The sequence below is a fragment of the Ranitomeya imitator genome, chromosome 1, assembly GCF_032444005.1.
Source record: "Ranitomeya imitator isolate aRanImi1 chromosome 1, aRanImi1.pri, whole genome shotgun sequence".
Taxonomy (NCBI): Eukaryota; Metazoa; Chordata; class Amphibia; order Anura; family Dendrobatidae; genus Ranitomeya; species Ranitomeya imitator.
Window position 1 is genome coordinate 360,123,654 of NC_091282.1, and position 144,179 is coordinate 360,267,832.

The 144,179-nt window shown below is 43.8% G+C and overlaps 1 protein-coding gene across 6 annotated transcripts; it reads right to left on the reverse strand.

Annotated features, from left to right (window-relative positions):
- Positions 1 to 3,878: 3,878 nt before the first annotated feature.
- Positions 3,879 to 121,329, reverse strand: RIPK3 (receptor interacting serine/threonine kinase 3). Of its 6 annotated transcripts, none has more exons than XM_069761012.1 (15): positions 121,270 to 121,329; positions 118,074 to 118,245; positions 114,802 to 115,120; positions 111,417 to 111,565; positions 87,001 to 87,050; positions 82,634 to 82,792; positions 45,615 to 45,700; positions 36,738 to 36,756; positions 36,168 to 36,250; positions 36,025 to 36,070; positions 26,289 to 26,377; positions 20,602 to 20,647; positions 19,920 to 19,972; positions 15,659 to 15,692; positions 3,879 to 9,968 (listed from the first exon to the last, which is right to left on the reverse strand). In XM_069761012.1, the coding sequence occupies exons 2-15, from the start codon at positions 118,205 to 118,207 to the stop codon at positions 9,589 to 9,591; spliced, it is 1,647 nt and encodes a 548-aa protein (XP_069617113.1). In that variant the 5' UTR covers positions 118,208 to 118,245; positions 121,270 to 121,329; the 3' UTR covers positions 3,879 to 9,588. The 6 variants fall into 6 exon arrangements, with proteins under 6 accessions (XP_069617113.1, XP_069617102.1, XP_069617084.1 ...); XM_069761001.1 differs by having other exon boundaries at positions 36,034 to 36,070; positions 36,618 to 36,756; XM_069760983.1 differs by having other exon boundaries at positions 36,618 to 36,756.
- Between the last annotated feature and the right edge of the window lie 22,850 nt (positions 121,330 to 144,179).

Sequence of the window (144,179 nt, forward strand, 5' to 3'; positions counted from 1 at the left end):
CAGAATCCAAATGTAAATCCATGGGCACGCAGCCGCTATGCCCATATAAATTATCTCAGGAGTCCCTGACAAAGGAGCCCTTAGCTCCGAAACGCGCGTCGGGCTATCAGCGGACCGGACCCAGGTACACCAGAGTGTCCCCACCTTAAGAGGTAATTTATATGGGCATAGCGGCTGCGTGCCCATGGATTTACATTTGGATTCTGATGATATTCGGTCAAACTTTGACCATGGGGGGATTTGTATATGTGAGGATTGTTAGCTGATGGTGCATCTTTGATTTCTTTCCCCATTCGGACTTCCTGGGGACTTGTATGCTTTGCCTGGCTGTAATTGTAATTTTTGGTGCACTTTAGCACCTACATCCCAGGATTAGCTTCAGCATTACTAAATGCACCATATCCCTATTGTTGATACTTATACTCTGGTGTTCTTTCCCCTTTATGTACATCTTTTATAATTGGGAGTCTGTGGTTTCCGATCCGCTTGCACAGTTACATCTTTTTGCGGTGTCTCGCACCATTTCTACACCCTGTGTCATCCATGTCTGATTTCTGTCATGATTTTTATGTACAACATTTTGTATGTTTAATAAAGACTATTTATATATTTGAGCTATCCAGTTTTGGTCGTTTTCTGTGGTTTCCACACCTTTTTTGTATATGTTGTCTTACGGCTTGGTTTGGACATAATCCCTTATAAGAGCAACAGATTTATATATATTCCATTACAGTGATGTTGCTATTAAATACCCTCATTCTTGTATTGTATGACACTAGAAACAGAACAATTTTTTGTTTTTTGTAGGTCCTTACCGCACTCCGTACTCACTTCTGGGTTCTGCTAGCGGTTACGTGATCCATCACGTCACAACGGTCCTGCGCACCGTCCAAACTCACCGCTTACACCACATGTGGCGTCGGCCCTGCAGGATCCCGCTTCTACCCAAAGGTTAGTTAGTGGTGGCTGCCACCGGCCGGGGCAGCCACTCGCTTGGATTTGCACCCTTTTGCTTGAATAAAGGCAGCACCATTACAGTCTTCAAATCCTCAAGAGGCTCATCATTGGAGGTAGGAAGACTTGCATGTATTCTGAGGAACTCCTTTTGCTGTTTGTGCTTTTAGTTGTGTTTATCAGGGGTCCGTACCCACGACAGTTCATGTTTTAGGTTCAATCATATTGGGACATTGTATATATCCTGATGTTGGTGTTTATTGTACAGGACATTCTTATCAGCTATTATCCAGCGAGTACCCGTATATACTTAGGTATATACTATTTTATATTTATTCACTGGACAAATTCTTTGTGGAAGTTTGTTGGTATCGCTGTAAGGACTTATAGCCTCAGTGACACTTTGCGCCACCATATACAGGACTATATACAGAACAATTTTTGGTCGCCTCTGGATCAGGCCCCTATAACACACTAGATGCTACAAACTATTTGAATGTAAGATGTCTCCTATTGTATGACATTAGGAACAGAACAGTATTTGGTGGCCTCTGGATTAGGCCTCTATAGCACACATGATGCTACACACTATTTGAAAGTCAGGCCCCCTACTGTATGACCCTAGGAACAGAACAATTTTTTGGTGACCTCTGGATCAGACCTCTATAGCACACTAGATGCTACAAAGTATTGGAAAGTCAGGTTCCCTACTGTATGATGTTTAGCAACAGAAAAAATGTTTTGGTTATGTGCGCGAGATCTGCAGACAGCTTAATTTCAACCCAACAAAATAACAAAGAATGGGCTGTCTAACGTTTTGCAACTGAAAAATTATAAATTTTTTTAAATGTGTCTTAGGTCTGCAGACAGTTTCATGTCACCTCAGCACTAAATGACAAGGTTGGACACAGGAGGCTGTGAAAAAATATACTTTAGAATGCTATACTCATGCATGGAGCCCTGGTGGCTTTGTCTGTGCCCCCCCCAAAAAAAAAAACAAAAAAAACAAACAACAAATGCTGGAAGGTAAATTTAACAGCCACACTGGACACTAGCTAGCTGCACTATCTGACTGATAAACAACCGCTTAGCTAACTAGGTAAAATCTTCCTGCTAATAGTGCCAACGTCAGGAGCAGCCTCTCGGCGCTGTTGCAGTGTCAAAATGGCGCTAAAACAAGATGTCCACTCTTTATATGGAGAGGGACATGTGATTTCAGCAGCCAATGACACAGGCCATGGTGTCAGGACATTGTGGACGTTTCCTGCATCCTGATTGGCTAGCCACAATGTGCACATATAAAGTTATGGGAAAAACAAATTACTGTTTTCAAAAATGCCACACCTCTGAGCTCTGTAAACCCCCTCCTCTCATCAAACACGTGCCAAATGCTCATGATGAGCCACCATTATCGTTGCTAAAGTGCTGAAAATACTTTTGTGGCAAAGCAAAAAATTTTCCGAACTTTTACCGAATGTTACCGATTTTTTTCAAAATTCTGCTCGTGTTTCCGATCACGAACCCAAATGTGCCATATTCATGCCGAATTTATGTTTGTCGATCGTTTTCCAAACAAATTCGTTCATCACTAGTTCTTACAGACCATGACCAACACCCATTTAATGTCTTCCATCAGGGGGATTGTTCATAATTTATACATTTTCTTATTACCATGTTCTTTCTTTCTATGTGTGGCACTTTATTATAGGTCATCTTTATGTATCTTTCTTTACGTACATATTCATTGGCATAGCTCATATGTAGACATTCTTCTAGGCAAATACATTCTATGTGATGCCCTATATAACATGCTGCTCGCCTGATGGACGGATGTAGAGGAGCACAATTAGGGACCCTTTGTTGTGGAGGCTCCACCGCTCTTCAGATAGAGGGAGTGCATATTACACAATAGCATCTTTCCTTATCATTCGGGCCTCATTCGTTGTGCATACCTCCTCTGGACTTAGGAATGATTACTTACCAAAACCCTGCTGGGGCGCATATTGCGTTCTGGCAGACATCATTTCCGGTCACCTGTTTTGCTGGAGCGCATACTTCCGATCGCGGAAGTTGTCACTAGACATGTGTCTCCTGGAGCTCATTTGTCCTCCAGCGTGCTGAATAAAGAAGGACCCGTGCCTATGGAACGCATGCAGCATTACACTGATAGAGGATGCCCGTGGCTCACCATAACCATTTTCCCTGATGAACCCCGTTTGGATTGGCAATAGGGGGGGAAACGTGTCGGGATGGGGTACCAGCCCCTGTGAGATATGTGTCAACCTTTATTATGGGCATGGTTTTTTGATTACACCTGTGCTTTATAAGAATCCATTGTGCTACTGGGGATATGCAAGTATACAGTACACATTAAATATGTTGTTTGCTTCATAACCATTTTTTGTCTTCTGCCTTTTTGTTGTTAAAAACCTTTCTCCCATTTGAGAAATAGTTTCTTATATGATACAATCTTTTTGTCCTTGATTCGGGACATCACTTTGGCTATCTCCTCTTTGCACCATTTTGAGATACTAGCCTATATAAAGACATACGAAATATATGCTTATTCGGGTATCATATTTTTTCTGTAATATTGAGGCACAGTCTTGCACGGCTCAGTACAGACTAGGCAAAAAAGGAGCAGACATTTTAATATGCACTTAAAGCACTTTATGTAGGTGTTTGGTGGCATTGTTAATGAGTCCTGTTGAGGGTCAGGGAGTGTCAGTTGACGTGGTGTAACAATGGCGATCGGGGTGGTAGTCATGGGCGAGTCCATCAAAGCAACAGTCAATAAGCACCCCGGCACCTTGCACATAAAAAGGCAGGTGAAGTCCCAGTCCTGCATCGCAGTCATTTACCTTCATCACAGGCTCACTTCCGTCGCTGGGGATAAGTAATCAGGAAAACATTACAGGCCACAGTTCTGTTCCAATGGGAAAACTTTACTGTAAAAGCAATGCTTCCTGCTCTGTCCCTGCGACTTCTGGACGCCGGTCAGCATTAGTGGCTCCTATCCAAACTTGAGAGCCACAACAGTCTTTCTGAAGACGGTCCCACGGTACCTGGGTCTGTCCACACTGCCTGGCAGACTGTGGCTGCAGTCTGTGGCAGCTTTATCCCCTCGACCAGGGCACCTTCTGCTGCTTGCTGTGGAGATTGTCCTGCCCTGGGCAAGCCTGCCCCGGCACTGCTGCAAGAACAGGAAATCCTTCCCCTGTAAGCCTGGTGGACCGGCCCCCTTTTTAACTCCTTCTGTCCCTGAACTATCTTTATACACATGTAGTCACATAACATTCAAAGTACATTACACATAAAACATTATACATGAAACATTACACATAAAACTTGAGGGAACCATTGGGGTGCCGAATGGGCTCAGTGTGTTGGAGAGAGGAGGCAACTGAGGTTCCCCACCACCTCCTTACAGTGGAATGGGGGGTGCCACTTTGCTTCCCAGGGTGCCACCCTTCGCTGTAAGGAAGGGATATATATAGGGTGACACACAATCTATTTTTCCTAGACTCGTCCTATGTGTTATTTATTTATTAATACCAAATCAATGCGCTATTTTTATGTTTTGTATAACAGTGGATAGTCTCTGGGATTGCCATTACCAGACCCTCTAATACTTTTTTAAGAAAAAGAGAATTTTTGATTTATTTATATTTATGGAAATACCAAATATAAGTTATTTTTTAAAGTTTTTTTGCTTCATATTTGGTTTTCCTTTCACTAAGACTAGGGTACACTGATTTGTTTTTTTTTTAAATCAAATATTTTTTTTCATTATTAAATTATTTTTATAACAATACAATTTAAAACAGCAACACAACCAAAGACGGGACCCAATCCCTCTTCTATCCCTCCCACATGAAACCCTTTTAAACATAACATCATAAGATAAATCTTTCACAGTTCTGTCCACAACAGATTATAAGTAGTGATGAGCGAGTGTACTCGTTGCTCGGAGATTACGTATACATAACCTCAGCAGCATGATTTACAGCTATTAGCCAGCTTGATTACATGTGGGGATTCCTTAGTAACCAGGCAACCCCCACATGTACTCAGCCTGGCTAATAGCTGTAAATCATTCCGCTGCCTGGATGAAAACTAAATCTCCAAACACTAACAAATACTCAGAGGTCACCCGAGCATGCTCGGGAAAACCCAAGCAACGAGTACACTCGCTCATCACTAATTATAAGTCTTGCACTATGAATAACTACTATCATAACAATAGTAGTGGGGAATCCAGAATTTGGTTTGGCAAATTTGTATACACGAATAAAGCTCTCCAATATAGAATATAGCATCTATCAAGTATTTAAATTGAATCTATACATAAATCAAAACAGACCTAGTTTAAATCTTTGCAGTTCTCTAGATGCTAGGCCGGAGCCGTCAATCCATGGAGCCCATATTTTTTTCAAATTTGGAGATGGCCTTCCTATTCAAATATATATTTTGCTCCAGATTTAATAGCCAAATAATTTTATTTATAAATTCTGTTACTGTGGGCACCTGCTCTGGTAACCAATGCTGGGCTATCAATTTCCTGACCATAAATTATATTATCACGTGTCAAACAATTTACCAGTTGGTGCAGTAGATTCTAAGAAAACCAACAGACTCAGCATTCATGATCTGCATGTTTTTGAGTCTGTGTATTACAATAATTAATTGAAATGCGGTGTGTTCAAAATAATAGCAGTGTGGAGTTCAATTAGTGAGGTCAATCATTCTTTGAGGAAACAGGTGTGAATCAGGTGGCTCATATTTAACGGTGAGGCCACGACATGTTGTACATGCATTTCTACTTGAAATTTATTTTGATTAAAAAGTTGATTGGACAGGATAAAACGTATCAAGAAGTGCAGACAATGATAGGCTGTTCAGCTAAAAATGATCTCCAATGCTTTAAAATGCAAAGATAAATCAGAGAGACTGTAGCGCTCTCATTTCTGCCTGCAGTCCCTCTCTCCCTGCAGAGACATCAGCGTACTCACTGCCAAAGCTCCCGTCCTGCACCTTCCGGGTCTGATGCTGCCTGGGGTGCATGCACTCCTAGCATGTTTCCAGGCACTGTCCTTAGGGTGCGAGCGCGCACACTTCCTCTTTCTTAAAGAGGCTGCGCTAAAGTGTCCCCAGCCAATAGCTGGAGGTCACTTACTATTTAACCCCTTAGTGACAGAGCCAATTTTGTACTTAATGACCACGCCAATTTTTTCAATTCTGACCACTGTCACTTTATCAGGTTATAGCTCTGGAACTCTTCAACGGATCTCAACGATTCTGAGATTGTTTTGACATATTGTACTTCATGATAGTGGTAAAAGTTATTCGATATGACTGGCGCTTATTTATGAAACAAATGGGAATTTGGCAAAAATTTTGAAAATTTTTGCAATTTTCAAACTTTTAATTTTTGTGCCCTTAAATCAGAGAGTCATATCGCACAAAATAGTTAATAAGCAACATTTCCCACATGTCTACTTTACATCAGCACAATTTTCGAAACATAATTTTTTTTTGTTAGGATGTTATAAGGGTTAAAAACTGACCATCGATTTCTAATTTTTCCAACAAAATTTACAAAACAATTTTTTCTAGGGACCACCTCACATTTGAAGTGAGTTTGGAGGGTCAATATGACAGAAAATACCCACAAGTGACATCATTCTAAAAACTGCACCCCTCAAGGTACTGAAAACTGCATTCAAGACGTTTATTAACCCTTCAGGTGCTTCACGAGAACTAAAGCAACGTGGAAGGAAAAAATTATCATTTTTCTTTTTTCACAAAAAATTACTTTAGACCCAAACTTTTTTATTTTCACAAGGGTAACAAGAAAAAACAGACCAGAAAATTTGTTGTGCATTTTCTCCTGAGTACACTGATACCCCGTATGTGGGGTAAAGCCACTGTTTGGGCACGTGGCAGGGCTCAGAAGGGAGAGAGCACCATTTGACTTTTTGAACCCAAAATGGTCTGGAATCAATCGCAGGCACCATTCCACATTTGGAGGCCCCCTGTTGTACCTAAACAGTGGAAAACCCCCAATTCTAACTCCAGCACTAACACACCCCTAACCTTAATCCCAACCCTAACCATAACCCTAAACACAACCCTAACCCCAACACCACCATAACCCCAACACAAACCTAACCCCCACTCTAGCTCATTCCTAACACTAGCTCTAACCCTAGCCCCAACCCTAACCCTACCCTAGCTCTAACCCCAACCCTAACCCTAGCTGAGACCTCAGAGATTTTCCGATGCTGGGGGCTCTATACCCTTATTTCTCAGTGCCTTTAAAAAGCGGCGCTGAGGAATAAGTACCCTCAACTGCCGCCGTTAAAAAGCGTATCGTTAAGGGGTTAAAGCACCTCCTCCAACATGGAGGTGCCTGTGCAATGTTGTGAGTTTGTTCCTAACACTCTTGTCAGTTCTCAGGTCCCAGTGTTTGCATTTAGTCTGCTGCACCCGCCAGTGCTCACCTTAATGGCAGCCGAACCGGTTGCACCCGCCAGTTTTCACCTCAAAGGTAGCTGAACCAGTTGCACCGGCCAATGCTCACCTCAACGACAGCCACGTTTGCTGCACCCGCCTGAGTTCGTCTCTCTGTCAGCCTGTCCTGTCTTCACCTGCGGTTCCTATCATTTTCTCTGCCAGTCTGCATCTGTTGGACATTCCCCCGGGTCATCCCAGCTACCTGTTTCTAGGGGTCAGCTGCCAACCACCCAAGGTCAGTTCTGGGGTAGCACCTGGACCACCTTCCTTGTCTCTCCTCGCTCGGTGTCATTAGCTGCTGAGTATCCAAGGTCAGATTGGGTGAGGCTCCTAGTCACGCCACTTCAGGTCTTCCTTGGGCTCAGGCACAGTGGTTCCACCACCCAGCGCGTTACAGAAACGTGGAAGAAACTAGAAGACTACCATTCGAATGGATGGAAGAATAGCCAGAATGGCAAAGGTTCAACCAATGACCAGCTCCAGGATGATCAAAGACAGTCTCAAGTTACCTGTGAGTACTGTGACAGTTAGAAGACATCTGTGTGAATCTAATCTCTTAGCAAGAATTCTCCGCAAAGTCCCATTGTTAAAAAAAGACGTACTGAAGTGGATACAATTTAACAAATAACGCATCAACTGGCCTTAAGAGAAATGGAGAAACATTTTGTAGACTGTTGAAAGTAAAATTGTTCTTTTTGGCTCTAAGGGTCTTAGACAGTTCATCAGAACAACTCTGCATTTAAGCCACAGTACGCTCTGAAGACAGTGAAGCATGGTGGTGCAAACATCATGATATCAGCATGTTTCTCTTACTATCGCGTCGGACCTATTTACCGCATACCAGTGATCATGGACTAGTTTGCATATATTAAAATACTTGAAGAGGTCATGTTGCCTTACACTGAATGCCTTGAAATGGGTGTTTCAACAAGACAACAATAATCCGATAGGACACTTCTGGGGTGACATTAAAAATTCAGTTTCTGAGGTAAAGCCAACAAATGTCAAAAATTGTGGGATGTAGTCCAAGCATCCTGAGCTGGAATCATAGTTGACAGGTACCAGAAGTTGGTCGACTCTATGCAACATAGGTATGAAGCAGTTCTAAAAAACTGTGGGTATGCAACTAAATATTAGGTGATTCACAGGAATGCTAAATCGTCATAAAAAATAGTACATATGGTGAGTTTGTAAAGACAAATGCAGACACTGCTATTTTTTAGTACAGCCCAATGTTCATGTTTTGCTATTTTCTGTAAAGTAGTTAAAAATTATATACATTTCTTGTCAAGTTTTGAATTAGAAAACAGTGTGCAATGTTCCCAATGCATGGAAATAAAAACTAGTATAAAGATTTTGTGATTAAAGGGACTCTGTCAGCTCAAATTGGCGGGATATTAAAATGACTTCTTACCGATCAGATGGGTGGCATATCTTCTTTATTTCTCCACCCCGTCCGCCCCTGTTTTCCGCATTATTTTCGGGAATAAGAGTCTTCGGTGGCGCACGCTCTGTATGCTTTGCCCTACTGCGGGCAAAGCCTAAAAGCATTACTGCTCAAGCGCCCGTGAACTATGTCCCGAAACACAGCAAAATACTTCCGGGACATAGTGCGCGGGCGCATGCGCAGTAATGCTTTTCATCTTTGCCCACAGTAGGGCAAAGCATTCTGCGCGTGCGCCACCGAAGACTGCATGGCGCATGCGCCATCTATGGCGCACACATACTCTTACTCCCGAAAATAATGCGGAAAACAGGTACGGACGGGGTGGAGAAAAGAAGAGGATATGCCACCCATTTGACCGGCAAAAAAATCATTTTAATATCCCGCAAATTTGAGCTGACAGAGTCCCTTTAATTCATGTTTTTGAACACACTGCTATTATTTTTATCACTACTGTAGATAATAAAATAAAGAATTACGCATTTCTTTTCTTTTGTATCCACTCTTGTGTTTAGATAATTTAAAAACTATTAGAAACTACACCATTCCTGCTCATGATTGCAGACTATGAGTACATTCAGATGTAGTGGCTGTGCTGCACATTGAGAGATACCAAAACAAAAACAAAAACTTAAAAAACACAGACCCCCTAGAGTAATTAAAAAAACAACAAATCATGGTCCTGGATGTGGTCTCGTTGTGGGTTCTTCTGCGGGGCACCCACTGCCTTCAGTTACTTGTACGTTGCATGCACTAGTGGAATGTCCTACTGAGGTAGTTTGTCCTGGAGGGATGTGTGATTTCGGATTATTCTTAACAGTCTCCTCTTGGCTAGGCTGATGAAAAGAATCTTTTCTTTCTGGCATGTTGTGATATCCTGGAGTGGTCTGATTTGGTTGTGTTCTGATTGGCACAGAATACCGACTTCCCTCGCGATAGAGTGGTTGTCTGGGGATGTTTCGGTATGAACCAGGATGTGAAATGTCTGTCACATTCATGATGCTGTTATCTCCAATTTGAAAATTTGAAGATCCGGATATAGTTATGGTAGTTGCTGAAATGAGATGAATTTATATTATTTTTTTTTCAAAATAATACTACATAGGATGTGTATGATGGCAGGAAATTTCTTTATTCAATCAGGCTAGCACATTCACACAGTGATTAAAATGCACTCCCCACTCCATTACATTTGACACCCAGAGTAGAATGGCTTTACCTCTTTGCACGATCCTTGGGTCAGTTTCCCTTTCCCATTTATTGCTAACGATAAAATTTCTTTAAATTGGATCTGTCGCCAGATTCCATAATGTGAACTGCTTACATTATTAAAAAGATCTTAGTCCTGATGACACTGGTATGTTTAAAATGAAAACCTACAATGGATATAAAAAGTCTACAGACCATTGTTAAAATGCCAGTTTTTTGTAATGTAAAAAATAATCTTAGTAAGAAGAGTCATTTCAGAACTTCTTCCATCTATAATGTCACCTATAATCTCTACACTTTAATAGAAAATAAAGTATAAAGAACTAAAATAATGTGGTTGCATAAATATGCACAACTTTAACCCCTGTACCAACTTTTTTATTTTTCTGTCAATATGGCCATGTTAGGGAAAGATGAGGGTGGCACTCACCGTCCTGTAAAATCCATACTTTATTTAGACAATTCAAACATCTCCAGCAGGGGAGAAATGTGTGGGATACATGGACAATGGCCGTTTCACACAATTGCACGGGTTTGAGGACCCGTAGAAGCGCAATTGCACAAAACGGCCATTGTCCATGTATCCCACACATTTCTCCCCTGCTGAGGATGTTTTGTCTGAATAAAGTATGGATTTTACAGGACTGTGAGTGCCACCCTCATCTTCCTCTATGGTGTGGACTTTTGGCGATTTGTTTTTTCTTGGTTGAGCACCCGTAAGTCCAGGGTTATGTGCCTATAGTGTTTAAAAACCCCGGAGCCGGGTAGACTAACTTGTGTGGTGCAGCAGTGCGGATCGCTTGTTTCTATACATGGACATGGCCATGTTAGGGCTTGTTTTCAGCAGAACAAGCTGTACTTTTGAAAACGACACCATTGATTTTACCACAAAGTATCCTGTAAAAAAAATTCCAAGTACAAAAAAGTGCAATTCCACAGTTTTATTTTTTTTACCATGTTCACTAAGAGCTAAAACAGACCTGCAATTATGATTCTCCAAGTCATTACGAGTTTGCAGATACCAAACTTGTATAGGCTCTTTTTTTAAAATGGTGAAAAAAATCCCAAATTTGTAAAAAACAACAAACAAACAAACAAAAAAAGTGCAATTTTCCAAGACACGTACATCTCCATTTTTCGGGATCAAGGGTTGCGGCAATCCAAAAAATTATTAATTATTAGTTCTGGCATTTTGATTCATTTTCTCGTTACGCCGTTTACTGATTGGATTAATTATTTTTATATTTTGGTAGATCGGGCATTTCTAAACTCGGAGATACCAGATATGTGTATTTTTTTATAGTTTTATTTTGAAAGGGGCAAAAGGAGGTGATTTGAACTTTTATATTTTTAAAAACATCTTTATTTTACTCGCTTCAATAGTCTCCATAGGAGACTTGAAGTTGCGATCTTCTGATCGCTTGTGCTACACATAGCAGGGCTTAAGCCCTGCTATGCGTAGCAGTAATGCTCATCTGCTATGAACGCCGACCACTGACATTAAAAATGGAAAACGTTCTGAAATAATTCTTTTTGGTATGATTTTTTTTTTTATTACATGACTTAACCTTGGCATTTTAACAGTGGTGTTTAGACTTTTTATAGTCACTGTATGTCACAGCTTATAATACTGTATAATCCACAAATTAAAATTAGCATTTTATGAGTCCACATAAAATTCTTATTTTACTATTATACAGGAAATAGTCTCTTCAGGGAAGAAGAGGCCTAGATCTCTAGTGTCACCTACAGGAAGTCGCAATCCTAGAAGTGAAGGAGGAGAAGCCATATCCATTGGATCACTATTACATAGGGTAACGTTCACAGAGGATTTTACAGACATTATGACATGGATATATAAGGCACACCAGCCTCATCAGGTCTAGAAGATTTATTTAAAAAATGTGATTCTTGTCGCTTTGTGAACACAAGTATGCATATAGCGCACATGTAGTCATATGACCGCTGACTAGCATGGAGATTACTGGGTAATAACAGCATATGCACTGCTCTCTATCACAATTCAGCAGTCTACAGCAGATAGCATCACTGCAGACTTTTCTATGAAGCTTGGACAACCCCTTTAACTTTGAATAGGTGGGATTCTAAAATGTTTGATGTACCACCAATAAAAAAGTAACGGCATATCTCAGGGATATGCTTTCACATTATAAGATGAGAATAACCCTTTAAGTATAATACTCATATTTATTTATAAGCATAATTTTAATTTTACACAATGGGGCAGATTTATTAATGCTGTCTAATATTCATACGAGGTAAACATATACCAGGCAGTTAGACGATGCACCACATTTATCACATGGCTGCCCACCGTGTGATAGATTTGGGGCATGTTACTAGAGCACCAGCAGCCTTTCCTTCATGCATTTATCAACACGACAAATCCACTCGCCTTTTTCTAGACTCTTTAAAAAAAAGTCTAGTAAAACACAAAGGCCCCAATTAATCATTCGTGTTTTTCTTAAAGTCACTATCCATTTTTCTCTTGTATTAGCATCCCCTTTTAGCGTCAAATTATTAAAAATGGCGCATGTGATTCTTGAATTTAGCGCAAAGTCATAAGTGGTCTTTTTTTCTGTCTTAAAGTGGTTTGTAAGTGTGCCAAACTTTGCAACTTTTTAGAAAGTCGCAATTGCTGAAAATATCTGGAATCGCTAACTTCCAAACAGGCGAGCAGTAGCAAATATAAAACAAATAGAATAATAAATTTGATGCAAACAGGCAAAAAAAAGCCACAAAAAACACAAAACTGGACAAAAAACAAATGCAAAGGTAATGATGAATTGGCGCCAACATTTTTTTTTAAAGTGTTTCATAAACATAAGCTTTGTGCATTATAAACCCTATGCCATGATATTAAAGGGAACTTGTCATGTCCTTCTTAGCATGTCAACTGTCCCCAGTGCGTTGTTAGTGATCCAATGTGCATCACTGACACATATTTTTTAATTAAAAAACAGTGCTGTAATCATGTGCAAAAGGCACTTTATATAGATATACCTGCTCATTTAGTCATAGGGGTGTGCTTCATTTCCTTCTGTCACGGTTGTGGCCCCCTACGCAATTTGAATGATGTTGCTGGGGTTGCGCCTCAAATCCTCTTTGAAAAATCCCAAGATTGCACAGTGTCGATTGAGGAGCCACGCATGTGCCATGAGGAGCCATTATTCATACTGCGGCGGCGGCGACATCTGTGACTGAACAAAATGAAGCACCCCCCTATGAGCAGGTATGATCTAACTATATACCGTAAATTGCTTTTTGCACATGAATAGACCGCCGTTGTTAATGAAAAAACTGTGTTAGTGATGCACATTGTTTCCCTAACAAAGCACTGGGATCAGTTTACATACTAAAAAGGACATGACAGGTTCCCTGTAACCCTAATGCACGTTGTATCACACATTGTTGGTAGTAAGGTCTGGAATTACACATTGCTTATAATGTTTTAGTTCACAGAACGGATATTCATTCAAATAAAATGATTCATTTCCAAATCGGTCATCTTTACCTAAAACACATCTCTTCTCCCTGTGTCTACCCGACACCGCTAAAACAATAATTCAGGCCCCAATCGTTTCTCGTCTAGACTATTGTAACCTAATGCCACTTCCATCTACGGGTTATACTAACACCTGTGCTCTTTGTTACTGTTATCTGTAGAAATAGATTAATCATCTACAACGCTGCACCATCCAATTCTAAGCTCCTATGTATGCATCTAATGACACTATGATGGGTAGCTCGCTACAATAAAAGGGATTGTCCAGGTTTGGCATGAAAGTTTTCAGCCATTCTATGTGACTGCAGACTTGTGAATCCTCACAGTGCACCTGGCGCGAGCAGTCAGGATTCTCCGGGGCTGAGACCGATGGTCATTTGACCGCATGTATGCATATGTCCAGCCACAGTTTGACTAGATGTGCGCAGCCTCACTCAATCCACTTGTATTGAGCGAGTCACCTGAGAATCTTGATAACATGTACTTGGTGTGCTGTGATGATTCACAGGTCTGCAGTCACGTAGAATGGCTACATGTTCTCATATTACATCTACACACTCCTGACTGCATGACTTCCCGTGCAGCACCCATTGTGTGGATCTCACTACAGTGGACTATTGAATTTCTACCTCACATTGGAGTGGTTTAAAACCCAAGGCACTGATTTATCAAGACCGGTGATTTTCATGAGGGGGCGTGTTGCAGTCAGTCTCCTGATTCATCAAGAATAGCGCACCTCTTAATGAATTAGGAGCGTCAGACAAATGGGGTGTGCCTCCAAGCATTACACCAAAAGTCTTACTCCACTTCCTGAAGAACATCACAACTTGTCATGAAATAGACCCCGTTAATAATGCTCCTGTCATGCCCATATCCCGCCCCAGTTCCTCCAATTTTGGCCAAGCTGGGATGAGAGAAACGGACGTCAAAACAGCAAAAGTTGTAAAATTTTGGAGCAACACAGCCACATCAGAATTCTGGCAAAATTGCTTTGATGAATCGGGGCCTAAATGTTTTCTAAACGTAACCTGTCATCAGTTTTTATATGCCATCTATGTACAGGCACTGTATTGTTAAGTGTTTTGGTTGAATTGTTATGCAAATGAACCACAAGGGCAGTTGAAGAGTGCTCTCATTGACCATGCCCGCCTGTCTCCGAGTGTCATTTATTGACAGGTCACTTTTCTCTTAGTGGTTTGCTTCTCTCGCTCTGAGATGTAGTACAAGTGCTGTCATTCCTCGGGGGGTGCATGCGCAGTAAGGTCCTGATGAAGAAGACTGTCAGTGTCTGGCATGAGATGTGTTAACCACATACTGGTTTATATTGTATTCATCTCATGATATATTTTATTCTGGATTAATTATATATATATATATATGTATATTTTAATAAAAATGTTATTAATTGTGTTATGTCCTTTTTAAATAATAAAAATTATTAATGAAAAAATTCTTTTGAATTTATTGTTGGTAAATATTCTCTTTGGGGTATATACAGTGTCTGGCATGATCTACATGCTTTGCCGATCTCATCAGCTACTGACTATCTTCTTCACTAGGACAACCGGTATGGATACAGGAAGCAAGAGTGAAGAAGACGGTCAGCGTCTGGAGTGATCTACAAACACCAGACATTCACTGTCCTCTTCATGAGGATCATACTGTGCTCGCACCGCCGTAGGGAATGACGGCACTTGCATTAGATCTTAGGAGGGAGTGGCAGGTCAATGAAAGGAGAATGTACATAGATGGCATTATTTTGGGGTAGAAAACCCTGATGACAGTTTCCCGCTAAGAAGGCCAATGTCATAAAACCTTAGTCCATGGGCCATACACAACCAGACTTCCTAGATGTTTGCACTCTTCCACTGATAACGTGTCACTCTACTGGTTTGATACCTCTGTATAATATACTGTCTCTATATACATAGAGATTATTTCTTGATTAGTCTAAGGTCTGCCTCTGGACATTGTTTTAGGTCTGAGTATTGTTAGTGAAATATACTTACGATTAGATCTTGAAGGTTGCTGAATATTTGAGAACTGAAAAGAGAAATAAAAAACATTTCTAAAACTATGCTTATAAATAAATATGAGTATTAAACTTAAAGGGTTATTCTCATCTTATAATGTGAAAGCATATCCCTGAGATATGCCATTACTTTTTGATTGGTGGTGGATCAAACATTTTAGAATCCCAGAATCCGTACAGCTGCAGCATCCAACCCGCAGCGGCCAGATGTTACAGCATAGTGGAGGGGATTTTATGAAATCCCATCTCCACTATGCATGCAGTGACGCCTCCGGCTTCCCTACGTAACCGGACATGCGGCTCATCTTCCCAGACCACAGAGTGTCAATTTATCCTGCGGAGATGCTCAGTCTCCGCTAGATAAATATCACCGTCCTATGTATAGGGTGCGGTGGTTTTGCATGGTTCAATGAACACATGCGGAATCACCGCGTGTACAAAAGCTGGCAGCGCTTTGCACCGGGCGGGTGTCCGCTGCGTCCAAAGCGCTGCCAATCCGGAACGTGGAAACACCTTATTTTTTATATTGGAGTTCAGTTTTTATAGAAAGCTGAACCATTGTATAAAGCCATGTGCCTACTGGTTTTTTCTTTTGCATTTGTTTCTGCAGGTCTGCAACACAACACGCAATAGCAATCTGCTCTTCTTATTGTGTTTTCTTATGCCTTTTTTATGCCTCTTTTTATTCTTAAAGTGTTTTTGCTGCAGATTTTACATAGCGTTTTTTTAAATGCATTTTTTTAGTACAGACTTTTGCACATAATAACACAATTGTGTTTTTACACGCCCTTTTACAGCTTAGAAATATAAGTCCACAGAAAAATAAAACAACAGTTCAAAAACACACAAAAAAGAAGCAACTAAAAAACACCAGTTTTTACGCTACGTGTGAACATGGCCTGAAGGCTCTTTCAGACGTCCGTGATCATCGGTCCGATCTCGGATCGCAATGTGGGGACTGACCGTGTGTCTCCTTAACTGAATGTGACAGCCTCGTACAGATATATGAAGCTGTCAGGAGACGCACGGCCAGTCTATGTGTTGTGATCTGTGATCGGACTGATGTTCATGGACGTCTGAAAGAGCCCTAAAAGTCATTTCACCAATCCTATCATTATATTGTGAGGAAAGAAGCAAACAAGAATAGTTGTGAACCATGGTGAACCCAATAGTTGTGAGGCCATGGTTTAGACTTCTGAATGTGCTTCCCGTGCGACAACCATCTTGGAAACAGGAGGAATGTAAGGCCAAACTGAGTGGAGGAGGCAATGGAAGACAAATGGGCATGAGAAATTCAGAGTCACTTTTCACTCTTAGGGTGGGGGACCTTTCAGTAGAGTGTTTATTGTAAACTGAGCACCTCCTCCAAATCCCACTGCTCCTAGAATAGTTTTTTTCTTCTTCTGTGCCCCTCCGCTCCACAGTTATACCCCCAAAGGAAATGAAAATGCAGTGTGTCATATATTGGTAAGGGGTTGCGCGCTGATTTCTAATGTTTGATGAAACATCTCTGCCTCCATTCTGCTTAACTCAGTGCATGTCTGGTTCTCATCTGTTTTTGTAGATTAGACTCGGCCATTCTAGTCTAGGAGACATCCATTTTCCCTCTGTTTTTCATCCATTCACTCAGAGAACCTTCTTCTCATTTTATGAGAAAGCAAAGGAGAAAACCACAAAGGAACCATGGATGACACATGAGAAAAAAAAATACAGTCAGTTTTTGACCTATGAAAAAAGAAATGGTTTTGAGAATGCCGCTAAGGCCGGGGTCACACTTGCGAGTGCAACACGAGAAACTCGCCCATCAATGCCCGGCTCTGCCACTGGCACTCGGAACTAGAGCATGCGGCTGCATAGAAATACATGCAGCCGCTCGCCCCGGTGCCGAGTGCCGGTGGCAGTGCCGGGCATTGATGCACGAGTTTCTCGTGTTGCACTCGCAATTGTTAGGCACATTTTGGATGACACCTTTGGCCACACTGTTATTTCTCTGCATTGCAATGTTTTACAATATTGGGGCACATTTAGATGAATTGGCTGCAACACAGCAATCATGAAGGGTTGCAGCTGACTGGCAAAGTACCATCACACTCCAGTCACACACCGAAAGAAATTAAATGGCTTTTCCCACAATGAACATTACTGGAATATTAGATAGGTCATCAATGTCTTAAAGGGAACCTGCCACGTGAAAAACACTATTAACCTGCAGATATCTGGTTAATCAACAGATTAATAGCATTCTGAAGTACCCCCTGTAGCTCTGCTGCCAGGAGGAAATTAGCTTTATTCCCCACGGCAGTGTTCATAGTAGTCATAGAGGTGGCGCCAGCGCAGGCTTAGACACCACTCTGTGTGTAGAGAGAGGGATGGCTCTAACCATGCCCCTGCCACTGACTGACAGCCAGCTCTAATGCTGATCCTGCTCAGTCAGTGTCGGAGGCACGGTTATAGCCACTGCCCTCTATGCAGAGAGTGGTGTATAAGCCCACACCATTGCCACCCGGTGACAGAAGCCCAAACGCTGCCGGGGGTTAATTTCCTCTAGGCAGCAGAACTCTGTGGCGCCGGTCAGGTTCAGAACACTATTATTCTGGAGATTCACCCCATATCTGCAGGTTAATAGTGTTTTTTCCCGTGACAGGTTCACTTTAAAGGGAATCTTTCACCTGGTTTTTGCTATGTAATCCAAGACCAACATGATGTAGTGGCTGAGATCCTGATTGTAGTGATGTGCCACTTACTGGGCTGCTTGCTATCATTTTGATACAATCACTGATTTCTCTGCTGCAGATCTAGCAGTGCTCAAAATGCCAAAACAGTTGACTAGGAGGCATGAAGCAGCTGGTCCCGTAGTGATAATCTCCTGCTGATGAAACACTGATTTTATTGAAATAGCAACACAAAGCCTAGTAAGTGATACATTGCCAGAATCAGGTTCTCAGTCCCTACATTATGACACACTCAATAACATAACAAAAGCCTGCTGACAGATTCCCTTTAACAAAGAGGTCCTAACCTTTAGGGTTTCCAGTGATGTCTAACATGAAAGCACCTTTCATTTTGCAGAATGCCAACCCTGACAAAACATTGAGAAGGAACTGCCCCTTTAACTAAAAAAGATCTGTTTTACAATGCCATATTCAACTCCAGAAGTGGTGATGTCAGGGGAAAACTAGAGGGTCTGTCGCTTTTCTTCAAGACATTGGTAAAGGTTTAATTTCTCTAATAGTGATGAGCGAGTGTACTTGTTGCTCGTGTTTTCCCGAGCACGCTCGGGTGACCTCCGAGTATTTATGACTCCTCGGATATTAAGTTTTCATCGCGGCAGCTGCATGATTTACAGCTACTAGCCAGGCTGAGTACATGTGGGGGTTGCCTGGTTGCTAGGGAATCCCCACATGTATTCAAGCAGGCTAGTAGCTGTAAATCATTCAGCTGCCGCAATGAAAACTAAATCTCCGAGCAGTCATAAATACTCGGAGGTCACCTGAGCGTGCTCGGCAAAACATGAGCAACGAGTACATTCCCTCATCACTATTAACTTTACTTTAACTCTAACTTTAAAGAAGTTGTCCGACAATTACAACTTATCGCCCATCTGATTTCAATAGGGCGGTGGTCATGTGCACTTATTTCAGCACTGGAGTGGTGCTTCTAATGGAAGGTCCCTGAGCTTAGCCTGATACTTACCTGCCGCTGTCTTCATTGTTTATCATCGCTGCTCTCGTCAGTTTCCGCCAGTTTGTGACCTGCTGGATCGCTCCGTTGTTCCATGGAGTGAGCTTGAGGTCACAACTCAATAGAAGTCTATGAGAGCTTTGTTCTGGGACTCATTGACTTACATTGAGAGCTTGTAATGTCCTGTATCTTCTGACATCCAGACAGTCAGAAGCTGTGGTCACAAGATGGCACAGCAAATCCGGAGTGGCTCCGAAAAAAATTGAAGATACCGGAGTGTGAGTATAAGACTGGGTGCAGGGACGTTAGTTTAGTAGAACCACTCCAGAATTGAAAAATCCCCAAAACACTGGAGGGGTGCTTTAAAAAATGTATTTTTCTGATGACACTTTCCCTTTAAGTGTTGTATAATTAATATAGAATTGAAGCAAATTGAACATAGTCAAATTATTAAAAGGACTTGAATTAGGGTTAACACATTGCTTAGCAGTACTGTTATTGGAGAGCTCTGTCATCTTAAAGGCACTCTATTATTATTTCTTGCTTAGGTAACTTACTGGTCGAGGTGTTGGATACCCATGAAACGCTTGATACCAAAGTTGAGGATCACCTGAAAAAAACACGTAATTTATATGACTATTTCATCAAGTATTCTCATTTTCAGACCACAGTCACACGTTCAGTATTTGGTCAGTATTTTACCTCAGTATTTGTAGCCAAAACCAGCAGCGGAACAAACAGAGTAAAAGTATAATAGAAACATATGCACCACTTCTGTATTTACCACCCACTCCTGGTTTTGGCTTACAGATACTGAGGTAAAATACTGACCATATACTGAATGCGTGAACAAGGCCTTAAAGGGGTGATTCCATCCATTAGCTACTGGATCACACCCCAGGTCTCTATGTTGTCCAAATAGTTCTAATGGACATAGTGTCATTATGAAACAACCTTTTTAATAATCCCTATGCTCCCATTGATGTATTTGTATGTTGTGATGAGCTTTTTCCCAGCTAATTGTTGTGCTGTTAAATAATGTGTTGATGGCACAGACAAAAAATCCTGGCATCACATGAAATTTAAAGAGTCATTTAACCTCTCTACTTTGATCCCAAGCGACACAAATATGTCAGTCAAAAAAGTGAGAGTAAATGTGCTAAAAGAAATATAGAAGCAAAAATTATTCATTCTTAATGAGTTACCGTAATGCATATTTTAACAGATATTAAAATTTACCTTGGTAAAATTGAGGTGCAGGAGGAAGATATCTATAGTTAGGTCCCTGGATGACAAAAAAGAATATGCAAGCGTTAACGCATTATATACAGGCACATCCTCCCAGGCACCAGGTCAGTGGAAGAAGGGGTTTTGCCAGGACAGGGCAGAAGTCATGTAATCTAGAGCCCTGTGACTCATGATCGAGAACAGGGACTTGGGGATGCCACGCTCTGACTTTGCAATGGGTAGATACTGCTTATATAGGGCGTATGTTTGGTGTCAACAGCTAGTTGCCCATGGCCATGTAGCTTAGGCTAGAGTCCCGTGCTTTTACTTAGAGAAGGGGAAAGTGACAGTCATAATGGAGAGATTGCAGGAGTATGCATAGAGGGAACTCAAATTAACCCCCAGACAGAGAGAGAGTCGAAGCTTGGCTTCTAAATTAATTATGTGTTTTAAGTGGTTTTCCCAGGAACAAAGTTAATTTTAAAGGGAATCTGTCACCCTTTTGAGCTAATAATATTGGCATACAGCTGAAACTAGTCATACCTGTATGACTCCTGGATGATGCCTTGTTCAGTAAATATCATCTTTTATAGCATTGATCTTCCAGGCTATGAGGTGTAGGCTGCCTGGAAGATAAGACTGCCTTCTGATTTCTGCTCCCCTCACTTCAGCTTCACTTTGACGTCATGCAGGCGTCCGGAAATCCTGCGCCTGCTCACTCTCCCTGCCATCTCTCCTCTGCACCTTTCCACCCTTCTGGGGTCACTGTTTTCAATTTTGATGTGCCCAGGCGGCGTAGAGTAACTGTAACCTCCAGTCCCAGTAATCTGTGGTGCACACTGAAGGTGAATTCCCCACAGTACAGTGGACAGGCAGAATGCGCAGGCACGGGATTTCTGGACACGCACATGACGTCAAAGGGAAACTGAAGAGAAGGGGGGGAGAAATCTTGTATAATGAAGACTGGAGCCAGTCTTATCTTCTGGGCAGTGTACACCCGATAGCCTGGAAGATCAAAGCTATAAAAGATGATTTTTACTGAACAAGCCATCATCCAGGAGGCATACAGGTATGACTAATGTCAGCTGTATGCCTTTATTATTAATTCAAAAAAGCTCAAAAGGGTGACATATTCCCTTTAATCAACATTTAATCAATAGATCTTTGAATATTAATAAGTTCCACAATTGGATGTGCTAAAATAATGTTCCTTTTGCAGAAATAATCTTAAAAATGTGCCCCTGCTGTGTACTGCGTAATGGCTGTGTCTGACTGTACACTCCCTGACAGAAGTTATGTCGCTTATCCATGTTATGTAAATAAAAGCTTATAACCTGCCGTTAAATTCATTCATTGGTTGTATAAATTATTCTTTTGAAAGATGACACCCTCCGAAATGTCGTTTAGGTTAAGAAAATAAATTGGCATCAATGCAGACATATTGATCAGTTAATGGACACAGAATGGTCAGATTTTGCCAAGACAAAAGTTTTGTCGCCCACAGAAAGCAGTGTGATATTCAAACAAATAATTAACTTAAAATACAAATATATGTTGCATAACATTGGTGAATTAAGTTATGGTGCTATTAGAGTCATATTTAATATTTTGTGTGACTTCCATGAGCTTGAAGGACTGCATCCATGCGGTTCAACAATGATTCCTACAATTTATTAATGCAGTCATCTTTGGTTTTGTCTTCCAAGCTTCCTCTTTCATCCTACCCCAAACATGCTCAATGATGTTCATGTCTGGTGACTGGGCTGGCCAGTCCTTGAGCACCTTGATCTTTTTTGCCTGGAGGATCTTTGTTGTAGAGATGGATGTATGAGATGGAGCACCATCCTGCTGCAGAATTTGACCCCTTTTATGATTTGGAATATAAGAGGTAGCTAATACTTCTTGATATTTTAGGCTATTGATATTGCCTTCCAGCTTGCAAATATTTCGCACACCCTCATACTGAATGTAACCCCAGACCATGATCTTTCCACCACTAAATTTAACTGTTTTCTGGGTGTATTTTGGATCCATTAGGGCTCCAGTAGGTCTCCTGCCGTATTTGCAGCACCTGTGGTGTAATTCTACGGAAGATTTATCAGGAACACCACACTGCATTTGCTCACTGAGTCAGTGCGCGTGTCCTGAGTAAGGCAGACTGTACTCAGAGATACCTGTGGACCGGGGCAAAGGCGGTAGAGATGCGTGCTTCAGACCAACAGGACGTGAAGCACGTGACTGCCAAGGGCCCTCCAGCCACAGGTCTCTCAGAGAAAGCAGGAGCAGAGAGAGACTGCTTCAGGTCAGATAGGACTTGAAGCACCTGACTGCTGGGGGCGTGGCCTAAGCTCCGACAGCTAGGAGCAGAAGGAAAACTCCTAGAAGGGTAACTACAGGATAAAGTTACCAAGAGATTAGACAGAACGGATAGTCAGGACGCAGCCAAGGGGTCATACACAGAGAGAGCAGCGCAGTACAAGAGAAGCAGGCAGAGGGTAGTCAGGACATAGCCAAGGGGTCAGAAAACCGGAACGGGCAAATACACAGTATCAAGACAGTAGACAAACTCACAATGAAGAGACGGACCGGGTCAAAACCAAAAAAGCAACAGGATATCAGGCACAAGGCACAGGTACGCAATAGAGCAACCAACACAGCCGAGGGCAGGAGTATAACTGACAGCAGACCTAGATCAATGGGCAACTAAATGGCCACCCTCTACCAGAGAGAAGCCGAAACAATTAACCCCTATCTGACCAGGATGGGACAAAGAAAAAACCCCGTCCTGGATCATGACAAGATTCATCAGAGAAATCCACCTTCTGCCACTTTTCCAGCGTCCATCTGTTTAGCAGGCTGTGGGACTTTGCAAATGCCACACAGTTTTTTATTTGCCTTTTGTTTAGTGCTGGCTTCTGGGCACTGATTCGACCATGGAGCCTAATTCGAGGTAGAATCCTACAAACTGTTCTAGACCAGGCCTGTTGGAGCTCTGCTGCAGTGGAAGAGGGGCTTGCTTTGAATTTTCTAGCCAACAAACGTTCCTCCTGAGCAGTTGTCTTGCGGGGTCTGCCAGACCTGGGCTTGTCAAACACATCTCCAGTCTCTTCAAATCTTTTTTTAATTCTTTGTACTTGACACTGAGACACATTAAAGGTGCCAGCCACTTCTGCAAAGGATCTGGTCTTCAGCCTCTTAATAATCCAGGCTTTGGTCTCAGGGTGGATATTTGGCATGTTGTCAGAGCTCAAGTTGAGGTTCAAGTGAAGGTCTGGGGTGCTGGGTTTCTTTTTATACACACTAATTAACTGATCTGTCATGACCGCACATACTTACCTGCCTTCTCCCATCCCTCGGCGCACCCCTGACTCTGTCCCTCGCCGCTCCTCCTCTGTCTTTGCTGGTTCCCGGCACGTCATTCCTTTGCGCATGCGCAATCGCGCCTCCTGCACCACAGGGCTCCCTGCGAGGTCACGAACCGATGGCTCCGCCCCAACATGGCAGCGCCCATCGGGTATTTCTTCCCGGCGTCTTCCCAGGTAAGACGCCTGAGCTTCTGAGGTTTTTGCTGTACCTTGCTGTCAGCGTTCCTTTTTCCTTTCAGGCTCCTCTGTGTCTCCGCCATACCTGCCCTGTGTCTGTGCTCCGTGTCTCCGCCATACCTGCCCTGTGCCTGTACTCCGTGTCTCCGCCTTACCTGCACGTGCCTGTGCTCCTTGTCTCCGCCATACCTGCCCTATGCCTGTACCTCATGTCTCCACCGTATCGGCCCTGTGTCTTCGCCATACCTGCCCTGCGTCTGTGCCCTGTGTCTCCGCCATATCGGCCCTATGTCTCTCCTCTGTCTCTGCCATACCTGCGCCGTATTTCCGTCATACCTGCCCTGTGCCAGTGCCCCGTTTCTCCACCGTACCAGGCCTGTGTCCCAATCATACCTGCCTTGTGTCTCCGCCATATCTGTCTCTGAGTCTCTGTCTTTCTTGCCCTTTGTCATAACATATACTAGTCCTGCATCTAGTCTTGTCTTCCTGGCTTTAATACTTTTTGTCTTCATTTTTGCAGCATTGTTTTTGTCCATGTCCGGCTCCTGAAGTTCCATCATATACCCTGCTTTCCCAGTTCCAGTCCTTTCCGTTCTGTCTTCAGTCTCCTTTTCTGACTTGTAGTCGCCCCTTTGGCTCTAGCAGTTGTGTCTCCATCCCCCTTGGGCCTGCTCCTAACGCTCCCTGTATAGGGGGTGGTTCCATCTGGTCCGCTTGTCCTCGGGGGCTCTAGAGCCATGACCCAGAGGGTCCACTCTCAGGTTCTATTCAGAATCCTCACACAATCATTTACTGAGCACAGGTGAGGATCTAAACTAGGATTGGGTGCATTATATGACCAGGCGACAAAACTTTTGCCTTGCCAAAATCTGTCCATTCTGTGTCCATTAACTGATCAATATTTCTGCATTGATGCCAATATTTTCTTAACCTAAAACACATTTCGGAGGGTCTCAGCTTTCAAAAGAATAATTTATACAAACAATGGATGAATTTAACGTCTAGTTATAAGCTTTTATTTACATAACATGGATAAGCGACATGACTTCTGTCAGGGAGTGTACAGGAACATGGTCTGATCATAACCACATCTCCTGGGCAGGAGGGAAAGCAAAAGAGTATTCAGACATTACAGCAGAGTATCACAGTGATTCTTTCTATGAAGTAAAATATTGATTAAAAACAGGAAGGGAAATGTTTTGCCTAACAAAAAGAATAAGCTGCGATTCCTTGCTGCCCTGTCTGTATACTCTCTGTTGCTTCCTCCCCTAGCCAGGAGATGTGGTATAATCAGACCATGTTCGTGCTCGGTCACAGTAAATATCAGTGGCACATTTGTAAGATTATCTCAACACAGTAACATTTTTTTAACACATTCAATTGCGGAACTTAGTTTTATTCCAAGATCTATTAACTAAAATGTACTTTGTTTATGGGTAAACCCAATATAGTGAAGAAAAGTCTGAGAGTCTCACAGTGTATGTCCTCGCTCAGGAATCAAGTTATCAGGCACTTAGTGTGGAACAGATACCAGAGCTTTAATCAGCATTTGTCAGTTTTCCCGTAGGAAGCTCCAGAACTTTAACATTAGATCAACAGTTTCACCTCAAACTTCAAAGAGCGGACGTGACACTCATAATTTTGAGGTCTCTTCTCTCCCTCCTGCTTGTCTGGGCCTCACTACTTTTCTTCCTACCCACCTCTGTTACCTTGGACTGCTTGTCTGGGCCTCACTACTTTTCTTCCTACCCACCTCTGTAACCTTGGACCTATTTGCCCCTGATTACATGAGTTCAGGTCCACATCTTCATAACAACACCTGATACAACCAAAGCTACTTAGCTCCTGAACAATCAACTTATAAGGGTTTACCCATAAATAAAGTAGAAGAGACCTCAAAATTATGAGTGTCACGTCCGCTCTTTGAAGTTTTAGGTGAAACTGTTGATCTAATGTTAAAGTTCTGGAGCTTCCTACGGGAAAACTGACAAATGCTGAGTAAAGCTCTGGTATCTGTTCCACACTAAGTGCCTGATGACTTGATTCCTGAGCGAGGATATACACTGTGAGACTCTCAGACTTTTCTTCATTATATAGGGCTGTTTCACTATATAGGGCTGTTACAGGTTTACAATGACAAGGATTTTGTTGACATACCATAGTTCCTGGTGGGTAATGCAGTGTTCCTGGATGAACACTTGGATGCTGACTTGGAGTTCTTGGAGAGCTCATTACCTGCACAGGCCCTAAATGACAAACACGAAACTATAAGAAATCATTTAATGATATGTATACATGTTAAGGATAATGGTATGTCAAGAATATTTAAAGGAAACTGATAGTATTAATGGTGCTTTTCTATTAGTCATTATACTGATGAAATCTCCAGGATTGTTAAGAAGCCCCTCCATTCCTTCTCCAAAGGTCAGCCGCAGTGATGCGGAGTAGCATGCTCGGCTACCTCTCCTTACACAGGGCTTGACTTTCCTATGTTCTAGCAACCATGAGAAAATCTCAGGTGTGTTGTGAACAGAGCCATAGTCAATAGCATAAGAGGTCCTCCAGAAAAGTTTACAGTTTGAAATATGTAAAGCTTATATACAGCTGTGGCAAAAATTAAGAGACCACCACATCAAAACCCTGTCATGGGCAGCCCAATCTCCAGACCTGAACCCCATTAAAAACCTCTGGAATGTAACCACGGGCAGCACGGTGGTTCAGTGGTTAACACTGCATCCTTGCAGCGCTGGAGTCCTGGGTTAAAACCCCACCAAGGACAACATCTACAAGGAGTTCGTATGTTCTCCCCGTGTTCGCGCTGGTTTCCTCTGGGTTCTCCGGTTTCCTCCCACATTCCAAAGACATACTGATAGGGAATTTAGATTGTGAGCCCCAACGGGGACAGCGATGATAATGTGTGCAAACTGTAAAGCGCTGCGGAATATGTTAGCGCTATATAAAAATAAAGATTATAATTATTATTATTATTATGATGGATAGTTACAAGCCATCGAACAAAGAAGGACGGTTTACATTTTTGCACTAGGAGCAGTGTGAAAGACTGGTGGAAAGCATGCCAAGACGCATGAAAGCTGTGATTAAAAATCATGGTTATTCCACAAAATATTGATTTCTGAACTCTTCCTGAGTTAAAACATTAGTATTGTTGTTGCTAAATGAATATGAACTTGCTTTCTTTGCATTATTTGAGGTCTGCAAGGACTGGTTATTTTTTTATTTTTTTTTATTTTGACCATTTCTTCTTTTCGGAAAAAAAATACAAAATTTATTGCTTGGAAATTCAGAGACATGTTGTCAGAAGTTTATAGACTAAAAGAACAATTTACATTTTACTCAAAATATATCTATAAAGAGAAAAATCAGACATTTTGCAGTGGTCTCTTAATTTTTGCCAGAGCTGTATGTTTATTAATTAAAAATAACAAAATCACTTGTAATATCCACTCTAGTAGGGCAAATAGACAATGGTTCTCATAGGCTAAGTTCACAATTATATAGCGCATTGCCTGTATACCAGTATCCACCTCAGTGGAGCAGCCCTGATGAGAAGCCAATAGGGGTAAGTTTCCATCGCTCGTGGTTTAAAAGCTAGATTTTCAACCACTGTTTAAGGGCAGTCTCACGCGTCCAGATAATTCCGGTACCGGAAAAATCGGTACCGGAATTATCCGTGTCCGTGTGCCCATGCGTTTCTGTGGCACATCAGTGTGGCACACGTGTGCCGCCCGTGTGCCCACTGGGTACCACACGCACCGTGCTGGGTACCACACGCACCAGCATCTGGTGCTGAAGCCGCCATTCATATCTTCCCTGCAGCAGCGTTTGCTGTAGAGAAGATATGAATATTCCTTTTTTTTTTAAGTTTCTCGTGTTTAAAATAAAGGTCCATGTCCCCACCCCATGTGCGCTGTTATGTTTGCTAATGACAGGTGTTATGAAGGCAATCCAGAAACACAGTGTGCTTAGCGATCAGAGCGCACACAGTGATCTGACAAATACCCAAAAATACAAGAACGAGCTCTGAGACGTGGAAACTCTGTAGACTGCACACCTGATCCTATCCTAAACACAACTAAAAGCGGCTGTGGATTGCGCCTAACAACTACCTAGGCAACTCGGCACAGCCTAAGAAACTAGCTAGCCTGAAGATAGAAAAATAGGCCTGACTTGCCCCAGAGAAATTCCCCAAAGGAAAAGGCAGCCCCCCACATATAATGACTGTGAGTAAGATGAAAAGACAAAACGTAGGGATGAAATAGATTCAGCAAAGTGGGGCCCGATATTCTAGGACAGAGCGAGGACAGTAAAGCGCACTTTGCAGTCTACAAAAAACCCTAAAGCAAAACCACGCAAAGGGGGCAAAAAAAACCCACCGTGCCGAACTAACGGCACGGCGGTACACCCTTTGCGTCTCAGAGCTTCCAGCAAAACAAAAGACAAGCTGGACAGAAAAAAAAACAAAAAGCACTTAGCTATACAGAGCAGCAGGTCACAGGAACAATCAGGAGAAGCTCAGATCCAACACTGAAACATTGACAAGGAGCAAGGATAGCAGCATCAGGCGGAGTTAAGTAATGAAGCAGTTAACGAGCTCACCAGAACACCTGAGGGAGGAAGCTCAGAAGCTGCAGTACCACTTGTGACCACAGGAGTGAATTCAGCCACAGAATTCACAACAGTGCGCCCCCCCCGCTGTTCTTAAAATACTCACCCGGCTCCCTCGCTGGCTGGCGCTGCTTCCTGTCCTGGCCGCACCTTCTACTGTATGCGGTCACGTGGGGCCGCTCATTTACAGTAATGAATATGCGGCTCCACCCCTATGGGATTTCGGGAATTTAATTCACAGTACTAGTACAGAATTTGCCGGAAAAACGCAGCAAAAAACAAAACGTGTGATCATACCCTGAGTTTTATTTTCAAGCCTTGGTTAAGTGATTGTTTATATTATTTTGTTTTACTTAATACAGTACCTGAATAATTATGACAGCATACGGTGCTTGACCGACAAGCGTAACATTTTTTGGGATTGTATGTGATATATCAACATAAAGTAAAGTAACAAGTAAATGTCAAGTGTTAAGGAAAGGATACATTGTTTTCTAAATATTTAAAAAACATAAATCTGAAGTTTGTAACATGCATTTGTATTCAACCCCCTTGAGTGCGTACTTTGTTGGACCATCCTTCACTGCAATTACTGCAGTTTCAGTTACTTCTGGTTTCAACTGTATGTAGTATGGTGTAATGTCAATTACTGTATTTAACTGTACATAGTAGAGAATCTACTATATAATTGTCTAAGGGTCATTTCCGTCTTTCTGTCTGTCCTTCTGTCTGTAACTGTTATTTGTTCGCTGATTGGTCTCGGCAGCTGCCTGTCATGGCTGCCGCGACCAATCAGCGACGCGCACAGTCCAGAAGAAAATGGCCGCTCCTTACTCCCAACACTGACTGCCCGGTGCCCGCATACACCCCTCCGCTCACTGCTCACACAGGGTTAATGCCGGCGGTAACGGACCGCGTTATCCCGTGGGTAACGCATTCCGTTACCGCTGCTATTAACCCTGTGTGACCAAGTTTTTTACTATTGACGCGGCCTATGCATCGCCAATAGTAAAAACATCTAATGTTAAAAATAATAAAAAAAATAAAAAACGATTATATACTCACCTACGCCGCCTTTCCCGCTCCTCGCGATGCAACCGCCACGTTCCGTTGGCACAGATGGTCTGGCAGAAGGACTTGCCATGACGTCACGGTCATGTGACCGCAACGTCATCACAGGCCCCGCGCGCCTGCGCGAGTAGGACCTGCAATGACATCACAGTCATGTGACCGCGACGTCATCATAGGCCCTGCGCGCCTGCGCGAGCAGGCTGGGACTGGAAGCTGCCGCCTGTACCTCGCACAGGCGACAGAACTACAAGTATGGTGAGTATGCTAGAACTACAAGGGGCCCTCGGATCGGAAGGTGAGTATGTTTATTTTTAATTTTTTAACCTGTGACATACGTGGCTAGGCAATATACTATGTGACTGGGCAATATACTACGTGGCTCTGTGCTGTATACTACATCGCTGTGCAATATACCGCGTGGCTCTGTGCTGTATGCTACGTCACTGGGCAATATACTACATGGCTGGGCAATATACTACATGGCTGGGCAATATATTGCGTGGCTGGGCAATATACTACGTCGCTGGGCAATATACTATGTGGCTGGGCAATATACTACGTGGCTGGGCAATATACTACGTGGCTGGGCAATATACTACGTGGCTGGGCAATATACTACGTGGCTCTGTGCTGTATACTACGCCACTGGGCAATATAGTACGTAATATACTACGTGTCTGACCAATATACTACGTGGACTGTGCAATATACTTTTTAGTAACTTTTCCCCAGCTCTCCCTGGCTTCTGAATGTCTTTATATATTGCATTGATTTTCCATGGTATGCAGTAACTTTTCTCCAGCTCTCCCTGGCTTCTGAATGTCTCTATATATTGCATTGATTTTCCATGGTATGCAGTAACTTTTCCCCAGCTCTCCCTGGCTTCTGAATGTCTCTATATATTGCATTGATTTTCCATGGTATGCAGTAACTTTTCCCCAGCTCTCCCTGGCTTCTGAATGTCTCTATATATTGCATTGATTTTCCATGGTATGCAGTAACTTTTCCCCAGCTCTCCCTGGCTTCTGAATGTCTCTATATATTGCATTGATTTTCCATGGTATGCAGTAACTTTTCCCCAGCTCTCCCTGGCTTCTGAATGTCTCTATATATTGCATTGATTTTCCATGGTATGCAGTAACTTTTCCCCAGCTCTCCCTGGCTTCTGAATGTCTCTGTATATTGCACTGGCTTTTCTATGCTTCCCCTGGATCTGAGTGTCTTGGTGCAGCACATATTATCCTTTTAGTATGCTTTCTTAGGCTACGTTCAGATTAGCGTTGCGCGCCGCTGCGTCGGCAGCGCAACGCACGACGCACGAAAAAACGCGTGCAAATGCACGCAAAAACGCTGCGTTTTGCGACGCGTGCGTCGTTTTTTGACGAAAATCGGACGCAAGAAAAATGCAACTTGACGCACGTGTCGGAAAACGCAACAAGAAAAACGCATGCGTCCCCCATGTTAAACATAGGGGCGCATGACACGTGCGTCACCGCTGCGTTTCCCGACGCAGCGTCGGGAAACGCTAATCTGAACGTAGCCATACCTATCAGCTTGTTTTCCATGACCTGTTTTCATGTATCTCATTGTGTGATCCTGGCATCTCTTTGAGTGGTCAGTCTTACCCCTCCCTCACTTTATGACCTTTGCTTAACTCTCTACATCTGGTCTCCCATACCCAGCCACCTCCTCATTCACACCTGATTGCCCTTAACTGGGGATATATTCACATGCAGGAGTCTGCTATAGACTCAGTCTGCTGCATTTCATCTTTTAACTTCCATCTTTTAAATTACGATTTTGAATTAGACTGAATTGGACTGGAATTGACTGGAAGGTAACACAATACCAACCACTACAATGTTTCGATTTCTTTTCTCTTTCACCCCCCATACTACTTTCCTTCTTACAATCTCCTGCAATCCCTCCACCTAGTAAGGAACTAATCATTTCTCCCTCCATCCTCGCCAGCCATCTCACCTTCTCCTCAGAACTGTTCCTCCACATACAATCCTTTTTCTCCAGACACACACGGCCGCATCATGTCCTATCCTGCTCCCACCTTCTAATATTCTGTCTGCTACTCCTCATCGCTGGTGACATATCCCCAAATCCCGGCCCTCCCCAATTCATCCCCACACTCGTTTCTAACCCCCTGCCACGATCTTCCCCACGTTTTCCCAACCAAGACAACCTCATACCCATTCATCCAGCCCCCACTCCCCCGCTCCCCCTACTTGGAGCACTATGGAACGCACGCTCCATCTGCAACAAACTGACATTTATCCACGACCTCTTCATCACCAACAAACTCTCCTTCCTCGGCCTCACTAAAACCTGGCTCACCCCATCTGACTCTGCCTCTCCAGCTGCGCTCTCCTATGGCGGATTCCACCTCTCTCACACACCTCGCCCCAGCAACAAACGTGGTGGAGGAGTTGGATTGCTCCTGTCCGACACCTGCTCCTTTACTCCAATCCCGCTACCACCCTCCGCTAATCTTCCTTCGTTTCAGGTGCACTCTGTCCGCATCTACTCCCCCTCCAATCTCCAGCTGGCTGTCATCTACCGCCCCCCAGAACTAGCCATCTCCACCTTTCTCGACCACTTCACCACCTGGCTACTTCATTTCCTCTCTGTCGATATCCCCACTATCATCATGGGTGATTTCAATATCCCCATTGACACTTCCACCTCAGCTGCCTCTAAACTTCTATCACTGACTGCCTCCTTTGGCCTCACTCAATGGTCCTCTGAGGCCACTCACAAAGATGGCCACACGCTGGACCTCATTTTCACCCGCCTCTGCTCCCTTACTAATCTCATTAACACACCCCTCCCCCTGTCTGACCACAACCTACTGACATTCTCTTCCCTCTCCTCTCCTAATGTGCAACCCACACTCCACAAACTCCCTCGCAGAAATCTCAAACATCTCAACTTACAATCACTCTCGGGGTCCCTTCTCCCTCTCACAGACATAGCTTCCCTTCATGACACAGATGCTGCTGCCACTTTTTATAACACCACAATAACAGCAACACTCGATTCGGCCGCCCCGCTCATGCATAGTAAAACTCGTACAATTAACAGGCAGCCCTGGCTGACCAGCCTGACCAAAGAATTAAGACGGGCTTCCAGGATTGCTGAGCGGAGATGGAAGCAATCCCGCTCTGCCGACCACTTCACTACATACAAGCAGTCCCTCGCCAGCTTCAAGTCTGCACTCACTGCCGCAAAACAAACTTACTTCTCATCTCTCATATCCTCCCTGTCTCACAACCCTAAGCAGCTTTTCAACACTTTCAATTCTCTACTCCGTCCCCCAGCACCTCCTCCCTCCCCCCTCATTTCTGCTGAAGACTTCGCCTCTTTCTTTAAACAGAAGATCGATACGATCAGAGAAAGCTTTGGCCCACAGCGCCCACTGCCCCTCTTAGCTGCTCAACCCTGCTCCTCCAAAACCAGCTTCTCCACCATGACAAAAGATCAGCTCTCCACCCTCCTGTCAAGATCACACCTCACCACCTGCACGCTTGACCCGCTCCCATCCCACCTCATCCCTAACCTTTCCATGGTCTTCATCCCAACCCTAATGCTCCTCTTCAACCTCTCACTCACAACAGGTGTCTTCCCCTCATCCTTCAAGCATGCCAAGATCACACCCATCCTCAAAAAGCCCTCCCTCGACCCATCCTCTGTGTCTAGCTATCGCCCGATATCTCTTCTCCCTTATGCCTCCAAATTGCTGGAGCAACACGTCCATCTTGAACTGTCCTCCCACCTCTCCTCCTGCTCCTTCTTTGATCGGTTACAATCAGGCTTCCGTCCCCATCACTCAACTGAAACTGCCCTAACTAAAGTCACCAATGACCTACTAACTGCCAGGAGCAAGCGACACTACTCTGTCCTCCTTCTCCTGGACCTGTCTTCTGCCTTTGACACTGTGGACCACTCCCTTTTGCTACAAATTCTCTCATCTCTTGGCATCACAGACTTGGCCCTTTCCTGGATCTCGTCATATCTGACAGACCGAACATTCAGTGTCTCCCTCCCCCACACCACCTCCTCACTTCGCCCCTTGTCAGTCGGTGTTCCTCAAGGCTCTGTTCTAGGACCCCTACTCTTCTCCATCTACACTTTCGGCTTGGGACAGCTCATAGAATCCCACGGTATGCAGTACCATTTCTACGCTGATGACACGCAGATCTACCTATCCGGACCTGACCTCACCTCCTTACTTACCAAAATCCAGCACTGTCTGTCTACTATTTCAGCCTTCTTTTCTGCTCGCTTTCTACAACTGAACATGGACAAAACAGAATTCATCATCTTTCCGCCATCTCACTCTACCCTTCCACCAGACCTATCCATCAATGTCAATGGCTGCTCACTTTCCCCAGTCCCACACGCCCGGTGCCTCGGGGTGATCCTTGACTCTGCCCTCTCTTTCAAGCCACATATCCAAGCCCTTGCCTCCTCCTGCCGTCTCAAACTCAAAAATATTTCCCGGATCCGTGCTTTCCTTGACCGCGACACCGCAAAAACGCTAGTGCATGCCCTTATCATCTCCCGCCTCGACTACTGCAACCTCCAACTCTCTGGACTCCCCTCTAGCACTCTGGCACCGCTCCAATCCATCCTACACTCTGCTGCCCGACTAATCTACCTGTCTCCCCGCTATTCCCCAGCCTCTCCCCTACGTCAAGCCCTTCACTGGCTTCCTATCGCCAAGAGACTCCAGTTCAAAACCCTCACAATGACATACAAAGCCATCCACAACCTTTCTCCTCCATACATCTGTGACATGGTCTCCCGGTACCTACCTACACGCAACCTCCGATCCTCTCAAGACCTCCTTCTCTACTCCCCTCTCATCTCTTCTTCCCACAACCGCATCCAAGACTTCTCCCGTGCTTGCCCCATACTCTGGAACTCTCTACCCCAACACATCAGACTCTCGCCTACCATAGAAACCTTCAAAAAGAACCTGAAGACCCACCTCTTCCGACAAGCCTACAGCCTGCAGTGATCCTGAAGTTACTGAACCGCCGCGCAACCTGCCCTACCCTCTCCTAGTGTTTCATCACCCACCCCTGCAGACTGTGAGCCCTCGCGGGCAGGGTCCTCCCTCCTTATGTACCCGTGTGCCTGTTATCTGCTCATGTTTAATGTATTTGTCTATATTTGCCTTGTATTCACATGTAAAGCGCCATGGAATAAATGGCGCTATAAAAATGTATAATAATAATAATAATAATAATATACTACGTGGACATGCATATTCTAGAATACCCGATGCGTTAGAATTGGGCCACCATCTAGTGTATATATAAATAAAAAGTTTACCAATACGGTATGTGACCAATGTAAAGGTGCATTGGTGAATATGTAAAATATCAATGCAGGTAAGCAAACGAAAGGAACTGCGGGCTTAATACACTGCAATAGAAAAGAGTAATCAGGAGACTCCCGGCTGAGTGGCGCTCACCCCATTTTTGGATGATGGATTGAGCAGTCTTAAATGAGATATTCAGAGCTTGGAATAATTTTTGTAACCTAACCCTGCTTTACTCTTCTCCACAACTTTATCCCTGACCTGTCTGGTGTGTTCCTTTGTTTTGACGGTGCAGTTTGATCCCTAATGTTTTCAAACAAATGTCTGGGGCCTTCACAAAACAGCTGTACTTGTACTGAGAATATATTACACACAGGTGGACTCAATTTATTAATTATGTGACTTCTGGAGACAATTGGTTATTTAGGGATATTAGACTCCAGGGTGCTGAATACAAATGCACATCACAATTTTCAGATTTATGTTTTTAAAATAATTAGAAAGCCATGTATTATTTCCTTTACACTTACAAATCCTTGCTACTCTGTTTGTATATAACACAAAATCCAAATAAAATGCATTTTAGTTTGTTGGTGTAACATGAAAAAAATCTGGAAAAGTTCATGGGGCATGTATATTTTTTCAAGACACTGTATATGGGAATATGGACCATACGGTTGACTATGTGAGTGAGTCAGAACGGAGTAGAAGCAAATTGACAAGATTAGAACACAACTTTACTATTTCATATCTTTCTTCATTGTCTTCTCTCCCCATCACGCAATGTAATTGTATGTTACTATCAGAGATCAGACTGTCGTACCTGCAAACTACCATAAAATTAAGTAACATAGATACCGTAATTACTTGCGTAATTTGTAAGCTGAGGTCTGGAGTTGGATACCTGGAAGACAATAGACATACACATAATTATTTAAGAATATTGATACATACACAAACCGAAGGGTATGTGTATGATGAAAATTATAACATTCTCATACCATAGCACTTGTTGGGGGAACTTGTGGTAAAACTTGCGGCCGAACACTTGTAGTTGTATTTTGTATGCTTGTAGGCACAGACTCTGAATAGTAGACAAATACAAGGAATCACTTATGTGAAGAACTATGTCTTGAGTTATATGAAAGTGGTTTTCCATCTATTAACATTTGACAAACTTTTAGCAAACATATCGGTGTGGATAAGACTACTGAGATCCCCCCAACTGCTGAACGCGGAACCCCCATCTGCTAGTCCTCCTCCTGTGTGTGGCCGCGTGGAGATTTGGATGAAATTGCACGATCCATACTGTAGAAAATCCTCCCAATTGAGGCCGCACACAGGAGAAGAAACATGGTCACTGGTTCTAGTGGCCTTGCGGGCCACGTCAGTCTGATCCCCACCACGTCATAGCATGGATATGTGATAAATATGGTAAAATGATGATTTACCCAGTAACGCAGGTGGCTGTTCAGATATGTTCATAGTAGTTAATTTGTGAAAAAGTTCTGACATATCTTTAGTATTTACAGACACATTTTGTCCTGATTGTGAAGCATCTGTTGTCTTACCAGATGGGGCAGAAGTATCCTTAGGAAAAAGAAATTGCACAATTATTTATTGGCTGACCTATGCATAGAAATAAAAGGATTAATAAATATAGAGATAAAGCCTCTTAGTAAATAAATGGTGGGTTATGCCAATCAATCGTACATATGAAATTAAAGATGACTTTAATTACTGAAGGCATAGGTGCTGCATACATGCTGCATTCATGTACCTTACATTATCAATAGAAGTTATGTTTGTGTTGCAGTGAATTAGAGGCCACTGATGGTCTTCCCTATGTCACCACCATAAATAGGGCAGATAGGTAAGGCAATGGGACAATAGAGGGGAGAATTGTCCCCGGGCCTCATTCGTGCAAAATATTTGCAGTCTTTTACCTTTTTGGGCCAGTTGTGACACTCAGTGGTGCATGACAGGAAGTGGTCAGAGGTGCTATAAAGCTACGCTCCCATGATGAATATTTGGTGAGTTTTTGATGTTGTAGATTTTCTGCCTTTATAAAGTACATTATGTTACTTGCCTTTTATTGTGTTATTGACGCTACATTTTTTGTCTCCTGTTGGTATGTCAAGTTTTGTTTTTGATACTTCCTGGTATTTGGCTTTGACAACACTTTTTAGATACAGTCATGTGCAGATTAGATGCGTTTTTGTCACAGAAACACACTAAAAACGCATTTGTGACATGTGGTGGATTTGAAACACGCATTGCAGATCATTGTTCGATTAGTAAGGCTCCATTCCCACGATGAGCTTTTGAGGCATTTTTGATGCTGCATATTTTTGCTGCGTCAAAAGCACAATGTCTGGCAGGCACGGTACCGCATAGGGAATGGGCCTCGGACTGCGGAGCCCCTATGGAAAAGCTAGTAGGAAACACCGTGCAGTGCCAATTCCCCCCTCCCACTACTCCCTCAGGTGATGCCATAATTGGGAAGCCCAGCTGACCAACAGGAAGAAAGAGGAAGGGGTGTCCGGCCACACCCATAAAGGTTAAATCCAGGTGCTGGGGTCAGTGCCTTCCTCTTTCTCCCCGGCTGACCCCCTGGAAGCATTTGTCCTGGACCTCCTGACAACCATGTTTGAAGCCATGATCGAGGCCCTACGGCAGAGAGCAGCACAGAGGTCCTGCTAGGGGCTGTATTGTCTCAGGGTTCCAAAACTCAGACCAACTTGCGGCCCTGTGCATTTTTATCTGGATCATTTTCGTCTGCCGAAAGAAATTATGATGTTGGAAATTGCTCACTATGAAATTAGCTTTTGAAGAATGGAGACATTTTTGTAGGGAGCAATAAATCAGGTCACTGTTAATGCTGATAGTCCAATAGTCTAGTCAAGGCCTTATAGCATAGGTTTCCTGGAAACCTCGAAGTCTGGTGGCTCCCCTGTCACAATTCCACCTATCGGTGTGTCTGGAAGCAGTGAGTGACAGTTCAGCCGTCCAATCAAGGATGGGATGCACTGAGCTGTCAGTATGATGATGGACACCTCAGCCATCCAATCGGAGGCTGGGGTGTACAGAGCTGTCAGTGTGTTGAGTGACAGTTCAGCCATATAATCAGGGCAAGAGTGTCGGAGCTTCCTCCATGTGTCTGCTATTCTAGTGATTACCTAGCTAGTTAGCAGGCTCTCTGCCTCCAATTAGTTCCAGTTGTAGCTTAGCTCAAGTGGTATGCGCTTGCTTTGTATTCTATGTTACTGTATTTCATCTTTGTTGCCCGACCTTGCCTTTGACCATCCATTTGCCTTGCCTCTTTGGCATGATCCTCTACCTTCCTGGAATTCTGACCTCAGACTGTGACCTGACTACGCCTTTGCCTTACCCCTTAGTTTATGATGAGACCTCTTGGTATCTGACCCTAGACCACTTGACTGCCTCGCCTCATGGCTTGTCTGTGTGTAGTGACTAGCATCACAGTTTTGTGCATAAACTAATTTATAGTGAACCTCCACTCCCCATATAAAATAGAACCACATTTCAAATAAATAGCCTCAATACCTAATGGCCTCTTGTAACGGGGTCTACTGTGCTGTAATACCTCTTACAGCACCGCCCGTGTTTCAGGAGGTCCACTCTGCTTTTGCTGGATTCTGAATGAAGGACGCTGGCTAGAATTTCTTGACTTCATGGGAGCATATAAAAGCTGACTGCTACTCCAGGTATTTCCAGTCTTAAAGAACACACTTTATTTACAACACACAGAATATATAACACAGATACACAGGGCAGGCCAATAGAAAAAGCAGGCCAGACATACATTACAATAGCCGCAGGGGGCCGGAGCCTGCTGGTATTTACTGTGGGAATTACAAAGGTGGGGGGAGGTCAGAAAGAGAATATCTTGTCCATGGGCGCAGCCTGTGGACTGATGCATTTCACATGGAAACTATTATACAGAATATATATATAGCGTAACATATTCTTGGTGCTGGGGGGTTCTGTAACACGGCTCCCCTTTTCAGCGACGCGATCGGCATACACAGTCTGATCCTTAACGGATCGGTTTGGGGATGACCGAAGTTTGGTACAAGTTCCGTTTGTTGACTTAGTCCATCGGCATTACCGTTTTGTTTGCCGGGTCTGTAGTGGATGGTGAAGTCCAGAGGTTGTAGGGCTAAACTCCACCGCAGTAATCTGGCGTTGTCTCCGGAGACCCGATTAAGCCAGACTAGGGGATTATGGTCCGTTAGGAGGGAAAACTGTCATCCATACAAATATGGTTGTAACTTTTTGCGTGCCCATACTATTGCCAGGCACTCCTTCTCGATGGCCGCATAGCTTACTTCACAGGGCAGTAGTTTCCGACTCAGGTAAGCTACCGGGTGTTCTTGGCCGTCCGGGCCGACTTGGCTTTGTACTGCCCCCAATCCAAACATAGAAGCGTCTGTGTGAACAAGGAAACGTTTAGTTGGATCGGGGGCGGCCAATACAGGGGTATCGGTGAGGGCATCCGTTAGCTGGCGGAAGGCTTCCTCACACTCTGGGGTCCAGGTTACCTGGCGGGGTTGGTTCTTATGGGTCAGATCAGTGAGGGGCTTGGCCATGCTGCTGTAATTGGGAGTGAATTTCCTGTAATACCCCGCTGTCCCTAGAAACGCCATGACCTGGGTTTTAGTGTGTGGGGTGGGCCATTTGGCTATGGCCTCAATCTTGGCTGGTTCTGGTCTGTTTCCCACTTCCCACTCAATGCCCTAAATACTGAACCTCTGCTTTGCCCACGTGACACTTGTTTGGGTTCAGGGTGATTCCGGCCTTGTGGATCCTGTCTAATACTGTCTCTAGGGGATTTAGATGCTCTTCCCATGTCGCGCTGTAGATGGCGATGTCATCCAGGTAGGCACACGCATAGTCCTGGAGGCTATCTAGAAGCCGGTCAGCCAGCCTCTGGAAGGTCGCAGGGGCAGTCTTCATCACGAATGGCATAACTCGAAACTGGAATAAGCCAAACGGGGTGACAAATGCCGACTTGGGAATAGCATCAGGACTAAGGGGAATCTGCCAGTAGCCTTTGCATAGATCGATGGTGGTCAAATACTTTGCCCCCGCCAGCCGGTCTAACAACTCATCCACACGCGGCATGGGATATGCATCCGTCACTGTTTTCTCATTGAACTTACGATAGTCTACACAAAACCGTGTAGTCCCATCCTTCTTGGGCACTAACACTACGGGGGATGCCCAGGGACTATCTGACTCTTTAATGACCCCTAAACGCAACATCTCTTGTATCTCTTGTCGCATCCCTTCTCGTACAGACTCAGGGACGCGGAAGGGGGGTTGTCGCAGGGGGGTCTGATCCTGGGTCTCAACCTTGTGTTGTGCCAGGTGAGTGTACCCGGGTTTCCCCGAAAACATCCTCTGTCGCTGCCTCAACAACTCCTCTGCCTGCTGTTTCTCCTGGGGACCTAAGTCTTCACCCCAGTGTACCTGGTCCCATGTTTTAGACTGAGTCCTCTCCCCTAAGACATCAGGCAAGGGAAGTCCGGCTAAATCCTCTGCTTCAGGTGCACAGATGGCCACTACCTCTTCAGGGTGCTCCCGATAGGGCTTCAGCATATTCACGTGGAACATGCGGATAACGCTGGGGTCGTCACAATTGGCGACACTATAGGTGGTGTCGGCTATTTTCCCCACTACCTGGTAGGGCCCCTGCCAAGCAGCTTGTAACTTGTTCTGCCTAGTGGGCTCTAACACCAGGGCCTTCTGCCCTATTTCCAAGGTACGCTCTCTGGCCCTCCGATCGTACCATACGCGCTGGCGCCGCTGGGCCACCTGCATGTTTTCACGTACAGCCTGGGTCAGCTCCTGTAGGCGGTCCCAGAATTCCAGCACATAGGGTACAATAGGAACCCCTTAAATGATGCCCTCCCCTTCCCAGTGTTCTAGCACTAAGTCTAGGGGTCCCCTTACCCGTCTCCCGTATACCAGTTCGAATGGGGAGAACCCCGTGGATTCTTGGGGCACCTCTCGATAGGCAAACAGGAGGTGAGGCAAGAATTTCTCCCAGTCCCTGTAGGTCCTGGTAAAAGTCCCAATGAGTTGTTTTAACGTCCCGTTAAAACGTTCACACAACCCATTGGTTTGCGGGTGCACGGGGCGCTTCTAATGGACTTTACGCCGCACAGCTTCCACAGTTGGTTGGTCACCTCTGCTGTAAACTGGGTACCCTGGTCTGAGATAATCTCCCAGGGAAATCCAACCCGTGAGAAAACCTGGAGCAGGGCAGCCGCCACCGTCTCTGCCAGTATGTTAGGTAATGCAACCGCCTCTGGATACCGTGTGGCATAATCTACCACTGTCAATATATACCTTTTCCCTGACGGACTGGGTTTGGCTAACGGCCCTATCAGATTGACCGCTACTCGGCTAAATGGTTCCTCCACAATGGGGAGGGGGCGTAATTTGGCCTTGCATCAATCTCCCCTCTTGCCAATGCGCTGGCAACTGTCACAGGTCTGGTAGTATTGACGAACATCATAGGTTACCCCCGGCCAAAAGAAGTTTTGTGTCAGACGATGTCTGGTGCGACTGACGCCGAAGTGCCCGGCCAAGGGTATGTGTTGTGAATTCTGCTTTCGGGCTCCCTCCGGTGGTTGTAGGTGGTAATGCAGTTGTCCCTGGGTTGCAGTCCTGGTCAGGTGTATCTGCTGATTGCAGTTCTGACTGGGGTATTTAGGTGTGCAGGATTCATTAGTCCTTGCCAGTTGTCCATGGTTGTTGGAGTTGTTGGACTTCAGTCTGGTTCCTCCTGCCTTGCTGCCAAATCAGCAAAGATATTTTTAGAATTTGTTTCTGTGGCACGCATGCTGTGTGCTTGATAATTCGGTGCTATTCATTTGTTTTTTCTTGTCCAGCTTACATTGTGTCAGTATTTACTCAGTCTAGTTGGATTCTCAGGAGTTGCAGATATACGTTCCACGTCTTTAGTTAGATGGTGGAATTTTTTGTATTATCTGCTGTGGATATTTTTGGAAGGGTTTTAATACTGACCGCTTAGTATTTTGTCCTATCCTTTCCTATTTAGCTAGTGTGGCCTCTTTTGCTAAATTCTGTTTTCTGCCTGCGTGTGTCTTTCCTCTCCTACTCACAGTCAATATTCGTGGGGGGCTGTCTATCCTTTGGGGTTCTGCTCTGAGGCAAGGTAGTATTCCTATTTCCATCTATAGGGTTATTTAGTCCTCCGGCTGTGTCGAGGTGTCTAGGGTTTATTAGGCACACCCCACGGCTACTTCTAGTTGCGGTGTTAGTTCAGGATTTGCGGTCAGTACAGTTACCACCTACTCCAGAGAAAGTTCATGCGGCTCCAAGGTCACCGGATCATAACAGGTATGTCATGAGAGATTTGCAGTAACTCCTGCTTATACTTCTTGGGAACTACCAGCTGTCGTTTTATAGTGGGGCTCGTCATTGTGTGGTGCTGCTCTGTGATCCGGTAGAGGAGTCCCTGCTTCCATATGAACTGTTCCCCTTCCAGTACCCCTCTCCCCTCATGTGCCTTCCCCCGATATCCCTCCAATGAAGGATCCTCAAGTAACTCCCTCTTAAATTCATCTGGGGTGGCCCAAGAAATGTGTCTGACTATGGGAATACGTGTAGGGCTGGGATGTCTTACCTGGGCCTCCTCTGAGTGTGATTCCGCCTGCGCAGCTCGAGCTTGTCTCCGGGTGGTCACAGGATATGTCTCAGCCAGAGGGGCAACCGAGAAGGCAGACAACATGGGCCCCAAGTCATTTCCCAGCAAAACGTCTGCAGGCAAATCCTCCATCAAGCCGACCTCAACAAGGCCATCCCCAACTCCCCAGTTCAGGTGAATCCTGGCAGTGGGCAGTCGATGTATGGCTCCCCCTGCTACATGGACTGCCACTGTCCGGTCCGTCTTCTCTTGGTCCCGGATGAGATGAGGCTTCACAAGGGTCAAAGTTGCTCTGGAATCTCTTAGTCCCTGCATGCGTTTCCCATTAACCCACACGACCTGTCGATGCTGTTGTCGATTATCTGCCCTGGTTGCCTGCACGGGGTCTACTTCATGCAGCACTTCCTCCATGTCTTCCACCGCTTGGTTAGTTGTAGCCCCCAATGCCGGGTCAGCTTCGCCTTGGTAGCAGTGTACAGCGGCCCGGCGGAAGGTAGCTGTTCCCGCCTTTGGCCACTGGGTATGCTGAGTCCGGTTGGGACATTGTCTTTGCAGGTGGCCCAGCTGACGGCAGGTATGGCATCGCACCCCAGGGGAAATGTGGTAGGCCGGGTTTCTAGCTGGTCCCCCTGCAATCTTCGGTGGTTTGGGGTCCTCCAGGTCTATGGGCGGACCCCTAGTGACCATCTTTGATCCGGACAACTGAGGCCTCCTGGCATCATGATGTTCATCGGCCAGATGAGCGGCTTCCTCAAGAGTTATTGGCCGCCTGTCCTGAAGCCATTCCTGTGTCTCGGGGTTTAGTCCATTAAAGAATCATTCTAACAAGAAGAGCTGGAGGACGTCCTCCTTAGTGGTTGCTTGGCTCCCTTGTACCCACTGTAGCAGTGACCGCCGTAATTTACAGGCCCATTCAGCATGGGTATCGGTTACTCATTTTATAAGTCCGTGAAACTTTTGGCAGTTTGCCTCTGGTGTCAGCGCATACAGGGCCAAGATCACTTCTTTGATCCGCTCATAGTCCATACAGTCCTCATCAGGTACCATGCGATAGGCGTCCGCTGCCCAGCCTGTCAGCTTGCTGGCCAGAATCTGAACCCGTTCCTCCAGCTTCACTTGATGAAGGGCACACTGCCGCTCAAAGTCCTGCAGAAAGCCATCAATGTCTTCCTCTGCCTCCCCCAAATGTCCGAAGGCATTATACTGGATCTTTTTGTGGCTTACTGTTGAAGGTACCTGGGCTGACTCTCCTCTCTCTGCTCTGCCATCTCCATCTTGGCCAGCTCCACTTTGGTCCGCTCTGCCATCTCCATCTTGGTTAGCTCTATCCTGGTCCGCTCGGCCATCTCTTCCTTCAGATCAGTACGCACATCAGCCATCACCTCTCGTATGATCTCTACTGCAGGGTTTGGGCCATAGAACGCCAGTCTGTTCTTTACCTCCCTCTGGAATTCAGTCTCCTCCACGTTCACATTGGGGGGTGCTGCACTGTTCGTGTTCCATGATGGCTGCTATCAAATCCGCTTTTGTTTTGTTGCTGGCGATTAACCCTCGGGCTTCCACCAGATCTTTAAGTGTAGTCCTCTTTAACTTCTGGTAGTTGTCTTCCATTCATTCCTTTCCTCCTGTAGAAGGGGTATCACATCCCGCTGTCTGCCACCAGTGTAACGGGGTCTACTGTGCTGTAGTACCTCTTACAGCACCGCCCGTGTTTCAGGAGGTCCACTCTGCTTTTGCTGGATTCCGAATGAAGGACGCTGGCTAGAATTTCTTGACTACATGGGAGCATATAAAAGCTGACTGCTACTCCAGGTATTTCCAGTCTAAAAGAACACACTTTATTTACAACACACAGAATATATAACACAGATACACAGGGCAGGCCAATAGAAAAAGCAGGCCAGACATACATTACAATAGCCGCAGGGGGCCGGAGCCTGCTGGTATTTACTGTGGGAATTACAAAGGTGGGGGGAGGTCAGAAAGAGAATATCTTGTCCAGGGGCGCAGCCTGTGGACTGATGCATTTCACATGGAAACTATTATACAGAATATATATATAGCGTAACATATTCTTGGTGCTGGGGGGTTCTGTAACACGGCTCCCCTTTTCAGCGACGCGATCGGCATACACAATCTGATCCTTAACGGATCGGTTTGGGGATGACCGAAGTTTGGTACAAGTTCCGTTTGTTGACTTAGTCCATCGGCATTACCGTTTTGTTTGCCGGGTCTGTAGTGGATGGTGAAGTCCAGAGGTTGTAGGGCTAAACTCCACCATAACATATTCTTGGTGCTGGGGGGTTCTGTAGCACCTCTGCCCTGCTTCTGATTCTTTAGATTAGTGTCAAATTTTCTACATGCTTAAAATGGCCACTGCAGAAGCAAGGGGAACACTATGGAAAGTCAGAACTAGACCTTCTTATTGGTGTAGAATAGGCCACCATATATGATGACAGTGCTGTGTCCATTTTACAGCGGTCCCCATGTCTCTTCAGCACCCATTTTGGACATGAAAAAGATGGAGAAGAGATCTGAGAAATGGAAGGAACAACAGCAGACTGGAAGCAATTAGGTATGGTAAGGATACATTACAAAACTATTTTTAGATTTAATATGGAGGTAGAGGGTCACTTTAAGCCTTTATGAGCATTTCACACAAACTCACTCCAAAAGGAATGGTGCCTGCCAATTTTATTTAAAAGTATACATATATATGCACAAATATCCTGTAAAGTATACTCACGATCTCATCCTGTACTTTTCTTACTGCTTGTTTTATATCGAATTTGCTGTAGGCAGTGAAAATTTTCTCCCAAATGTTACAACATTCTGTTAATGGTAGAAAAAGACAGAAAATTGTAAGTTCCTCTTAAAGGTGTTGCCCACCTATGGTGCAATTATTTTTTTCTTACTAAACCCCTCCAACCACCAAGCCAGTTTATAACTTCATAGCCAGGCCAAATTTTCCAATTCCGACCAGTGTCAATTTATGTGGTAACACTTCAACGGATCCCGCTAATTCTCAGAATGTTTTTTCATGACATATTGTACTTCATGATAGTGGTAAAAATTTGTTCAATATGAATTGCGTTTATTTGTGAGAAAATAGGAAATTTGGTGAAAAAACTTGGAAAATTTAGCAATTTTCAAACTTTTTATTTTTATGCCCTTAAACCAGAGAGCTATGTAACACAAAATAATTAATAAATAACATTTCCCACATGTCTACTTTACATCAGCACATTTTTTTAAACATAATTCTTTGTGTTAGGAAGTTAGAAGAGTTAAAAGTTGACCAGCGATTTCTCATTTTTCCAACAAAATTGATTAAACCATTTTTTTAAGGACGACATTACATTTGAAGTGACTTTGACTATATGAGAGAAAATTCCAAAAAGGTGCTGAAAACCACCTTCAAGAAGTTTATTAACCCTTGAGATGCGTCACAGGAACTAAAGGAATGTGGAAAGAAAAAATAACATTTAACTTTTCTTCACAAAAATTTTACTTAAGGCCCAATTTTTAATAATTTTCACAAGGGTAACAGTAGAAAATGGACCCCAAGTTTTTTTGTTCAATTTCTCCTGAGTACTCCGATATCCCATATGTGGGTGAAAACTACTGTTTGAGTGCATGGCAGGGCTTGGAAGGGAAGGAGAACGCCATGTCGTGTTTGGAGAGCCCTTGATGTGCCTAAACAGTGGAAACCCTCCTTAAGTGATGCCAGTTTGGAAACTAGACCCCTCAACAAATGTATCTAGATGTGTGGTGGAGTACCTTGAAGCTCCGGGTGCTTCACAGAAGCTTATAACATAAAACCGTGAAAATAAAAATCTAAATTTTCCCATAGTAATGTTCCTTTTGCCCCACATTTTTAATTTTCACAAGGGTTACAGGAGAAAATGCACCACACGATTTGTTGTGCCATTTCTTCTGAGTATGCCGATAGCCCAAACTACTTGAGGCACAGTGCAAAGCTCAGAAGGGAAGAAGAGAAGGGAAGAAGTTCAGATTTTGTTGGAATGGTTTTGCCATGACACATTGGTAGAGCCCCTGAGGTGCCAGAACAGCATAAATCCCCTATAAACGACATATTTTTACAAACTACACCTCTCAAAGAATTCCTCTAGGTGTGCAGTAAACATGTTGACACCACATGGCTCTCACAGAAATTTATATCATTGGGTGCTGAAGAAAGAATAATTACATTTTTTATAAGGGCTAATAGGAAAAAATAGACCACTCAGTTTGTTGTGCAATTTCTCCTGAGTACGCCAACACCCTACATTTAATAGGGAATACATTTGAGGAACAGTGCGAAGCTCAGAAGGGAAGGAGCGCCATATTGTAGTGCAGATTTAACGATTATGGTTTGCGGGTGCCATGACCCACTGGAGAGCCCCTGAGGTGCCAGGAAAGCAGAATCCTCCCAAAAGTGAACTCATTTTGCAAACCACAGTTCTCAATTAATTCATCTAGGGATGCAGTGATCATGCTGACATCATGGGTGTGTCACCTAATTTCATACCATTGGACAGTTAAGAAAAAATAATTACATTTTTACCACAAAATATTTGTTTTAGCCCTAGATTTTACAGAGATCATTAGCACAAAACAGAAAATAAAAATTAAAGAACAATCATAAGACGGATTTCATCAACCAAGGTATCATTTTAATTAGTTTAACAGCACCGACCTGACACTGTGTTTAGGTTACTGTGCACAATCCTGCTGACAGGTTCCCTTTAACAGACGACGGACCTGAGTGGGGGCTTTTTCTGTGGATTGAGTTGAAGATTTTATTGGGAACATTTTGGATCACATTTACCTGGCGCTCTACGCTGAGCACTTACATTGGGGTTTCCATCTAAATCTCGGAATGACATGATTCAGATGAAACCCCCACTAGAATGAGGCAGCAGTAACTTTGAACTCCGTCTAGCCTCTGTTCAGGGGTGTCCTTTTCAGAGGTGGACAAAACTGTGGCGGACCTCGCTTTCATGCCTGAAAAGACAGACACACGGATCATAAGCGAGACAAAATGCAAAATGACTCTGCCTCATTATAGGGAAACTTCCGCCGGGGGTTCCGTCTGAATGATGTATTTCAAAGATTTACATGGAAACCCTGGTGTAAGCGCTGAGCACAGAGCGCAGGATAAATGTAAGCTAAGCCTTACTGCGATCTTTGGGAGGCAGAATCATAAAACCATCAGCAGGTCAAGAATTGTTTTTATTTATTTTTTACACCATTCCTCATCCGGTATAAGTGATTATACGATTTTATTCTTCGGGTCGGTGCGATTAAGCGATACGAGATTAATATTGTTTTTTTTTATATTTGTCTGCTGTCACAGACTAAAATACTCAAGCTACTTACCGGTAGCGGTGTTTTTCAGGAGCCCATGACAGCATTAACGAGAGAGGGGATCCGCCCTTCAGGGACAGGAAACCTACAGAGATAAAAGGGTCGGCACCTCTCTCCCGCATTAGTTGGATTACAGAGCATGAGAGGACCTCCTTGGTTAGTAGCACATACATAATTTACACATTTCACCCTGTGTTTAAACTTAAACATTTATATCAATAAGTGGTGATAAACCATGTCAGCATAAAGGGAGGGAATATAGGAGTGCTGTTATGGGCTCCTGAAAAACACCGCTACCGGTAAGTAGCTTGAGTATTTATTCAGTCGCCATGACAGCACTAACGAGAGAATTACAGAGAAAAGAGTCTTAGGGAGCGACTACTGCTTCCAGCACCCTTCTACCAAACGTGAGATCATTGGAGCCACCCAGATCTAATCTATAATATTTAAAGAAAGTAGATGGAGATGACCATGTGGCCGCCTTACATATATCGTCAATCGACACCTCCGACCTTTCTGCTCAGGATGTCGCCTTGGCCCTAGTTGAATGAGCTCTTATGCCTTCCGGGACTTCTAGGCCACCTGCTGAATAAGCCAAAGATATCCCTTCCCTAATCCATCTACCTAAGGTGTTTTTAGACATCCTAAACCCTTTCCTGACTCCCTGAAAGGATATGAGTAAAGCACTATCTTTTTTCCAGGGTTCTGTTAGAGTTATATATCTAAGCAGACATCTTTTGACATCTAATGAATGGAGTTTGAGTTCTTTTTGATTTTTAGGATTAGGACAAAAAGTGGGAAGATTTATTTCCTGAAGTCTGTGGAATTTTGACGCTACCTTCGGAAGATAAAGGGCATCAGTTCTTAATACTACCCTACCTTCTCTAAACTGAATGTATGGAGGCTGTCTAGGGCCTGTAAGTCACTAACTCTCCTCGCAGATGTGAGAGCGACCAAAAGAGCTGTTTTAAAGGACAGGACTTTTATAGGAGCAGATTCTATAGGCTCAAAGGGGGCTTCAGTCAAAGCCGTAAGCACCAAGTTTAAGTCCCACGGGCTAGTTTATTCCTAACAATGATCTAGCCGCTGCTTTGATAAATCTAGCAATCCAATAATTGTTAGCTAAATTACAATTGTATAATGCCCCTAAAGCTGACACATGGACTCTAAGGGTGCTTGTAGCTAGCCCCATCTCTAGACCTTTCTGCAGGAACTCCAGAACTTTAGAGATACTGACTTTTTGACCCATCTCTGATCCTGAAAAAGTCAAGAACTTCCTCCAGATTCTAACATAAATGTTTGTCGTGGAAACTTTCCTGCTTTTTAATAAAGTATTAATTAGTCTTTGTGAATATCCCCTTTTCTTTAGTAATGACCCCTCAAATTACACGCCGTCAGATGTAAATTGGACACTCGTGGATGAAGAACTGGACCCTGGAGAGGATGTCTGGGAGATCTGGGAGAATCCAAGTCCGAGAAATGGACATTTTCCTCAGCCACGGAAACCACGGTCTCCTGGGCCAGAACGGCGCTATTAGGATTACTTGAGCTCTGCCCTCCCGGATCTTCCTCAGAACAATCGGGATCAAGTTCAATGGGGGAAAGGCATAGGCCATATTGAAATGCCATGGAATAAGGAGGGCATCCACCACGTATGGATTGTCTCTGGGGTTTAGGGAGCAAAACTGGTGACTCTTTTTGCTCTCTTTGCTGGCGAAGAGGTCTATATCGGGGCACCCCCAAAGAAGTGTGATCTGGTCGAAGATTGAGAACCCAATCTCCTTGCGCGAGTTTCCTGCGACTTAGATAATTGGCCATGATGTTGTGTTTTCCCTTTATATGAAGCAATGTGAGTGACAGTAGATGAGATTTGGCTACCTGCAAGATACGACCTGCTACTTCCATTAAAGATCTGAATCGGGTTCCTCCCTGATGATTAATATAAGCTACAGTTACCTAATTGTCTGAGAAGAGCCTGACGTAATGGCCCTGTAAGGACATTTGGAAATAACTCAGAGCTCGTTCTACTGCAAACAACTCCTTAAGGTTGGAAGATAAACTTTGTTCAGAATGTGACCAAACTCCCTGGACCCATATATCACCCATATGTGCTCCCCATCCCCTGGGGCTAGCATCTGTGGTCACCACCCGAGATATATGGTTTATCCAGGGAACCCCTGTTCGTAAGTTTGGCGTGTGTAACCACCACCGTAAGGACTGAATAGAGGCATTATACAAGGAAAAGGTACTATCCAAGTGGCCCTCTAACTGGCGAGTATTGTACAATACATCCCACTGTAGGACTCTGGTGTGGTATAGGGCCCAAAGAACCGCCGGGATACACGACGTGAGTGAGCCTAACAGTGACATTGTTCCTCTTAATGTTATTGATGGATTATTAACAGCCTTGAGTATTTGCCGTTGAATTTTTTCTCTCTTTATATCTGGTAGACGGCATTCCTGCAACCTGGAATCCAAGATGAGACCCAGGAACTCTTGAACTCTTAGTGGCTGCAAACGTGATTTTTTTTAAATTAATAATCCAACCCAATCTCTGTAAGGCTGCAATTACTTTTGCTAGTTGGGCCGAACAGTGCGATTCTGAGTTCCCTATTATCAATAGGTCATCCAGATATGGAAACACTAAAATATCCTGTTCATGAAGATGTGCCATGACCTCCACCATTATCTTCGTGAACACACGAGGGGCAACTGCAACACCAAAGGGGAGTGCCCTTTATTGGAAGTGTTTAACCGTGTCGCCTAGTAAGATTGCTACCCTTAAATACCGCTGGTGGTCTACGTGTAGGGGGAAATGATAATAGGCGTCTTTAAGATCTAAGATGACCATGAAACACTGATCAAACAATAGTTTTATTGCTGTTTTCACAGACTCCATTTTAAATGATTGAACCCACAAGAATTTGTTCAGGTCTTTCAGGTTGATGATGGTGCGGAAAGAATTATCTGGCTTTTTGATCAAGAAGAGGGGGGGAATAAAACCCCTTACCCCTTTGCGTTTCAGGAACTTCCACCAACACACCCTTCTGTTGAAGTTCCTGGACCTCTGACTCTAATGCCAGTTGTTCTGCAGGTGAAGAACACACAGGTGTTACCAGAAATTTATCATTAGGAATGTTCTGAAAATCAAACTTTAGTCCTGCTTTAATAATGTTCACGACCCATGGGCTACTGGAAATATTAAACCAAGCTGGATAGAAGGCCAAAAGCCTGCCTCCCACCCGATCCGGCAGTCATTGTGGCTTTCTGTTGTCCCGAAAAGGAGTTGAACATGTAGCCTCTACCTTTCTTCCTATTAGCATCATATCTGGGCTTTTCTCTGTTTGACCTTGTAAGGTCAAACCATCTTCTGTTAGTGCCAGATGGCTCTACGGGCCGAATTAGAAAGTGCCACCGATCTGGCCGCCAATTTCACCGAATCTGCTGATGCATCAGCAAGATAAGCTGCTCCCCCCTGAATCATAGGAAGGGAGGATAAGATTTCATTTCTTGGAGTCTTATTTTTAAGCTGATCTTCTAAGCTGTTCAGCCAAACCTTCATAGAGTGTGCTGTACAGGTGGCTGCAATTGACGGTCTGAGAGCCCCTGCTAATATTTCCCACGCTCCCTTAAGAAACACATCGGCTCTCCTCTCTAGTGGGTCCTTTACATAGATTTCTCTGACTGGGTTTCTTCAATTCCTATAGAGTTATTCACTGCCTTTACGAGGCGGTCTATCCGGTCAAAGGAAAAGCATGAATGACCGGACTCAGTCTCTGAAGAAGATGATGATGAATGAGAAACCTCTGATTTTAGTTCCCCTGAGTCACTGTCCTCAAATGAACTTGGGGATCTAGGTTCTCTTTCTCTAAGGCTACGTTCACATTTGTGTTGCGTCGGGCGCAACCGCGGCGACGCATGCGTCATGCGCCCCTATATTTAACATGGGGGGTGCATGGACATGCGTTGTGCTGCGTTTTGCGATGCATGCGTTTTTTATGCCGCAAGCGTAGGGCGCAGAGGACGCAAGTTGCATTTTTTTTGCATCCAAAAATCGGCAAAAAAGGACGCATGCGTCGCAAAACGCTGCGTTTTAGCGTGCGTTTTGGTGCGTTTTGTTTTGCGTTGTGCGTTGCGTCTCGGACACAACATCGCACAATGCAAATGTGAACGTAGCCTAAAACCTCTATTTTGAGATAGGGATTTTGCTGAATCCCTGACCTCCTGCCTGACCATCTGCCTTAGGCTGGTAGCGAAGTCTGGTGTCTCCTCTGCTATTAAACATTGAATACACGGTCCGCATAATTTCCTTATGTGGTCATCCGGGAGAGGAATTCCACACTCAGCACATTCTTTGTGTTTAGATTTAGAGGACCGTTTTTTTTCCCTGATAGACACGGAGAGAGGGAATATAAGGGGAGACACACATCACTAAGTGAACTTTCTCGGCGATCACTTACCCCTATAGAAACTGAGTGGTACTGTAGATTGCGGGGGGACCCTCTCAGCCGTTGTAACATCCTTACGGCTTGAGGATTTTCCGGCCTTAGATCTTTGATCAGCTCTATCACATCCAGGACGACTACTGCCACTAGATCGCCGCTGGGTGCCCACTGTTTGGGGCTTCTCCAAGGACTGACACTGCTGCTCAGACTGCAACGGTTCCAGCTCCTGAGACTCCATTGTAATATGGAAAGAAGCATGTGGTAGCCCATTAGGAGTCCTTAAGTAGCCGGCCCCTTTAGGTACCTCCCTGGATGGGGTCAGCAGGTTAATCCAGGTGAACTGCCTGGTACATAGCATATGGGAGGCCCCTCCCCCAGAAGCCCACCCCCACAGCTGTGCCGAATGTCACCCTTATTGACCCCACCTGACCCAGGAACACCAAGCGCCCGCATCCCCACGCTGTGTACTGCAGGGCGCCGCCATCTTCACCGCCGCGGCCCAACTGCGCATGCGCCGCGCGTCATCATTCCTCGCCGGCCACAAACGACAGGTCGCCGCCTTACTCACCGCCACGGCTGACTGCGCATGCGGTGCCGTCACTCACCAGGCTCCCCGCTGTGTCCGGAACACCGACCGTGCCACCATACGTGCAAGACACCCCCGGTCTGACCGGAAAAAGACGCCAGCTCCGCCGCAGGGCTTCGGAAGACAGGGCCTCCCATAACATACAGACCTGTACCTGCGGCGATGGTACACTCCAAAAACAGCACAGGCTGCTTTCCTCTGCTGCCTACCCCCACAGCCCTCTGTGGTGTGGAACCTCCAGCACACCGGACCCGACCGAGAAAGGGGAACCCCCGCTTCCAGAACGGCCTGCCAAGCCTGGGTACTGTCTTCAGTCTTCACCTTTCTTCAGGGACAGGAAACCAACTGATGCGGGAGAGAGGTGCCGCCCTTTTATCTCTGTAGGGTTCCTGTCCCTGAAGGGCGGATCCCCTCTCTCGTTAGTGCTGTCATGGCGACTGAATAAAGACGCTTTTTTTTGCAAAAACATGTTTTTGCATTTCCATATTTTGAAAGCTATAATTTTTACATATTTCTGTAAATAGAGTCATGCAGGGGCTTGTTTTTTGCGAGACGAGTTGACGTTTTTATTGGTACCATTTTCGGACACATGACATTTTTTGATCGCTTTCTATTCCAATTTTTGGGAGGCAGAATGAACGAAATTCAGTAATTTTTTTAGTTTTTTTATGCATGTGGTAAAATTGATAAGGCAGCTTTATTCTTCGGGTCAGTACGTTTACAGCGATACCACATTTATATATTTTTTTTATGTTTTGGTGCTTTTACATAACAAAAACTATTTTATACAAAAAAAAATTTTTGCATTGCATTATTCTGAGAGCTATAACTTTTTTTTTTTTTCCACTGATAGAGCTGTATGGTGGCTGTTTTTTTGAGGGATAACATAATGTTTCCACCATCTTTATTTACATTGATCTTCTTTATTACATTTTATTTCACAAGTGAGACAGTTTTATAGGTCGGGTCGTTCTGAATGTGGCGATGCAAAATACAGTTGCTTCTCACATAATTAGAATATCATCAAAAAGTTAATTTATTTGTTCAATACAAAAAGTGAAACTCATATTATATAGAGTCATAACAAACAGAGTGATCTATTTCAAGTGTTTATTTCTGTTAATGTTGATGATTATGGCTTACAGCCAATGAAAATGATGACATAGGACCTGATGACATAGTGAAGAGGGAGGGCTCTGTGCAGTCATGTGATGCTCCAGCCCGCCCTCTTCATGACCTCACATAGGTCCTATATGGGAGCACTCAACATCAGCAGGAGCCTGAGCTTTGCTGTCAGGTATGCGGCGATCTCTCCTCTGGCACCCTGCCCCCTCCTCCACCGGACACACAATCTCCCCAGCCGCTGCAGGAATCCGGAATTGGGGAAACCATGTGGGTTTGCTGTTTAGGTGAAGGAATATTCATTTGCTGCTCCACGCCCACTGCTCAGCGCTGACAGGTGGATGGGGAAGCAGCTAATGAATATTGCTTCACCTTAAGCATCGGGACCATGTGGTTTCCCCAGCGCTGGATTCCTGCAGCAGGGACATTTTCTTGCCTACTGTGAGTGTGATTCTAGTGCGATCCCACTCCACCGCTGCCCCCTCCCCACATGTTACATTTGGACCATAAGACGCACCCCACACTTTCCTCCCAAATATGGAGGAAAAAAAGTGTGTCTTATGGTCCAAAAAATACGGTACTTGGTATGGGCTCCTTTTGCATCAATTACTGCATCAAAGCAGCATGGAATGGAGGCGATCAGCTTGTTGCACAGCTGAGGTGTTATGGAAGCCCAGGTTGCTTTGATAGCAGCATTCAGCTCGTCTGCATTGTTGGGTCTGGGGTCTTTCATCATCCTCTTGACAATACCTCATAGATTCTCTATGGGGTTAGGGTCAGGCGAGTTTTCTGGCCAATCAAGCACAGTGATACTGTTGTTTTTAAACCAGGTATTGGTACTTTTGGCAGTGTGGACAGGTGCCAAGTCCTGCTGGAGAATGAAATTTCCATCTCCAAAAAGCTTATAGGCAGAGGGAAGCATGAAGTGCTCTAAAATTTCCTGGTAGACGGCTGCGCTGATTTTGGTCTTGATAATACACAGTGGACCTACACCAGTAGATGACATGACTCCCCAAACCATCACTGATTGTGGAAACTTCACAATGGATCTCAAGCAGCTTGTATTGTGTATCTCCCCACTCTTCCTCCAGACTCTGGGACCTTGATTTCCAAATGAAGTGCAAAATTTACTTTCATCTGAAAACACCTTGGACCACTAAGCAACAGTCCAGTTCTTTTTCTTCTTCGCCCAGGTAAGACACTTCTGGCATTGTCTATTCATCATGAGTGGCTTAAGACAAGGAATGCGACACTTGTAGTCCATGTCCTGGATACGTCTGTATGTGGTGGCTCTTGAAGCAATGACTCCAGCAGTAGTCCACTCCTTATGAATCTCCCCCAAATTTTTGAATGGCCTTTTCTTAAAAATCGTTTCAAGGCTGCGGTTATCCGGTTGTTGTGCACCTTTTTGTATCACACTTTTTCCTTCCACTCAACCATCCATTAATATGCTTGGATACAGCACTCTGAACAGCCAGCTTCTTTAGCAATGACCTTTTATGGCTTACCCCCTTGTGTAGTGTGTCAATGACTGCCTTCTGGACATCTGTCAAGTCAGCAGACATTTTTAAATGCTCAGGAAACCTTTGCAGGTGTTTTTTTGTTAAATAAATCACCTGTATGGGTACAATATACCGTGCCTTGCAAAAGTATTCAGCCCCCTGGAACTTTTCAACCTTTTCACACATATCATGCTTCAAAGATAAAGATACCAAATGAAAATTTTTGGTGAAGAATCAACAACAAGTGGAACACAATTGTGAAATTGAACAAAATTTATTGGTTATTTCAAATTTTTGTGAAAATTCAAAAACTGAACAATGGGGCGTGCAATATTATTCGTCCCGTTTACTTTCAGTGCAGCAAACTCACTCCAGAAGTTCATTGTGGATCTCTGAATGATCCAATGTTGTCCTAAATGCCTAATGATGATAAATATAATCCACTTGTGCATAATCAAGTCTGTGTATAAATGCACCTGCTCTGTGATAGTCTCAGGGTTCTATTTGAAGCACAGAGAGCATCATGAAGACCAAGGAACACAACAGGCAGGTCCGTGATACTGTTGTGGAGAAGTTTAAAGTCAGATTTGGATGCAAAATGATTTCCAAAACTTTAAACATCCCAAGGAGCACTGTGCAAGCGATCATATTGAAATGGAAGGAGTATCATACCACTGCAAATCTACCAAGACCCGCCCATCCCTCTAAACTTTCATCTCAAACAAGGTGAAGATGGATCAGAGATGCAGCCAAGAGGGCCATGATCACTCTGGATGAACTGCAGAGATCTACAGCTGAGGTGGGACAGTCTGTCCATAGGACAACAATCAGTCGTAGATTGCACAAATCTGGCCTTTATGGAAGAGTGGCAAGAAGAAAGCCATTTCTCAAAGATATCCATAAAAAGTGTTGTTTAAAGTTTGCAACAAGCCACCTGGGAGACATACCAAACATGTGGAAGAAGGTGCTCTGGTCAGATGAAACTAAAATCGAACTTTTTGGCAATAATGCCAAACGATATGTTTGTCGTAAAGGCAACACAGCTCATCAAACTGAACACACCATCCCCACTGTCAAACACGGTGGTGGCAGCATCATGGTTTGGCCTGCTTTTCTTCAGCAGGGACAGGGAAGATGGTTGAAATTGATGGGAAAATCGATGGAGCCAAATACGGGACCATTCTTGAAGAAAACATATTGGATTCTGCAAAAGACCTGAGACTGGGACGGAGATTTGTCTTCCAACAAGACAATGATCCCAAACATAAAGCAAAATCTACAATGGAATGGTTCACAAATAAACGTATCCAGGTGTTAGAATGGCCAAGTCAAAGTCCAGACCTCAATCCAATCAAGAATCTGTGGAAAGAGCTGAAAACTGCTGTTCACAAACGATCTCCATCAAACCTCACTAAGCTCGAGCTGTTTGCCAAGGAAGAATGGGCAAGAATTTCAGTCTCTCGATGTACAAAACTGATAGAGACATACCCCAAGCGACTTGCAGCTGTAAGTGCAACAAAAGGTGGCGCAACAAAGTATTAAGCTAAAGGGGCCAAATAACATTGCATGTCCCACTTTTCGGTTTTTGAATTTCCACAAAAGTTTAAAATAACCAATAAATTTCATTCAACTTCACAATTGTGTTCCACTTGTTGTTGATTCTTCACCAAAAATTTACATTTGGTATCTTTATGTTTGAAGCATGATATGTGGGAAAAGGTTGAAAAGTTCCTGGGGGCCGAATACTTTCGCAAGGCACTGTATGTATTTTGGAAGGTCAGTTCACTTAGCTGCTCCATGAGGTAGACACAGGAACAGATGTGATTAAAGTCTCTGGATGGTTTATTGCATCATAAACTAAAAGCCCAAACTGGTAACAGAAAACAGTCTTTCTGGCTCAAATGAAAGTAAAAAAGTTCATATACTGTCCTGGCCAGTATTCTCTGGGATAACACATATGGCAGCTCTTCAGTCTGGAGGTCTTTCTTCTCTCCACACAACACAGACAGAAAAAAAAAACACTGGCTGGACATTTAACCTTTTAGTGAAGGAGCCAATTTGCAGCTTAATGAACAGACCAATTTTTACATTTCTGACCACTGTCACTTTATGAGGTTATAACTCTGGAATGCTTTAACGGATCCCGCTGATTCTGAGAATGTTTTTTTGTGACATATTGTACTTCATATTAGTGGCAAAATTTCTCTGATATTACTTGTGTTTATTTATGAAAAAAACGGAAATATGGTGAAAATGTTTTAAAATTTTGCAATTTTCAAACTTTGAATTTTTATGCCCTTAAATCAGAGAGATATGTCAGACAAAATAGTTAATAAATAACATAGCCCAGATGTCTACTTTACATCAGCTCAATTTTGGAAACAAAATTTTTTTGTTAGTAAGTTATAAGGGTTAAAAGTTGACCAGCGATTTCTCATTTTTACAACAAAATTTAAAACCATTTTTTAGGGACCATCTCACATTTAAAGTCACTTTCAGGGTGTACAAGACAGAGAATACCCAAAAGTGACACCATTCTAAAATCTACACCCCTCAACAAGGTGCTCAAAACCACATTCAAGAAATGTATTAACCCTTTAAGTGCTTCACAGGAACTAAAGCAATGTGGAAGAAAAAAATTTACATTTAACTTTTTTTTACAAACATTTTACTTCAGAACCAATTTTTTTTATTTTTACAAGTCTAAAAAGAGAAAATAAACCAGGACATTTGTTGTGCAATTTCTCCTGAATACGCCAATACCCCATATATGGGGGTAAACCACTGTTTGGGTGCACGGCAGAGCTTGGAAGGGAAGGAGCACTGTTTGACTTTTTCAATGCAGAATTGGCTGGAATTGAGATCGGACGCCATGTCACGTTTAGAGAGCCCCTGATGTGCCTAAACAGTGAAAACCCCCTACAAGTGACACCATTTAGGAAACTAAACCAGTTAAGGAACTTATCTATATGTGTGGTGAGCACTTTGAAGCCCCAAGTGCTTCACAGAAGTTTATAACGTAGAGCCATGAAAATAAAAAATCTTTTAATTTTCCTCAAAAATTATTTTTTAGCCCACAAAATTATTATTTTCACAACTGTAACAGGAGAAATTGGACCCCAAAAGGTGTTGTCTACATTGTCCTGAGTACGCCAATATCCCCGGCAGCCGAGACCCCGAGATCTGCCGGGTGCTGATCTCGGCGGGCGCACTGAGCATGCGCCAGCCATTTTCTTCCCAGAAAAAGATGGCGGCGCCCATGGGGGGAAGCACGAGGAGCACCAGGGACCCTATTTCTCTCTCCTCTGATGTCCGATCACATTGGAGGACAGAGAAATTAAATGGCACATCAGACTTTTTTTTTTGCGGTCGCCAGTATACGGTTAATAACGGCAATCGCAACCCGGGGGTTGGTAAAAACTGACCCGAATCATGCTCTCTGGGGTCTCAGCTACCCCGGCAGCCGAGACCCCGGAGACTCTGGGGAGTGCAATACACTGTTTAAGTACCCTTAACTACCGCCATTAAAAAGGCGTATCGGCGGTCGTTAAGGGGTTAATATCCCAGCCACACAGGGATGGACACAGACAGCTTGGGGCCCGTGTGCAACAAATGAATCTGGGCCCCAATCTTTTTATGGCGACCAAGCTACAGATATACATATTTTTTTTTACAGTCTCCTCTCATTATATATATTGCCACCTCTTATTACACAGTGCCCTCTCTTTATGTATAGTGCCGTCCCTTATCACATAGTTCCCTTTTGTTATGTACAGCATCGTTCCTTACATTATCAGATTCTTGTTATTTTTGTTATTTATACCTCCCTTCTTTATTACCTCCGTTCTTTATTACATATCGTCCGCTCTTGTTAGATATAAACTGAAATGATGGCTGATGGAGTATGGGAAAGCTTATTTTCTGAAGGAATTGCCTGATGGACTGGTCTTCTGGTCAGATGCTGCTCCATCAGCTGTCATTTTACAGGAGAGGACAATATGCGATAAAGAGATGGCGCTGTGAATAACAAAAATAATGAGAATGCTCAATGTAAGGGACAGTGCTGTAGATCACAAGAGATGATACTGTATATTGGACGGCGATCCACATAACAGGCTGCTATATAATAAAGGACGACACCATACATAAATAGAGAGGATGTTATGTAATAAGGGACGGGAGGGTACCACAGACACAATTTCAGGATAGGGTCACCGCCGAAGCAGTCATAGGAAGCGAGCACTAATAACAGTACACAGGCTATGGGATATGGGATATGGGATACTATATCAGACTAGGGATGGGGGACCTGGCAAAATACAGTTGCATACACGTGCATACACGACCTTCTTTGCAGATCATCTCTAAATCATTAAGATTTTGAGGCTGTCGCTTGGCAACTCGGAACTTCAACTCCCTCCATATGTTTTCTATGGGATTAAGGTCTGGAGACTGACTAGACCACTCCAAGACCTTAATGTGCTTCTTTTTGAGCCACTCCTTTGTTGCCTTGGCTGTATGTTTTTGGTCATTGTCTTGCTGGAAGACCCAGCCACGACCCATTTTTATTGTCCTGGCGGAGGGAAAGAGGTTGTCACTCAGGACTTAACGGTACATAGCTCCATCCATTCTCCCATTGATGTGGTGAGGAAATCCTGTGCCCTTAGCAGAGAAATACCCCCAAAACATAACTTTTCCACCTCCATGCTTGACAGTGGGGATCGATTTCTTTGGGTCATAGGCAGCATTTCTCTTCCTCTAAATATGGCGAGTTGAGTTAATGCCAAAGACCTCAAATGCCAAAGAATTTTTTTCTCATCTGACCACCGCACCTTCTCTCAATCACTCTCAGAATCACTCAGGTGTTCATTGGCAAACTTCAGACGGGCCTGGACATGTGCCTTCTTGAGCAGGGGGACCTTGCGGGCACTGTAGGATTTTAAACATTACGGCGTAATGTGTTACCAATAGTTTTCTTGGGGACTGTGGTCCCAGCTGCCTTGAGATCTTTAACAAATTCCCCCTGTGTAGTTTTAGGCTGCTCTCTCACCTTCCTCATAATCAAGGATACCCCACGAGGTGAGATTTTGCATGGTTCCCCAGTTTGATGTCGATTGACAGTGATTTTGTATTTCTTCCATTATCTTACTAATGCACCAACAGTTGTCTCCTTCTCACCCAGCGTCTTACTTATGGTTTTGCAGCCCATTCCAGGTTTGTGCAGGTCTATGATCTTCTCCCTGACATCCTTATAAAGCTCTTTGGTGTTGCCCATGTTGTAGACGTTAGAGTCTGACTGATTAATTGAGTCTGTGGACAGGAGTCTATTATAAAGGTGACTATGCAAAACAGCTGTCTTTTATGCAGGTAGCAAGTTGATTAGAAGCGTCTAACTGGTCTGTAGGACCCAGAACTCTTAATGGTTGGTAGGGGATCAAATACTTATTTCTCTCTGGGAAATTCAAATAAATTGATATCATTTATACAATGTGATTTTCTGGATTTTATTTTTGATATTCTATCTTTCAATGTTAAGATTGACCTACCCTTAAAATTATAGACTGTTCATGTCTTTGTCAGTGGGTAAACTTACAAAAACAGCAAGGGATCAAATACTTATTTCCCCCATTGTAACTATAGGCATTGTTCAGGCACCTCCCTATTGGGGAGGATGCTTTTCAGACAAGATGTCTCCAAGCTTTTGGCTGAGAGACACGTTGCAATTTAACACACATTTAACTAAATGCCTTCCAGCTGTTGCTGAGAGCGTTTACCATTTGCATGTGCTGCCCCTTTTAAAACAGGTGAGCGCACACACGCGCACCCTAGGCACATCATCAGGAGACAGTGCAGCGTGCATAGTGGAGAAGGCAGCAGCAGGTGCATGCTAGGAACAGAGTCATTGGCCCATGAGTAAGCTGGCGTCCCTGCATGGAGAGAGGAGGGGACACCATGCCGGGCATAGCGCTACATGCTCCTTTCCCTGATAATTTGTCTTGCTCTTCTGCAACACATGAAAAAAAACATGATTCTACTCTCTTTTCTCCGCTCCCACGCCATGTCTCCTCTTCTGCAACTGGCCCAGGAGCCGCCAGCTGACTTCAGCATCCCCACCATTGCTCATGTCGTCACTTCCATATGCCCCCCAGTCATAGGCACACCGAGGTCACATCCTGGACTCAAATTGATCAGTGGCGTGTACTGCAGCGGAACTAGCGGATCCCCTGCTCTGCAATATACAGTACAGACCCAAAGTTTGGACACACATTCTCATTTAAAGATTTTTCTGTATTTTCGTGACTATGAAAATTGTACATTCACACTGAAAGTATCAAAACTATGAATTAACACATGTGGAATTATATACATAACAAAAAAGTGTGAAACAACTGAAATTATGTCTTACATTCTAGGTTCTTCAAAGTCGCCACCTTTTGATTTGATGACTGCTTTGCACACTCTTGGCATTCTCTTGATGAGCTTCAAGAGGTAGTCACCGGGAACGGTCTTCCAACAATCTTGAAGGAGTTCCCAGAGATGCTTAGCACTTGTTGGCCCTTTTGCCTTCACTCTGCAGTCCAGCTCACCCCAAACCATCTCGATTGGGTTCAGGTCTGGTGACTGTGGAGGCCAGATCATCTGGTGTAGCACCCCATCACTATACTTCTTGGTCAAATAGCCCTTACACAGCCTGGAGCTGTGTTTGGGGTCATTGTCCTGTTGAAAAATAAATGATGGTCCAACTAAACGCAAACCGGATGGAATAGCATGCCGCTGCAAGATGCTGTGGTAGCCATACTGGTTCAGTATGCCTTCAATTTTGAATAAATCCCCAACAGTGTCACCAGCAAAGCACCCCCACACATCACACCTCCTCCTCCATGCTTCACGGTGGGAACCAGGCATGTAGAGTCCATCCGTTCACCTTTTCTGCATTGCACAAAGACACGGTGGTTGGAACCAAAGATATCAAATTTGGACTCATCAGACCAAAGCACAGATTTACACTGGTCTAATGTCCATTCCTTGTGTTCTTTAGCCCAAACAAGTCTCTTTTGCTTGTTGCCTGTCCTTAGCAGTGGTTTCCTAGCAGCTATTTTACCATGAAGGCCTGTTGCACAAAGTCTCCTCTCAACAGTTGTAGAGATGTGTCTGCTGCTGGAACTCTGTGTGGCATTGACCTGGTCTCTAATCTGAGCTGCTGTTAACCTGCGATGTCTGAGGCTGGTGACTCGGATAAACATCCTCAGAAGCAGAGGTGACTCTTGGTTTTCCTTTCCTGGGGCGGTCCTCATGTGAGCCAGTTTCTTTGTAGCGCTTGATGGTTTTTGCCACTGCACTTGGGGACACTTCAAAATTTTCCCAATTTTTTCGGACTGACTGACCTCCATTTCTTAAAGTAATGATGGCCACTCATTTTTCTTTACTTAGCTGCTTTTTCTTACCATAATACAAATTCTAACAGTCTGTTCAGTAGGACTAGCAGCACAACACAACTGATGGTCCCAACCCCATTTATAAGGCAATAAATCCCACTTATTAAACCTGACAGGGCACACCTGTGAATTGAAAACCATTCCCAGTGACTACCTCTTGAAGCTCATCAAGAAAATGCCAAGAGTGTGCAAAGCAGTCATCAAAGCAAAAGGTGGCTACTTTGAAGAACCTAGAATATAAGACATAATTTCAGTTGTTTCACACTTTCATGTAAAGTATATAATTCCACAGGTGTTAATTCATAGTTTTGATACCTTTAGTGTGAATGTACAATTTTCATAGTCATGAAAATACAGAAGAATCTGTAAATGAGAAGGTGTATATATCATAGCGCTACCTGAGTGTAATGGGGCACACTTGCTTGGCACGGGATTCCAGCACTCAGGCATGGTATTCTCATATAAATCAGTCTATTTGGTTTCTTAATCATCATAAACCACATAACAAAGTTCATTTTATTACATTGATGAACATATTTCAACCTCCAGTCTGTTCATGCAGCAGATAAACTTCTCTGCTGTATATTACAATCCCCTTGTCCAGGATTACCTTCCAGGAGCTCAGCTCCTCACACCGACTCCTTGTCAGTCCTGTCTTTGATGACACAGAAGCCATCCCAGGCTCTGTAGGTCCACGGTCTCACCAAGTGCTTCCAGGAAGTCTCCACTCACAGGACACTCGAACACCGACCGTTCAGGTCCACAGTCTCTCTAGGTGCTTCCAGGAAGCCTTCACTCACTTGAGCTTCCAACACCGACCGTCCAGGTCGACGGTCTCTCTAGGTGCTTCCAGGAAGCCTCCACTCACAGGAGCTTCCAACACAGACCTGACCTCTTCCAGGACCTTGCACATGGACCATATAGATCCAAACACTCTCCACCCTGTGACCCACACCCTGGTCACATTATGAAGCTGTAACCACTCCCACAGGTGGGAGGTGTGTGTGTGGCTAGTTCGACCCGCCCACCTCTCAGAACTAGCCCTGCCAGCCTCCCTCTAAAGCAACACAATTACTTGTGGGACTACAGATCCCAGAACAACCTTACTTCAAGCTGACAGCGCAGAGTATCTTCCTCTGTGACACACATACCGGCCATTCACAATAATGCCGGACTTTGTCTAATCACCACAGTTATGCCTGCGATTGCCATGCATTCCTATGGCCTCAATACACCGCCGTGCATATTCTGAAGAGACCATGCAGTGCCCACTACCTGTAACAGGGGTCACTGCATATATATATACTAGCTGAAGAGCCCGGCGTTGCCTGGGCATAGTAAATATCTGTGGTTAGTTATAGCACCTCACTTCTCTTATTTTCCCATCACGCCTCTCATTTTCCCAATCACATCTTTCATTTTCCCCCTCACATCTCTCATTTTCTCTCTCACACCTCTCATTTTCTCCCTCACTCCTCTCATTCCCCCCTAACACTTGTCATTTCAACCTCACATCTGTCATTTTCTGATCACTCCACTATTTTTCCTCACTCCTCTCATTTTGCACTCACACCTTTTCATTTTCACCTCACACCTCTCATTTTCACCTCATCACCTCAGTATATACATCTTTGTCATCTCCCTTATATATAGTATACATCTGTATGTCATCTCCTGTATATAGTATATACCTGTATGTCATCTCCCCTGTATATAGTATATACCTGCTGTGTGTCATCTCCCCTATATATAGTATATACCTGAATGTCATCTCCTTCTTTATATAGTATATACCTGTATGTCATCTCCTCCTGTATATAGTATATGCCTGTGTGTCATCTCCCCTGTATATAGTATATATCTGTGTGTCATCTCCTCCTGTATATAGTATATACCTGCATGTCAACTTCTATATATAGCATATACCTGTATGTCATCTCCTCCTGTATATATTGTATATACCTGTAGGTCATCTGCTCCTGTATATAGTATATACCTGTGTGTCATCTCCTCCTGTATATAGTATATACCTGTATGTCATCTCTGTCATGATCCCAATGGCAGGGGATCACAAAAGGACAAGCACAAAAAACAAAACAAGCTCTAGGGTGATGGAAACTGAGCTGACCGCGATCCTGAACCTCAACACACAACTAGCTGTAGCCGGGGAACGTGCCTACGATGATTCTAGACGTCTCGCGCCAGCCGAAGAACTAACTTTCCCTATTAGAAGAAACACAGACCTCTCTTGCCTCCAGAGAAACACCCCACAGAAATAGCAGCCCCCCACATGTAATGACGGTGAAATGAGAGGAAAGCACATACGTAGTTATGAAAACAGATTCAGCAAAATGAGGCCCGCTAAAGCTAGATAGCAGAGGACACAAAAGTGAACTGCGCGGTCAGCGAAAAACCCTACAAAAAACCATCCTGAAATTACTTGAACTCATGTTCCAACTCATGGAACATGAGGAGTAATATCAGCCCACTAGAGCAACCAGCAAAAAGGAATCACATATCTGCAAGCTGGACTAAGACAAAAATTAAGCAAAACGTGGAACAGGAAAATCAAAAACTTAGCTTGTCCTGAAGAATACAGAAGCGGGAAGCAGAGGTAACAAGACACACTGATTACATTGATAGCCGGCGAGGAAATGACAAGAAAGCCAGGTTAAATAGGAAACTCCCATATCCTGATAGAACAGGTGGACACCAGAGACCGCAGAGAACACAAGTCACCCAGTACCATCTGTAACCACCAGAGGGAGCCCAAAAACAGAATCCACAACAGTACCCCCCCTTGAGGAGGGGTCACCGAACCCTCACGAGAACCACCAGGGCGACCAGGATGAGCCCTATGAAATGCACGGACCAAATCAGCAGCATGAACATCAGAGGCAACCACCCAAGAATTATCCTCCTGACCATAACCCTTCCACTTGACCAAATATTGGAGTTTCCGTCTGGAAACACGAGAATCCAAGATCTTCTCCACAACATACTCCAATTCTCCCTCCACCAGCACCAGAGCAGGAGGCTCAAGCGAAGGAACAACAGGTACCTCATACTTCCGCAACAACGACCGATGGAACACATTATGAATAGCAAACGATGCCGGGAGATCCAAACGAAACGACACAGGGTTAAGAATTTCCAAGATCCTATAGGGACCGATGAACCGAGGCTTGAACTTAGGAGAAGAGACCTTCATAGGAACAAAACGAGAAGACAACCACACCAAGTCCCCAACACGAAGTCGAGGACCCACGCGGCGACGGCGATTAGCAAACTGCTGAGCCCTCTCCTGGGACAACTTCAAATTGTCCACCACATGACTCCAAATTTGATGCAACCTATCCACCACCATGTCCACTCCAGGACAATCAGAAGGCTCCACCTGACCAGAGAAAAAACAAGGATGAAACCCCGAATTACAAAAGAAAGGAGAAACCAAGGTAGCAGAACTAGCCCGATTATTAAGGGCAAATTCGGCAAGCGGCAAAAAGGTAATCCAGTCATCTTGATCAGCAGAAACAAAACACCTTAAATAAGTTTCCAAGGTCTGATTAGTTCGTTCCGTCTGGCCATTCGTCTGAGGATGGAATGCAGACGAAAAGGACAAATCAATGCCCATCTTAGCACAGAACGTCCGCCAAAATCTAGACACAAACTGGGATCCCCTGTCAGAAACGATGTTCTCCGGAATCCCATGCAAACGAACCACGTTCTGAAAAAACAGAGGGACCAACTCAGAGGAGGAAGGCAACTTAGGCAAGGGTACCAGATGAACCATCTTAGAAAAGCGGTCACACACAACCCAGATGACGGACATTTTTTGAGAGACAGGGAGATCCGAAATAAAGTCCATGGAAATGTGCGTCCAAGGCCTCTTCGGAATAGGCAAAGGTGACAACAATCCACTGGCCCGAGAACAGCAAGGCTTAGCCCGAGCGCAAACTTCACAAGACTGCACAAAAGAACGCACATCCCTCGACAAGGAAGGCCACCAAAAAGACCTGGCCACCAAGTCTCTAGTACCAAATATTCCAGGATGACCTGCCAACGCAGAAGAATGGACCTCGGAGATGACTCTACTGGTCCAATTATCCGGAACAAACAGTCTTTCAGGCGGACAACGATCAGGTTTATCCGCCTGAAACTCCTGCATAGCACGTCGCAAGTCTGGGGAGACAGCCAACAAAATCACCCCATCTCTAAGGATACCAGTGGGCTCAGAATTTCCAGGGGAGTCAGGCACAAAACTCCTAGAAAGAGCATCCGCCTTCACATTCTTTGAACCTGGCAGGTATGAAACCACAAAATCGAAACGGGAGAAAAACAGTGACCAACGAGCCTGTCTAGGATTCAGACGCTTGGCAGACTCAAGGTAAATCAGATTTTTGTGATCAGTCAAGACCACCACACGATGTCTAGCACCCTCAAGCCAATGACGCCACTCCTCAAATGCCCACTTCATGGCCAAAAGCTCCCGATTACCAACATCATAATTCCGCTCAGTGGGCGAAAACTTTCTAGAAAAGAACGCACATGGCTTCATCACTGAGCAATCGGAGCTTCTCTGTGACCAAACCGCTCCCGCTCCAATCTCGGAAGCATCAACCTCAACCTGAAAAGGAAGCAAAACATCTGGCTGACGCAACACAGGAGCAGAAGAAAACCGGCGCTTAAGTTCCTGAAAGGCCTCCACAGCCGCAGGAGACCAATCAGCAACATCAGCACCCTTCTTAGTCAAATCCGTCAAAGGCTTAACAACACTAGAAAAATTAGTTATGAAACGACGATAAAAATTAGCAAAGCCCAAGAACTTCTGTAGACTCTTAAGAGATGTAGGCTGCGTCCAGTCACAAATAGCCTGAACCTTGACGGGATCCATCTCAATAGTAGAAGGGGAAAAAATATACCCCAAAAAGAAATCTTCTGGACTCCAAAGAGACACTTTGAACCTTTTACAAACAAAGAATTGGCCCGCAGGACCTGAAACACCTTCCTGACCTGCTGAACATGAGACTCCCAGTCATCCGAAAAAACCAAAACATCATCCAAATACACAATCATAAATTTATCCAGATATTCACGGAAAATATCGTGCATAAAGGACTGGAAGACAGAAGGAGCATTAGAAAGTCCAAAAGGCATCACCAAATACTCAAAATGGCCCTCAGGCGTATTAAATGCGGTTTTCCACTCATCACCCTGCTTTATCCGCACAAGATTATACGCACCCCAAAGATCAATCTTAGTGAACCATTTAGCCCCCTTAATGCGAGCGAACAAATCAGTCAACAATGGCAAAGGATACTGATATTTAACTGTAATCTTATTCAAAAGACGGTAATCTATACAAGGCCTCAAAGAACCATCTTTTTTGGCCACAAAAAAAAAACCTGCTCCCAAAGAGGACGAAGATGGACGGATATGTCCCTTTTCCAAGGACTCCTTAACATAATCCTGCATAGCAGTATGCTCTGGCACTGACAGATTGAACAAACGACCTTTAGGAAATTTACTGCCAGGAATCAAATCTATAGCACAATCGCAATCCCTGTGAGGAGGAAGCAAATTGAGCTTAGGCTCCTCAAAAACATCCCGATAATCAGACAAAAATACCGGAACCTCAGAAGGAGTAGATGAAGCGATAGAAATCAGAGGTGCATCATCATGAACCCCCTGACATCCCCAGCTTAACACAGACATCGTTTTCCAGTCCAAGACTGGGTTATGAGTTTGTAACCATGGCAGACCAAGCACAAAGACATCATGTAAATTATACAGTACCAGGAAGCGAATCACCTCCTGATGAACGGGAGTCATACGCATGGTCACTTGTGTCCAGTACTGAGGTTTATTCATAGCCAAAGGTGTAGAGTCAATTCCTTTCAAAGGAATAGGGATCTCCAGAGGCTCCAGACTAAACCCACAGCGGTTGGCAAATGACCAATCCATAAGACTCAGGGCAGCGCCTGAATCCACATAGGCATCGACGGAAATGGCTGATAATGAACAAATCAGAGTCACAGACAGAATGAACTTAGACTGTAAAGTACTAATGGCAACAGACTTATCAACCTTTTTTGTGCGTTTAGAGCATGCTGATATAACATGAGCTGAATCACCACAATAAAAACACAACCCATTTTTCCGCCTATAGTTTTGCCGTTCACTTCTGGACTGAATTCTATCACATTGCATTGTCTCAGGTGCCTGTTCAGAAGACACCGCCAAATGGTGCACAGGTTTGCGCTCCCGTAAACGCCGATCAATCTGAATAGCCATAGTCATAGACTCATTCAGACCTGTAGGCGCAGGGAACCCCACCATGACATCTTTAATGGCCTCAGAAAGGCCATCTCTGAATCTTGCAGCCAGGGCGCACTCATTCCATTGAGTAAGCACCGACCATTTCCGAAATTTCTGACAATATATTTCTGCTTCATCTTGCCCCTGAGAGAGAGCCAATAAAGCTTTTTCAGCCTGAATCTCTAGGTTAGGTTCCTCATAGAGCAAACCCAATGCCAGAAAAAACGCATCCACATTGAGCAACGCAGGATCCCCTGGTGCCAATGCAAATGCCCAATTCTGAGGGTCACCCCGCAGGAAAGATACGGTGGTGCAGTGGTTAGCACTGCAGCCTTGCAGCGCTGGAGTCCTGGGTTCGAACCCCACCAAGGACAACATCTGCAAAGAGTTTGTATGTTCTCTCCGTGTTTGCGTGGGTTTCCTCCGGGCACTCCGGTTTCCTCCCACATTCCAAAGACATACTGATAGGGAATTTAGATTGTGAGCCCCATCGGGGACAGTGATGATAATGTGTGCAAACTGTAAAGCGCTGCGGAATATGTTAGCGCTATATAAAAATAAAGATTATTATTATTATTATTATAAAGATATAACAATCTTGACTTGCTGAGCAGGGTCTCCAGAAGAGCGAGATTTCAAAGAAAGAAACAACTTGCAATTGTTCCTAAAATTCAGAAAACTAGATCTATCTCCAGAAAAAAACTCTGGGATAGGAATTTTAGGTTCAGACATAGGAGCATGTACAACAAAATCTTGTATATTTTGAACCTTAGCAGCAAGATTATTCAGGCTGGAAGCCAAACTCTGGACGTCCATGATAAACAGCTGAGGTCAGAGCCATTCAAGGATTAAGAGGAGGTAAGACGCAGCCAGGCTGCAATTAAGGCTATGCAGCAAACTCTGAGGGGAAAAAAAAAAAAAAACTTCCTCAGACTACTTTTCCTCCTACTTCAGCCAATACGATTACCACTTTTTGGCCGGCTATACTGTCATGATCCCAATGGCAGGGGATCACAAAAGGACAAGCACAAAAAACAAAACAAGCTCTAGGGTGATGGAAACTGAGCTGACCGCGATCCTGAACCTCAACACACAACTAGCTGTAGCCGGGGAACGTGCCTACGATGATTCTAGACGTCTCACGCCAGCCGAAGAACTAACTTTCCCTATTAGAAGAAACACAGACCTCTCTTGCCTCCAGAGAAACACCCCACAGAAATAGCAGCCCCCCACATGTAATGACGGTGAAATGAGAGGAAAGCACATACGTAGTTATGAAAACAGATTCAGCAAAATGAGGCCCGCTAAAGCTAGATAGCAGAGGATACAAAAGTGAACTGCGCGGTCAGCGAAAAACCCTACAAAAAACCATCCTGAAATTACTTGAACTCATGTTCCAACTCATGGAACATGAGGAGTAATATCAGCCCACTAGAGCAACCAGCAAAAAGGAATCACATATCTGCAAGCTGGACTAAGACAAAAATTAAGCAAAACGTGGAACAGGAAAATCAAAAACTTAGCTTGTCCTGAAGAATACAGAAGCGGGAAGCAGAGGTAACAAGACACACTGATTACATTGATAGCCGGCGAGGAAATGACAAGAAAGCCAGGTTAAATAGGAAACTCCCATATCCTGATAGAACAGGTGGACACCAGAGACCGCAGAGAACACAAGTCACCCAGTACCATTTGTAACCACCAGAGGGAGCCCAAAAACAGAATCCACAACACATCTCCTGTATATATATGTACCTGTATGTCATCTCCTCCTCTATATAGTATAATACCTGTGTCATCTCTCCTGTATATAGTATATATCTGTGTGTCATCTCCCCTGTATATAGTATATACCTGTGTGTCATCTCCTCCTGTATTAGACCTCGTTCACACGTTATTTGCTCAGTATTTTTACCTCAGTATTTGTAAGCTAAATTGGCAGCCTGATAAATCCCCAACCAACAGGAAGCCCTCCCCCTGGCAGTATATATTAGCTTACACATACACATAATAGACAGGTCATGTGACTGACAGCTGCCGTATTTCCTATATGGTACATTTGTTGTAGTTTGTCTGCTTATTAATCAGATTTTTATTTTTGAAGGATAATACCAGACTTGTGTATGTTTCAGGGCGAGTTTCGTTTGTCAAGTTGTGTGTGTTGAGTTGCATGTGGCAACATGCATGTAGCGACTTTTGTGAGATGAGTTTTGTGTGGCAACATGCGTGTAGCAACTTTTTGTGTGTCGAGTTGCATGTGACAGGTTAGTGTAGCAAGTTGTGTGCAGCAAGTTTTGCGCATGGTGAGTTTTGCGCATGGCGAGTTTTATGTGTGGTGCCTTTTGAGTATGTGCAAGTTTTGTGTGAGGCAACTTTTGCATGTGTTGCAACTTTTGTGCATGTGGAAATTTTTCCGCGTGTGCGAGTTTTCCATGAGGTGAGTTTTGCACGTGTGGTAAGTTTTGCGTGAGCCTAGTTTTTGCATGTGGCGAGTTCTGCACGTGGCGAGTTTTGAGCGGTGACTTTTGTGTTTCGACTTTTATGTGGCGAGGTTGGTGTATTTGTGGTGAAATGTGTGCTGAGGGTAATATGTGTTCAAGCACGTGGTAGTGTGTGGCACATTTTGTGTGTGTGTTCATATCCCCGTGTGTGGTGAGTATCCCATGTCAGGGCCCCACCTTAGCAACTGTACGGTATATACTCTTTGGCACCATCACTCTCATTCGTTAAGTCCCCCTTGTTCACATCTGGCAGCTGTCAATTTGCCTCCTACACTTTTCCTTTCATTTTTTCCCATTATGTAGATAGGGGAAAAATAGTTTGGTGAATTGGAAAGCGCGGAGTTAAAATTTCACCTCACAACATAGCCTATGACACTCTCAGGGTCCAGACGTGTGACTGTGCAAAATTTTGTGGCTGTAGCTGCGACGCCTCCAACACTTTTCATTTCACTTTTTCCCCATTATGTACATAGGGGCAAAATTGTTTGGTGAATTGGAAAGCGCGGGGTTAAAATTTCACCTCACAACATAGCCTATGACGCTCTCAGGGTCCAGACGTGTGACTGTGCAAAATTTTGTTGCTGTAGCTGCGACGCCTCCAACACTTTTCCTTTCACATTTTTCCCCATTATGTAGATAGGGGCTAAATTGTTTGGTGAATTGGAACGCGCGGGGTTAAAATTTCGCCTCACAATATAGCCTATGACGCTCTCGGGGTCCAGACGTGTGACTGTGCAAAATTTTGTGGCTGTAGCTGCGACGGTGCAGATGCCAATCCCAGACATACACACACACACACACACACACACACACACATTCAGCTTTATATAGTAGACTAGATGGTGGCCCAATTCTAAAGCATCGGATATTCTAGAATATGCATGTCCACGTAGTACATTGCACAGTCCACGTAGTATATTGCCCAGCCACATAGTATATTGCCCAGCCACGTAGTATATTGCCCAGCTACGTAGTATATTGCCCAGCTACGTAGTATATTGCCCAGCCACGTAGTATATTGCCCAGCCACATAGTATATTGCCCAGCCACGTAGTATATTGCCCAGCCACGTAGTATATTGCCCAGCCACGTAGTATATTGCCCAGCTACGTAGTATATTGCCCAGCTACGTAGTATATTGCCCAGCCACATAGTATATTGCCCAGCCACGCAGTATATTGCCCAGCCACGTAGTATATTGCCCAGCCACGTAGTATATTGCCCAGCTACGTAGTATATTGCCCAGCCACGTAGTATATTGCCCAGCCACGTAGTATATTGCCCAGCCACGTAGTTTATTGCCCAGCCACGTAGTATATTGCCCAGCTACGTAGTATATTGCCCAGCTACGTAGTATATTGCCCAGCCACGTAGTATATTGCCCAGCCACGTAGTATATTGCCCAGCTACGTAGTATATTGCCCAGCCACGTAGTATATTGCCCAGCCACATAGTATATTGCCCAGCTACGTAGTATATTGCCCAGTCACGTAGTATATTGCACAGCTACGTAGTATATAGCCCAGTCACGTAGTATATTGCCCAGCTACATAGTATATTGCCCAGTCACGTAGTGTATTGCCCAGCCACATAGTATATTGCCCAGCCACGTAGTATATTGCATAGCCACATAGTATATTGCCCAGCTACGTAGTATATTGCCCAGCCATGTAGTATATTGCCCAGCTACGTAGTATATTGCCCAGCCACGTAGTATATTGCCCAGCCACGTAGTATATTTCCCCATCACGTAGTAAATTGCCCAGCCACGTAGTATATTGCATAGCGACGTACTATACAGCACAGAGCCACGTAGTATACAGCACAGAGCCACGTATACAGCCCAGTCACGTAGTATATTGCCCAGTCACGTAGTATATTGCCCAGCCACGTAGTATATTGCCCAGCCACTTAGTATATTGCACAGCGGCGTAGTATACAGCACAGAGCCATGTAGTATACAGCACAGAGCCACGTAGTATACAGCACAGACAAGTAGTATACTGCCCAGTCATGTAGTATATTGGCCAGTCACGTAGTATATTGCCCAGCTACGTAGTATACTGCCCAGCCACATATGTAACAGGTTAAAAAATAAGAAAGAAACATATACTCACCTTCCGAGGACCCCTTGTAGTCCTGAAGGTCCCTTGTTGTCCTGTCGCCTGTGTGCGGTGCACGCGGCAGCTTCCAGTCCGAGGATTGGTATGAGCGCAGGACCTGTGATGATGTCGCGGTCACATGACCGTGACGTAATGGAAGGTCCTTCTCGCAGGACCTGTGATGATGTCGCGGCCACATGACCGTGACATCATGGCAGGTCCTTCTCGCATACCATCCTTGCCACCGGAACCTGCCACTTGCATGGAGCGGTCACCGGAGCATCGCGAGGAGCGGGAAAGGCGGCGGAAGGTGAGTATATAATGATTTTTTATTTTTTTTATTATTTTTAACATTAGATCGTTTTACTATTGATGCTGCATACGCAGCATCAATAGTAAAACGTTGGTCACACAGGGTTCATAGCTGCGTAACCGGAGTGCGTTACACCGCGATCCGGTAACGCTGGCATTAACACTGTGTGAGGGCTGACTGGATGACTGGAGGGGAGTATGGAGCGGGCACTGACTGCGGGGAGGAAAGAGCGGCCATATTGCCGCCGGACTGTGGCTGTCGCTGATTGGTCGTGGCAATGGTCATGGACGTTTTGCCACGATCAATCAGCGACTTGGATTTCCATGATAGACAGAGGCCGTGACCAATCAATATCTGTGACAGACAGAAAGACAGACAGACAGACGGAAGTGACCCTTAGACAATTATATAGTATATATACTTTTACAAACAGGTGCACAGAAGTGTGGTAATACACATAGATAATAGTAAAATAATAGTAAGTCTGTATATACAGTTAGGGCCAGAAATATTTGGACAGTGACACAAGTTTTGTTATTTTAGCTGTTTACAAAAACATGTTCAGAAATACAATTATATATATAATATGGGCTGAAAGTGCACACTCCCAGCTGCAATATGATAGTTTCCACATCCAAATCGGAGAAAGGGTTTAGGAATCATAGCTCTGTAATGCATAGCGTCCTCTTTTTCAAGGGACCAAAAGTAATTGGACAATGGACTCTAAGGGCTGCAATTAACTCTGAAGGCGTCTCCCTCGTTAACCTGTAATCAATGAAGTAGTTAAAAGGTCAGGGGTGGATTCCAGGTGTGTGGTTTTGCATTTGGAAGCTGTTGCTGTGAGCAGACAACATGCGGTCAAAGGAACTCTCAATTGAGGTGAAGCAGAACATCCTGAGGCTGAAAAAAAAGAAAAAATCCATCAGAGAGATAGCAGACATGCTTGGAGTAGCAAAATCAACAGTTGGGTACATTCTGAGAAAAAAGGAATTGACTGGTGAGCTTGGGAACTCAAAAAGGCCTGGGCGTCCACGCATGACAACAGTGGTGGATGATCGCCGCATACTTAATTTGGTGAAGAAGAACCCGTTCACAACATCAACTGAAGTCCAGAACACTCTCAGTGAAGTAGGTGTATCTGTCTCTAAGTCAACAGTAAAGAGAAGACTCCATGACAGTAAATACAAAGGGTTCACATCTAGATGCAAACCATTCATCAATACCAAAAATAGACAGGCCATAGTTAAATGTGCAGAAAAACACCTCAAGAAGCCAGCTCAGTTCTGGAAAAGTATTCTATGGACAGATGAGACAAAGATCAACCTGTACCAGAATGATGGGAAGAAAAAAGTTTGGAGAAGAAAGGGAACGGCACATGATCCAAGGCACACCACATCCTCTGTAAAACATGGTGGAGGCAACGTGATGGCATGGGCATGCATGGCTTTCAATGGCACTGGGTCACTTGTGTTTATTGATGACATAAGAGCAGACAAGAGTAGCCGGATGAATTCTGAAGTGTACTGGGATATACTTTCAGCCCAGATTCAGCCAAATGCTGCAAAGTTGATTGGACGGCGCTTCATAGTACAGATGGACAATGACCCCAAGCATACATCCAAAGCTACCCAGGAGTTCATGAGTGCCAAAAAGTGGAACATTCTGCAATGGCCAAGTCAATCTCCAGATCTAAACCCAATTGAGCATGCATTTCACTTGCTCAAATCCAGACTTAAGACGGAAAGACCCACAAACAAGCAAGACCTGAAGGCTGCGGCTGTAAAGGCCTGGCAAAGCATTAAGAAGGAGGAAACCAAGCGTTTGGTGATGTCCATGGGTTCCAGACTTAAGGCAGTGATTGCCTCCAAAGGATTTGCAACAAAATATTGAAAATAAAAATATTTTGTTTGGGTTATGTTTATTTGTCCAATTACTTTTGACCTCCTAAAATGTGGAGTGTTTGTAAAGAAATGTGTACAATTCCTACATTTTCTATCAGATATTTTTGTTCAACCCTTCAAATTAAACGTTACAATCTGCACTTGAATTCTGTTGTAGAGGTTTCATTTCAAATCCAATGTGGTGGCATGCAGAGCCCAACTCGCGAAAATTGTGTCACTGTCCAAATATTTCTGGCCCTAACTGTATTTTATTACTTACACATGTCATCCCTCTGGCAGGTGCATTCTTCCATCTCCAGCAGGTCCATCCTGGTGGTCTTCAGTCCTCCATCAGCACTTACTGGCATGATCTCCAGCTGTCAGCCAGTCCTTCTGCCTCTTTATTACCTCTGATAGCTGCAAAAACAGTCTCCCAGCAGTCAGTGTATCTGACACTCCTCCTTCTGAGAAGTTCTGGCAGATGCCTGACCCATGTGAACAAGGGCCATCACATCAACCTCCCCTCCCTTCCTGTTGCCCCTTACCACCCCCAGTAGTGAGGGGGCTTTATTGAGGAATGGCATGCCCTGGTCCACTCAGGTAGCATTCACACTGCAACTCCTACTTCTGAATGGGCCAGCGCAGTGGTTTTCCAATAAAGCCCCCTTAGTACAGGGGATGGAGGTAGCTACAGGAGGCAAGGGGATTGATGTGATAGCTCATGTGAACATTGATCAGGCAGTCCAGTTGTCAGAACTGCTCAGGAGAGGTGTCAGATGTACTGATTGCAGGAAGGCTGTTCCCAGCAGCATTCAGAGGCAGTGAGGAGACAGGATTGGCTGAGATCAGCCATACTTACCTGTTCCTGCCTGCACGACGCAGAGAATCCGGGGGCATGTCCAGGGATCCCAGGGAGGCGTGTCCAGCGAACGGCCGCATCAACTCAGAGGAGAGGAAGGGGCCCCTCCTGACATATTATGCAGAGTGCAGCCCCTCTCTGACAGAAAAAGACTCAGGTACGGGCCCCCTACCTCTCCTCTTAGTGTAAATGTTGCCGCTTCCTCTATCAGAGAACAAGATATCTGAGCAGCTGATTGGACCCCCTGTCCTCCTGGGCCCCTGTGCAGGTGCACTGGCTGCACGTGCAGTATATCCACCCCTGCAGCCACACCCTTGAGGTGTAGATATGGCGAGTAGGCTTCCCGCCCTTCTCTTACCTACTCACACGAACACCAGGTCCTAGAAATGACTGACTTACTCTGAGCACCTATCATGTTGGATGAAAACTCATGGCTTTCACATCACGCAGAATAATGACCTTTGCGACACATATCTCCCCTCACATACGGCGCCAGTGACCATGTCATGATATAATATATATAGTTTTTTTAGCATTATCATTATTTTGTGATTTAGAAGAAAATATATTTACAATTCTTTTTTCTTTTCTTTTTTTACTTAGTCCCACTATGGGACTTTCACTTACACAGCTCTGATTGCAGTTATAAAGCATAGCAATGCACAAGCATTTGTATGCTTTATAACTGTCAGTGCTGCACTGACAAAAACTAGTTAGACCATGCAATGCTCATGATCTAACTAGTTTGCTAGCCCTGGTGACCTGAATCTCGTCATGATGGCATGGGGTCACTATGGCAACGATGGGCCCCTTGCGATGATGTGTAAGGAGATGGACCAGCTCCCGTGTTGCCCCTGAAGACGCTAGTGCCAAGTGAGAAGGCGTCATCCCGAGAGGTACCAGTTCCTGCCACAAGCCCAGCCGGGTTCAGTAGAGACACACAGACCTGCAGCCTGATGTTAAAGTGCAGCCATTTGATCTGGCGGTGAAGGCCATCTGGTCCCCTATAGAAGAGTAAGAGGACCGGTGAGAAGAATGAAGTCTGATGTTGAAGTGCATGTTGTGCTGGTTGCACATTTGTCCGGAGCAGCTTGAATGACCTGATGTTCCAGCCAGGTCAAGAACTTAGAAGACTGCCTTGGATAAGAAGGGCAGCTGCTGTGTTGGCCTGTGGGCCTCTGTCAAGTATGGCCATTGACACTTATTTCCGGGGTCCCAACCTAGTGGGACTGGGGTCATGCTGACCTGAAGAATCAAAGTCATGCTGACTTCAGAGAAGAAAAGCATTAATGTGTGTTTTTGTTTGGTTTTATGCATTGGTGTCTTGCAGGTTTACCGGCTGGTTGAGGACGGCTATTAAAGAAAGGGAAATGTAAGGAGATGGACCAGCTGCCATGTTGCCCCTGAGGACATCAAGGCTACTGTGGTGTAGAATGGGAATAATGTTTTGTTCCTGATATATTTCCTTGTTCTAACAATTGTAATTCCCCTGTGGGTTGCAGTAATAACTAATGGTCACAAGATGTCACTGTCTAGTTTGAAGTTTGCCTAGTAACACAACAGGTAAAGAGTTGGTTGAGGGTTAACTGCCAGCCTACTTTGGGAGAGGGAACTGTTTGTTTGTGGCAAGTCCAGGAAGTGACCGTTCACTTAGGAGTGCAAATGCATCAGGAATAGTGGGCTGCTAGGGAAGATGTGAGCTCAATATTCGGGACAGCAGATTGCCACAAATACCTTCCATGTGATTTCGTCTTATGGCCAAGGGCAACCTTAAGATGGACCCCAGGGGCCAGGGCCACTTAGCTTGTGAAGCTAGAAGAAAGGTTGGACTCAAACTACATGGGGTGGAAAGTATCGCAATCCAGAAATGCTGCTAGAGATTCCCAAGGGCTAGGAATGCCAGAGAGGGGGATATGCCACCTATCACGAGGACCAGGGCTAAAGTTGTATCCGGTACCTGTGGGAAAGATGACAACCCGTTGGGCCTTTTCCTTTAAACCTGCTAGTAAATATTATACAGACTACCATTCTCTAAGTAAAAGTTTGGCTTTTATTAACCATGTGTCTCCTGGACTGTTTGCTGCCCTGGTTCCAGAAGAGGAATTCCTGAACTCAGAAAAGGCCTGCTGGCCGAAAGTAAGTGGAAAGCACCACATACACAGCAGCACACCAGGACTGAGGCACCCCTTGTCTGTAGGATACCAGAACGAGTAGGGACCGAAGCTCGCCCATGACTACCTCACTTGGGCATCTTACAGATGCACCGATCTGAGGGGAGAGGGAGCTTCCTCCCTCTGCCTGCTTTCTAAATGCTGCAATCGATATTTATTGCAGCATTTAAGGGGTTAAACTGCCCGAAGCAGGAGCGCAGTACTTCCCAACGTGGACATATGGATATGACTAAGGTCATGAAGGGGCTACATGCATACAGTTGGGGATAAAAATAATTTTTTCATTTGGGCTTCATTACAAATTTTGCACCGTTTGCCTCCTATAATTGCTGTATTACACTATCTATTGCTGGCTGCAGAATGAGTTGCCGTGGTCGGCCTTATTATCTTTATTTTATCAGATGTGTTGGGGACATGATTTTGTGGCACTTGCTATTGTACAAGTATGACTGGTTCTCCTCATCCTCTTGTTAGTGCAGCTTTCTTCACAGACTGCACAGCTCTCCTGTCTGTAAAATAGCTGCTGGTAGAGGAGCATGTGACCAGACTGATCAGCCATCATGTGCAGGAATAGATGCGGGCTCAGCTTGCGAGCTTGCATCGAAGTCAGGGTTCCGGAATGTAACATACTGGTAAGGAGTTAATATGTAGGTGCCCTTTGGTTTCACAATAACATAATCTAAGGGTACGGATGGGTTACAATTGCAGCTGGGGGACTGTTGTATTATAATTTCTCTTTTTACTGAAATATTAAAGTACACTGCTCAAAAAAATAAAGGGAACACTTAAACAACAGAATATAACTCCAAGTAAATCAAACTTCTGTGAAATCAAACTGTCCACTTAGGAAGCAACACTGTTTGACAATCAATTTCACATGCTGTGCAAATGGAATAGACAACAGATGGAAATTATTGGCAATTATCAAGACACACTCAATAAAGGAGTGGTTCTGCAGGTGGGGACCACAGACCACATCTCAGTACCAATGCTTTCTGGCTGATGCTTTGGTCACTTTGGAATATTGGTTGTGCTTTCACATTCGTGGTAGCATGAGACATACTCTACAACCCAAACAAGTGGCTCAGATAGTGCAGCTCATCCAGGATGGCACATGAATGCGAGCTGTGGCAAGAAGGTTTGCTGTATCTGTCAGCGTAGTGTCCAGAGGCTGGAGGCGCTACCAGGAGACAGGCCAGTACACCAGGAGACATGGAGGGGACCGTAGGAGGGCAACAACCCAGCAGCAGGACTGCTACCTCAGCTTTTGTGTAAGAAGGAACAGGAGAAGCACTGCCAGAGCCCTGCAAAATGACCTCCAGCAGACCACAAATGTGCATGTGTCTGCACAAACGGTTAGAAACGACTCCATGAGGGTGGTCTGAGTGCCAGACTCCACAGATGGGGGTTGTGCTCACAGCCCAACACCGTGCAGGACGCTTGGCATTTGCCACAGAACACCAGGATTGGCAAATTTGTTACTGGCCCCCTGTGCTCTTCACAGATGAAAGCAGATTCACACTGAGCACATGTGACAGATGTGAGTCTGGAGATGCCGTGGAGAGCGATCTGCTGCCTGCAACATCCTTCAGCATGACCGGTTTGGCAGTGGGTTAGTAATGGTGTGGGGTGGCATTTCTTTGGAGGGCCGCACAGCCCTCCATGTGCTTGCCAGAGGTAGCCTGACTGCCATTAGGTACCAAGATGAAATCCTCAGACCCCTTGTGAGACCATATGCTGGTGGAGTTGGCCCTGGGTTCCTCCTAATGCAGAGGAATGCCAGACCTCATGTGGTTCGAGTGTGTCAGCAGTTCCTGCAAGATGAAGGCATTGAAGCTATGGACTGGCCCACCCGTTCCCCAGACCTGAATCCGATTGAACACATCTGGGACATCATGTCTCGTACCATCAAACAACGTCACGTTGCACCACAGACTGTCCAGGTGTTGGTGGCTGCTTTAGACCAGGTCTGAGAGGAGATCCCTCAAGAGACCATCCACCGCCTCATCAGGACAATGCCCAGGCATTGTATGGAGGTCATACAGGCACGTGAAGGCCACACACACTACTGAGCATCATTTCCTTGTCTTGAGGATTTTCCACTGGAGTTGGATCAGCCTGCAATTTGATTTTCCACTTTGATTTTGAGCATCATTCCAACTCCAGACCTCCATGGGATATTAGTTGTGATTTACATTCATCATTTTAGGTGATATTGTTCTCAACGCATTCCACTATGTAATGAATAAAGATTTGCAACTGGAATATTTCATTCAGCGATATCTAGGATGTGGGATTTTAGTGTTCCCTTTATTTTTTTGAGTATTATATATAGTACAAATAATGAAATTATCATAGGTGCATAGAAAAAAATTGTAAAATAGCAAATTTGGCCACATCTGTAAAACTTCAATCCATCAAAATATAAATGTAATTAATACCTTATAAAAGAGGAAATCAAAATGCCAGAATTTTCTGTCTCCTCATTACAAAAAAATGCAATAAAAAGCTATCGAAATATTGTACGTCCCTTAAAATGTACCAATAAAACTACAGCTCAGCACTCCAAAAACAATCCTTCATACAGCTCCATTAATGAAGAAATAAAAAGTCACGGGTCTCAGAATATGGTGACTCAACCCACATTTTTGATATCCAAAGTTCTGAATTTTTACAAATCCATAAAAAAAATATTAAAATTTGGTATGGCCATAATCTTACTGACCTACAGTATCTTGTTGGCCGAACATTTTACAATAGAATCGTTGTATTTTTTTTACTAGTTTACCATACTTAGACTGGTTTATCCTGTATTCTGTGTTTATAGTGTAAAGTTAAAGGTGTCATTTAACACTACAACTCACCCTGCGAAAAAATAAGTGATCATATCGATATCGTAAACCGAAAATAAAAAAAAATATAAATCTTGGAAAAAGGGGAAGAAAAACGAAAGCACAAACGGGAAGTGGATATAAACTACGGTATTCCTGAATGCGGAGTCCATCATACGTTCTAGTGGAATACATGCATGTATATTGACTGTATGTCTTCAATGTGTTATGTTAGGCTGATTTCACCACGTACAGGATAGAGACACAACACTGTTCATAGAATGCATAGTCCATAGTTCGATTATTATTGCTTATCAGACGTCACTTACCACTGAATGGAGGTCTCTTGAGCTTGTCATTATTCCAGCAGCGTTTAGTAAACTCAATAGCCTCACTTAGATCATTCACAGACGTCTCATTCTCCAATGACTTAAGACAAGGCCGCTGTCCCTTGGGAACAAGTTGACGTATCAAGACAGATTTGTCAACTGACAGAGAGGAGATATAAACATGGTCAGTTTTCAAGAATACCTATTATTAGAAATATAAAACATACAATAAGGGCTCGTTCAGATGAGCATATTATAGGCTCTGACCAATGTTATTCAATAGGGCTGTTCAGATGACAGATGACAGTTTATTTAAGCATCTGTTTGTAAAAAACGCACTATTCTGTTCCCTAAAATTCCCAAGATTTCTAGATGAAAATCGGAGTATTTTTCATAAGTTCGTCTAATTCTTTTGTAATTTCAACTCATACACAGGACTGTTATGGTGTTTAGCAACTGTACAGTGCAGGGTTCTGCTTGTGTCTTTCTTCATCATCACTCCCCTATTTGGAAAAGGCAAGACACTTTAATTAAGGAGAGCACAACCCACAGTCCACAATGCTATCCTCTGCACCCCCCCAACAATTTGCTCACAGACACGTTAGTTGTCTCTGGTGGCTGCTGACATTTATTTTCCATGTCACATTGAAAAGGGGCAGCTCTTATGGCAAAATCAGGAATGGGTATATAATAATGGTGCACTGCGTAGCCACATTTTACACCTCCATATATTTGCAGAACAGTGTAGCACTCAGGAAGGGAGTAGATGACATGGCCATACATGAGTGTGGCGATCATCACTGTAGTTTAAGTAGCAGCTCACACTAACTAACATGTTAGTGTCTCTACTAGTGATAAGCCAGTATACTCGTTGCTCGGGTGGTCTCCGAGTGTTTGTAAGTGCTCGGAGATTTAGTTTCTGATGACGCAGCTGCATGATTTACAGCTGCTTGCCAGCCTGAGTACATATGGGGGTTGCCTGGTTGCTAGGGAATCCCCACATGTATTCAAGCTGTCTAGTAACTGTAAATCATTCAGCTGCAGCTACGAAAGCTAAATCTCCGAGCACTAACAAATACTTGGAGACCACCCGAAGATGCTCGGGAAAACCCGAGCAACGAGTATACTCGCTCATCACTAGTCTCTACATAACAGTTTTACAGACTGTTTTAAACCTTATGTATTACAATTAAAACTGTCTCTTAGGAGGTATAAAATTAAAGACGTGGCCCAGTATTATTTTTCTTTTTTTTTTTTAACTATGGGTCTAAAAACATGCAGGTAGTTACTAACAAAGGCAACTACCTGCTTGTTCTATCCAGCGCCAGATCAGAGCAGTTACTTCTTCTTCCGGGCGTACAGTGCTGACGTCATGCTGATTGACAGTCGGCTAACTGCAGTTAGGCATGATGTCGGCAGTCACATCTCATCAACAGAGCAGAGTGAAAGAGAAGTCGCTGGTCTGTCGATGTGACCTCAGTGGAAGCCGCTGTACAACCATAGTTTTGAACGGGCACCATCAATTTATAATAAACAAAGGGGATCACCTCATGCATATCTCATTTAGAACCAGTAGAATAGAGAAAGTGTATGCATAAAGGAAATGGGATCACCACATCAATCATAAAGTGCAAAAAATAGCAATTTTTATTGGGAACAACGCACAAAAAAACATTAAAAACAGTTAAAAACCCAACAACATGGGTAGAGGTTACGGGTCCACTCAAATATGGGGTAAATGCCCCAAAAAAGACTGCAAGCCAATTACAATACAGTATACATCACCATGACAGGATAATAATAACCAAGTATTTCATAATATATACATGCTGTTATTTCTATAAGATGCCCATCCTCATATACAGTGGGGCAAAAAAGTATTTAGTCAGTCAGCAATAGTGCAAGTTCCACCACTTAAAAAGATGAGAGGCGTCTGTAATTTACATCATAGGTAGACCTCAACGATGGGAGACAAACTGAGAAAAAAAAATCCAGAAAATCACATTGTCTGTTTTTTTATCATTTTTTTTGCATATTATGGTGGAAAATAAGTATTTGGTCAGAAACAAACAATCAAGATTTCTGGCTCTCACAGACCTGTAACTTCTTCTTCAAGAGTCTCCTCTTTCCTCCACTCATTACCTGCAGTAATGGCACCTGTTTAAACTTGTTATCAGTATAAAAAGACACCTGTGCACACCCTCAAACAGTCTGACTCCAAACTCCACTATGGTGAAGACCAAGGAGCTGTCAAAGGACACCAGAAACAAAATTGTAGCCCTGCACCAGGCTGGGAAGACTGAATCTGCAATAGCCAACCAGCTTGGAGTGAAGAAATCAACAGTGGGAGCAATAATTAGAAAATGGAAGACATACAAGACCACTGATAATCTCCCTCGATCTGGGGCTCCATGCAAAATCCCACCCCGTGGGGTCAGAATGATCACAAGAACGGTGAGCAAAAATCCCAGAACCACGCGGGGGGACCTAGTGAATGAACTGCAGAGAGCTGGGACCAATGTAACAAGGCCTACCATAAGTAACACACTACGCCACCATGGACTCAGATCCTGCAGTGCCAGACGTGTCCCACTGCTTAAGCCAGTACATGTCCGGGCCCGTCTGAAGTTTGCTAGAGAGCATTTGGATGATCCAGAGGAGTTTTGGGAGAATTTCCTATGGTCTGATGAAACCAAACTGGAACTGTTTGGTAGAAACACAACTTGTCGTGTTTGGAGGAAAAAGAATACTGAGTTGCATCCATGAAACACCATACCTACTGTAAAGCATGGTGGTGGAAACATCATGTTTTGGGGCTGTTTCTCTGCAAAGGGGCCAGGACGACTGATCCGGGTACATGAAAGAATGAATGGGGCCATGTATCGTGAGATTTTGAGTGCAAACCTCCTTCCATCAGCAAGGGCATTGAAGATGAAACGTGGCTGGGCCTTTCAACATGACAATGATCCAAAGCACACCGCCAGGGCAACGAAGGAGTGGCTTCGTAAGAAGCATTTCAAGGTCCTGGAGTGGCCTAGCCAGTCTCCAGATCTCAACCCTATAGAAAACCTTTGGAGGGAGTTGAAAGTCTGTGTTGCCAAGCGAAAAGCCAAAAACATCACTGCTCTAGAGGAGATCTGCATGGAGGAATGGGCCAACATACCAACAACAGTGTGTGGCAACCTTGTGAAGACTTACAGAAAACGTTTGACCTCTGTCATTGCCAACAAAGGATATATTACAAAGTATTGAGATGAAATTTTGTTTCTGACCAAATACTTATTTTGCACCATAATATGCAAATAAAATGTTAAAAAAACAGACAATGTGATTTTCTGGATTTTTTTTTCTCAGTTTGTCTCCCATAGTTGAGGTCTACCTATGATGTAAATTACAGACGCCTCTCATCTTTTTAAGTGGTGGAACTTGCACTATTGCTGACTGACTAAATACTTTTTTGCCCCACTGTACATAGTATACCACAATATTATAAGTGTATATCCACAAAACAGCATATATACAGTAACTACAAAATCCGTCCAGACCATACACCTGGTAACAGGGATGTATTAAGTAACCAAAATTACACAGGGTTTACACCCTAGAATCTGTTGGTCTTACCTAACCTAGTAGACAAATAGGGTATTGGCATGGTGGGCATAATAGCCCCAATTTGGCTATGCCAGTGCTTTAAGACCCACACATATCAACACCTAAAGCGTCTTCCTCAAGGTCAGTGGTGTAGTGAAGGTGTGTTCCCACTGTTTAAATAGATACATAAATTCTTAATTTACCTGCCAGGTGTGGTGTATAATGGCGGCGCAGGCATTCAGATATATACATATCGGTTCGGCGTACTGTGCGTAATACAAGCGCAATACAAATGATCATGCAAGAATCGTAATACAAGCGCAATACAAATGAATAGAGTCCAAACTTGTATTTTTTGCGACTTGCTTCTTGCAGTTGCCGTACCCCTTGAGTCACAATGTGACCCCATTCACTTATGTTGTGTTGCGTCACCGAGCAATACTTGGTTCTGCGTCAGGTGTCATGGCCAAAATCACCATGTAGCTCTAGCTTAAAGTATACTTCTAAAGCTCACCTTAAAAAGCAGCTAATATAATTCTCTTCTATGTAAGTAAATGTTTCCGCAGGCTAGTGGATCAAGCAATATGTAAGATACAATTTTAAGGGCAAAGGATTTTTCCACATTTTGCATTAGTAATTACACTTAAAGAAAAATAATGACTTGCTCCCTACTGGAGACAATATGCTGCATTCATCTATGTAATTATCATGTACTTTAGGTTTTGTGTCTCTTCAAAGACCCGTCATAAAATGCCTTTCACAGTATACATTCTTACCAGGATAAGGACTTTCTCCCCTAAGCACCACAGCAGATAGGATGGCGAAACTAAAAGAAAAAAATATCATCATTAGTATTATTATCATTATATGAATATTTGCATTTTCCTGACTTTACAAAGTGTCCAGGCAATAGGCAAGAAGTTCCTGTTTTCTCTAACTCCATTGTCAGCTTTGTGGTATGACTAGGACGGAATAAGCAAAGTCATCGGTAATAGAATATGACATTTCTCTATAAATCAGATTCCCTTCCAGCTGCCATACAACACACATCTTTCTGCACCATCCATACAGAAAATACATAAAGGAAGTTTGTATCTCCAATATGGACACCCTTAGACTAAGTGTTATAAATAATTCACAAACTTCAGTAACTTAATAGAAATCAAGACACGGTACATTTTTCTTAAGCTTTTTCTCAAACTAAAGCTTTTAGGAAACCATCTCCATAAAAGAAGAAAGCTCTAATCACGCCCAGTATCCACGTCAACACTGCTGCTCTGAAAGGCTCCGTTGACCAGAAGTGATGACATCTCGACCACCAATCTGTGGCCACAGCGCCATGTGACTGGTTGTGGTGACACCATCACTGCGGCCAGTGGAGACCTTTGGAGTGGCAGATTCCCAGGGTGAGTATGCCTTTATTTCTTCTTTTGTCCAGATGGCTCATAATTGTAAATTTTAAAAAGCCTTGAAAACTCCATCATCCTGCAATACCAACATTTCAAAAAAAATTTTAGGATGAGATTATTATAGTGAGAAACAAATAATTTCTAGGACACTTTTATATGACTGTCTTCTCAGGGGCAGATGCTAGCTTGCCCAACAGGATCTGTCTTGAAATAAATAATTTCTAAGATTGCCCTTCTGTACATGTGGGTGTAGAGTTGGAAAGTTTCTGCAAACTATTTCTAACCTACTGTAATTTTGAATTAAAGGGGTTGTCTGGCTTTAGGCTACAAGTGTGCAGTCACTTTATGTGGCTGCAGACTTGTGAATCCTCACATCGTGTGCGATGCCAGCTGTGAGGATTCTCCAGGGCCAAGTGACCGAAAGTATGTGATTTACATATATGCGGTCATGTGCTTACCAGATAGGCGCAGCCTCACCTATATTGAGCAAGGCCAGACCCAGCACAATGTGGGGAATCACAACTCTTGCAGTCACATAGAGTGGCTACAGTCTTGTAGCCTAAGTTCGGACAACCCCCTTTAAGCGTTCTTGCTTTATTTAAGTGGGTTGTCCAGATGAAAAGAAAAGTATATCAAAGGGTTTCCAATAATTCATGATCTGCAGTGTGTGGACTAACCATGGGTTTGCTGTCCAGAATGCAACAGTTTCATACATGCCTATAAGGTTGTTGAGTTTGGTTTTGGAGTCCTACAGCCGAATCAAGAAATCAAGGTCCATACTCAGACCATGAATGTTGGATGTGCGAAACCAGCCTTACTAATATACCGTACATCAATTATGTCACTTGTTCTTTCTTCATGCATTTCCTCCACTCTCACGTTCAGCAGCACCACCCCTGGTTTTGTAATGAACACAGTAGAGAATTTCCAAATTTCCAGAGGTTACATGTGACCAGTATTGGACCTGAAGGTGGCTAATTAACTCTTTATTATAATCGGTAAGCCAGCACCCTTCTGTTACAGATAGAGAAGGGGGCTGACATACTCATTGAAACATGCTGAAGCATAGCCTAATGTCACAAATCCAGAACCTGCTCCTGCAATGTCTGCTCCTGTCACCAGGTGCTGCTGTATTCATTCTGCTAGTGATGGGGAGACGTATAATTTTACTATCCTTGGTTCACATCTTTGGTCCAGCTCTTGTTAACCTTTGATAATCCCATTTTTATCTTGGCCCATTTCCCCACTATTCTTCTGCCTTTTGATTTTGTTCCCTGACTGCTTTTTTTTGTTTGTGACTTCTGACTGTTTACCTTGCTTGGTTTTGACCTGACTACCTGACTACTCCTGCCAACCTGCTCCATCGACCAGAAGCCAACTCTGTGGCCCCAGTGGCTTGTGCTAAGCCTGTCCAAGGTAGCTGCGAGGCGTACACTGACAGAGCCCCGTTATTCCAAATTTGTATAACTTCAAACAAAGTTATGTATGATTAATTTTTTACACTGAACTACCCCATTAAATACATATACTGGCATAGTGGTCTCCCCTTTTTTGCTTGTTATTCCCACAGCACCAGACAGACCTGTTCTGGAAATTCAATTCAGTGCAAAGGTACCGTAAGTAAAGTCTCCTGGCATGTGCTGTCAAAATTTAATATCTAATGTCTGTGCATATTAATGAGAAATTATAGTCTCCAATGGATAGGAATAAAAAACTATTATATGAACAGCCAAAAATAAATATAGGCACAGTATATCATCTCCACAACAACTTGGGCAATAAACGTAACAAATACTTTTAATAAAAGGTCTGTGCACACGTTGCAGTTTTGCTGCATTTTTTTTCTGCACAGATTTGTCACAAAACCTGAAGGGTTTCCTGATGCCAATAAAGTGAATGAGAATTTTTTTTGTAGATTTTTTCTTTGTAGATTTGCATTTGATTTAACCCCTTAGTGAACAAGCCAATTTTGACCTTAATGACCAAAAAAGTTTTTCAGTTCTGACCACTGTCACTTTATGAGGTTATAACTCTGGAACGCTTTAATGGATCCCGCTGATTCTGAGATTGTTTTTCGCGACATATAGTACTTCGTGTTAGTGGTAATTTTTTTTATATTACTCGCATTTATTTATGAAAACATATTGTACTTAATGATAGTTATAAAACTTCTTTGATATTACCTGCGTTTATATGTGAAAAAAATGGAAAATTGGCAAAAATTTTGAAAAGTTTGCAATTTTCAAACTTTGATTTTTTATGCCCTTAAATCAGAGAGACATGTCACACAAAATAGTTAATAAAAAACATTACCCACATGTCTACTTTACATCAGCACAATTTTTTAACCCCTTCACGACATGCGCCGTACTAGTACTGCGCATGCCGTGTCACCCCCTTTGATGTGGGCTCCGGCGGTGAGCCCACATCAAAGTCGCGACATGTCAGCTGTTTTGTACAGCTGACATGTGCGCGCAATAGCGGCGGGTGAAATCGCTATTCACCCGCCGCGATTAACCTGTTAAATGCCGCTGTCAAACACAGACAGCGGCATTTAACTACCGCATCCGGCCGGGCGGCCGGATATGACGTCATCGCCGACCCCCGTCACATGATCGGGGGTCGGCGATGCATCAGGAAGGTAACCATAGAGGTCCTTGAGACCTCTATGGTTACTGATGCAGGTCTGCTGTGAGCGCCCCCCTGTGGTCGGCGCTCACAGCACACCTGCATTTCAGCTACATAGCAGCGATCTGATGATCGCTGCTATGTAGCAGAGCCGATCAGGCTATGCCAGCTTCTAGCCTCCCATGGAGGCTATTGAAGCATGGCACAAGTAAAAAAAAAATGTTTTTAAAAATATGAAAACAATATAAAAAATATAAAAGTTTAAATCACCCCTCTTTCGCCCCATCCTAAATAAAACAATAAAAAAAAATCAAACATACACATATTTGGTATCGCCGTGTTCAGAATCGCCCGATCTATCAATTAAAAAAAGCATTAACCTGATCGCTAAACGGCGTAGCGAGAAAAAAATCCGAAATGCCAGAATTACGTTTTTTTGGTCGCCGCGACATTGCATTAAAATGCAATAACGGGCGATCAAAAGAAAGTATCTGCGCAAAAATGGTATCATTAAAAACATCGGCTCAGCACGCAAAAAATAAGCCCTCACTTGACCCCAGATCACGAAAAATGGAGATGCTACGGGTATCGGAAAATGGCACTTTTTTTTTTTTTTTTAAGCAAAGTTTGGAATTTTTTTTCACCACTTAGATAAAAAATAACCTAGTCATGTTAGGTGTCTATGAACTCGTATTGACCTAGAGAATCATAATGGCAGGTTAGTTTTAGCATTTAGTGAACCTAGCAAAAAAGCCAAACAAAAAACAAGTGTGGGATTGCACTTTTTTTGCAATTTCACCGCACTTGGAATTTTTTTCCCGTTTTCTAGTAAAAGACATGGTAAAACCAATGGTGTCGTTCAAAAGTACAACTTGTCCCGCAAAAAATAAGCCCTCACATGACCATATTTACGGAAAAATAAAAAAGTTATGGCTCAGGGAAGGAGGGAAGTGAAAAACGAAAACGCAAAAATGAAAAAGGGCCGCGACTTGAAGGGGTTAAACAAATTTTTTTATTAGGAAGTTTTAAGGGTTAAAAGTTGGCCAGCGATTTCTAATTTTTACAACAAAATTAACAAAATCATTTTTTTAGGGACCATGTCACATTTGAAACTCAGGAACCCCCACAATTTTGGAAACTACACCCCTCAAAAATTTTATCCAGGGGTATATTGAGCAATTTGAACCCACAGGTATGACACAGAATTTGATAACATTAGCTTGTCATATTGAAAAAGTTCATTTTTTTTCAGAAAGATCTTGTTTTAGACCTGAATTTCTCACTTTTGTCAGAGATTACATCAAAAAGTGGACCCCACAGTTTGTTACCCAGTTTCGAACAAGCGCAGTGATATGTAGTCAAAAAGCTGTGTTTGGACAAACGGCAGGAGCAATATTTGAATTTTGGAACATAAAATTGTCTGAAAGATGGCAGGCACCATGTCCCATTTGCATGGCCCCTAAGGTGCCTAAACAGCAGAAACTGACCCCATTTTAGAGACTACACCCCTAAGGATTTTATTCAGGGGTATATTGAGCTTTTTGAACCCGCAGCTATAACACAGGATTTGATAACATTAGGTTGTCATATTGAAAAAGTTCATTTTTTTTCACAAAAATCTTGGTTTTGCCTCAAATGTCTCACTTTTGTTAGAGAATACATGAAAAAGCAAAACCTACAATTTGTTACCCACTTTCTTATGAGCGCGGCAATACCCCATATGTAGTCAAAAAATTCTGTTTGGACAAACAGCAGGGCTTAGACAGGAAGGGGCACAATGTGACAAATTTGGCTTTATTTTAAATAGATTGTCATATTTGCAGAGCCTGTGTGGTTCAAGAGCAACATAAATCCCCCATAAATGTATTTTTTAAATAAATTTTGCCCTCTAATCTATTTATCTAGGGTGGTAGTGAGTAGTTTGATGCCACCATTTTTTATGCAGTTGATGCAACACAAGTTTGAAAATTTACAATTTGCATTTTTTTCACTGTCTCTTTTATGATTCTTTTTAGTAGACACCTCAAATTGAATTGCACTAGGTTTTAAGTGTTCAGAAATATATCCAATATGGCACCAATGTGAGTACTGGACACATGGCTGTGCCTATAATAGATGGCACACCATTTGGTCTTTAGGGTAAAATTGACCCTTCAAGCTTACAGAGACATTGAGCAAACAAGAAAATCCTTCCAGGAATTATTCCTCACAGAGGGACGCATGCTCCTAAAAACACATTGGCTGATTATAAAACTTGGTCTTGCTAACGAAACAGTTGCCCCATATTTGCGTATATTGTAGAAGGAAGAATAAGCTGTACTGTAATGAAGTGCAAAATGTAGAGGAAAATGCAGCCAACTATGTGGCAAAGCTGAGTTTGTTCCAAAGAGAAAAGAACACCAGCAGGGCTAGTATGACTGACACTTTCAGAGACTGGTCGTACAACGTCCGTTTAACTCCATCAATCCCTATATAAGAGACAAGTGTGCCAATAGACATGGTGCACTGTTGTGAATTCCGCTCTTGGGCTCCCTCCGGTGGTTGTAAGTGGCACTTTTGTGAGTTCTGCTCTTGGGCTCCCTCTTGTGGTTTCAAGTGGTATGGCTGCTCCTTGGAGTTAGCTGTCATCAGCTGCCTCCACTTATCTTCTCTTCTGCTCGGCTATTTAGGCCTGGCTGTTCCTTCAGCCAGTGCCACTTGTAAATGGTTTCTGGTTGGATTCACATCTCTTTGGATTTCCCTGTTTTCCTGACCAGTTCAGCAAAGCTAAGTTCTTACTTGCTCTGTTCTGTTCACAGATTGTGGACTTATCCGTTCAGTGCATTCTATGTTTGTCCAGCTAATCAGTATGAATTAATTCTGTCTTGCTGGAAGCTCTGGGAAGCAGATTTACCCTCCACACCTTTAGTCAGGTGTGGAGATTTTTTGTAAACTCTGCGTAGATTTTTGTAGTGTTTTATACTGATCGCACAGTATTCCATCCTGTCCTATCTATCAAGCTAAGTAGATAAGGCAGCACACTGCAGCGCTGAAACATGCAAACTTGAAACACGAAATTACTGCATTACTGCACTAGAAATATGAAAAATGAGAGCATTTAGCGCATAAAAATGGCCAATTTTATGTGTACCTGGTAGCCCCTTTACGGCATCTCTCTTATACCAGGTCCTACACTTGCCTTACCTCGCTGAGAATAAACGTCTCCATCTGAATGGGTACATGTGAAACCTCTTCCTAGACTAAAATTTTCTCTCTCTGTGGAGGGCTATTGGACCTGCTGTAATTAAAACACCTGTGGCTAGGAGGCGGAGTGCACCATCAGAAGGCTAAAGAATACATTTCAAAAACCTGACCGGCACATCCAAACATAGACTAAGTGTGAACAGGTGCTGAACCTAGAGTCGCCAACTCGTATATAGTTAAGTAGATAAGGCAGCACACTGCAGCGCTGAAACATGCAAACTTGAAACACGAAATTTGAACTGCATTACTGCACTAGAAATATGAAAAATGAGAGCGTTTAGCGCATAAAAATGGCCAATTTTATGTTTACCTGGTAGCCCCTTTACGGCATCTCTCTATATACGAGTTGGCGACTCTAGGTTCAGCACCTGTTCACACTTAGTCTATGTTTGGATGTGCCGGTCAGGTTTTTGAAATCTATCAATCAAGCTAGACTGGCCGCCTGTGCTCATCCTGGTTTAATTCTGTGTATGTCTTTTCCCTCTCCACTCACAGTCATTATTTGTGGGGGGCTAATCTATCCTTTGGGGATTTTCTCTGAGGCAAGATAGTTTTCCTGCTTCTTTCTTTAGGGGTAGTTAGCTCTTAGGCTGTGACGAGATGCCTAGGGAGAGTTAGGAGCATTCCACGGCTACTTCTAATGTTGTGTTGAGCTTAGGGACTGTGTTCAGTACAGTTACCACTTCCTTCAGAGCTCGTTCCATGTTGCTCCTAAACCACCGCGTCATAACAGTACAAGTGGCCAAAAATGAATTAAGTGCAGCTCAAAAGAAGGAAAAGAAAGTTCTGAACCATTTTTTTTCTGTGCTCTAGTTTGTCTCTTTTTTCCTCTTGATATCTGGGTGGTTCAGGATATATGCCCTGGCATGGATGTTCAGGGTTTGTTTTCTCGTGTGGATCAACTTGCTGCAAGAGTACAGAATATCCAAGATTATGTTGTCCAGACTCCGGCTTTAGAGCCTAGAATTCCTACTCCTGATTTGTTTTTTGGGGACAGATCCAAGTTTTTGAACTTTAAAAATAACTGCAAATTGTTTTTTGCTTTGAAACCCCGTTCTTCTGGTGATCCCATTCAGCAAGTAAAAATCATCATATCCTTGCTGCGTGGTGACCCTCAAGACTGGGCTTTTTCTCTTGAAACAGGGGATCCGGCATTATTGAATGTAGACGCATTTTTTCAAGCACTTGGATTATTGTATGACGAACCTAATTCTGTGGATCATGCAGAAAAAACCCTGTTGACCTTGTGTCAAGGTCAGGAAGCGGCAGAATTATACTGCCAGAAATTTAGAAAATGGTCTGTGATCACTAAATGGAATGAGGAGGCTCTGGCTGCTATTTTCAGAAAAGGTCTTTCTGAAGCCCTTAAAGATGTTATGGTGGGCTTTCCTACGCCTGCCGGTTTGTGCGAATCTATGTCTCTAGCCATTCAGATTGATCGGCATCTGCGCGAGCGCAAAGCTGTGCACCATATGGCAGTGTCCTCTGAGCCAAGTCCTGAACCTATGCAATGTGATAGGATTTTGACTAGAACAGAACGGCAGGAATTCAGACGTCAGAATAGGCTGTGTTTTTACTGTGGTGATTTGGCTTATGTTATCTCTGATTGCCCTAAGCGTACTAAGATAGTCGCTAGGTCTGTTACCATTAGTACTATACAGCCTAAATTTCTCTTATCTGTGACCCTGATTTGCTCATTGTCGTCCTCTTCTGTCATGGCATTTGTGGATTCAGGCGCTGCCCTGAACTTAATGGACTTAGAATTCGCCAGGCGCTGTGGTTTTTCCTTGTAGCCTTTGCAGAGCCCTATTCCTTTGAGGGGTATTGATGCTACACCCTTGGCCAAGGATAAACCTCAGTACTGGACGCAGATGACTATGTACATGGCTCCAGCACATCAGGAAGATTGCCGTTTTCTGGTGTTGCATAACCTGCATGATGTTGATGTACTGGCTTTTCCATGGTTACAGGAACATAATCCGGTGCTGGATTGGAAAACTATTACTGTGACTAGTTGGGGTTGTCAAGGGGTACATAGTGACGTTCCTTTGATGTCAATTTCCTCTTCCCCCTCTTCTGAGGTCCCTGAGTTTTTGTCAGATTTCCAGGATGTATTTGATGAGCCCAAGTCCAGTTCCCTTCCACCGCACCGGGACTGTGATTGTGCTATTAACTTGATTCCTGGTTGCAAGTTCCCTAAGGGCCGACTTTTCAATCTGTCTGTACCAGAGCATGCCGCCATGCGGAGTTATGTTAAGGAGTCTTTGGAGAAGGGGCATATTTGGCCCTCTTCGTCACCATTGGGAGCGGGTTTCTTTTTTGTTGCTAAGAAGGATGGCTCCTTGAGACCCTGTATTGATTATCGTCTTCTTAATAAGATCACGGTCAAATTCCAATACCCCTTGCCTTTGCTTACTGATTTGTTTGCTCAGATTAAGGGGGCTAGTTGGTTTACTAAGATTGATCTCCGAGGGGCATATAATCTTGTTCGTATTAAACAGGGTGATGAATGGAAAACTCCATTTAATACGCCCGAAGGCCATTTTGAATACCTTGTGATGCCATTTGGGCTCTCTAATGCTCCATCTGTGTTCCGGTCTTTCATGCATGATATTTTCCGCAATTATCTTGATAAATTCATGGTCGTATATTTGGATGATATTTTGATTTTTTTCCGATGATTGGGAGTCTCATGTGAAGCAGGTCAGGATGGTGTTCCAGATCCTTCGTGATAATGCTTTGTTTGTGAAGGGGTCTAAGTGCCTATTCGGAGTTCAGAAGGTCTCTTTTTTGGGTTTTATTTTTTCTCCCTCGTCTATAGAAATGGATCCTGTTAAGGTCCAAGCTATTCATGACTGGATTCAACCCACATCTGTGAAGGGCCTTCAAATATTTTTGGGCTTTGCTAATTTCTATCGCCGTTTCATTGCCAACTTTTCCAGTGTGGTTAAGCCCCTTACTGATTTGACGAAGAAAGGCGCGGATGTGACGAATTGGTCCTCTGCGGCTGTTGAGGCCTTTCAGGAGCTTAAACGCTGATTTACTTCTGCCCCTGTGTTGCGTCAACCGGATGTTTCTCTTCCTTTTCAGGTTGAGGTCGACGCTTCTGAGATTGGGGCAGGGGCCGTTTTGTCTCAGAGGGAGTCTGATGGTTCTTTGATGAAACCGTGTGCTTTTTTTTCCAGAAAGTTTTCGCCTGCGGAACGCAATTATGATGTCGGCAATCGGGAGTTGTTGGCTATGAAGTGGGCGTTTGAGGAGTGGCGACATTGGCTTGAGGGAGCTAAGCATCGCGTTGTGGTCCTGACCGATCATAAGAATCTGATTTACCTTGAATCGGCCAAGCGGCTTAATCCTAGACAGGCTCGATGGTCCCTGTTTTTCTCCCATTTTGATCTTGTGGTCTCGTATCTTCCGGGATCTAAGAATGTTAAGGCTGATGCCCTCTCTAGGAATTTTTCGCCTGATTCTCCTGGAGTCCTTGAGCCGGTTGGCATTCTTAAGGAAGGGGTGATTCTTTCTGCCATCTCTCCTGATTTGCGGCGGGTGCTTCAGGAATTTCAGGCTGATAGGCCTGACCGCTGTCCTGTGGGGAAGCTGTTTGTTCCTGGGAGATGGACCAGTAAGGTAATTTCTGAGGTTCATTGTTCAGTGTTGGCTGGTCATCCTGGGATTTTTGGTACCAGAGATTTGGTTGCTAGGTCCTTTTGGTGGCCGTCCTTGTCGCGCGATGTCCGTGCTTTTGTGCAATCCTGTGGGACTTGCGCCCGAGCCAAGCCTTGCTGTTCCCGCGCTAGTGGGTTGCTTTTGCCTTTGCCGGTCCCTGAGAGGCCCTGGACGCATATTTCCATGGATTTTATTTCGGATCTTCCTGTTTCCCAGAAGATGTCTGTTATCTGGGTTGTTTGTGACCGGATCTCTAAAATGGTCCATCTGGTACCTTTGCCTAAGTTGCCTTCCTCCTCAGATCTGGTTCCATTGTTTTTTCAGCATGTGGTTCGTTTGCATGGCATTCCGGGGAATATTGTGTCTGACAGAGGTTCTCAGTTTGTCTCTAGATTTTGGCGGTCCTTTTGTGCTAGGATGGGCATTGATTTGTCTTTTTCTTCGGCGTTTCATCCTCAGACTAATGGCCAAACTGAGCGAACTAATCAGACCTTGGAGACCTATTTGAGATGCTTTGTGTCTGCTGATCAGGATGATTGGGTGTCTTTCTTGCCTTTGGCCGAGTTTGCCCTTAATAATCGGGCTAGTTCGGCTACTTTGGTTTCTCCTTTCTTTTGTAATTTTGGTTTTCATCCTCGCTTTTCTTCTGGGCAGGTTGAGCCTTCTGATTGTCCTGGTGTTGATTCTGTGGTGGACAGGCTGCAGCAGATTTGGACTCATGTGGTGGACAATTTGACGTTGTCTCAGGAAAGGGCTCAACATTTTGCTAACCGCCGTCAGTGTGTTGGTCCCTGGCTTCGTGTGGGGGATTTGGTTTGGTTGTCTTCTCGTCATGTTCCTATGAAGGTTTCGTCCCCTAAGTTTAAGCCTCGGTTTATTGGTCCTTATAAAATTTCTGAAATTATTAATCCGGTGTCGTTTCGTTTGGCTCTTCCAGCCTCTTTTGCCATTCATAATGTTTTCCATAGATCTTCGTTGCGGAGATATGTGGTGCCCGTTGTTCCCTCGGTTGACCCTCCTGCCCCGGTGCTGGTTGAGGGAGAGTTGGAATATGAGGTTGAGAAGATTTTGGATTCTCGTTTTTCGAGGCGGAGACTTCAGTATCTTGTCAAGTGGAAGGGTTATGGCCAGGAGGATAATTCTTGGGTTGTTGCCTACAATGTCCATGCCACCGATTTGGTTCGTGCTTTTCATTTGGCTCGTCCTGATCGGCCTGGGGGCTCTGGTGAGGGTTCGGTGACCCCTCCTCAAGGGGGGGTACTGTTGTGAATTCCGCTCTTGGGCTCCCTCCGGTGGTTGTAAGTGGCACTTTTGTGAGTTCTGCTCTTGGGCTCCCTCTTGTGGTTTCAAGTGGTATGGCTACTCTTTGGAGTTAGCTGTCATCAGCTGCCTCCACTTATCTTCTCTTCTGCTCGGCTATTTAGGCCTGGCTGTTCCTTCAGCCAGTGCCACTTGTAAATGGTTTCTGGTTGGATTCACATCTCTTTGGATTTCCCTGTTTTCCTGACCAGTTCAGCAAAGCTAAGTTCTTACTTGCTCTGTTCTGTTCACAGATTGTGGACTTATCCGTTCAGTGCATTCTATGTTTGTCCAGCTAATCAGTATGAATTAATTCTGTCTTGCTGGAAGCTCTGGGAAGCAGATTTACCCTCCACACCTTTAGTCAGGTGTGGAGATTTTTTGTAAACTCTGCGTAGATTTTTGTAGTGTTTTATACTGACCGCACAGTATTCCATCCTGTCCTATCTATCAAGCTAGACTGGCCTCCAGTGCTCATCCTGGTTTCATTCTGTGTATGTATTTTCCCTCTCCACTCACAGTCATTATTTGTGGGGGGCCAATCTATCCTTTGGGGATTTTCTCTGAGGCAAGATAGTTTTCCTGCTTCTTTCTTTAGGGGTAGTTAGCTCTTAGGCTGTGACAAGATGCCTAGGGAGAGTTAGGAGCATTCCACGGCTACTTCTAGTGTTGTGTTGAGCTTAGGGACTGCGGTCAGTACAGTTACCACTTCTTTAGAGCTCGTTCCATGTTGCTCCTAAACCACCACGTCATAACAGTGCACCATGTTAGGGCTAGCGGAAGGCACCAAATAATTAGTGAAAAGGAATGAGGTGCGTTCGCAGCCCGGGGTCCTCCTTGCAGAGATGGAACCTGCTGCTAAGGAATGACGGACTATATAGCAGTACAATGAGAATACACACACGGGTTAGCTTCACCCTGTGTGAAAGAAGCGAACCCTGTTGCGTCACAGGGCCGCAGCACCGCACGTAACGGAAATAATAATAAAGTAGCACGAGAGTGCATGCGGTGCCACACTGACGGATGCCACTAACCACCCTGACTTGGGTTTGGAAAGCGCGATGATAGCGCACGGCGCCGCACTGGCGGTCACAGCAATAGACGCTGTTTGTGTACTATGTTAGTAAAGTCGGGCGCTAGATTACAATCATCCTCCTTACGTGAGCATTCAAACACAAGGAAGGGGATGATTAACCCCTTTCTGTCCTTAGACGTACTATCCCGTCGAGGTGACCTGGGCCTATCTGACCCTCGATGGGATAGTACGTCATAGCGATCGGCCGCGCTCACGGGGGGAGCGTGGCCGATCACGGCCGGGTGTCAGCTGCCTATCGCAGCTGACATCCAGCACTATGTGCCAGGAGCGGTCACAGACCGCCTCCGGCACATAAACCCCCGACACACTGCGATCAAATATGATCGCAGTGTGCCGGCGGTATAGGGAAGCATCACGCAAGGAGGGGGCTCCCTGCGGGCTTCCCTGAGACCCCCGCAGCAACGCGATGTGATCAAACCCCCCTTCATCACCCCCTTAGTTAGAGAAAAATAAAAAAAATAAAAAAAGTATTTATTTCCATTTTCCCATTAGGGTTAGGGTTAGGGTTAGGGCTAGGGTTAGGATTAGGGCTAGGGTTAGGGTTAGGGCTAGGGTTAGGGCTAAGGTTAGGGCTAGGGTTAGGGTTGGGGCTAGGGTTAAGGCTACAGTTAGGGTTGGGGCTAAAGTTAGGGTTTGGATTACATTTACGGTTGGGAATAGGGTTGGGATTAGGGTTAGGGGTGTGTCTGGGTTAGAGGTGTGGTTAGGGTTACCGTTGGGATTAGGGTTAGGGGTGTGTTTGGATTAGGGTTTCAGTTATAATTGGGGGGTTTCCACTGTTTAGGCACATCAGGGGCTCTCCAAACGCGACATGGCATCTGATCTGAATTCCAGCCAATTCTGCGTTGAAAAAGTAAAACAGTGCTCCTTCCCTTCCGAGCTCTCCCGTGCGCCCAAACAGGGGTTTACTCCAACATATGGGGTATCAGCGTACTCAGGATACATTGGACAACAACTTTTGGGGTCCAATTTCTCCTGTTACCCTTGGGAAAATACAAAACTGGGGGCTAAAAAATAATTTTTGTGGGAAAAAAAAGATTTTTTATTTTCACGGCTCTGCATTATAAACTGTAGTGAAACACTTGGGGGTTCAAAGTTCTCACAACACATCTAGATAAGTTCCTAGTTTCCAATATGGGGTCACTTGTGGGGGGTTTCTACTGTTTAGGTACATTAGGGGCTCTGCAAACGCAATGTTACGCCTGCAGACCATTAAATCTAAGTCTGCATTCCAAATGGCGCTCCTTCCCTTCCGAGTCCTCCCAAGCGCCCAAACGGTGGTCCGCCCCCACATATGGGGTATCAGCGTACTCTGGACAAATTGGACAACAACTTTTGAGGTCCAATTTCTCCTGTTACCCTTGGGAAAATACAAAACTGTGGGCTAAAAAGATAATTTTTGTGAAAAAATATGATTTTTTATTTTTACGGCTCTGCATTATAAACTTCTGTGACGTCCTTGGTGGGTCAAAGTGCTCACCACACATCTAGATAAGTTCCTTAGGGGATCTACTTTCCAAAATAGTGTCACTTGTGGGGGGTTTCAATGTTTAGGCACATCAGTGGCTCTCCAAAACGCAACATGGCGTCCCATCTCAATTCCTGTCAATTTTGCATTGAAAAGTCAAACAGCGCTCCTTTCCTTCCGAGCTCTCCCATGCGCCCAAACAGTGGTTTACCCCCACATATGGGGCATCAACATACTCAGGACAAATTGTACAACAACTTTAAGGGTACAATTTCTTCTCTTACCCTTGGGAAAATAAAAAATTGGGGGCGAAAAGATAATTTTTGTGAAAAAATATGATTTTTTATTTTTACGGTTCTGCATTATAAACTTCTGTGAAGCACTTGGTGGGTCAAAGTGCTCACCACACCTCTAGATAAGTTCGTTAGGGGGTCTACTTTCCAAAATGGTGTCACTTGTGGGGGGTTTAAATGTTTAGGCACATCAGTGGCTCTCCAAACGCAACATGGCGTCCCATCTCAATTCCTGTCAATTTTGCATTAAAAAGTCAAATGACGCTAATTCGCTTCCGAGCTCTGTCATGCGCCCAAACAGTGGTTTACCCCTATATATGGGGTATCGGCGTACTCAGAACAAATTGTACATCAACTTTTGTGGTCCATTTTCTCCTGTTACCCTTGGTAAAATAAAACAAATTGGAGCTGAAGTAAATTTTTTGTGAAAAAAAAGTTAAATGTTCATTTTTATTTAAACATTCCAAAAATTTCTGTGAAACACCTAAAGGGTTAATAAACTTCTTGAATGTGGTTTTGAGCACCTTGAGGGGTGCAGTTTTTAGAATGGTGTCACACTTGGGTATTTTCTATCATTATAGATCCCTCAAAATTACTTCAAATGAGATGTGGTCCCTAAAAAAAATGGTGTTGTAAAAATGAGAAATTGCTGGTCAACTTTTAACCCTTATAACTCCCTAACAAAAAAAAATTTTGGTTCCAAAATTGTGCTGATGTAAAGTAGACATGTGGTAAATTTTACTTATTAAGTATTTTCTGTGACATATTTTCAAAAGTTTTGCCAAATTTCCTTTTTTTTCACAAATAAACGCAGGTAATATCAAACAAATTTTACCACTATCATGAAGTACAATATGTCACGAGAAAACAATGTCAGAATCACTGGGATCCGTTGAAGCGTTCCAAAGTTATAACCTCATAAAGGGACAGTGGTCAGAATTGTAAAAATTGGCCTGGTCATCAACATGCAAACCACCCTTGGGGGTAAAGGGGTTAAAGAGCGACTTTCACTCACAACACACACATAAACAAGTGTATACTAGCGCATGGCCGTGCGGCCATGCGAACCTTTTATAGCTGCAGCAAGTTCAGGACCTTCCTAGAGGACCAATGAGAACTGCTACAGTAACTGAGCAACTTCAGGACCTTCCTGGAGGACCAATAGGAGCTACTGCAGTACCTGGGTATGTGACCCCAGACCTCCACTGAGAGAACTTTCTTTGGGCATGCCCATAAGGGGAAAAGCAGGACTTAGTCCCAGACATCTGCTCGCCGCTGATCAGTACAGGCTACAATGGCAGAGCCAGGAAAGGCAGCAGTAACCCTTTGCACAGAACCAGACTGAGCAAGACACTGGGACCGACCTCTACGCTGAGCAGGCTCCACTGCGGCTGATGCAGAATGAAAGACCGCAGCAGACAAGGTTCGAGATTCCCCCTGTGCAGCGGTGGGAACTCGACTCCTAACACACCATAGCAAGCTTCCACCCGCCAAGGTAGGAACCGCTATATGCACAAAGCAACCAATCCCCTACAGAATCCTGAAAGTATTGTCTGGTACTAGAGGTTTGGCAAGAACCATACAGTAAAGCCCATAGTGTATAAGTACGGAACATCCTCTTTATTAGAGATCCTCCAATAAAGTGATCTTGCCCGTATCACCAACATAAATACTGTATATAAGTAATATAAATGGAAACAAAAGTTTTGTGTAGCAAGACATAGTCATAAAAACAGTCAAAGTTAGATAAATGGTCAAAAATGTTTGTGAGTAATCAAGTTCTAGAATTAATTTTCAGATGACCTTACTTTTCAAGAACATTTGTGGGTCCACATTCTGGTGTGTACAGACGTGTATACGTGGACGAGAATTTGTCAGAATAGTAGTTTGGTATGTGACTGATCAAGTCCTGGAATTAATTGTGAAATGGGGTAAAATGGGATTTACTGATGAAAATATTCTCTTCATTACTTGTTCCATAAAAATTACTCTACTGGGGCCCAGTAAGCAGAAAATATAAATTATTAAAAATAACAAAACAAAACATAATAATTGTAAGATGTATGGTAGGGTTCAAAACAGGGGGAGATACAAAGGACTAGGTGGGATGGGCACGTGGGGCAATAGTATCGGGAATCACTCCGTCTACCATGCTTCCTACAAACCTGGCATCTTTTTTGGGGATACTTTTGGGCGGGAATGGCAGGGACAGGGCAAGAAAAATGGTGCTCTGCAAGTCTCCGGACATCCTCAAACTCAAAGGCTTCCCTCTGTGTCATCGACTCAAATATGGGATTCTCAATAATGTTCTGCTGGAACTGCAGGAAAGTGAGCGGTCCTTTGGATTTTTTGTACAGTACAAAACTGTTATAGGTAGCAATCTAGATGAGGTAAATTGCTACCTTTTTGTACCGGGCCCTGGTCTTTCGCTTCAACAGGCATGGATGCAGAACCTGGTCTGACAGGTCAATGCCACCCATAAATTTGTTGCAATCTCTGACGCAGATTGGTTTCTGTTTGTCCCTGTTGGCGCCCCTGTCTATGACCATTACAGTGGTGTCCGCGTGCAGTGTGGTAAGCATGTAGACTTCCTTCCTGTCATTCTACTTCGCTGCAAGAAGTTGGTCTACTTGCAAGTGAGAATGACTCCCCCTTCTCCAGACATCTGGACACCAACTCTGACGGAAAGCCCACTTGGTTTTTCCTGACTGTTCCAGAGGTCCCTGTATTTGCAGCGTGGAATGATTTGTATAGGGGGATGCTTGTATAGTAATTGTCTGTGTAGACATGGCACCCTTGATGTAGAAAGAGTGCCATTAGCTCCCAGACAATTTTGCCTGGGATGTCAACTGTCTAGGGGCTGATTTGGAAGTCCCTACCTTCATAGATTAGGAATGTGAATGTGTAGCCTGACATGCTCTCACATGTTTTATATAGTTTGATGCCGTATTTGGCTCACTTGGAGGGGATAAATTGGCGGAATGACAGATGGCCCTTGAAATTCATCAAGGACTCGTCAACTGCCACATTTTACTCTGGGGCATAGGAATTAAGAAATAAATGTTGTAGGAGGGAAATTAGGGGTCTCAATTTGTTTAGCCGATCATAGTTGGGGTCAGTTCTTGGAGGGCCTTGGGAATTATCACTAAAGTGGAGGAATCTCACTAGGGCTTCATAACGGGCTCGGGTCATGATGGCTGCAAATACAGGGGTGCTGTGGACAGATTTTGTTGCCCAGTAGGAGAGGAGTGTGTTTTTTTTTTTTTTACCAATCCTATGTTCAGGGTAAGGCCCCAAAATTTTTTGATTTGGGGACATTTGTGGGGATCCAGGAACAGGATCCAGCGGCAGTGGAGCCTGCTCAGCGGAGACGTCGGTCCCAGCGTCTGGCTCAGCCTGATACTGTGTGGATGGTTTCTGCTGCTTTCCAAGGCTCAGCCATTGTAGCCAGTACTGGTCAGCGGCGAGCAGACGTCTCTGGGACTAAGTCCTGCTTTTTCCCTTCTGAGCATGGTAAGACCTCTCATTGGAGGTCAGGGGTCACATGCTCAGGTACTGCTGCAGCTCCCATTGGTCCTCTAGGAAGGTCCTGAAGTTGCTCTGGTATTGTAGCAGCTTCCATTGGTCCTCTAGGAAGGTCCTGAAGCTACTGCGGCTATAAAAGGTTTGCATGGCTGCACGGCCATGCACTAGAATCACTTCATGTTATGAGCTTTCTAATTGTGTTCGCGCCTGTATGATTGTATTCAGGGACCGGGCTGAAATAAGCCCCTAGAAGACCGGCACTTCCGGTGAGGAGTTTGTATGATTGTATTCAGGGACCCGGCTGAAATAAGCCTCTAGAATACCGGCACCTCCGGTGAGGAGTTTTTGTGTGCTTGTCTGTGTGCGTGACCACTGACTGCCATCAGCTCAGCAGTTAGCTGTGTTCCCCTGTAACGCTAACAGGGCACAGCGTGTTCTTTTCTGTGTGACTCAGTGAAGTAATTGAGTTCAGTTATACAGCCATACAGTAACGTCATTTTCTAGCAGCAGGTTGTCTCCTTCACGGTGGACCCCAGGCTGCGAACGCACCAATTATAACATCCATATTAACTCAGTGCGTTCCACCAGTCCTTACAGTGGGTTTTTGGGAGATATATTGTCGGGTGTATAAATTTGTTTGGCGGGCGATCAATTGTAGGACTTCTGGGCTAACAAAAATTTGGAAAAAATCAAAAGGTGTAAAATTGGTGGCATTTAATTTTATTCCAGGGGCTGCAGAAAAAGGGGGAATTTGAGGGGAAAATGAACCCTCATGATACCACAGCGGTGGGGGAACTGCTCCAGAGTCCTACCTCTGAAGATTCAGCAGTGACAACCAACTCAGCTACCATCGGTCTGTGGGATCCCGTGGAGTAAGAGTCGTCATCACTCACTGAAAATAGCTCTACTTCAGAGGCAGATTCCGCTTTGCTGCTGGAGCAAAGCAGGCTATACGCTTGCCCAGAGCTAACTGTTCTGTAGGCCATTTCTTTATTTACCTGCCTAAAAAAAAATAACAATAATCTAGTATTTTTTTTACTGCATACCTTTATAAGCCTAACCTCAACAAGCCTAACCCTAATAAGCTTAACCCTAATAAGCGTAACCCTATCAAGCCTAACCCTAAAGAGCCTAACCCTAACCCTAATAAGCCTAATCCTAACCCTAACCCTAGTAAGCCTAACCATAAGCCTAAGCCCAAGCCTAACTGCAAAAAATTAGAAAAAAATAAAATTATAAAAAAAAAATAAAATACTTTCTTACAATCCCCTGACAATGGGGATGCGGGGATTATGCAGAATGGGGGTGGGTAATCAGAGGTTTAGGGGGTTTGCGGACTAAGAAATTATTTTATGATGCTTTTTTGTTTCTGACAGGGCAGCACTTGGATGTAGTGTAAGGAGAAAAGAGAGAGGCACAGCCCAAGTGCTGCCATATTTAGAAATATTGGGGGCTTTTGATCATTGTGATAGAGTCTATTACAGTGATCAAAAGCAAGCAGCCAATGAGAAAATTCTTATAAAATCATTGAATGGTAGAGTTGGAAGGGACCTTCTGGGTCATCGGGTCCATCCCCCTGCTCAAAGCAGGATTCACTAAATCATCCCAGACAGATGTCTGTCCAACCTCTGTTTGAAGACTTCAATGAAAGGAGAACCCACCACCTCTCGTGGCAGCCTGTTCCACTCATTGATCACCCTAACTGTCAAAAAGTGTTTTCTAATATCTAGTCTGTGTGTCCTCCCATTCAGTTTCATCCCATTGCTTCTAGTCTTTCCTTGTTCAAATGAGAATAAAGATGATTCTTCTACAATGTGACAGCCCTTGACATACAGTTAGGGCCAGAAATATTTGGACAGTGACACAATTTTCGCGAGTTGGGCTCTGCATGCCACCACATTGGATTTGAAATGAAACCTCTACAACAGAATTCAAGTGCAGATTGTAACGTTTAATTTGAAGGGTTGAACAAAAATATCTGATAGAAAATGTAGGAATTGTACACATTTCTTTACAAACACTCCACATTTTAGGAGGTCAAAAGTAATTGGACAAATAAACATAACCCAAACAAAATATTTTTATTTTCAATATTTTGTTGCAAATCCTTTGGAGGCAATCACTGCCTTAAGTCTGGAACCCATGGACATCACCAAACGCTGGGTTTCCTCCTTCTTAATGCTTTGCCAGGCCTTTACAGCCGCAGCCTTCAGGTCTTGCTTGTTTGTGGGTCTTTCCGTCTTAAGTCTGGATTTGAGCAAGTGAAATGCATGCTCAATTGGGTTTAGATCTGGAGATTGACTTGGCCATTGCAGAATGTTCCACTTTTTGGCACTCATGAACTCCTGGGTAGCTTTGGCTGTATGCTTGGGGTCACTGTCCATCTGTACTATGAAGCGCCGTCCAATCAACTTTGCAGCATTTGGCTGAATCTGGGCTGAAAGTATATCCCGGTACACTTCAGAATTCATCCGGCTACTCTTGTCTGCTCTTATGTCATCAATAAACACAAGTGACCCAGTGCCATTGAAAGCCATGCATGCCCATGCCATCACGTTGCCTCCACCATGTTTTACAGAGGATGTGGTGTGCCTTGGATCATGTGCCGTTCCCTTTCTTCTCCAAACTTTTTTCTTCCCATCATTCTGGTACAGGTTGATCTTTGTCTCATCTGTCCATAGAATACTTTTCCAGAACTGAGCTGGCTTCTTGAGGTGTTTTTCTGCAAATTTAACTCTGGCCTGTCTATTTTTGGTATTGATGAATGGTTTGCATCTAGATGTGAACCCTTTGTATTTACTGTCATGGAGTCTTCTCTTTACTGTTGACTTAGAGACAGATACACCTACTTCACTGAGAGTGTTCTGGACTTCAGTTGATGTTGTGAACGGGTTCTTCTTCACCAAATTAAGTATGCGGCGATCATCCACCACTGTTGTCATCCGTGGACGCCCAGGCCTTTTTGAGTTCCCAAGCTCACCAGTCAATTCCTTTTTTCTCAGAATGTACCCAACTGTTGATTTTGATACTCCAAGCATGTCTGCTATCTCTCTGATGGATTTTTTTTTTTCAGCCTCAGGATGTTCTGCTTCACCTCAATTGAGAGTTCCTTTGACCGCAGGTTGTCTGCTCACAGCAACAGCTTCCAAATGCAAAACCACACACCTGGAATCCACCCCTGACCTTTTAACTACTTCATTGATTACAGGTTAACGAGGGAGACGCCTTCAGAGTTAATTGCAGCCCTTAGAGTCCATTGTCCAATTACTTTTGGTCCCTTGAAAAAGAGGACGCTATGCATTACAGAGCTATGATTCCTAAACCCTTTCTCCGATTTGGATGTGGAAACTATCATATTGCAGCTGGGAGTGTGCACTTTCAGCCCATATTATATATATAATTGTATTTCTGAACATGTTTTTGTAAACAGCTAAAATAACAAAACTTGTGTCACTGTCCAAATATTTCTGGCCCTAACTGTATTTGTAGACCGCTATTAAGTCTCCTCTCAGTCTACTTTTTTTGCAAGCTAAACATTCCAAATCCTGTAATCGTTCCTCATAGGACCTGGTTTGCAGGCCGGTCACCATTCTTGTTGCTCTTCTCTGAACTTGCTCCAGTTTGTTGATGTCTTTTTTAAAATGTGGTGCGCAAAACTGGACACAGTATTCCAGATGAGGTCTGAGCAAAAAGGAGTAGAGGGCAATAATGACTTTGCATGATCTAGACTGTATGCTTCTGTTAATACATCCCAGAATTGCATTTGCCTTTTTGCTGCTGCATCACACTGTTGACTTATGTTCAGTTTATGATCTATTAGTATACCTAAGTCATTTACACATGTGCTGTTGCTTAGCCCTATTCCTCCCATTTTGTATATGCCTTTTTCATTTTTAATGCCCAGATGTAGTACTTTGCATTTTTCCTTGTTAAAAAAACATTCTGTTAGTTGCTGCCCACTTCTCCTCGGTTGCCGAGTGCAGGCAGGCAGATCTTCTGCAGAAGGAAGAAAGGGGACCGAGGATCACTGATTCGGTACCGTGAGGTGCTTGGGGGACCCCATTTCTCTCCTCACTGATATGTCAGATCATATTAGAGGAGAGAGAAATGGATTTTAAATCAGACTTTTTTTCTGTGATCGCCGTTATTCACCGAATAACGGCGATCATATGACTTGGGACAGTAAAAACCAACTCGAATCATGTTCTCTGAGTTCTCAGCTACCCCCAATACCTAAGACCCTGGAGATTTTCCGCCGCTGGGGGGCACTATCTACTTATTTCCCAAGCACTGTTAAAAAGCTGTGCTGAGGAATAAGGCCCCTTACATGCCACTGTTAAAAGACGTATCGGCAGTCATTAAGGGGTTACATCGGTATCATCTCAATTCTTACAGAATGTTTGTTGCAGATTTCACTCATACTAATGAGTGTGAGAAACGCATGTAAAAAAAACGCAGCAAAACTACAGCATTGTAAGCTGCACTTTTCCTGCCAAAAGATGCCAAAATGGTGCCAAAATTTCTACACAAAATATTCAACATCTACACATACCCTAGGGTAGCGTACAATATGCACGTTTTTACATGCATTTTTGGTGCAGATTTTCCCCCTCTCATTAGTATACATAAAATCTACAGGCAAAATGCTGAAAGAAATGACACATTTAGCAACTGTGACAAATCTGTGCAGAAAATAGTAACAAATCTAAGACAAATCTCCAACCTGTGCATAGAATTTCACCCATACTAATGAGATGGAAAAATCTGCAACAAAAAACGCTCGTAAAAACCACACCTATTTTACGCAACTATTTTCCTGCTGAGAGATGCAGAAATGGTGCAGAAATTTCTGCTGCAAATGCTTAATGTGTGTACATACTCTTACACAATGGTGATAAAAACAAACAGTTTTTTGGGGGATGGAAATATTAACCCCTTTCCGATGTTGGGCGTAATAGTACATCCAGGTTGAAATCCCTCCCTTTGATGTGGGCTTCGGTGCTGAGCCCACATCTTTCCCGGCACATGCCAGCTGTTTTGACCAGCTGACATGTGCATCTAACAGCTGCTGGTGGAATAGCGATCCACCCGCAGTGTTAACCTGTTAAATGCTGCTGTCATTCTCTGACAGTGGCATTTAACTCATGCTTCCAGTAAGCGCATCAGAAATCCCGCCCATCAGTGACCTCGTCACGTGATCGCGGGTCACTGACGGTTGGCATGACAACCAGAGGTCTCCAGCAGACCTCTATAGTTGTCATAACCGAATTGCTATGAGCAACGCCTGGTGGTCGGCGCTCATAGCAAATGAGCATTTCTGCTACATACAGGCGATTTCATCATCACCTGTATGAAGCAGAGCCAATCAGAGAACTGCAACTTCTAGTCTCCCATGAAGACTATTGAAGCATGCAAAAAGTACATAAAAATGTTTTTAAAAATATAAAAAAAATAAAAAATATATAAAAGTTCAAATCACCCCACTTTCAAAATAAAATTCAAAAAAATTAAACATACACATATTTGGTATTGCCGAGTTCAGAATCGCCCAATCTATCAATATAAAAAAAGAATTAACACGATCGCTAAATGGCATAAAGAAAAAAAAATTTAAGATGCCAGAATTACGTTTTTTTGGTTGCCGCTACATTGCAATAAAATGCAATAACGGGTGATCAAAAGATCATATCTACACCAAAATGGTATCAATAAAAATGTCAGCTCGGCGTGCAAAAAAATAAGTTTTCAACCAGCCCCAAATCACGAAAAATGGATATGCTACAGGTCTTGGGAAATGGTGCCATTTTTTTACCAAAGTTTTTTCACCACTTAAATAAAAAAGAACCTAGACATGTTTGGTATCTACGTACTCGTAATGACCTGGAGAATCCTAATGGCAGGTCAATTTTAGCATTTAGCGAACATGGTAAACAACTATGGAATTGCACTTTTTTTGCAATTTCACCGCATTTGGAATTTTCTTCCCATTTTCCAGTACAAGATATGTTAAAACCAATGGTGTCTTTCAAAAGTACAACTTGTCCCTCAAAAAACAAAGCCCTCACATGGTCATTTTGACAGAAAATTAAAAAAGTTATGGCTCTGGGAACAAGGGGAGCAAAAAAAAAAGTAACTAATCATTTATTAACTTTTTTTGTTATTCTTTTATTTGCATGCAGAGAGGTATGAGACTGGATCCTGAGAAATAAAGTTCTGAGAAGGGTTAGCGAGAGAGTAGCGCTCTGCTCCTACCTGAGCATGTGCACAGATTGTACTCTGTACGTTTATCTATTATCTGCACTCGAGTAGGAGGCGTGGGCTCCTCCTCTATTCTAAACTGCACACTTCTCCTGGCTTTTGAGCATAGACTTTGTATTGCATCCATTCTCTGATCTGTGTGCATCCTCAGGTAGGGGCTGTGGGCTCCTGTCTTCTGAGGTGCACATTTCCTGGCCAGTTTTGATCTATTGGCCTCACGACCTGGATCCCCACCTATCTGTTTGCAATTAAAATAACACATTTAAAAATGTTAACTAATGTTTGGTTACTCTTTGTCGTGAATTACCTGTAAACATCGGTTGATGTGCTTGGCTGGTACCCTTCTTGAAATGCTTCAGGTGGCATGTACTCCAGAGTACCGCCAACCCCTTCACAGTCTTCAGTACCTTGCGTAGAGGCGCTACTTGTAAACTTGGACAAGCCAAAGTCTGTGATCTGAAATTGTAGATAAGAATTTCCTATAAAAGTTTTAACAAGACATGACTGATCTATTGTTTTGTTCCAAATTATTTTAACCCCTTAGTGATGGAGACAATTTTTTTTAAATCTGACCAGTGTCACTTTATGTCAGGGGTGGGGAATCTTTTTTCTGCCAAGGGCCATTTGGATATTTATACCATCCTTTGGGGGCCATACAAACTCCACCCACAAAGTACATCCTTACTCTGGCACTGGTTTTAGGACCTAATCTTTCATTGCATGCCCTTAAGTGTTTAGTAGTCAACACTGCATGTGTGTGCTAACAGAGCAAGAAGAAATTAATGAGCTGGTTATAATTAAAATACAACTTCCTGCCCAAGAATGCGGTCCCTGAAAATCTGCTCTGGGGCATGATAAAAGTTCATCGAGGGCCGCAAATGCCCCGAGGGCCTGAGGTTCCCCACCCCTGTTTTATGTGGTAATAACTCTGGAATGCTTCAACAAATCCCAGTGATTTTTAGACTGTTTTTCTGTTATACTTTATGATAATGGTAAATTTAGGTTGATATGGTCTGTGTTTATTTATAAAAAAATATCAGAAATTTGAGAAAAATGTAAAAAATTAGCAATTTTCAAACTTTGAATGCTTATCCCTTTAATCCAGATAGTCAAACCATAGCAAAACATTAATAAATAACATTCCCCTCATGCCTGCTTTACATCAGCACCATTTGTAAAATGTTATTTTATTTTGTTAGCATTTTAGGAGGTTTAAAAATGTAGCAGCAGTTTTTCATTTTTTTTCAAGGAAATTTACAAAATTTATCTTTTTAGGGACCTATCCATGTTTGAAGTGACTTTATGGGTCCCATATATTGGGAAACCCCCAAAAGTTATACCATTTTAAAAACAGCACAGTAGATTTTATTAGGTCAAAAAAGTTTTAAAAGTAGGACATAATACAATACACAAGATGGTGACAGAGAATGGTGAAAAAAGCAGGGGGCACCACACCTAGTGATGAGCCTGTATTGCTCGGGTTTTCCAGAGCACGCTCGGGTGGTGGTGAGATTTTGTTTTCGTCGCGGCAGCAGAATGATTTACAGCTGCTAGATAGGCTGAATACATGTGGGGATTCCCTAGCAACCGGGCAACCCCCACATGTACTCAGGCTGGATAGCAATTGTAAGTCATGCAGCTGAGTCAACAAAAACTAAATCTCCGAGCAGTCACAAATACTTGGAGACCCTCCGAGCAACGAGTATATTCGCTCATCACTAACCACAGCTACAAACTGGTGACACTAAAGGCAAACATGGTACACAAGTTATAAAAGGAGGGACACATGTATACAAGGTGTGAACGGGTATTCCTAATGATAAACTGGTGAGTAATACCCAAGAAGCCAGAAGGAGCCAGCACACCAATAAATACAGATAGTAAGGAAATCCTAGATAAGATATGTGCAGAGCATGGTTTACCTGAATCTGTGGAACCGCCATCCCACTCACTCACAGCCACCTGCTTTGGCGGCACCACAGCTTCAGCGGTCACATGTGACGGGAATCAGATTTTTCCAACATGAAATATTTTTTTTACCTTGACCTCTGCTTTCTGAGGTGGTTTGGACCACATTAGATAATTTGTCTATCAACTTTCATTTAATATGTATGTGCACCTTTGGATACTGACAGATCCTACCTACAATACTTCAGAACAGTTTGATGACTATTTCATGTTTATGGGAACCGAGACTGAAGTACAGAAAGGACACATAAATTAAAGCCATGCATGGTAGCTGGTGGTTGATGGTCATCCATTATTTGTCAAAGTGTTATCTAATAATTTAAGTTTCTTAGGTTGTAATGTCTTTTCTGGACAGCACAATTAGAAGCTGAGATCCAACTTGGTCCCTGATTCATATCACCTGTTTGTACATACACATTGGTGGCAAGTTGGCTGAACCTGCAGCTTAAAGGCACCGTTACACTAAACGACTTACCAACGATCACGACCAGCGATACGACCTGGCCGTGATCGTTGGTAAGTTGTTGTGTGGTCGCTGGGGAGCTGTCACACAGACGGCTCTCTCCAGCGACCAACGGTCCGGGGAACAACTTCGGCATCGTTGAAACTGTCTTCAATGATGCCGAAGTCCCCGGGTAACCAGGGTAAACATAGGGTTACTAAGTGCAGGGCCGCGTTATGTGTGAAGGTACCTTAAGTCTCTTAATTCTCCCACACAAATGAGGAGAAGGAAGATGGAGACTGTTAGCCTTCAATGCCTGACCCTTTTGTTCTCAGAGCAGGTAAGCTGCCACTAGAGGTACCTGGCAGAGGCTTACTCGCCTATCCTGCTTGGTAGCTTTAGTTTTTTTTTTTAATCAAATACTTTTTATTAAAGCATAGGACAAGCATGTAACACAGTTTGATACATTTTCCAGACAGGTACAATGAATACAAAACAGATTAATATATTTTCCATTCTACGTAAACAACACTCTTACCCAATAACCCATCCCCCCTCTCTCCTCCCAGCCCCCAATCCCCTGCCTTTTATCCAATATTAACCATCTGAAACATCACCTAATGAAAAAGTTATACCCAGCTTTACGAAAGCACAACAGTACATGTAAAAGTTCCTCCAGAAGCAACAAAATGACACCCATTCTACTGTGCAATAACTCAGCAGATGCCACGCCTGGGTAATCCATCCATCTGCCCCACACATTTTCAAATTTTGTATTCTGACCTCTCTTGATGTATATATTAATTTCCATGAGGACAATAAAATTTATTTTATTAATAAATTCCTTTTTACCTGGTGGTCTTTCATCCAACCAATGCATCGCGATAAGCTTCCTCGCAGCATACAACAATCTTGCAATAATCAACCTTCCACATTCCTCCGTAGCAATGTCATCCATACAACCCAGGAGGAACGTCAGCGGGCTGCGCACCACATTTACCCCTGTCACCTCTTGAATCAAATTAAGCACCTTCACCCAAAAGAGGCGAGCACACGACCACATCATATGTAGAAGATCAGCACCTTCCTCACCGCACCTTGGGCATTTTGAGTCACCTTTCAGCCCTGCCTTCATCATCCATACCGGGGTCCTGTACACCCTATAAACCAGATATAACTACGACACCCTCTTAGCTTTAGTTTGATATGACATGTATTGTTTTTCTTAAATTAAGACATTAATAATATCAATGGTAATTGTGTTTCTCTAACTGAAGCTCACCTTTATATGCAGCCCCTCATTTAAGAGAACGTTCTTTGTTTTGAGGTCAAGGTGCAGCAGAGGAGGTGTCAAATTATGCAGCCAGTTCATACCTAATGTCACTTCATGAATAATACGAAACTTTAACGTCCAAGGAATAGGTCTGACTGTCTCCATTAAGGTACACAAACTACCATACTCCATGTATTCCATTACAATACCCAGTTCCAGGGAATGTCCCTCCATGATCCCAAATAGGCGGATTACATATGGACTGGCAGAGGCAGAAGCCATCTTCTCTGCCTCAGAACGAAGTTCTTTGATGCCCTGGAGCTCATTCCTTTAAGAAAGTACAAAGAAAAATGATTATGCTAGTTCCTTCTAATACATTAGAAACAGGGTTTTATGGAGCAGACATTGCAATGGGTAAAATCTGCAATAACACGAGCAATATACAGTTGTGCTCAAAAGCTTACAAACCCCGTTTTTTTCAGAGAATATGAATGATAACACCAAAACTTTTTCTCCATTCATGGTTAATGGTTGGGTGAAGCCATTTATTGTCAAACTACTGTGTTTTCTCTTTTAAAATTTTCTAGGAAAAACCCAATGTGGCTAAACAAAGAAGTAAGACAGGCAATTAACAGTAAAAAGAAAGCATTTGCACTACTAAAGCAGGATGGCACCATTGAAGCTCTAAAAAACTATAGGGAGAAAAATACTTTATCTAAAAAACTAATTAAAGCTGCCAAAAAGGAAACAGAGAAGCACATTGCTAAGGAGAGTAAAACTAATCCCAAACTGTTCTTCAACTATATCAATAGTAAAAGAATAAAAACTGAAAATGTAGGCCCCTTAAAAAATAGTGAGGAAAGAATGGTTGTAGATGACGAGGAAAAAGCTAACATATTAAATACCTTCTTCTCCACGGTATTCACGGTGGAAAATGAAATGCTAGGTGAAGTCCCAAGAAACAATGAAAACCCTATATTAAGGGTCACCAATCTAACCCAAGAAGAGGTGCGAAACCGGCTAAATAAGATTAAAATAGATAAATCTCCGGGTCCGGATGGCATACACCCACGAGTACTAAGAGAACTAAGTAATGTAATAGATAAACCATTATTTCTTATTTTTAGTGACTCTATAGCGACAGGGTCTGTTCCGCAGGACTGGCGCATAGCAAATGTGGTGCCAATATTCAAAAAGGGCTCTAAAAGTGAACCTGGAAATTATAGGCCAGTAAGTCTAACCTCTATTGTTGGTAAAATATTTGAAGGGTTTCTGAGGGATGTTATTCTGGATTATCTCAATGAGAATAACTGTTTAACTCCATATCAGCATGGGTTTATGAGAAATCGCTCCTGTCAAACCAATCTAATCAGTTTTTATGAAGAGGTAAGCTATAGACTGGACCACGGTGAGTCATTGGACGTGGTATATCTCGATTTTTCCAAAGCGTTTGATACCGTGCCGCACAAGAGGTTGGTACACAAAATGAGAATGCTTGGTCTGGGGGAAAATGTGTGTAAATGGGTTAGTAACTGGCTTAGTGATAGAAAGCAGAGGGTGGTTATAAATGGTATAGTCTCTAACTGGGTCGCTGTGACCAGTGGGGTACCGCAGGGGTCAGTATTGGGACCTGTTCTCTTCAACATATTCATTAATGATCTGGTAGAAGGTTTACACAGTAAAATATCGATATTTGCAGATGATACAAAACTATGTAAAGCAGTTAATACAAGAGAAGATAGTATTCTGCTACAGATGGATCTGGATAAGTTGGAAACTTGGGCTGAAAGGTGGCAGATGAGGTTTAACAATGATAAATGTAAGGTTATACACATGGGAAGAGGGAATCAATATCACCATTACACACTGAACGGGAAACCACTGGGTAAATCTGACAGGGAGAAGGACTTGGGGATCCTAGTTAATGATAAACTTACCTGGAGCAGCCAGTGCCAGGCAGCAGCTGCCAAGGCAAACAGGATCATGGGGTGCATTAAAAGAGGTCTGGATACACATGATGAGAGCATTATACTGCCTCTGTACAAATCCCTAGTTAGACCGCACATGGAGTACTGTGTCCAGTTTTGGGCACCGGTGCTCAGGAAGGATATAATGGAACTAGAGAGAGTACAAAGGAGGGCAACAAAATTAATAAAGGGGATGGGAGAACTACAATACCCAGATAGATTAGCGAAATTAGGATTATTTAGTCTAGAAAAAAGACGACTGAGGGGCGATCTAATAACCATGTATAAGTATATAAGGGGACAATACAAATATCTCGCTGAGGATCTGTTTATACCAAGGAAGGTGACGGGCACAAGGGGGCATTCTTTGCGTCTGGAGGAGAGAAGGTTTTTCCACCAACATAGAAGAGGATTCTTTACTGTTAGGGCAGTGAGAATCTGGAATTGCTTGCCTGAGGAGGTGGTGATGGCGAACTCAGTCGAGGGGTTCAAGAGAGGCCTGGATGTCTTCCTGGAGCAGAACAATATTGTATCATACAATTATTAGGTTCTGCAGAAGGACGTAGATCTGGGTATTTATTATGATGGAATATAGGCTGAACTGGATGGACAAATGTCTTTTTTCGGCCTTACTAACTATGTTACTATGTTACTATGTTAAAATTGTAATGACAACCAAAAACATCCAAATGACCCTGATCAAAAGTTTACATACCCCATTTCTTAATTCTGTGTATTGCCCCCTCTAATATCAATGACAACTTGAAGTCTTTTGTGGTAGTTGTGGATGAGGTTCTTTATTTTCTCAGATGGTAAAGCTGTCCCCTCTTCTTTGCAAAAAGCCTCCAGTTCCTGTAAATTCCTGGGCTGTCTAGCATAAAACTCCCCAGAGTGGCTCAATGATATTGAGGTCAGGTAACTGAGATGGCCATTCCAAAACCTTCATTTTGTTCTGCTGTGGCCAATGACAGGTCGACTTGGCCTTGTGTTTTGTTATTATTCATATTGTCTGAAAAAAGGCCAAGAAAGCAAAAATTTAACCGGGGTATGTAAACTATTGAGCACAACTGTATATTGACTGGCTGCGGACGTCAAATCTGCAGCTCTGATCAATTTTCAATGTGGGATTTCTCTGCAGCTCGTAGGGAAGATTTCACAAAAATCTCATCCACAATGTCTAAATTGTAATCAGAAAATCTGCTGTTTATTCATGTCATTTGAATATACTCTTATTTTATTGCCTTTGTCAATCAAGTTACAAATCGGCTATCCATAATAAGCATGATCAGCTCAGATCGAGCAGGCTAAACTTACCTGTTGAGTATCTTAACTGCCACATGTTCTTTAAAATCCTTACTTTTTGCTTTGTAGACAGATCCAAAGTGTCCACTGTCAATTAATTTCCAATCAGTTAATGATGAGGCTCGTACTACTGTATTCTTACTCATCCCTCAAGAAGGATTCATTCTATTTCATCTGAAGAGAGCTAACGTAAAATGAAAAGTAAGTGAGATTTGGTAAACAAATTTGGCATATGCTTTTACTTAAGATGTTCCAAACTACATTTTAAAGGGGTGGTTCAAAACTAACCTGACATTTAATCCTAAATGTCTACATATTTAATGTAATAATCTAATCAATTTTCTAATATACTTTAATTGAAAATTCCCTATCGTTCCCGCACTACACTATCTAACGGATTTATTTCTTTTATTTTACCTACTTCCTGTCTGATGATAAGAAGCCACAGTGTATGCTGCTGCTTGCCTCTGCCCCCACTGGTCACTGCCACAGCTTCTGCCCACACTCTGAAACGAAGTGTGTCATCAGCGATGTCTGTTTCTGGGGATGGGCTAGTCCCTGCTCTACTGAGCATGCATCGTTTGTCAATTCTGATGTATGCTCAGTAGGATCTTGTCACTGTGCCATATTCTTTTTAAAGCACAGTGACAATGCGCTCCCTTGCATTTAGAATAATCGGTTACAAAAATAATAGATAACTTACCGATTGCTGAGAGTTAGGCTCCTGGGACCCAACAGGGTTCTGCAGAGCCTCATCTAAAAGGAACGGTGGTCTGCTCAATTCATTTTCTATACGACTGACATACAGCCAAGGACAGTACTCAGCTGCCTCTGGCAGTCCCATAAACTTTATTTACACAGGGTTCTCATTTTTGGGATCAGTAGAGGTCCCAGCAGTCAGATATTCATTGATCAGTAAATTAGCCCCTATACAAAACTGCAACAAGCCCTTCAGCTTGCCTACATGGGCTAGTCATACAAATGAAATAAATTCTACTGAACCTCCAAATTTCAGCAGGATCAGCATCCTGACAGCTGATGTCAGAGAATAAAGAGGTTGGGCTTGTTGGATCTTAACGTGCCCAATCCATTGTTCTTGTGGGAGATAAGTCACAAAGGTCTATCAATGATTTTGTCCCATGAAGAAAATATGCCAGATCAGCTAACCTGAGCTTGTGGAGTAGAAAGCTAGCTATCGACCAGTTATCTCATTGACTTAGCTAGGTTAAGCTGTTCCCATTAGAGCTTGTCCTGTCATATTGCGAGCCTATTCTTTTCTGATCAGTGTCGGTCTGACTGTAGCACTCTCAGCCACCTTGGGATTGATGAAGTCACAGTCCTGCCTTAGGCTGGTTTCACATTTGCGTTTTTTTGGGTGCGTTTTTGCGGTAAAAAACGCAAAAAAACGCATGGTGAAAAAACGCATGTAAACGCATGCAAACGCTGCGTTTTTTTGACGCATGCGTTTTTGCATGTGGTGTAAAAAACGCGGCGTTTAACCGCGTTTACATGCGTTTTTTCATGCGTTTGCGTTTTTAAAACGCATGCTGAGAAATGTGTGACAGCTGCCAATCATTAAAAAAAAGTAAAAAACCCACTATAAACAGAAATAGTTAGGGTTAGGGGTAGGGGTAGGGTTAGTGGTAGGGATCATAACCCTAACCCTAAAGGGATCCTAACCCTAACCCTACCCCTAACCCTAACCCTACCCCTAACCCTAAGGGATCCTAACCCTACCCCTAACCCTAACCCTACCCCTAACCCTAACCCTACCCCTAACCCTAAGGGATCCTAACCCTACCCCTAACCCTAACCCTACCCCTAACCATAAAGGGGTTAGGGTTAGGGTTAGGGGTAGGGTTAGGATCCCTTAGGGTTAGGGTTAGGGGTAGGGTTAGGGTTAGGGGTAGGGTTAGGGTTAGGGTTAGGATTAGGGGTAGGGTTAGGATCCCTTAGGGTTAGGGGTAGGGGTAGGGTTAGGATCCCTTTATCACCTTTACGTTGGGTGATGGCATATTAGTGTGTTTTCAGGGTTTTTAATAAAAAAACGCATGCATTTTTTAACGCAAAAAACGCATGCACCAAAAAACGCATGCGTCCCCATTGACTCCAATGCATTTTTTGACACAAAAAAAAGCATGAAAACGCATGCGTTTTTTTTTGGTCCAAAAAACGCTTCTAAAAATACTACAAGTAGCATTTTAGAAAAAAACGCATGCAGTAAAAAAACGCATGCGTTGCAAAACGCGACCAAACGCATGCACAAAAAAACGCATGCGTTTTCAATGTTAAATATAGGGAAAAAAAACGCATGCGTTTTTTTGAAAAAAAACGCAGCAGACAAAAACGCAAGTGTGAAACCAGCCTTAGTGGTACATCCATCTCACACTGCTGGCGCTCCTGCCCACCTATAAGCAGGACTGCAGAATGGCCCCTTTTAAATGAATGGAGGTGTCCTGTAGTTCCTGAACACAGGGAGGATGGGGGCACCTCTGTTCATGAAGGAAACTTTAAATGGGGTGCAGTAAAACCAGAGCTGCTTCTGTTTAAGGATCGGTGGTGTCTTTGGCCATCAAACCAAAATAAGCTCTAGAATGAAGTGGCTGAGGCCCTCTGATTGTGGCTCATAGACAGTACATTGCCAATAGTGTGAAGAAAACGGACAGAAGCCAGAGGGGCTCCACTGATGACCATTGACCTCCAGAGTAATTTCTACTTATAAAAACAAGATTGCATATCTAAGTATAAGGCAAGTACTGTATGTTCCATGATCAGGGGGCATAACCATACTGGGAGCAGGGGTTGCAGCTGTGCCCGGGCCCTGGAGCCTAGGGGGTCAAAAGGATCCCATATGAGAAGACCAATACTACTATGGTAGTCGGGGCCCCTGCTGCAGTTACGCCAGTGTCAATAATTCATACAGAGAGAAAAAGCAATAAGTTGTGTCATCGTCTATGCTGTTTTCTACACTTATTGTTAAGCAGATACAGCAAATATGGACAAACCAGACTGAGAAGTTAACTTTATTCAGTCACGGCATGTGCTGACCAAGCAGGAAATGGAAAGTTTCCCACAGTATGTTGTACGCCGGTGTTTGCTGACCCCCCTGCTCGAGTCCACCACTTGGGATACATAGAGTAGGTGCCCCTCTGACTCAGAAGTGTTTCATGCGACCACCCTAAAATACATGCCAGGCATGAGTACTCACCTAGCTGCCTGCTCGACACTCATACAGGGAAGTGTCTGATTATTGTGATGCAACGTCCTGCCTCCATGAGGGGAGTGACAGTGAGCTGAAGGAGAACAGATTGTGAATACAAGCCGGATCTTTTCTCTTTTATGTTTCTATACTTAAAAGGTGCAGATTCTGACCTGCGTTTTCTGTCAAGAAATTCAGAATCTGCACAGAAAGTTCCACAGTCAAATCTGCAATGTGTGCACATAGCCTAAGAAAGCAGCTTTAACCCCGTGTCAAAGTGCTTCTAAAGTACATGTTAACCCCTTTTGGACCAAGTCATTTTTAGCCTTCAGGACTGCAGAATTATTTTTCTGTCTTCACATTTATGACAGCTCAAACCATTCTTTTATTCCTTATTAGCATAGCTGTGCTATGTCTTGTTTTTTAATGACTGGGAAAGTAGAGTTTTTTTAAGTACCGTACCCATGAAATCCCCAGATATTTTGGGGAGTGGATATAAAAAGAGAAATTTCAGTTTTTTTTCACCTGTAAGAGCCCATTAGGCTTCACCCTGAACATTCCAGATTGTTCTTTTCGTATGGCTGCCTGGGAAGCATTTCTTGTACCTGGACTGAAATATTTTACATTCTGTGTAACATAAAGGTAACCTGGAAAAACAAACAAATATATTAATTTATATTTCCAATTGTGTTTAACAATGGGTCAGTGGGCATTTGGTATGTATTGCATTGTGTGGCATATAGTTGCATACCTCCAGGTCATGCATTCAGCATACTGTATATATGGACAGCATTTGTAAGACTCATCCTGTGGTTAGGTATGGTACTTATGTATTTACTGTATGTATTGATATATCTATTGTTTGTGCTTATGGGGAGAATGTAAGTCCTCAAGGACGGGGTCCTCTCCCCTTTGCACCAGTCTGTCACTGTAAACCTGTTTACTGTAAACGTTATCTATAACCCTGTATGTAACCCCTTTTCTCATGTACAGCACCATAGAATTAATGGTGCTATATAAATAAATAAATAATAATAATGGGGATAGATATTACGCCTTCCATTTTGAACTACCTGTCGCATGGGCTAATGTGATTATTGGAAAGCGTATGTGTGCAGCTCCTTCAAGTGCAGCTTGTGAAGTGCACAATGGAAATATACCAGAGTGTAATCTCATATTCATCCATTTCACCATCACTACCTTCTGATCCAATCATCCATCACTGTAGTTCTCAGGTTTGTCTGCTTTTGTTCGGTACTACTGAACCCAGCTTGGTAAGTGTCTGCATTCATTTCCCCGTTTTGTAAACTAACAAATTATAGTCACTCCTTTCACATTGTACATCTCTTCCTTTGATTCCCGGCCCTGTCTCGCTGTTGCTTTGCCCTCTTGTTCACAAGTGGTAAATTTCAAATGCAAGTAAAGTTGCCTAAATTTGGAGCCACAGGTCTATGCGTGCAGCTCCCTCAAGTGTAGCTTGTTAAAGGGGATGGCCTATCCTTAAGATAAGTCGCTACTGTCTGATGCGACACCTGACCCACCCGCCAATCAGCTGCACAGCTCTGTCAACTAATTAGTGGTCGCCGCCAGGTACTACCCCTCGTTGGCGTGTTAAAGTCCTGGACAACTCCTTTAAATACATAGTAGAAATATATCAGAATGTGCCAGAAGCAAACAAAAAGATAAAGCAGCAACCTATCACTGATGGCACCTCCTTTTAATTTTTCATTACTATTTGTCTATGCTCTCACAGTTTTTACTCACATCCATTCTCAATCACTTCTCCTCCTGGCTTCTGCACTTTCTCTCCCCTTCTGCCCCATGTCTGTTATTTTGTTCTTTGTCATTCATATTTGTATTTTGTATTCAACATTTTTTCACATGTTCAGCACTATGGAATCAGTGGTGTTCTGAAAATATATAATAATTGTATTCGTTTATAATATGACACAGGTGCAATATTGCAGGCGCTTTGGGAAAGAGGAGATACAAGGATCTGTGCATGAGTAAGCCTAAAAATGAGGTCTGCACCATGAGGATGATCACAGTTCACCATCAAGGGAGATGAAGAATATATCTTACTACTATCAGATAAATTAGATATTAACCCCTAATACAAAGGTTCCTGTGGACCCTGCCCCGAACAGGATCTTCACTCTTTATTTCCAATGATTTTATAGTTTGTTTTTTTAATCATATAACAAATAACAATATTTACAGAGACAAAAGATAAAGACAAAATAATGGTGGGAAAAGGTTAAGGGTAAATAGGGGGAAAGGAAGGTATTCACTTTTTGACCTTGATCCATATTTGAAAGACAAATGCATTACACTACACATACAGCCTTGAGGTTAGCCTATGACTTGTAGACATGTTATGTCTTCAACAGTTCTTCATTTATTGTAACTTACAATAAATGTTCCATTTGAATTCACTAAAATAGTTGTGTAAAAATATACGCTGACATCTAGTGGTGAGAGAGAGGCATAGCTCCTATAGATCATAACTACCCCTAATCATATATCACATCTTACTGCTGGGATTTAAAGGGTTTTTCCAACTCTTTCATATCGCTGATCTATCTTTGGTCATCAATATCAGATTGGTGGTAATCAGATAGCTTGCACCCCCATCCATCAGATGTTATCACCTTTGGCAGTAGCCTGATGCAAACCGTGTAAAGCGCAGAACACCACGGCTCCGGACACAGATTAGTGGCAGGTGAATAGGAGCTGCTCTGAAGTACGTGGGAGCAGATACTAAACAGTGACCGGAGTTGTAGTGCTCTTTTCTGTACATTGTTAACATCAGGCTACCCCAAAAATGATAGGTGAGGGGTGCAAGGATAAGTAATCAATATAAAAGTACAACCCCTTTAATAATAATAATAATAATAATAATAATAATAATTTTATTTATATAGCACCAACATATTCCGCGGCACTTTACAAATTATAGAGGGGACTTGTACAGACAATAGACATTACAGCATAACAATAATCACTGTTCAAAACAGATACCAAGAGAAGTGAGGGCCCTGCTCGCAAGCTTACAAACTATAGGAAAAGGGGAGACACGAGAGGTGGATGGTAACAATTGCTTTCGTTGTTCGGACCAGCCATAGTGTAAGGATCGGGTGTTCATGTAAAGCTGCATGAACCAGTTAACGGCCTAAGTACCGTATATACTCGAGTATAAGCCGAGATTTTCAGCCCAAATTTTTGGGCTGAAAGTGCCCCTCTCGGCTTATACTCGAGTCACGGTGGGTGGCAGGGTCGGCGGGTGAGGGGGAGAGAGGGCTGAGGCATACTTACCTGCTTCCGGCGCTCCTGGCTCTCCCCCTGCCGTCCCACGGTCTTCTGTGCCACAGCTCTTCCCCTCTTCAGCGGTCACGTGGGACCGCTCATTAGAAAAATGAATATGGACTCCACTCCCATAGGGGTGGAGCTGCATATTCATTTCTCTAATCAGCGGTAACGGTGACCGCTGATAGAGGAAGAGGCTGCGGCACCAAAGACCAGCTGTCCGGGAGAAGGAGCCGGACGCTGGGACCAGGTAAGTATGTCATATTTACCTATCCCCGTTCCACACGCCGGGCGTCGCTCCATCTTCCCGATGTCGCTCCATCTTCCCGGCGACGCTCCATCTTCCCGGTGTCTCTCCGCTCTGACTGTGCAGGTCAGAGGGCGCGATGACGCATATAGTGTGAGCGCCGCCCTCTGCCTGATCAGTCAGTGTGGAGAGACGCCGGGACCGGACACTGGGAGCTGCAAGCAAGAGAGGTGAGTATGGCATTTTTTTTTTTTATTGCAGCAGCAGCAATGGCACAGCTTTATATGGTACATCAATGGGGCAATAATGAATGGTGCAGAGCACTATATGGCACAGCTATGGGACAAAAATGAACGGTGCAGAGCACTATATGGCACAGCTATGGGACAAAAATGAACGGTGCAGAGCACTATATGGCACAGCTATGGGACAAAAATGAACGGTGCAGAGCACTATATGGCACAGCTATGGGACAAAAATGAACGGTGCAGAGCACTATATGGCACAGCTATGGGGAAATATGAACGGTGCAGAGCACTATATGGCACAGCTATGGGACAAAAATGAACGGTGCAGAGCACTATATGGCACAGCTATGGGGCAATAATGAACGGTGCAGAGCACTATATGGCACAGCTATGGGGCAATAATGAACGGTGCAGAGCATTGTATATGGGGCACAGCTTTATATGGAGCATCTATGGGGCAATAATGAACTGTATGGAGCATTATATGTGGCACATTTTTATATAGAGCATCTTATGGGCCCATCATGAACTGTATGGAGCATTATATGGGGCTCCTGATTCAATATGGATATTCAAAAACACTTAACCTACTGATGTCTCAATTAATTTTACTTTTATTGGTATCTATTTTTATTTTTGACATTAACCGGTAGCTGCTGCATTTTCCACCCTAGGCTTATACTCGAGTCAATAAGTTTTCCAAGTTTTTTGTGGCAAAATTAGGGGTCGGCTTATACTCGGGTCGGCTTATACTCGAGTATGTACGGTATGTAGCAGTACAGACAACGAGGGCTATTAACTGCATAAAGTGTATGAGAACATGATGCAAGGAACCTGATTATGGTTTAAGCTTTTTGAATGGGCCACACAGGGATAGTTAGGTTAATGCGTTGAGGCGGTAGGCCAGTCTGAACAAATGCGTTTTTAGGGCACGCTTAAAACTGTGGGGATTGGGGATTAATTGTATTAACCTAGGTAGTGCATTCCAAAGAATTGGCGAAGCATGTGAAAAGTCTTGGAGACGGGAGTGGGAGGGTCTGATTATTGAGGATGTTAATCTCAGGTCATTAGCAGAATGGAGAGCACGGGTAGGGTGATAGACTGAGACCAGAGAGGAGATGTAGGGTGGTGCTGAGCCATGGAGTGCTTTGTGAATGAGGGTAATAGTTTTGTACTCGATTCTGGAGTGGATGGGTAACCAGTGTAATGACTGGCACAGGGTAGAGGCATCGGTGTAACAGTTGGTGAGGAATATAATCCTGGCAGACGTATTCAGGACAGATTGGAGTGGGGAGAGTTTGGAAAGAGGGAGGTCGTTTAGGAGAGAGTTACAATAGTTCAGACGAGAATGAATGAGTGAAACAGTAAGAGTTTTTGCAGAGTCAAGATGCAGATAAGAAGAGTGAGCCAATGATGTGTGGGTAACCAGTGTAATGACTGGCATAAGGTAGAGGCATCGGTGTAACGGTTGGTGAGGAAAATGATCCTGGCTGCAGCATTCGGGACAGACTGGAGCGGGGAGAGTTTGGTAAGAGGGAGGCTGATTAAGAGAGTTACAATAGTCCAGATGAGAATGAATGAGTGAAACAGTAAGAGTTTTTGCAGAGTCGAAAGTAAGAAAAGGGCGAATTCTAGAAGTGTTTTTGAGGTGCAGATAACAAGAGCAAGCCAGTGATTGGATGTGGGTGATGAATGAAAGCTCGGAATCAAGTATGACCCCAAGGCAGCGGGCATGTTGTATGGGAGTAATGGTGGAACCACACATGGAGATGGCAATGCCAGGCAAAGGTAGGTTAGTAGAGGGAGAGAACACGAGGAGTTCAGTTTTTTACAGGTTCAATTTCAGATAGAGGGAGGACATGATGTTAGAGGCAGCGGTAAGAAAATCACTGGTGTTTTCTAAAAAGGCAGGAGTGATATCAGGAGAAGTGTATACCGTAATTGGGTGTCATCAGCATAGAGATGGTACTGGAAACTAAATCTACTGATTGTTTGTCCAATAGGGGCAGTATACAAAGAGAAGTGGAGGGAACCTAGGACTGACCCTTGAGGAATCCCAACAGTAAGGGGAAGGTGAGAGGAGGAGGAACCAGCAAAACATACAGTGAAGGAGCGGTCAGAGAGATAGGAGGAGTACCAGGAGAGAACGGTGTCCTTGAGGCCGATGAAGCGGAGCATAGTGAGGAGGAGCTGATGATCCACAGTATCTAATGCTGCGGAGAGATCCAAGAGAATTGGCATGGAGTAGTGACCATTAGATTTAGCTGTTAGTAGATCTTTAGAGACTTTAGTGAGGGCAGTTTCAGTAGAGTGTAAAAAGCGGAAACTGGATTGTTGAGGGTCGAGAAGAGAGTTATTTGAGAGATAGCGGATAAGACGGGAGTGGACCAGGTGTTCCAGGAGTTTAGAGATGAATGGAAGATTAGAGACAGGTCTATAGTTAGCGGCACAGTTTTGATCAAGGGATTGGTTTTTAAGTAATGGATGTATGATGGCATGCTTATATGAGGAGGGAAAGATACCGGAAGAGAGAGAAAGATTGAACATTTTTGTTAGGTAATAAGTATATTGCCTTTTGTTCCATATTTTTAAAACTACAAGTATTTTTCCAAGTATATCACAACATAAACAGTAGAAGGAGAGACCTTAACCGTGATGACACTGTTTGATGATAATAAGCATGGGGTTCTCAGATCAACATGGAGCCATGGCCATATATATTTCTTCATTCTTCATCATCCTTAAAGGGGTTATCCCGTATATTGAGAAAATCTTTGTATTAATGTATATCAATATTTTAACCATATCAACATGTTGGATCATTAAATAAGAAGCTTTTTTTCACTTGAATGGTGTGCTGCCTTCAATCTCTGCACTTATATTGAAGGTTTGTTAAATACCTGGGGGGGCTTTGCACCCAAATAGCTCTTATATGTGCCATTCTTATTTTTACTTTTCTTTTACTTTTACTCTTCTTTTATTACATCTTGCCTGGATTGATGTCTCTACATCTTCAGCAGCGTGGAACTATTCCACAGAAATCATTTTCTTGAACCAGCACTCCTCCCATTTGGCACAGGTGATTTTAATTAGCAGGAGACTACAAAGTAAGGGGTCTAGCCTAAAATATCAAGAAGTATTAGCTATCTCTTATATTCCAAATCATAAAAGGGGTCAAATTCTGCAGCAGGATGGTGCTCCATCTCATACATCCATCTCTACAACAAAGTCCCTCCAGGCAAAAAAAGATAAAGGTGCTCAAGGACTGGCCAGCCCAGTCACCAGACATGAACATCATTGAGCATGTTTGGGGTAGGATGAAAGAGGAAGCTTGGAAGACAAAACCAAAGAATCTAGATGAACTCTGGGAGGCATGTAAGACTGCATTCTTTGCTATTCCTGATGACTTAATTAATAAATTGTATGAATCATTGTTGAACTGCATGGATGCAGTCCTTCAAGCTCATGGAAGTCACACAAAATATTAAATATGACTCAAATAGCACCACAACTTGATTCACCAATGTTATGCAACTTATATTTGTATTTTAAGTTAATTATTTGTTTGAATATCACATTACTTTCTGTGGGCGACAAAACTTTTGTTTTGCCAAAATCTGACTATTTTGTGCCAATTAACTGATCAATATTTCTGCATTGATGCCAATTTATTTTCTTAACCTAAACCACATTTTGGAGGGTTTCAGCTTTCAAAAGAATAATTTATACAACCAATGGATGAATTTACCGTCAGGTTATAAGCTTTTATTTACATAACATGATTAAGCGACATAACTTCTGTCAGGGAGTGTAGTTCTCCCAGGCAGACATGCCAAAGGAGAACCTGACGGACTAAGGAATGCAGTTCATCTCCAAGGTAATTAGAGACTTATATAAGGTTCTACAGATTACACAACTCGAGTCAGGACATCAGTGTACAATACGCAGATGAAGGGCCTGGTGGAGAGGTTCAATAAGATCCTGAATTCCATGCTTAATAAGATTGTAGAAAAGGATGGCCGAGTTTGGGATTGCCTACTCCCATACCTGCTGTCCTCTATTAGGGAAGTTCCATAGGCCTCTACGGGATTCTCGCCGTTCGAGGTGTTATATGGACGGCACCCTCGGGGACTTCTTGATATTGTGAAGGAGACCTGGGAAGCAGAGGTTGCACCCCACCGAAGTATCATCAAGCATGTGGCCCAGATGCAGGACAGGATTGAAAGGGTGATGCTGATCATGAAGGAGAGTCTTCTTTAAGCACAAGAGGCCCAGACAAGGATCTACAATCAGTCAGCAAAACTGAGACAATTTAGCCCTGGAGACCGGGTATTGGTGGTGTTCCCCATGGCTGGAAGTAAATTTCTGGCCAAATATCAAGAGCCATATGAGGTGTTCGAGAAGCTGAGTGACATCAACTACAAGGTACACCTGCCTGGGAGAAGAAAGCCGTGTCAGATGTACCACATCAACCTGATTAAACCATGGCGAGACAGGGAGCCGGTGGAAGCTACGTGCCTGGGGACCAATCCGGAAACCAAAGTCGAGGATGTCACAGTGGCAGAGATGTGGTTACAGTCCCAGAAACAACAGTGCTAAGAACTTCTTCAGTGGAACCAGGACCGGTTTTCGGAGTTGCCAGATCGTACACAGGTTGTGTAGCATGAAATCCTGGAGGAACCACATGTGTGGGTGAACTAAAAGCCACAAAAAATCTCAGATGCCCGTGATTTAGAAGGAAGTGTGGAGAGTGTTGAGCCTGGGCGTTATGGAGGAGTCAAAGGGCGCTGGTCCAGCCCCATTGTCCTTGTGCCAAAGCCTGATGGAGAGTCGTGTTTCGTGTATCTGATGCTCCGTGTCAATGAGTTTATTGAGAGGCTAGGCTCAGCCAGATACATAACCACCCTGGACCTAACGAAAGAATACTGGCAAATCCTCCTCTCCCAAAGTTCCACAGAGAAGATTGCATTCTTTACATCTGATGGGTGCTTCCAGTATACCAGAATGAAGTTCGGGCTGCAAGGAGCCCCAGTTACCTTCCAGAGGGCCATGAATTGGATCCTAGCCCTCACATAAAGTACGTCACAACTTACCTTGATGATATTGTGATATTCAGCCTGGATTGGGGAAGTCGTCTACCTAAGGTCCAGGCCATTACCATAAACCCAAACAAGTGTGCCGTGGGGAAAGAGGAGGTAAAATACTTGGGCTACGTAATTAGCAAAGGCGAAATTAAGCCACAAGTAAATGAGGAGGCAGTCCAAAATTGGCTGCAACCAGTCTCCAAGAAACAGGTTTTCGCATTTCTGGAAATTCTGGGATATTATTGGCGGTTTATCCCAAATTTCACCATGATATCCACCCCCCTGACTGACCTTCTTAAGGGCATCTCCGCAAGCAGAGATGTGTCTCCAAGAATTGAAGCTCACCCTGTGTAAGCAGCCGTCAAACCAATCTAATCAGTTTTTATGAAGAGGTAAGCTATAGGCTGGACCACGGTGAGTCATTGGACGTGGTATATCTCGATTTTTCCAAAGCGTTTGATACCGTGCCGCACAAGAGGTTGGTACACAAAATGAGAATGCTTGGTCTGGGGGAAAATGTGTGTAAATGGGTTAGTAACTGGCTTAGTGATAGAAAGCAGAGGGTGGTAATAAATGGTATAGTCTCTAACTGGGTCGCTGTGACCAGTGGGGTACCGCAGGGGTCGGTATTGGGACCTGTTCTCTTCAACATATTCATTAATGATCTTGTAGAAGGTTTACACAGTAAAATATCGATATTTGCAGATGATACAAAACTATGTAAAGCAGTTAATACAAGAGAAGATAGTATTCTGCTACAGATGGATCTGGATAAGTTGGAAACTTGGGCTGAAAGGTGGCAGATGAGGTTTAACAATGATAAATGTAAGGTTATACACATGAGAAGAAGGAATCAATATCACCATTACACACTGAATGGGAAACCACTGGGTAAATCTGACAGGGAGAAGGACTTGGGGATCCTAGTTAATGATAAACTTACCTGGAGCAGCCAGTGCCAGGCAGCAGCTGCCAAGGCAAACAGGATCATGGGGTGCATTAAAAGAGGTCTGGATACACATGATGAGAGCATTATACTGCCTCTGTACAAATCCCTAGTTAGACCGCACATGGAGTACTGTGTCCAGTTTTGGGCACCGGTGCTCAGGAAGGATATAATGGAACTAGAGAGAGTACAAAGGAGGGCAACAAAATTAATAAAGGGGATGGGAGAACTACAATACCCAGATAGATTAGCGAAATTAGGATTATTTAGTCTAGAAAAAAGACGACTGAGGGGCGATCTAATAACCATGTATAAGTATATAAGGGGACAATACAAATATCTCGCCGAGGATCTGTTTATACCAAGGAAGGTGACGGGCACAAGGGGGCATTCTTTGCGTCTGGAGGAGAGAAGGTTTTTCCACCAACATAGAAGAGGATTCTTTACTGTTAGGGCAGTGAGAATCTGGAATTGCTTGCCTGAGGAGGTGGTGATGGCGAACTCAGTCGAGGGGTTCAAGAGAGGCCTGGATGTCTTCCTGGAGCAGAACAATATTGTATCATACAATTATTAGGTTCTGTAGAAGGACGTAGATCTGGGGATTTATTATGATGGAATATAGGCTGAACTGGATGGACAAATGTCTTTTTTTGGCCTTACTAACTATGTTACTATGTTACTATGTTACTATTGATCGCACCCAGAGGCGTAGCTAGGGTTTTGGTTCAGGGGGGGCGAAGCTTCTGAGTGGGCCCCTAACCAGGTAACCTTGATTAAAACTGGGTGACGCACCTTAATAGTGCAGGATGACCGTGCTGTTACTGAAGATAATCTACTACTGTATATAATTGTCTAAGGGTCACTTCCATCTGTCTGTCTGTCTTTCTGTCTGTCTTTCTGTCTGTCTTTCTGTCACGGATATTCATTGGTCACGGCCTCTGTCTGTCATGGAAATCGAAGTCACTGATTGGTCGTGGCAAAACGCCCACGACCATTGCCACGACCAATCAGCGACGGGCACGGTCCGGCGGCAACATGGCCGCTCCTTCCTCCCCGCATTCAGTGCCCGCTCCATACTCCCCTCCAGCCAGCCCCCACACAGGGTTAATAGCAGGGTTAATGGACCGCGTTATGCCGTGGTGTAACGCACTCCATTAACGCAGCTATTAACCCTGTGTGATCAACTTTTTACTATTGATGCTGCATGTGCAGCATCAATAGTAAAACGATCTAATGTTAAAAATAATAATAATAAAAAAAAAAGGTTATTCTCATCCTCCGACGTAGCACTGTCCTCGGCAGTGCAAGCGGCAGGTTCCGGTGCTAAGGATGCTATGCGAGAAGGACCTTCTATGACATCACGGTCATATGACCGCGACGTCATCACAGGTCCTGCGCTCATACCAACCCTGGGACCGGAAGCTGCCGCGTGCACCGCACACAGGTGCCAGGACTACAAGGGGCCTTCGGAAGGTGAGTATATGTTTATTTTTTATTTTAAGTCTTTTTTTAACCACGCATATAGTGCCCACATTGCTATATACTACATGGGCTGTGTTACATGCTGCGTGGGCTGCGTTATATACTACATGGCTGCTATGTACTACGTGGGCAGTGTTATATACTATGTGGGCAATGCTATATACTGCGTGGGCTGCGTTATATACTACATGGCTGCTGTATACTATGTGGGCAGTGTTATATACTATGTGGGCAATGTTATATACTGCGTGGGCTGCGTTATATACTACATGGCTGCTATATACTACGTGGGCAGTGTTATATACTGTGTGGGCTGCGTTATATACTACATGGCTGCTATATACTATGTGGCCAGTGTTATTTACTATGTGGGCAATGTCATATACTGCGTGGGCTGTGTTATATACTGTTTGGCCTGTGTTATATACTGCGTGGCCACAGTTATATACTGCGTGGCCACTGTTATATACTGCGTGGCCTGTATTAACGCATCGGGTATTCAAGAATATGTCTGTTCTATATACTATGTGGCTGCTATATACATACATATTCTAGAATACCCGATGCGTTAGAATTGGGCCACCATCTAGTCTCTATATAAAGACCAACATGGATATTAGCACCATATGGTCAGTCCTACAGAACATATAAGAGATCACAGCACAGTTAAAAATAATTACTTAGGCTACGTTCACATTAGCGTTCTGCCGGGCTGCGTCGGGCGCAGCCGCGGCGACGCATGCGCCATGCGCCCCTATATTTAACATGGGGGCGCATGGACATGCGTTTGCATGCGTTTTGCGATGCATGCGTCTTTTTTGCCGCAAGCGTTAGGGCGCAGAGGACGCAGCAAGATGCATTTTTTTTGCGTCCAAAATCCGGCAAAAAAAGGACGCATGCGTCGCAAAACTATGCGTTTTGCATGCGTTTTTATTTGCGTTGAGCGTTGCGTCGCCGACGCAGCAGCGCACAACGCCAATGTGAACGTACCCTTAGCGCTGACGATCTTTCTGATGGAATCATTCACTTTTCCCGTCTTTTCCATCTGACCCAGACCGACACAAATTCTTCCAGCCACGACTCGTCTGCAGACAATACAACAAAGACACGTTTCACTTCTCATATTCTAGGAATCACAATCTATTCCCAACTTGCACAAACTCCTGATCCTGCTGATACCCCGATACTGAGCCTCTGCAGTATCTGTCCCTATTACTGCACCTGCTGTGTGGTTCTCTGTGCCCTCTAAATTCTAAAGCAACCCTCTATAATATAGTAATGCCGGGCGCAAGTGCCATAGAAAACAGTGCCCACATTTTGCCCCCTAGAAAGTAATAATGCCCTGTGTGCCCCATTGATAGTCACCGTAACCTGATTTCCCCTATAACAATAAGTGCCTATTTTACATTTAATAACGTCCCGAGTCTGCCCCCTGTACAGCTTCCATATACACAGTATGATGCTCTCTTATACACAGTATAATATATAGTACCACCCACACAGTATACTGACCCCTTCGTATCCCACAAACTGTTTGATGGCTCCAACAGTGTATGATGGAACTTTCACTGTAATCTCCACACTGTGTGATGGCCCCTTCACTGTAATCTCCACACTGTACGATGGCCCCCTCACTGTAATCTCCACACTGTATGATGCCCCCTGGATAGCCTCCCTATAGTATAATGCACCAGATCATCCTAAATGTAGTATAATGCACACCCCATAAGCCTCCATATAGTATAATAAACTCCCCATAAGCCTCCATAAAGTATAATGCACTCCCATGGGCCTACTCTATATTGTCTAATGCACCCCGATAGGCAGACTCTATAGCATGAGGCAGCCCCCATAGGCAGACTCTATAGCACAAGGCAGTACCCATAGGCAGACTCTGTAGTATAAGTCAGCACCCATAGGCAGGCTCTGTAGTATAAGGCAGCACCCATAGGCAGACTCTGTAGTATAAGGCAGCACCCATAGGCAGACTCTGTAGTATAAGGCAAGACCCCCCATACACAGACCCTGTAGTATAAGGCAGCACCCCAATAGGCAGACCCTGTAGTATAAGGCAGCACCCCTATAGGCAGACTGTAGTATAAGACAGCACCACATAGGCGGACCCTGTAGTATAAGGCAGCACCCCATAGGCAGACCCTGTAGTATAAGGCAACACCCCCATAGGCAGACCCTGTAGTATAAAGCAGCACCCCTATAGGCAGACCCTGTAGTATAAGGCAGCACACCTATAGGCAGACCCTGTAGTATAAGGCAGCACCCCATAGGCAGACCCTGTAGTATAAGGCAGCACTCCATAGGCAGACCCTGTAGTATAAGGCAACACCCCCATAGGCAGACCCTGTAATATAAGGCAACACCCCCATAGGCAGACCCTGTAGTATAAGGCAGCACCCATAGGCAGGCTCTGTAGTATAAGGCAGCACCCATAGGCAGACTCTGTAGTATAAGGCAGCACCCATAGGCAGACTCTGTAGTATAAGGCAACACCCCCATACGCAGACCCTGTAGTATAAGGCAGCACCCCAATAGGCAGACCCTGTAGTATAAGGCAGCACCCCTATAGGCAGACTGTAGTATAAGACAGCACCCCATAGGCTGACCCTGTAGTATAAGGCAGCATCCCATGGGCAGACCCTTTAGTATAAGGCAACACCCCCATAGGCAGACCCTGTAGTATAAAGCAGCACCCCTATAGGCAGATCCGTAGTACAAGGCAGCACCACATAGGCAGACACTGTAGTATAAAGCAGCACCCCTATAGGTAGACCCTGTAGTATAAGGCAGCACCCCTATAGGCAGACCCTGTAGTATAAGGCAGCACCCCATAGGCAGACCCTGTAGTATAAGGCAGCACCCCATAGGCAGACTCAGTAGTTTAAGGCAGCACCCCATAGGCAGACTCTAGTTTAAGGCAGCACTCTTAAAGGCAGACTCTAGTATAAGGCAGCACCCCATAGGCAGACCCTGTAGTATAAGGCAACACCCCCATAGGCAGACCCTGTAGTATAAGGCAACACCCCTATAGGCAGACCCTGTAGTATAGCGAAACACCTCCATAGGCAGACCCTGTAGTATAAAGCAGCACCCCTATAGGCAGACCCTGTAGTATAAGGCAGCACCCTATAGGCAGACCCTGTAGTATAAGGCAGCACCCCATAGGCAGACCCTGTAGTATAAAGCAGCACCCCTATAGGCAGACCCATAGTATATGGCAACGCCCCATAGGCAGACACTGTAGTATAAAGCAGCACCCCTATAGGCAGACCCTGTAGTATAAGGCAGCACCCCATAGGCAGACCCTGTAGTATAAGGCAGCACCCCATAGGAAGACTCTGTAGTATAAGGCAACACCCCCATAGGCAGACCCTGTAATATAAGGCAACACCCCCATAGGCAGACCCTGTAATATAAGGCAGCACCCCTATAGGCAGATCCATTAGTATAAGGCAGCACCCTATAGGCAGACCCTGTTGTATAAGGCTGCACCCCATAGATAGACTCTGTAGTATAAGGCAGCCCCCATATAAAATACTAACCTCTCTTCTTTCTGGTTCCTCTGCAGCCCTGAGCGCCCGCTCACCTCCTGATCCTGTAGTATAAGGCAGCACCCCTATAGGCAGACCCTGTACCATAAAGCAGCATCCCTATAGACAGACCCTGTAGTATAAGGCAGCACCCTATAGGCAGACCCTGTAGTATAAGGCAGCACCCCATAGGCAGACTCTGTAGTATAAGACAGCACCACTATAGGCAGACCCTGTAGTGTAAAGCAGCACCCCTATAGGCAGACCCATAGTATAAGGCAGCAACCCATAGGTAGACACTGTAGTATAAAGCAGCACCCCTATAGGCAGACCCTGTAGTATAAGGCAGCACCTCTATAGGCAGACCCTGTAGTATAAGGCAGCACCCCATAGGCAGACCCTGTAGTATAAGGCAGCACCCCATAGGCAGACCCTGTAGTATAAGGCAACACCCCCATAGGCAGACCCTGTAATATAAGGCAACACCCCCATAGGCAGACCCTGTAATATAAGGCAGCACCCCTATAGGCAGGCTCTGTAGTATAAGGCAGCACCCTATAGGCAGACCCTGTTGTATAAGGCAGCACCCCATAGGCAGACCCTGTAGTATAAGGCAACACCCCCATAGGCAGACCCTGTAATATAAGGCAACACCCCCATAGGCAGACCCTGTAGTATAAGGCAGCACCCCTATAGGCAGACTCTGTAGTATAAGGCAGCCCCCATATAAAATACTCACCTCTCTTCTTTCTGGTTCCTCTGCAGCTCTGAGCGCCCGCTCACCTCCTGACCCTGTAGTATAAGGCAGCACCCTATAGGCAGACTCAGTAGTTTAAGGCAGCACCCCATAGGCAGACTCTGTAGTATAAGGCAGCACCCTTATAGGCAGACTCTAGTATAAGGCAGCACCCCATAGGCAGACCGTGTAGTATAAGGCAACACCCCCATAGGCAGACCCTGTAGTATAAGGCAACACCCCTATAGGCAGACCCTGTAGTATAGGGCAACACCTCCATAGGCAGACCCTGTAGTATAAAGCAGCACCCTTATAGGCAGACCCTGTAGTATAAGGCAGCACCCTATAGGCAGACCCTGTAGTATAAGGCAGCACCCCATAGGCAGACGCTGTAGTATAAGGCAGCCCACATAAAAAAGAAATACTCACCTTTCTGGTTCCTCCGCAGCTCCGAGTGCCCGCTCATCTCCTGACAGCGGGCGCTGGTTAGTGACGTCATCGCGCCCGCTGTCAGTGTTGGTGTCAGTGCCCGCTGTCAGTATAGAGCTCCTTCTCCCATTAATGTGATTAGCTCTATCGGCTAAATGCCGATACATCTGACCTTGCGATGATGGGTGGGGTGACCACTACTGGCACCGGGCCCCCCACCTGCTCAGGGGCCCCATAGCGGCTAGGCAGAAGAGCAGGGAGATCGATTCTCCCTGCTCTTCTGCAGAATGTAACTGTATCGGCGCTCTGCGTGCGCCGATACAGTTACAGTAACGTAGCTCCAGGTGGGCCCCCTCAGAGCACGGGGCCCTGGGCGACCGCCCCCTCTGCCCCCCGGTAGCTATGCTACTGATCGCACCAGACTTCAATAGGGAATTTGTGGACCAGATCGATGCCTCAAATGTTGGGTTGGAAGCTGTGTTATCCCAGGAGGTAAACGAGGAGGAAAATAAAGTCCTGTATTTAACCCTTTTCTGACATTAGACGTACTATCCCATTGAGGTGGTATGGGCCCGTATGACCACAACGGAATAGTATGTCTTATGCAATCAGCCGCGTTCACGGGGGGAGCCCGGCCGATCGCGGTCGGGTGTCAGCTGACTATCACAGCTGACATCCGGCACTATGTGCCAGGAGCAGTCAACTATGTGCCAGGAGCGGTCAAGGACATTAACCACCGGAACAATGCGATCAAACATGATCACAGCGTTCCGGCGTCATAGGGAAGCATCGCGCGGGGAGGGGGCTCCCTGCATGCTTCCCTGAGACCTTCGGAGCAACGCGATGTGATTGCATTGCTCCGAGGGTCTCCTACCTCCTCCTCCCTGCAGGCCCCGAATCCAAAATAGCCGTGGGGGGCCTTCCGGGTCCTGCAGGGAGGTGGCTTTCAAGCGCCTGCTCAGAGTAGGCGCCGGGAAGCTTCCCTGCAGTGCCTGTCAGATTGCTGATCTGACACAGTGCATTGCAATTATCAGATCAGTGATCTGTCACTATACTGTGATGTGTCCCCCTGGGGCAATGTAAAAAAGTAAAAAAAAAATATTTACATGTGCAAAAAACAAAATCCTAAATAAAGAAAAAAGTATACAGTATATATAGTGCCAATAAATATATATTTCTTTATCTAAATAAAAAAGAAGCAATAAAAGTACACATATTTAGTATCGCCGCGTCCGTAAAGACCTGACATATAAAACTGTCCCACTAGTTAACCCCTTCAGTGAACACAGTAAAAAAAAAAAAAAAACGAGGCAATAAACGACGCTTTATTATCATACTGCCAAACAAAAAGTGGAATAACACGTGTTCAAAAAATGGATATCAATAAACATGGTACCGCTGAAAACGTCATCTTGTCCCGCAAAAAACGAGCTGCCATCCAGCATCATCAGCGAAAAAATAAAAAAGTTATAGTCCTCAAAATAAAGCGATGCAAAAATAATTATTTTTTATATAAAATAGTTTTTATCGTATAAAAGCGCGAAAACATAAAAAATGATATAAATGAGGTATCGCTATAATCGTACTGACCCAAAGAATAACACTGCTTTATCAATTTTACCAAACGTGGAACGGTATAAGCGCCCCCAAAAGAAATTCATAAATAGCTGGTTTTTGGTCATTCTGCCTCACAAAAATCGGATTAAAAAGCGATAAAAAAATTTCATGTGCCCGAAAACGGTACCAATAAAAACATCAACACGTCCTACAAAAAACAAGACCTCACATGACTCTGTGGACCAAAATATGGAAAAATTATAGCTCTCAAAATATGGAGATGCAAAAACTATTTTTTGCAATAAAAAGCGTCTTTTCGTGTGTGACAGCTGCCAATAAAAAAAAACTCTATAAAAGTAAATCAACCCCCCCTTCATCACCCCATTAGTTAGGGGAAAAAAAAATATTTCCTTTTTCCCATTTGGGTTTGGGTTAGGGTTAGGGTTGGGGCTAAAGTTAGGGATAGGGTTAGGGCTAAAGTTAGGGTTAGGGTTGGGGCTAAAGTTAGGGTTGGAGCTAAAGTTAGGGTTAGGGTTAGGGCTAGAGTTAGGGTTGGGGCTAAAGTTAGGGTTTGGATTACATTTACGGTTGGGATTAGGGTTGGCATTAGGGTTAGGGGTATGGTTAAGGTTATGGTTGGGTTTAGGGTTAGAGGGGTGTTTGGGTTAGGGTTTCAGTTAGAATTGGGAGGTTTCCACTGTTTAGGCACATCAGGGGCTCTCCAAATGCAACATGGTATCCGATCTCAATTCCAGCCCATCCCACGTTGAAAATGTAAAACAGTGCTCCTTCCCTTCCAAGCTCTGCTGTGCACCCAAACAGGGGTTTACCCCAACATATGGGGTATCATCGTACTCAGGACAAATTGGACAACAAATTTGGGGAGCAAAAAAGGGGAGAAGCCAGCGCAGCCTAAGGTTAAGACGCAATACATAAAGTGCAAATGCACATATTAATTTCTTGGGGCTAAAGTTAGGGTTAGGGTTAGGGCTAAAGTTAGGGTTAGGGTTGGGGCTAAAGTTAGGGTTGGAGCTAAAGTTAGGGTTAGGGTTAGGGCTAGAGTTAGGGTTGGGGCTAAAGTTAGGGTTTGGATTACATTTACGGTTGGGATTAGGGTTGGCATTAGGGTTAGGGGTACGGTTAAGGTTATGGTTGGGTTTAGGGTTAGGGGGGTGTTTGGGTTAGGGTTTCAGTTAGAATTGGGAGGTTTTCACTGTTTAGGCACATCAGGGGCTCTCCAAATGCAACATGGTATCCGATCTCAATTCCAGCCCATACTACGTTGAAAATAAATTCTGTAGTTCTTTGAGCCACCCCGCCTCTTCACCGCAATCTCATATTGGGGCAGTGCCTTTATGGCACAGCGAATATAAAAAACGTAGTGTAGGACTCATTTTGAAAAATACAGTTAGAAATTAATATGTGCATTTGCACTTTATGTATTGCGTCTTAACCTTAGGCTGTGCTGGCTTCTCCCTTTTTTTTGCTCTGTTATTAGTAAGTGGCTGACCACCACTGTTGCCGTGCGCCGCGCCTGGTTATGTACGCCATTCTTTCTGTGTCTCAGTGATTGATAGGCTGCTGTACACACACATAGCAGCCCTGCCCTGCCTCAGGCTTTGTTTAATTATGCACCTGTGCCGCAGCCTGTCTCACTCTTCATCTGTGGTTCTGGATGGGCAGTGTGGAGGTTGGATCTGAAATGTCTGTCTGGACCTGGTCAACCTTTATCCTCGCTTGCCTACTCTGGCGCCATGGGGGTGACTCAGTAATGCTCCAGGTACAGCATGCTTTTAATGTGGTCTTGCTTTTAGTTCATTTAGGAGGCCTTTATGGCACAGCGAATATAAAAAACGTAGTGTAGGACTGCCCCAATATGAGATTGCCGTGAAGAGGCGGGGTGGCTCAAAGAATTGATCAATTGTTTGCTGAATGTCTCATTTTGAAAAATACAGTTAGAAATTAATATGTGCATTTGCACTTTATGTATTGCGTCTTAACCTTAGGCTGCGCTGGCTTCTCCCTTTTTTTTGCTCAACAAATTTGGGGGTCCAATTTCTCCTGTTACCCTTGGGAAAATAAAAAACGGGGCAAAAAATAATTTTTGTGAAAAAAAAGATTTTTTATTTTCACTGCTCTTTATTTTCACTGTAGTGAAACCTTTGGGGATTCAAAGTTCTCACAACACATCTAGATAAGTTCCTTGGGGGGTCTAGTTTCCAATATGGGGTAACTTCTGGGGGGTTTCTACTGTTTAGGTACATCAGGGGTTCTGCAAATGCAACGTGACGCCTGCAGACCAATCCATCGAAGTCTGCATTTCAAACGGCGCTCCTTCCCTTCTGAGCGCTGCCATGCACCCAAACGGTGGTTCCCCCCACATATGGGGTATCACCGTACTCGGGACAAATTGGACAACTTTTGGTCCAATTTTTCCTGTTACCCTTGGGAAAATACAAAACCGGGGGCTAAAATATAATTTGTGTGGAAAAAAATGATTTTTTATTTTCACAGCTCTGCGTTATAAACTGTAGTGAAATACTTGGAGGTTCAAAGTTCTCACAACACATCTAGATAAGTTCCTTATGGGGTCTCCTTTCCAAAATGGTGTCACTTGAGGGGGGTTTCAATGTTTAGGCACACAAGGGGCTCTCCAAACGCGACATGGTGTCCCATCTCAATTCCAGTCAATTTTGCATTGAAAAGTCAAACGGCGCTCCTTCTGTTCTGAGCTCTGCCATGCGCCCAAACAGTGGTTTACCCCCACATATGGGGTATCAGCGTGCTCAGGACAAATTGCAAAACAACTTTTTTGGTCCAATGTCTTCTGTTACCCTTGGGAAAATAAAAATTTGGGGTGAAAAGATCATTTTTGTGAAAAAATATGATTTTTTATTTTTACGGCTCTACATTATAAACTTCTGTGAAACACTTGTTGGGTCAAAGTGCTCACCACACATCTCGATAAGTTCCTTAGGGCATCTACTTTCCAAAATGGTGTTATTTGTAGGGGGTTTCAATGTTTAGGCACATCAGGGTCTCTCCAAAAGCGACATGGCATCCCATCTCAATTCCAGACTATTTTGCATTGAAAAGTCAAATGGAGCTCCTTCCCTTCCGAGCTCTGCCATGCACCCAAACAGTGGTTTACCCCCACATATGGGGTATCAGCGTACTCAGGACAAATTGCACAACAACTGTTGCAGTCCAATTTCTTTTGTTACTCTTTGGAAAATGAAAAATTGGAGACGAAATATCATTTTTGTGAAAAAATATGATTTTTTATTTTTACGGCTCTGCATTATAAACTTCTGTGAAGCACTCGGTTGGTCAATATGCTAACTACACATCTAGATAAGATCCTTAGGGGGTCTAGTTTCCAAAATGGTGTCATTTGTGGGGGGTTTCAATGTTTAGGCACATCAGGGGCTCTCCAAATGCGACATGGCGTCCTATCTCAATTTCAGTCAATTTTGCATTGAAAAGTCTAACGGCGCTCCTTCCCTTCCGAGCTCTGCCATGCGCCCAAACAATGGTTTACCTCCACATATGGGGTATCAGCATACTCAAGACAAATTTTACAACAGCTTTTGTGGTCTAATTTCTCCTGTTACCCTTGGTACATTGTACATTTTTTGTGAAAAAAAGTTAAATGTTCATTTGTTTTAAAACATTCCAAAAATTCCTGTGAAACACCTGAAGGGTGAATAAACTTCTTGAATGTGGTTTTGAGCACCTTGAGATGTGCAGTTTTTAGAATGTTGTCACACTTGGGTATTTTCTATCATATAGACCCCTCAAAGTGACTTCAAATGTTATGTGGTCTCTAAAAAAATGGTATTGAAAAAATGAGAAATTGCTGGTCAAATTTTTACCCTTAAAACTCCCTAATAAAAAAAATTTTGGTTCCAAAATTGTGCTGATATAAGGTAGACGTGTGGGAAATGTTACGTATTAAGCATTTTGGGTGACATGTCTCTGTGATTTAAGGGCATAAAAGTTCAAGGTTGGAAAATTGTGAAATTTTCTAAATTTTCGCCAAATTTCCTTTTTTTTCACATATAAACGCAGGTAATATCAAAGAAGTTTTATAACTATCATTAAGTACAATATGTCACGAGAAAACAATGTCAGAATCATCAAGATCCGTTGAAGCGTTCCAGAGTTATTGCCTCATAAAGGGACAGTGGTCAGAATTGCAAAAATTGGCCCGGTCATTAACGTGCAAACCACCCTTGGGGGTAAAGGGGTTAAGTAGGAAGGTCTTCTCCTGTGAGAAAAACTATGCCTTTGTAGAAAATGAATGCTTGGCCATCAAATGTCCAATTGACACCCTGAGGTACTACCTGTTAGGCCAGAAGTTCAGGCTAGTGTCAGATCATGCGCCCCAGCGATGGATGAGGGAAAGGAAGGCGAAGAGTGCCTGGGTGACTAGATGGTTTCTAGGGCTCCAGGTCTTCAACTTTCATGTGGAGCACAGGCTCATTCAGTGTTGGGTGTACCTGGACATGGGATCTCTAGAGCTGTGTTTGAGGATAAGGAAAGCTAAACCTTTTGTTATGCTTGTTTCATAAACAGGCGGATCCCCTCAGCAACACGGACTGAGCCATTTATTTTTGTTTTGTTTTCCCGTTAGGCCAGAACGCCCGTGTTTATGCTGCTAACCCTACCCTGGTTTATTCTATACCTCAATAATCCAGTGGAAAATGTAAACAGACAGTGTTACTGTGTCTTCCTCTATGAGCAGTCGAGGGGGCCGATTTACCACACACTGTGTAAACAGCATGGGACTGTAACTAGAGGATTAGTAAACCTGCTGCAATGAAGTATTTCATATTTGTGAGGCTTTCTGCCTATGCACATTTTACATACAAAGTTGTTAATCAGTAGTGTGGGCTCAACTTTCAGGTAGATTTTCAGTAGATGAAACACAGATTTTATCTAAACTGCATAAAGCAACATTGCAGTGACACATCGCTGTAATCAGGGTATCTGCCCCTACATCATATTGCTCTCAGATGGGGTAGCAAAAACCTGGTGAATGATTCCCTTTAATGTCAAATATATTTGTGCACTTATAGGTTATTGCTGATCAGGGTGTATATGGCATTTACAGAATATAAACTACTGTAAACTGCATTGGTCTTCTACAGACAAAACTGAAGTGACACTATGAAACTGCAGTCACTTCAGTTTTACACTCAGGATGAAGCAGTTGCGAAACGTGCGTCGGGTGGATAGATGGGGGGCACTGCAGTCTCCTTATGCTCTCCTAGACATTTATGAAATCCGCATTTTATAAGGGTGACCTCATTTTGTCCACAGAGACTTGTACTATT

Bases quoted from the DNA above. Each gene is read 5' to 3' on its own strand.
- RIPK3 (XM_069760983.1), bottom strand. From the start codon at position 118,207: ATGAGTAAGAATACAGTAGTACGAGCCTCATCATTAACTGATTGGAAA. The intron at 115,121-118,073 runs GTAAGTTTAGCC...ACTTTCTTAAAG, and splicing joins GCAGTTAAGATACTCAACAG to GAATGAGCTCCAGGGCATCA. The intron at 36,251-36,617 runs GTAAATCATCAT...TCTACTATTCAG, and splicing joins ACAGCCACCTGCGTTACTGG to AGTCTGTGCCTACAAGCATA.